Below are 114341 nucleotides of genomic sequence, written 5' to 3'. Positions count from 1 at the left end.
TGAAATCGATGCTCTGTTCTAGGGCCTGCCTATAAATGTGCTTGATATTTATTAGTATACATGCACTTCATACGCTTTCCCCACTAGATGTCAACAGGCAGTGAGAGAAGAAATGGAGTGTATAACATGATCTGAGGTCGAATAAAAGCTCTTGGCATGACGTGACCCCAATTTCCTGTTTTCTGGAACGCGCGAGAAGTGACCTGGTATTGCCTTCTGTAAAGCTGTCGTTATAGACGACTAATATCTCTGGCTTTGATTTTATTTGATACATGTGACAATATCATCGTAAAGTATGTTTTTTCAATATAGTTTTATTAGATTATTGAAATTTTTTCGGGACGTTAGGCGTGTTGCTTTGTCTGCGTATGTTCAGGAAAGAGAGCTTCGCGCCACTTTGCTAGCTTTCCGTGCTAATTGACTGGAGAAGAGGACATTCTAAATCCAAACAACGATTGTTCTGGACAAAGGACCCCTTGTACAACATTCTGATGGAAGATCATCAAAAGTAGGACCCATTTTATGATGCTATTTCATATATCTGTCGAACATGTGAACTAGTAGTTTGCGCCCAGATTTTGGGCACGCTCTCGCCATAACGTAAACTGCATGTCGTAATGAAGTTATTTTTTGAATTCTAACATGGCGATTGCATTAAGAACTAGTGTATCTATCATTTCCTATACAACATGTATTTTTTAGTAATGTTTATGAATAGTTATTTGGTCAGAATATGAGAGTGTCAGAAAAATATCCGGACGTTGTGGGAAAAAGATGCTACGTTAGCACAATGTATAACCACTGATTTCAGCTCTAAATATGCACATTTTCGAACAAAACATAAGTGTATGTATAACCTGATGTTATAGGACTGTCATCTGATGAAGCTTATCAAGGTTAGTCAAAAATTATATATCTTTTGCTGGTTTGTTACGATCGCTAACTTTTGCTGCTGGTAAATGGCTTGTGTTTCTGGCTATTGTGGTAAGCTAATATAATGCTATATTGTGTTTTCGCTGTAAAACACTTAAGAAATTGGAAATATTGGCTGTAATCACAAGATGCCTGTCTTTCATTTGCTGTACACCATGTATTTTTCAGAAATGTTTTATGATGAGTATTTAGGTATTTCAGGTTGGTGTCTGTAATTACTCTGGCTGCTTCGGTGCTATTTCTGACGGTAGCTGTGATGGTAGCTGCAATGTAAAACTGATTTATACCTCAAATATGCACATTTTTTGAACAAAACATAGATTTATTGTATAACATGTTATAAGACTGTCATCCGATGAAGTTGTTTCTTGGTTAGTTTGGTTGGTTCTTGGTTAGTTAGGTTGGCTTTGTGCATGCTACCTGTGCTGTGAAAAATGTCTGTCCTTTTTTGTATTTGGTGGTGAGCTAACATAAATATATGTGGTGTTTTCGCTGTAAAACATTTTAAAAATCGGACATGTTGACTGGATTCACAAGATGTGTATCTTTCATTTGCTGTATTGGACTTGTTAATGTGTGAAAGTTAAATATTTCTCAAAAATATTTTTTGAATTTCGTGCTCTGCCTTTTCAGTGGAATGTGGGAGGAGTTCCGCTAGCGGAACGCTGGGGCTAGACAGGTTTAGTAAGTAGACCAGCTCTAAATGTTTTTTTCTATATCATGCCTACAGATCTTGACCCAGGGCCACGTTTAGTAGTCAAACATTGTGTCACGACTTCCGCCGAAGTTGGTCCCTCTCCTTGTTCGGGCGGCGTTCGGCGGTTGACGTCACCGGTTTTCTAGCCGCCACCGATCCACTTTTAATTTTCCATTTGTTTTGTCTTCATTGTACACACCTGATTTCCATTCCCATAATGAATTGTTCCTTATTTAACCCTCTGTTTCCCCCATGGGTTTGTGTGTGTTTGTTCATTGTAAGTTGGTCTCATTTGTGAGCTTGATTATTTTCCTTCTTGGAATATTTGTTGTTATGAGTAAAGTTACGTTTATTACTCATCTCTGTGTCCTGCGCCTGACTCCGCCTTATCTGCTACACCTAGACGCCTTACAGAAACACGCACCTCGAAATGGAGTCAGCAGGTGCACACAGCCCTCCTTTGCTAGTAGAGGAGCGCGTCCAGCAGCACGCGACAATGCTGCAAAGTCTCGGCACAGTCATGGTTCGCGTGCTGCAAACAATGGAGCGATGGGAGAGAGGAGGTTTTCCAGCGCCCTCATCATCATCACATCAACCCACACCGCTGTCCACCCCTCCTTCACCTGGTCCCAGTGGGATTCGGCTCGCGCTACCGAGGGAATATGATAGGACGGCTGCCGGGTGCCAGGGGTTCCTACTCCAGCTGGAGCTCTACCTGGCGACCGTCCACCCGGCTCCTTCGGAACGCGAGAGCGTGTCCGCCCTCGTCTCCTGTCTATCCGGGAAAGCTCTTGAGTGGGCCAACGCCGCGTCGCCCTCTCCCCATACGGCGTTGGCCCACTCAAGAGCTTTCCCGGATAGACAGGAGACGAGGGCGGACACGCTCTCGCGTTCCGAAGGAGCCGGGTGGACGGTTTTCGGACCACTATGAGGATTTTACCCGCCGCTTCCGGGCGGTTTTCGACCATCCGCCTGAGGGTAGAGCGGCGGGGGAACGATTGTTTCACCTAAGACAGGGGATGAGGAGTGCACAGGACTTTGCTTTGGACTTCCGAACCCTGGCCGCCGGCGCGGGATGGAATGACAGGGCCCTGATTGACCATTACCGGTGCAGTTTGCACAAGGACGTCTGTCGGGAGCTGGCCTGCAGGGACACCACAATTACATTCAACCAGCTGGTGGACCTGTCAATCCGGCTGGATAACCTGTTGGCCATCCGCGGACGTCCGGATCGGGGTCCGTCAATTCCATCCCCCAGTACCTCCGCTCCGACACCTATGGAACTAGTAGGTGCTGCTCTTAGGGTGACCGGAGGGGGGGCCATTCCCTGCACCATCTGTGGCCGCAGAAGGCACACTGCTGGTCGGTGCTGGGGAGTTTCCTCAGGGAGTCGAGGCAGCAGGCAGGGAGGGCACTGTCGTGTCACCCCAGGTGAGTAGGCACCAGACTCACCCAGAGCTCCCTGTTGCTCACATGTTTGTGTTTACAGAATTTCCTGAGTTTTCCCCGCATTCCCAGCATAAGGCGCTAGTAGATTCAGGCGCAGCTGGGAACTTTATTGACCGTTCATTTGCACATAGTTTAGGGATCCCTATTTTTCCTGTTGATATGCCTTTCCCTGTGCACGCCTTAGATAGTCGACCTTTAGGGCCGGGGCTGATTAGGGAGGCCACCGCTCAACTATGCATGGTTACGCAGGAGGGTCATGAGGAGAGAAGTAGTCTCTTCGTTATTGATTCTCCTGCGTTTTCCGTGGTGCTGGGCCTACCCTGGTTGGCCCATTATGACCCCACTATTTCGTGGCAACAGAGGGCTCTCAAGGGATGGTCACGTAAGTGCTCAGGGAGGTGTGTAGGTGTTTCCATCGGTGCGACTATGGTGGAGAGTTCAGACCAGGTCACATCCCCCCTGAATATGCCGATTTGGCTCTCACCTTCTGTAAGAAGAAGGCGACTCAACTACCACCCCATCGACGGGGGGATTGTGCAATAAATCTCCTGGTCGACGCAGCACTTCCCAGGAGTCACGTGTATCCTCTGTCACAGGAGGAGACGGCGGCTATGGAAACATATGTCTCCGAATCTCTGGGGCAGGGATACATTCGGCCTTCCACTTCACATGCCTCCTCAAGTTTCTTTTTTGTGAAGAGGAAGGATGGAGGTCTGCGCCCGTGTATTGACTATCGAGGTATCAATCAGATCACTATGAGGTACAGCTACCCGCTGCCTCTCATAGCCAGTGTGATCGAGTCAATGCACGGGGTGCGCTTCTTTACAAAATTGGATCTCAGGAGCGCTTACAATCTGGTGCGTATCCGGGAGGGGGACGAGTGGAAGACGGCATTTAGTACCACCTCTGGGCACTATGAGTACCTTGTCATGCCGTACGAGTTGATGAATGCTCCATCAGTCTTCCAGTCATTTGTAGACGAGATTTTCCGGGACCTGCACGGGCAGGGTGTAGTGGTGTATATCGACGACATTCTGATATACTACTCTACACGCGCCGAGCATGTGTCCCTGGTGCTTGGTCGACTGTTGGAGCATGACCTGTACGTCAAGGCTGAGAACTGTTGGAGCATGACCTGTACGTCAAGGCTGAGAACCCTCCTTCCTAGGGTACCGCATTTCCACGTCCGGGGTGGAGATGGAAAGGGACCGCATTTCAGCCGTGTGTAATTGGCCGACTCCAACCACGGTAAAGGAAGTGCAGCGGTTCTTAGGGTTTGCCAACTACTACCGGAGGTTTATCCGGGGCTTTGGTCAGGTAGCGGCTCCCATTACCTCACTGCTGAAGGGGGGACCGGTACGACTGCAGTGGTCAGCTGAGGCGGACAGGGCTTTTTGTCATCTGAGGGCTCTGTTTACCTTGGCTCCCGTGCTGGCTCATCCGGATCCCTCCTTGTCATTCATAGTGGAGGTGGACGCGTCCGAGGCTGGGATAGGAGCTGTGCTGTCTCAGCGCTCGGGTACGCCACCAAAGCTCTGCCACTGTGTGTTCTTTTCGAAGAAGCTCAGCTCGGCGGAGCGAAACTATGATGTGGGGGACCGGGAGCTGTTGGTTGACGTAAAGGCTCTGAAGGCGTGGAGGCATTGGCTTGAGGGGGCTAAACACCCTTTTCTCATCTGGACTGACCACCGCAATCTGGAGTACATCCGGGTGGCGAGGAGAATGAACCCTCGCCAGGCAAGGTGGGCCATGTTTTTCACCCGTTTTGTTTTCACCCTATCCTACAGACCAGGTTCCCAAAACGCTAAGGCAGACACACTGTCCCGAATGTATGACACAGAGGAGCGGCCGATGGATCCCACTCCCATACTTCCGGCTTCTTGCCTGGTGGCACCGGTGGTGTGGGAGCTGGACGCGGACATTGAGCGGGCGTTACGTACAGAGCCCACTCCCACCCAGTGTCCAGCTGGGCGTCTGTACGTTTTGATCTATTGGGCCCACACGTCACCCTCTGGTCATCCTGGCATCGGTCGGACAGTGCGCTGTCTTAGTGGGAAGTACTGGTGGTCCACCTTGGCTAAGGACGTGAGGGTATATGTTTCCTCCTTCTCGGTGTGCGCCCAGTGCAAGGCACCTAGACACCTGCCCTGGGGGAAATTACAACCCCTACCCATTCCACAACGGCCGTGGTCGCACCTGTCGGTGGATTTCTTGACGGCTCTTCCACCGTCACAGGGAAACACCACGATCCTGGTCGTTGTGGATCGGTTTTCTAACTCCTGCCATCTCCTTCCTTTTCCCGGTCTCCCTACGGCCCTACAGACTGCGGAGGCCCTGTTCACCCACGTCTTCCGGCACTACGGGGTTCCTGAGGACATAGTTTCTGATCGGGGTCCTATAGTTCACGTCCAGGGTCTGGAGGGCGTTTAAGGAATGTCTGGGGGTCTCGGTCAGGCTAACCTCAGGTTTTCACCCCGAGAGTAATGGGCAGGTGGAAAGAGTTAACCAGGATGTGGGTAGGTTTCTGCGGTTCTATTGCCAGGACCGGCCGGGGGAGTGGGCGGCTTTCATCCCCTGGGCAGAGATGGCCCAAAATTCACTCCGCCACTCCTCCACTAACCTATCAGCCGGTTCTGGCACCGTGGCATCAGAGCCAGATCGAGGCACCTGCGGTGGATGAATGGTTTAGGCGCTCGGAGGAGACCTGGGACACCGCCCATGTGCACCTGCAGCGGGCCATAAGGCGGCAGAAGGAAAGAAATGCAGGTGCATGTTCACTACAACAATTGCAGCATTTAGGCTCAGCTGGCATACAATACCCTTCCCGTCTACATACACTTGACACATGACCAAATTATTTACATTCATCACACTGCATGGGTTTGGGCACGAAGGCTCTCACAGGGTAGCTCATAAAACCCCAAAAACACGTAAAAAGGGAGAGACTATTAATCGAAAACAATAGAATGGATGGAGTGGGCTTCCTCACTCCATCCACCATGTGGGTCAGTGGGTGTGCACCAACCAGTTGATACAATTCTTCACATATATAATTTGTATTTACTTCTAGCACCACCCCAGAGATAACACCCTTGATAGGCACCCTGCTTCGAAGATCCACACACGACACATTCCAATCCGATATCTTCTTGAGGCCCAGAGCATGCTCCTTCTGTTCCATAGATACACAAAAAAACAAAATTAGCCCACTTCTCATTATTCTAATCAAACGCATTCTCAATTTTATAGAGGTAACAACATCGCTTACTAGGTAGCTGGCAAATCCCTTACTCTGACCAAAAAAGAATCAGAACTAGGCTTGAATTCACTAGATTCCACTACCACTTTACTGATCTTAATTCCTTTTGCATTCTCCACTGTACGACACTCCAATGCCATCTGATTCAAACAGAACATCCGCTTCCGTCATTTTCCTCCCTTCCCAGCTAGCTAGCTAGGTCAGGCTGCAGTCAGCCCCTCTATTTCTACAATTTACCAATCAATCAATCAAATTTATTTATAAAGCCCTTCTTACATCAGTTGATGTCACAAAGTTCCGTACAGAATCCCAGCCTAAAACCCCAAACAGCAAGCAATGCAGGTGTAGAAGCACCGTAGCTAGGAAAAACTCCCTAGAAAGGCCAGAACTTAGGAAGAAACCCAGAGAGGAACCAGGCTATGAGGGGTGGCCAGTCCTCTTTTGGCTGTGCCGGGTGGAGATTATAACAGAACATGGTCAAGATGTTCAAATGTTCATAGATGATCAGCAGGGTCAAATAATAATAATCACAGTGGTTGTCAAGGGTGCAACAGGTCAGTACCTCAGGAGTAAATGTCAGTTGGCTTTTCATAGCCGATCATTCAGAGTATCTCTACTGCTCCTGCTGTCTCTAGAGAGTTGAAAACAGCAGGTCTGGGACAGGTAGCACGTCCGGTGAACAGGTCAGGGTTCCATAGCCCCAGTTGAAACTGGAGAAGCAGCACGGCCAGGTGGACTGGGGACAACAAGGAGTCATCATGCCAGGTAGTCCTGAGGCATGGCCTAGGGCTCAGGTCCTCCGAGAGAGAGAAAGAAAGAGAGAAAGAGAGAGAGCATACTTAAATTCACACAGGACACCGGATAAGACAGGAGAAATACTCCAGATATAACAGACTGACCCTACCCCCCCGACACATAAACTACTGCAGCATAAATACTGGAGGCTGAGACAGGAGGGGTCAGGAGACACTGTGGCAGACACTGCCGACGATACCCCCGGACAGGGCCAAACAGGCAGAATATAACCCCACCTACTTTGCCAAAGCACAGCCCCCACACCACTAGAGGGATATCTTCAACCACCAACTTACCATCCTGAGACAAGGCCGAGTATAGCCCACAAAGATCTCCGCCACGGCACAACCCAAGGGGCGTCAACCCGGACAGGAAGATCACGTCAGTGACTCAACCCACTCAAGTGACGCACCCCTCCTAGGGACGGCATGGAAGAGCACCAGTAAGCCAGTGACTCAACCCCTGTAATAGGGTTAGAGGCAGAGAATCCCAGTGGAGAGAGGGGAACCGGCCAGGCAGAGACAGCAAGGGATGTTTGTTGCTCCAGTACCTTTCCGTTCACCTTCACACTCCTGGGCCAGACTACACTCAATCATAGGACCCACTGAAGAGATGAGTCTTCAATAAAGACTTAAAGGTTGAGATCGAGTCTGCGTCTCTCACATAGATAGGCAGACCATTCCATAAAAATGGAGCTCTATAGGAGAAAGCCCTGCCTCCAGCTGTTTGCTTAGAAATTCTAGGGATAGTAAGGAGGCCTGCGTCTTGTGACCGTAGACCGTAGCGTACGTGTAGGTATGTACGGCAGGACCAAATCGATTTAATTTATCTTCTTCAAAATTTGTTTTAACCCTAACCTTAATTCTAACCTTAACCACACTGCTATCCGTATGCCTATCCCTAACTTTGAATTAAGAACAAAAAGCAAATGTTTGTTTTCATGAATGTTTACAATAATGCAATTTTGTGGCTGTGCTATCTAGTGGAAACCGAAAAATCCCAACTACTTCCGGGTAAACAAAAGGGCTCCTAAGCAGTTCTAACAATGGACAAAATGCAGTGCCATCTACTGACAAGGAGCGTAAACTACACTACATACCATTAGAGCTCATTCATAAATGTTTTCCTAATATTTTTCAGTCATTGATTGAGATATAAATCTCAATTTAGGCTTTGTAGTGATCTCAAAATAGCAACAATATTTTTTGAAATGTTTTTCAATTGAACCTTTATTTAACTAGGCAAGTCCGTTAAGAACAAATTCTTATTTACAATGACGGCCTACCCCGGCCAAACCCGGACGACACTGGGCCAATTGTGCGCCACCCTATGGGACTCCCAATCACGGCCGGATGTGATACAGCCTGCATGTCTAGCATAACTTATTTTGCAGTCATTCCTTGCCCTATGGTTAGCATTGTACTGAATGGCATGTCATTGTGACTACTCATCTTGTGATAATTTGTATGACTGATCATGATTAACCGAACAACAAGATATAAGAAGTATTGGGAACTTCTATAACACAAAACACCTTCCTCGACACTTCTACAGACACAAAGTTGACAACATAGGAAGATCATTCTTTGGCATGTCTTTTCAAACAGTGTTCACACACACACACACACACACACACACACACACACACACACACACACACACACACACACACACACACACACACACACACACACACACACACACACACACACACACACACACACACACACACACACACACACACACACACACACACAGGTGCAGGTGTCACTTATCTATTTGAGTTTCTAATCCCTTTCACTTAAATAATTAGTGAAGCGCGTGGCCCACACCACATTTACACAATTTCACTATGGCTGTATTCATCAATCTAGCAAGAGGGCAAATTTTGAATAATGAAGTATTGCCCACCCAAAAATATTTCACCTTCTTTATTACTTTACCAAACATATTGTAGTGACCGCTTGGACAGTTATGTGTGCCTGTGTTCTGACGTTCTGTTGTTGTGTTGTTATCACGGCACGTTTAGCAGTTAGTATTTCGCGGGGTCCAGCAAGCCAGTCCACCTGCTGTCTGCCAATCAAAGGAATTCCTGGAATGTTTTGGTGCCAGGCATCGTTGTGGTTGGTGGAACAGCAGTGGGCTGGACAGGGGGCTGGGTACAGGTTCTGTTATATTTCCATGCTGACATTGTTCTCTCTCTTACATCCTGGATCAATGAGCTCTCAGAGATGGTGGTCTGTTATTTGTGTATAACGATTTATTTGGAGTAGACTACGGCCATACAGTAGTAGCCTGTTCGAGTTGTATAATAAACCATTTGATTCAAGAACACAATCCACTGTCATGGACATTCTTTTATTCATGATCTATCGAGGTCATTACATTGGTGTCAGCAGTAAAAACTAAACTTGAGCTAGCTAGCTGACTAACGTTACGGTGGCTAGCTACGTGGATCAGCCGAGCAGAGAAAAAGGACTGGAAATGCTTTGTTGCAGTCCGAGAGTGAAGCAGGTGCATGTGCTTGGACGTCGAGGATCTGACTGAAGTGTTTGTGAGGGCATCGGGGAGCAAAGACGAATGGCGGCTTCTTCTGGACGGGCTGAACGTGTGACTTCGGATGACGGGAAGGCTCGGGTTCAGGATGTAATCAAACATAGTGGTTCCCAAGCGGACTGGGAAGCATTTCATGCCTTGTTTGAATTGTTAGCTAATTCAGGGGAGCGGTCGGATGATTAATAACTGAATTGAATTAGGAAATATGGCAACATTTTCAAATGTTTCTAAAATCAGAAAATACATTTTAGAGAGCTTGGGTCAAAAGGTTTCTCTCTCTCTCTCTCTCGCTCTCTCTCTCTCTCTCTCTCTCTCTCTCTCTCTCTCTCTCTCTCTCTCTCTCTCTCGCGCGCTCTCTCTCTCGCTCTCTCTCTCTCTCTGATTTCCATGCTGCAGCATACATTTGCATACAGTTACAGCGCAGCTCCCGAGGACATTAGGACACAGTACAGTCAACAGTATCCTGGTTGTCCGAATGAGGCAGCCATTCCCATACACTGGCTGAATCAACGTTGTTTCTAAGTCATTTCATCAAAATAAATCTATGTTAATCCTTCCGATCATGTTAAATCAACATGGAAAACTGATTGGACTTGAAAGAAGTCATCAACGTAAAGACGTTTCATGAATTTCTTTTATCCACAAAACATTTAACCTTAATCCAATGACATGGTTCCATTTTTGTTTATTTCACTTTGAATTCACATTAGTTGACAAATCAAAATTAGACCTTGAACTGATGTTTGTGCCCAGTGGGATGTCTGTCAAACCTGTCTCCAGGAGTCCGTAGAAATGTCATCATATTCCATTATATAGAACTACATATTTTCACACAAACATAAACTCTACGACCATTATGTGAATGTTTAAAACAACATACTGTAGCCATACTAGCTCTATGAGCCACACTTCCCAGTAAGTGTTTTAACCCTATTGGTGGGATGTGTAGGGTGTTTGCCTTTCATGCCAGTGACTCGGGTTCACTTCCCTTTCGTTACAATACTTTCAATAGATTCTCCCCTTTAGTAAGTCTGAAGAATAGGGAGGGAGACTCAGCTATTGAAATTAATTAAAAACATTTTGGTATTTTGCGTGTGATTTTTAAATTTTTTATTATTCATAAATTGTATGCACTTTACGACGAAGGGCAAAATAAACCAACAACCCCATCCTACCCCCTCGCCCAGGATGTCCCAACCCTTTTTAGCTTTTACCTTATAGTAATAACCTCTGAGGCTTACACTTTTACACTGACAGTTTCCTGAGGACAATTGGAAACCATTTTTAGCTATGTAAATATTCTCTTGCTGTTGTGTTGGGATATTCTTCTGTTGACCTCTATGGCATTTGCATGTTGTTCATGTCTGGCTGCTGCAGCTGTATTTGCTATTCAGAATCCAGTGAAATGAGCCGTGAGTTCTCTCTCTCTCTCTCTCTCTGTGTCTGTCCTATATACTCTTATAAAAAAAAGGTGCTATCTTTTTCGGCTTTACCCATAGGAGAACCCTTTGAAGAACCCGTTTTGGTTCAAGGTAGAACCTTTTTGGTTCCAAGTAGAACAATTTAGGGATCCATGTAGAACCCTTTCCACATAGGGTTATACATGGATCCCAAAAGGGTTCTACCTGGAACCAAAAAGGGTTCTCCTATGAGGACAGCCGAAGAACCCTTTTGGAACCTTTTTTTCTACGAGTGAAGGACCAGTTGTGGAAAAATTACTTAAATGTCATACTTGAGTAAAAGTAAAGATACCTTAATAGAAAATGACTCAAGTAAAAGTGAAAGTCACCCCGTAAAATGCAACTTGAGTAAAAGTCTAAAAGTATCTAGTTTTAAATTTACTTAAGTACATTTTAAAGCATTAAGTACAGTTAAGCAAAAAGTACTCAATAGTCATACTTGAATAAAAATAAATGCTACACATCAAATTGTTGATATTAAACAAACGAGACAGCACAATTGTATTTATTTGTATACTTTTTTTACAGCGAGCCAGGGACACACTCCAAAACACAGGCATAATTTACAAACGCAGTATTTGTGTTTAGTGTGTCCGCCAGTTAAGAGGCAGTAGGGTTGACAACGTCTTATATTGATAGGTGCGTAACGAGTGTTACGAGTACTGAGTACTTTTGGGTGTCATTGGAAAAGTCATTGGAGGTGGTTTGAATGGATAAATCTCTGTGCGTTCACATGCCACATTCTACTGTCTGTTTCCAAAAGCAGAATCACTCAAGAAATCAACAGCCATGAGTGGGGATGTAAAGCATACAAGTGTTATCCGTTTCTCTAAACCAAGCAGTCAACGGAGGGCATACAGTAGAGTAAATAACCCTTCCTATTGCATTTGAATGATCATTGTCTGTGTTTTTTGAGCGACCTAAATCTGCCAGACAATTCAAGCAGGGTGGAAAAGAAAAGGCAGATTTTCCTAGCAGTTCAGGCTGTGGCTCTTCTATGCATCCTCCTCTTACTCCGACCGTGCCCTCTGTCCAGGCACTGCCGGCCCACATTTGCATGGCTTGAATGTGGAAGCCAGATTCTCACAGCCTGGGATGTAAAACAAGTGTGGGACCAGTTAAAAGAGGCTCAGGCGCACAGTCAACGCAGGTGCGCACCAGTAAAAAAGTCTCTCTCCCCCCCGCTCCTACCATCGCAATGAGTGTTATGGAAATGAGCGTTGTGATTTTCTTGAGCTACCTGGACAACGGACGTTGGTTGGAGGGTATAGGAAGGGTGGTGATGGAAGGACCAAGGGTGTGTGTGTGTGGGTGGGTGGGGGGAGGGGGGGTGTAAGGTGATACCTGGTCCTGTAGCTGAACACAAAACCAAAAGTGGTGGGATGCAGGAGCGTTTAACAGTAGTCTCAGGATCAGAAAGTTGAAGATTCATACAGAGACGAGAGAGAGAGAGAAAAATAAAGAGAGAGAGAGAGGATGCCGCGGTCATTCCTATTGTATAAGAAAAAGAAGAAACAGGGGGCCTGTGGAGGATGGAGGTGGAGAGACCCAGAGCAGACAGACTGGAAAGAGGACAACAGATCAGGTCAGTTCTGGATATGTTTATATTTATTCATATTGTTCAAAAAGACAAGTATTCTTATAATTTTGTAAATAGCAGTATCTTAGAAAATGGTAAAAATGCAAAAAATAAGGGAGAAGGAGAAAATAGATACTGCGTTGTTGAGGCAAACAGTGTATGTGAATTATTTTGCTCTATAATTACTGTATTTATTACAATGTATTTATTTCAATATTGCTTTGATCAATTAATATTTATAAGTAAGATGATCAGTATTTGCATTTAGTTTGAATTGTAGTCTTGTAATTTTTAGGAAAGTTACAGGTTTGTTTAATCAGAGGATAGAATATTATAGAATAGCCTCACAGGCAGTTTGATACTGACGTTGCCTCATATGCTGGTTATTTCTCATGAATAATATGTCTGTGCATGTTCTGAGTCTGTCTCCCTGCCTTTTCAGTGAGTGAGAATGCTGAGGTACAGTCTGCAACAGTCAACTGCCTTGACCACCCTAAACCTGTGGCTCTGCCAGAGCCAGATACCCCCTCCTTGACTTCAGCACTTGGGGCAGGGCCAATAAGTGGACAAGGACCAGTACCAGGGGAAGAACCAGGGCTAGGGCCAGACAGGGACCATGGTTGGTCTAATCTCCTGTCTCGGACCATGGGCCAGAATCATTGTTATCATCCTGCTGCACTGGCTCTGGTCTCCCGAGCCAAGGTAAACTTTTACGAGCTATGCTGCCTATGAAATGTCTGTTAAACTTTTACTTGAAAACTGGAAATCAAGTGATCCTCCATCATTGGGATGGTGTAAGAATCAAATGCATTATATTTGAATATTGAAAGGGTGTGGGCAACATAGAATGACAGAGTGGCTCAGTTTAAGGTCATGTGGCATCGAGACTTGCAGACGGTGGAGATGGAGGCGGTGGGAGCATGTGGGTCTGGGCAGGTGATATTCGTTGATGTTTGTGTTCGTCTGTACGTTCTCTTTTGTCTGTGTATGTTAATATTGTTTGAAAAATGTAATCTTACCAAAAGATTGCTGTAAAACCACAGTTTTATGCCTACAGTACATATAGATAGATAGTCTTGGAATGCCAAATTAAGGCTGATACACTCTTTGAAAAAAAGGGTTAAGAAAAGGGTTCCTCGGCTGTCCCCATAGGATATCATTTTGGGGTTTCAGATAGAACCCTTTTGGGGTCCATATAGAACCCATTGAAGAGGAGGTGCGTCAACATTTCATAGGCCACAATCAACAGCCTGATCAACTCTATGAGAACAAAATGTGTCGCGCTGCATGAGGCAAATGGTGGTCATACCAGATACTGACTGGTTTTCTGATCCAATCCCCCACCTTTTTTTTAAGGTATCGGTGACAAACAGATATATACACAGTGCCTTCAGAAAGTATTCAGACCCCTTGACTTTTCCACATTTTGTTAGGTTACAGCCTCATTCTAAAATTGATTAAATAGATATGTTTTTTTTTTATCAATCTACACACAATGTAAATGTGATATTTCAGTTTTTTTTTCTTTTATACATTTGGAACAGAACATCTTAAAAGATAAATGTGAACTTCATCATCCAAGCATCACACGGAACACATCCACAGCCCAACTCATTCCACGAACCAGTCTAAATAACAGGTTTCGCAAACAAAGAACTAAACATAAGTTAACGACCTAACTGCTAGACTAGTTTACAATGTACCACATCTCTGGTGAGCGCAAGAGACTAATGTAATGTGGTTTAGAAAATAAACGCGTGTCAGCTAACAGCAGCTACATTCTTTATGATGGCAGCCCTGTTTGTTTATGTTTGACTTGGCCAAAACTCCCTAATCCCAGAATGCAATTCACTATAAGGCGCAAATAAACAAAGTCAAAGATGTCTGCGCTTATTGGCTGAAAAATATGAACTTAGTTTAGTCACTTTTCAGCATATTACAAATTGTCGATGTACTTGTTACAGTGTATACAAGGACCAGAGCACATGACTTGACAAGTTGTTTACCATTTTTGACAAATCACAAAGCAAATAAAATGTTTTCACCTCACAGATTATCACACCAAATACAAGTTTACTGCCTAGCCTAACCGTAGCGCGAAATCTAAACAGGGATTAAACCATTTTAGGGGGGGGTTTGTGGGGGGAGTCATTTCATTTGTGGGGGGTTTTCAAGTAGATGGTGGGTAGAAATGAGGGACGGTATCGTGGGAGGATATTAACAAGTTGAAACATAGCCTACAGATAATTAGCAGGCAGCGTGCCTTGATTTGAGGGCAGCGCTGGTAACTCTCCTGTTGCATAACAATCACATTTTGGAACAGTGAGAGCATTCTGACATCACATGCATGAAGAAACTCGCGCAGGGGCGACGGTTAGAGATATTTGGAACTCACGGGTGAAAAGGTTAAGTAGTACTTTAAAGTATTTTTACTTAAGTACTTTACACTTCTGCCTAATTGTAGCCTAAGCAATATCCAAACGGAGATTCAGTGAAAATAAAAATCTGACATAGATTGATTCTTCAAGAGACCCCACGCTTGTCTCAAAGCAGTGCGCAATGATGCTTAAATAGTTGACCACACGCGTGTAGGCTATTGCTTCAAATGTATTATAATAATTTAATAGTTTTGGGAGTTTCAATAAGCAATACTTTTGGCCGTTCAATTGCATTAGCCAACTTTATTTCAAAATCATTCAGAGATATTCATGAAATTGTTTATGGATCAATTAACAAAAATGCATGTGGTGGCTGGGCTATGCAAAGAGATGGGTGATTCAAGTGGCATGCCTGGCAGAGTTTAGAACTGCCGGAGTATAGTAGTACCTGTCGCTGACTAGCAACCATCAAGAACCAGATGTTTTAGGCTTAGTTATAGTTCATATAAGGACATCAGTCAATTGAAATCAATTCATTAGGCTCTAATCTATGCATTTCATTTGACTGGGAATACAGATATGCATCTGTTGGTCACCAATACCTTTTGGTTGGGGCATGGATCAGAAAACCAGTCAGTATCTACACTTTATGTTGGTTATTTCCTTTATTTTGGAAGTTACCTGTTGATTAGAAATATAATTTATTTCTGTGTGATATACTGTAAAAGGAGAGTTCGCAACTTACAACTTATTTGAAGTGTTTTGGAGTTATCATGTTTGATTGAATGTGTCCAAGGTCCCCTACAGTACATTGAATCAGTGTCAGAGGCAGTGTCTGTGTCATAACCTCCACGTCCCTTTCTTCTCTCTCTCAGCCCCTGCCACATGTTCCCCCCAGCTCGGGTGACTTCATGTGTTCGGAATGTGACAAGGTGTTCCCCCTGCAGTGCATGTTGACGCGCCACCTCAAGTGCCACAGCATGGTGAAGAGACACCCCTGCCGCTACTGTGGCAAGGGCTTCAACGACACCTTCGACCTAAAGAGGCACATGCGCACTCACACAGGTGAGGCATGCAATACTCACAGACACAGACACACACAGGTGAGATGTGTGAAAACACACGCATGCACACACACACAGAGATGGGGAACTTGCAAACACGCACACACACAGGTGACAAGCATGTAAACATATACACACACGCACACACTAGTGGAGGCTCCTCAGAGGAGGAAGGTGAGGACCATCCTCCTCCGTGAATTAAAATGTTAAAACATATTTTGATTTGTTTATCACTTTTTTGGTTACTACATGATTCCATATGTGTTATTTCATAGTTTTAATGTCTTCACTATTATTCTACAATGTAGAAAATAGTACAAACAAAGAAAAACCCTGGAATGAGTAGAAATCAGGAACACAGAAAATCTTAAATACAGTAACAATAAATACAGTAATCATGAAAAAATTGATGACAGATATTTTAAAAAGTAGGACTATAAAATAATGAATACATATGTTGAATATTTTATTATTTTATGACTTATAAATATCATAGAAGTGCATAAATAGCATGCTGTCATCTGTCATCAACATGGCAAAAACACCTACATCCACTGAAAACAAAATGGTCAAAATGCATAAAATTCCCTTTTGAGAGTCATATCTTAGTTTTTTTTATGGTAAAGGACACCTAACTTGATATTTTAAGCCCTTTGGAATGACATTTTTTAATCTAAATAAGAGGTGTTGTTTCATGGGAACAGAAAAGGCACCGTATAACAGGAATGACCCAGCCTGCCCATGGTAAAAAATTTTTTTTTTTTTAGCAACAGAGGCATTTGGAATGTTATGATTTTCTAGATATGCATTATGAAATAAAACGCATGTTCAATCAGGGGGAGTTCATTTTGAGCACCTGCCCCCTGAAAGGTCTGTGCACGGCCCTGACACACACTATTTCATGTTCCACCTCCCCCCCACACACACCCTCCTCACCCTCTCTCCCCTCCCGCCAGGTATCCGTCCGTACCGCTGCGAGCTGTGCGACAAGGCCTTCACCCAGCGCTGCTCCCTCGAGTCCCACCTGAGGAAGATCCATGGCGTTTTCCAGCAGTATGCCTACCGCCAGCGTCGTTCCAAGATCTTCGTGTGCGAGGACTGCGGCTACACATCCAACCAGCCCGACGAGTACTTCCTCCACATGTGCCAGTGCCACCCGGGCAGCCAAGCCCTGCGCCGCTACTACCGCCGCCAGGCACATGAGGGCGCCAACAACATGCCCTCTCAACACAAACCCAGCCCCTTTTTTATGTATTCTACGGCTGGGTATTATATGGGTTGATTAATGCTCCGGAGTGAAGTTTCACCTAGGTACAGATATAGGATCAGCTTCCCATTCCCCAACCCGAACCTTAACCATTAGTAGGGAAGATGCAACATTTAGATGAGCATCTACAGGCAAATTTACTTGTTTCTGCCTTAGCCAATTACTTTGTTGTTACCTTGCCACAAAGTAGAGACAGTCTAGCACCAAGGCTAAATGCGTCACAAGCATTTCGCTACACCCGCAATAACATCCACTACACCCGCAATATCATCTGCTACATATGTGTATGTGACCAATAAAATTTGATTTGATTATATATAAAAAAAACACATCAGTGTTTAAGTGTGACCATTTGAAAAGCACTGCCTCCTTGTGTCCAGTTGAGGTAATGCAGAGAGATTGAGGAAAAGGTGAGTCAGTCAATGGTCAACTACGTAAATGACTTGAACAGTAGAGAGTGCTGCTGCTTCCACATAAATACATAGAATATTTGAGAATAACACCCCATCATACTGTACACTCCCAACACATACAAGTAGTTCATAAGTTCATGGCTGTGACTAGGTGGCAGTTCCACATGATGAAGGCCTACAGGCCAGGCTCTTGTCCGTCATTGCTTTCTCCCTCGTCTGCCTTAATGTCTCCCCTGCTGCTAAGCAGTTTTATTGACGGGCACAAACAAACGTTTTTATCTGTTCAGCCCTATAACGCCTCCTCGATGGAATCAGCTGGAACTCTTTGTCGAGTGCATGTGTGGGGTCCCATATGACCTTTCTGGCCTGTCTGATGATGGTCTCCTCGAGAATTTCCTGGAAAGAGGAGGAAAGTGTCATGCCTATAATCTTCCGTGCTGTCTTGGTCAGTCTCAAGATTTGGGCTTTGAGCTGCACCGTCAGGTTACCAAACCATGTAACAACCCGGAGTCGACGCAGGAAGTGCAAGTACTGTTGGAATGAATGCGTGAGCACACACTCTCCACATGGGTGTGCAAGCACAGCCCACTGTCAATGTGGACCCCCAGGGACTTATATGAGTTCACCTAGCATGTTACTGTACAGCCACTGCGTTCCAATTTAGGCTCCTATCAATGACAAAATGTACCATTTTCAACCCGTACAGGGGATGAAAAGGCTGTGAGTGGAAATGGTTAATGGTATGTTTTTGTGGAGTGATGCCTTATCAATGTGTGCTTTAAAATGAACTGTATCCCTGGCACACAGGCTTTTTCCTCCTGTACTTGCCGTCCATCCTCCTACCTGTACAATCCCCCACGTTTTATTGACTTGCTTCTTTTTTCTTTGCATGATGTTTATTTATACAGCATGTTTGACGTTTCATGGTGATGTTTTGTGTTTTAAGAAATGTTGTGAAGCTTAAAATGCCAAAAGGATTTCCCAAGCTTTGGATAATAAAGGCCTTCAACACTGAACACAAATATAAACGCAACATGTAAAGTGTTGGTCCCATGTTTTATGAACTGAAATAAAAGATCCCCGAAATTTTCCATCTGCACAAAAAACGTATTTCTCTTAAATTTTGTGCCCAAATTTGTTAACATCCCTGTTAGTGAGCATTTCTCATTTGCCAAGATAATCCATCCACCTGACAGGTGTGGCATATCAAGAAGCTGATTAAACAGCGTGATCATTACACAGATGCACCTTGTGCTGGGGACAATAAAAGGCCACTCTAAAATGTGCAGTTTTGTCAAACAACACAATGCCACAGATGTCTCAAGTTTTGAGGGAGCGTGCAATTGGCATGCTGATTGCAGGAATGTCCACCATAGCTGTTGCAGATGATTGAATGTTCATTTCTAATTTACCATAAACCGCCTCCAACTTAATTTGAGAGAATTTAGCAGTATGTCCAACCAGCCTCACAACCACAGACCACGCGTTGTGTGGGCAAGCAGATTGCTGATGTCAACTTTGTGAACAGAGTGCCCCAAGGTGGCGGTGGGGTTACGGTATGGGCAGGCATAAGCTACAGACAACGAACACAATTGCATTTTATCGATGGCAATTTGAATGCACAGAAAATACTTTGACAAGATCCCGAGGCCCATTGTGAGGCCCATTTTCTTTAAGGTATCTGTGACCAAACAGATGCATATCTGTAGTCATGTGAAATCCATATATCATATATCCATATATTACAGCCTATTTAATTAATTTAAATTGACTGATTTCCTCATATAAACTGTAACTCAGGAAAATCTTTGAAATTGTTCCATTTTGCGTTTATATTTTGTTCAGTATAATTCTAATTCCAGTGGATGGGACTTTACCCTCTAAAACCACTGCTTTAGAGGGTGGGGTACATGTTTTGAAAGGCTACAGTATCTGTATATATCACTAGTATACAAATGAGCTGATTAGTTGCTTGACCAGTGGGAGAGACAGGTACAGTTCTAGATACCAGTAGAGTTTGAGGAAAAGTGAGGAGGGTCTGACTGAAACATAAAACTTGTCAAATTGGATGTTTAATTTCTCTGCATCCATAGTAACTAAAGTCAAGCTCATCTGGGGTCCAACATAAAACATTGTTCAAACAAGTACTTCCAACCACACCTGTACACTGATTTAATAATAATAATAATATATATCCATATACAAACACATACACATTACACACTACGGTGGTCATATGTTTTCTGTCTGTTTGCTATATGCATGAGCCACTTGCCTGTAACCAGGAAACACTCCTAACAAGAATGGGCAATATGGTTTTGAACTAGAACGTGAAGTTGAACAATCCTAAAACATGGGATTCTTACAGCATTCCTCTAAAGCCCTCAAACTCAACTCTGGACCTCGAAGCCATTTCCACTGCATTTTGTTTTATTGTTCCCTCTAATCAGGGACTGAAGCTCATAACTAGAGGCTAGTAGTGAGGCATCATGGGATTGGTCTTGTTCTGTAACCACTATGGTTTTGTGACATTTTATTTAGCTTGATGAGGTAGATTCCCCAAATGTTTTAATTACTTATGTTTCCTTACCATGTTTTATTGTGCTTAAAGGGAGAGTTCACCCTAACAAAACAAAAAATATTGTTTCCTTACAATGAAAGTAGTCTAAGCACAGACTACAATCCACACTTTGGGATATTTACCAAGCATATTTTTATATTTCAGCCCCATATCATCTCAAAGTATGTGAAAGAGATTGTAAAACTTAATGACACGACCACTAATATTACTATTTTTACAGTTATTAGTGGTTGCTGGCAGTGGCTAGGTAAACAAGTCTTAAGCAGGGTCTTCTTTTCCTGTAGCGGTCTTCATGAGAGCCAGTTTCATCATAGTGCCTGAATGTTTTTGCGACTACACTTGAAGAAACTGTCAAAGTTCTTTACATTTTCCCTATTGACTGACCTTCATGTCTTAAAGTAATGATGGACTGTCGTTTCTCTTTGCTTATTTGAGCTGTTCTTGCCATAATATGGACTTGGTCTTTTACCAAATGGTCTTCTGTATACCAACCCTACCTTGTCACAACACAACTGATTGGAACAAACACAGGAAAGGAAAGAAATTCAACAAATATACTTTTAACAAGGCACACCTGTTAATTGAAAGGTGACTACCACATGAAGCTGGTTGAGAGAATGCCAAGAGTGTGCAAAGCTGTCATCAAGGAAAAGGGTGGCTACTTTGAAGAATCTAAAATCTAAAATATATTTTTGGGATTTGTTTAACACTTTTTTTGGTTACTACATGATTCCATATGTGTTATTTCATAGTTTTGATGTCTTCACTATTATTCTAGTAAAAATAAAGAAAAACAGTTGAATGAGTATGTGTGTCCAAACTTTGACTGGTACTGTATATATATAGATATAGAGAGAGGGAAATAGTGTGAATACACAGTGAATAACAACTAGATTAGAAAATAACATGGCTATATACAGTGAGTACCAGTACTGAGGCAATGTGCAGGGGTACGAGGTAATTGAGTTAGTTATGTACTGTAAATATAGGTAGGGGTAAAGGGACTAAGCAACAGGATAGATAATAGATAGTAGCAGCAGTGTATGTGCAAAAAAGGCAGTGAGTTAGTGAAAAAACAGAGCAATGCTCCAGAGTGGAGCAGCGGTCTAAGGTACTGCATCTCAGTGCAAGAGGCGTGACTACAGTCCCTGGTTTGAATCCAGGCTGTATCACATCCGGCCGGGATTGGGAGTCCCATAGGGCGGTGCACAATTGGCCCAGCGTCGTCCAGGTTTGGCCGGGGTAGGCCGGCATTGTAAATAAGAATTTGTTCTTAACTGACTTGCCTACTTAAAGGTTCAATAATTTTTTTTTTAAAGAAAATGCAGGTAGTCTGGGTAGACATTTGATTAGCTATTTAGCAGTCTTGTTTAGCAGTCTTATGGCTTGGGGGTAGAAGCTGTTCAGGGCCTTGTTGGTTCCAGACTTGAAGCACTGGTACTAATTGCTGTGCTGTAGCAGAGAGAACAGTCTGTGGCTTGAATGGCTGGAGTTTTTGACACACTTTTGGGCCTTCCTCTGACACAGCCTGGTATAGAGGTCCTGGATGGCAGGGAGATCGGCCCCAGTGATGTACAAGACCGTACGCACTACCCTCTGTTACGCCTTGCGGTCGGATACCAAGAGGTGATGCAGCCAGTCAAGATACTCTCGATGATGCAGCTCTAGAACTTTTTGAGGATCTGGGGGCCGATGCCAAATCTTTTCAGCCTCCTGAGGGGGGAGAGGCATTGTCATGCCCGCTTCACAACTGTGTTGGTGTGTTTGGACCATGATAGTTCCTTAGTGATGTGGACACAGAGGAACTTGAAGTTCTCGACCCGCTCCACTACAGCCCCGTCAATGTGAATGGGGGCATGCTCGGCCCTCCGTTTCCTGTAGTCCTCGATCAGTTCCTTTGTCTTACTAACGATGAGGTTGTTGTCCTGGCACCACACTGTCAGGTCTCTGACCTTCTCCATATAGGCTGTCTCATAGTCAGTGATCCGGCCTACCACCGTCGGGTCGTCTGCAAACTTAGTCATGGTGTTGGAGTCGTGCATGGCCACGCAGTCGTGAGTGAACAGGGAGTCCAGGAGGGGACTTAGCACGCTCCCCTGAAGGGCCGGATGTGTTGTTGCCTACCCTCACCACCTAGGGCGGCCCTTCAGGAAGTCCAGGATCCAGTCCCAGGGACCTTATCTTAGTGATGAATTTCGAGGGCACTATGGAATGCTGAGCTGTAGTCAATGAACAGCATTCTCACATAGGTGTTTCTTTTGTCCAGGTGGGAAAGGGCATTGTACAGTGTAGTAGAGATTGCGTCATCTCAAATCAAATCACATTTTAGCAGATGTTATTGCGGGTGTAGCAAAATGCTTGTGTTCCTAGCTCCAACAGTGTAGTAGTATCTCACAATTCACAACAATACACAAATCTAAATGTAAAATAATGGAATTAAGAAATATATAAATATTAGGACGAGCAATGTCGGAGTGGCATTGACTAAAATACAGTAGAATAGTATACAGTATATACATATGAAATGAGTCAAGCAGTACGTAAACATTATTAAAGTGACCAGTGATTCTGTGGATCTGTTGGGGCAGTATGCAAATTAGAGTGTGTCCAGGGTGTCTGGGATGTGTTGATGTAAGCAATGACCAGCCTTTCAAAGCATTTCCTGTGAGTGTTAAGGGTCGATAGTCATTTAGACAGGTTACCTTGGTATTCTTGGGCACAGCGACTATGGTGGTCGGCTTGAAACATGTAGGTAATACAGACGGTCAGGGAGAAGTTGAAATTGCAGGATTGTGACAGGATTGTGTCGAGGCACAGATCTGGGGAAGAGTACCAACAACTTTCTGCAGCATTGAAGGTCCCCAAGAACACAGTGGCCGCCATCATTCTTAAATGGAAGAAGTTTGGAACCACCAAGACTCTTTCTAGAGCTGGCCGCCAGGCCAACTGAGCAATCAGAGGAGAAGAGCCTTGGTCAGGAAGGTGAACAAGAACACACGGGTGACTGACAGAGCTCCAGAGTTCCTCTGAGGAGATGGGAGAACCTTCCAGAAGGACAACTATCTCTGCAGCACTCCACGATCAGGCCTTTATGGTAGAGTAGCCAGACAGAAGCCACTCCTCAGAAAAAGGCACATGACAGCCTGTTTGGAGTTTGCCAAAAGACACCTAAAGACTTTCAGACCATGGGAAACAAGATTCACTGGCCTGATGAAACCAAGATTGAACTTTTTTGCCTGAATGCCAAGCGTCACGTCTGGAGGAAACCTGGCACCATCCCTACGGGGAAGCATGGTGGTGGCAGCATCATGCTGTGGGGATGTTTTTCAGTGGCAGGGACTGGGAGACTAGTCAGTATCGAGGGAAAGATGAACAGAGCAAAGTAAAGAGAGATCCTTGATGTAAACCTGCTCCAGAGTGCTCAGGACCTCAGACTGGGGCGAAGGTTCGCCTTCCAACAGGACAACGACCCTAAGCACACATCCAAGACAACGCAGGAGTGGTTTTAGGACAAGTCTCTGAATGTCCTTGAGTGGCTCAGCCAGAGCCTGGACTTGAACCCGATAGAATATCTCTGGAGAGACCTGAAATTAGCTCTGCAGCAATGCTCCCTATTCAACCTGACATAGCTTGAGAGGATCTGCAGAGAAGAATGGGAGAAACTCCCCAAATACAGGTGTGCCAAGCTTGTAGCATCATACCCAAAAAGATTCAAGGCTGTAATTGCTGCCAAAGGTGCTTCAACAAAGTACTGAGTAAAGGGTCTGACGTAAACGTGATATTTCAAGATTTTCTTTTTAATACAAATTTGCAAAAAATCTAAAAACCTGTTTTTATTTTGTCATTATGGGGTATTGTGTGTAGATTGATGAGGGGAAAAACTATTTAATCAATTTTAGAATAAGGCTGTAACGTAACAAAATGTGGAAAAAGTCAAGGAGTCTGAATACTTTCCAAATGCACTTTATTCATTGGGGACCCAGAGGAGAAAGAGGATGGTTCTTCCCTCATAGGATGGCTGGGGGAAGTCCTGGACTTTCCTGAGACAGACATTAAAGACCTATTCATTTTGACTTCCACATGGTTGGCAATTTTCTTCCTAGTTTTTCTTTGCAATTATTCTTTATTACCCCAGCACCTACCTTTGTAAGGATGTGCGTATGACCACAAACCTTTCTATAGAAGGTTCTAAAACTGTCATAAATAATGCTTATAATGCTTATAATAATGTTTCATAGGAAACATCTTGAAGATTTCAGAAATGTATAATGTGTTGGGCTAATATGTTGGATAGATGTCGAAACAGGTTACAGAAGAAGGAAATCCGAATTCATCCTACGCATACGCACAGCAGTGTTCTAGAATATTGCATAATTGGCTTTCATACTTTTCAAATTCTCAGTAAAGCTCAAGCAATGTTTTCAACTGTCAACACATTCAAATGAATAGAGGACGCGTACCGGAGGGGCGTTGGTTGGGGATTATGGGGAGGTGCATATTCGGGTTGTGTATCCCCCATGGATGATGGTCTCAGAGCCACTAGCTATGTTACAATGGGACTAATACAACTATCACGTCTTAGCGTCGGTGGACTATCATCTACGTTTTAAGCTCTTCCCTGCTCTTCTTCATGCCCATAAATCATGGTCCACAGACACTGAGAGGTGATAACCCACCAAACCTGACTCGTCCGTCGGACTATCAAATGGTGAAGCGTGATTCATCACTCCAGAAAACGCGTTTCCACTGCTCCAAAGTCCAATGGCGGCAAGTTTAACACCACTCCATCCGACGCTTGGCATTAAGCATGATGATCTTAGGCTTGTGTGCGGCTGCTTGGCCATGGAAACCCATTTCATGAAGCTCCGGAGGAACAGTTATTGTGCTGATGTTGCTTCCAGAGGCAGTTTGGAACTCAGTAGAGAGTGTTGCAACCAAGGACAGACGATTTTTACGTGCTACACGTTTCAGCACTCTGCGGACCCGTTCTGTAAGCTTGTGTGGCCTACTACTTCTCGGGTGAGCCGTTGTTGCTTCTAGAGTTTTTCACTTCCCAATACCATCACTTACAGTTGACCGGGGAGGCTACAGCAGGGCATACATTTTTACGAACTGACTTGTTGGAAAGGTGGCATCATATGACGGCACCACGTTGAAAGTCATTGAGCTCTTCAGTAAGGCCATTCTACTGCCAATGTTTGTCTATGGAGATTGCATGCCTGTGTGCTTGATTTTATACATCTGTCAGCAACGGGTGTGGCTGAAATAGCCGAATCCACTAGTTTGAAGGGGTGCTTTTGCACATACTTTTGGCCATGTATTGTAGTTATCACAGCAAAAAGTAATAATTCCCTTAAAAATATGCATGTTTGACAAAGCGTTTCATAATTGTTCGACCACATAGGGGCACTATAGGCTATGTCGTACTTCATTCATGAGCCAAGCGAGATAGATCCATAATAAAGATTTTATTAGTATAATTCATATTGTTTCCAAAAGATGATTAAATATGAGCAATTGAACGTTAAGGCATCTCAGTAATACAACATATATATAAACTGAGCATACCAAACATTAGGAACACCTTCCTAATGCTGAGTTGCAACCCGCCCCCCTCCCTTTTGCCCTCAGAAGAGCCGCAATCCGTTGCGGCATGGACTCAAAGTGTCGAAAGCATTCCACAGGGATGCTGGCCCATGTTGACTCCAATGCTTCCCACAGTTGTGTCAAGTTGGCTGGATGTCCTTTGGGTGGTGGACCATTCTTGAAACACACAGCAAACTGTTGAGCGTGAAAAACCCAGCAGCGTTTCAGTTCTTGACATAAATCGGTGTGCTTGGCACCTACTACCATACCCCGTTCAAAAGCTCTTAAATATGTTGTCTTGCCCATTCACCCTCTGAGTGGCACACATACACAATCTGTGTCAATTGTCTCAAGGTTTAACAATCCTTCTTTAACCTGTCTCCTCCCCTTCACCTACACAGATTGAAGTGGATTTAACAAGTTACATCAATAAGGGATCATAGCCTTCACCTGGATTCACCTGGTCAGTCTATGTCATGGAAAGTGCAGGTGTTCTTAATCTTTTGTATACTCCGTGTATAATGACACCTATTTAAAACAAAATGTAGTCACAAATGTATGACCTTTTATAGTACCCAGTGAGTGACAATCGTGCTCTTCCTCATGTACATCTCAAGTATTGCTCAAATACAAAAGGCCTTGCAACCTACAGTATACAGTGCATATTTTGTAATATACAGCCCCACGGTGAAGGTGTCATAATACCCATAAACCTAGATGTCAAACAGGCAAATAGAAAGATAAAAGTCACCTTGTCCTAGAGAGATTTACACATCTATCAAAAAGGGTAAGGGTAAGCCTACACAAAACACAGCCCTTATTATAAGTGTTTCTAAAATCGAATGGTGGAAAAAACGATTGGAACCATTTCCCTATTTGACCACTAGGTTTTGTGGGTATTATGACTCATACTGTGGTACTCTATACGGTTTCTCTCAAAATCCAGTATAATTCTCTTACATGCCTCAATGTCCAAAGGAACATTTTAGGCCTATATGATTTAAAATGGCTTACCAAACAGCAAGGAGTATATACACAAGTATTTTGACAGCATAATAGCTAGCACAGGACACATAGTTTGAGATTCAAACCAATAGCCTTGTGTTGGTTACTTGGCTATACTGGACTTATGTCCCATAGCTCTCCAACATGTATTTTTAGTACACATCATCTATAGTGTAACCTATCTCTGGTCCAGGTCATTATGGTGCTTAGCCTTCCTGTTTGTAGGAAGGCTCAGTGTCAGCAAGCTGCATGTAACATCCTGGTCCAGACCTAATTCTAACTTGACAACGCCAGAAAATGTTAACAGACACACTTGCCTCAGATCTCTCTATCCTTAACCTCGTTCCCAGACACTTCCACCCAAAAGGAAGAGTTGCAAAGAAAAAGCCATATCTCAGACTGGCCAATAAAAATAAAAGATTAAGTTGGGCAAAAGAACACAGACACTGGACAGAGGAACTGTGCCTAGAAGGCCAGCATCCCGGAGTCGCCTCTTCACTGTTGACGTTGAGACTGGTGTTTTTCGGGTACTATTTAATGAAGCTGCCAGTTGAGGACTTGTGAGGCTTCTGTTTCTCAAACTAGACACTCTAATGTACTTGTCCTCTTGCTCAGTTGTGCACCGGGGCCTCCCACTCCTCTTCCTATTCTGTTTAGAGACAGTTTGTGCCGTTCTGTGAAGGGAGTAGTACACAGCGTTGTACGAGATCTTGAGTTTCTTGGCAATTTCTTGCATGGAATAGCCTTCATTTCTCAGAACAAGAATAGACATGAGTTTCAGAAGAGAGTTCTTTGTTTCTGGCCATTTAGAGCCTGTAATCGAACCCACAAATGCTGATGCTCCAGATACTCAACTATTCAAAAGAAGGCCCGTTGTATTGCTTCTTTAATCAGAACAGTGTACTAAGATAATTGCAAAAGTGTTTTCTAATAATCAATTAGACTTTTAAAATGATAAACTGGGATTAGCTAACACAACGTGCCATTGGAACACAGGAGTGATGGTTGCTGATAATGGGCCTCTGTACGCCTCTGTAGATATTCCATAAGAAATCAATCGTTTCAAGCAACAATAGTCCTTTACAACATTAACAATGTCTACATTGTATTTTTGATCAATTTGCTGTTATTTTAATGGACAAAAAATGTGCTTTTCTTTCAAAAACAAGGACACTTCTAAGTGACGCCAAACTTTTAAACGGTAGTGTATATTAAATATATAATTATTATTATACGCCTACTGTATAATAGCTAGCAAATGAATACCTAACTAACGTTAACCTGGCTGGAACTTCTGAAGGAAAATGTTTTATTTCGACAATTTCCAAAAGATAACCAAACAAAAACATATTTACTTTTTACGAGACGTGTTTGTGCCGTCATGTGCATTAGTAGCAGAATTTCTAACTTATTTGCATTCGTTTTTACTTACACTTTTATGTTGACTTCTCCATTGATGTTTCTTTTTAAGTTTTCGCAGACTTTTCTTAGCGGATGTGTAAACGTCGCAAATTGAATTATGGGGAGTTTCAGGCCCCGGAGTGAACATAATTGTACACTCGCAAAGCCGACTAAAAACGAGGGCTGAGGGGCTTACGATGCAAACTTCCCTTGCTTGGCTAATCATTTGGACCACCCTCCAAGATGGCGACAGGGATTCCCCCAAGGGCTTAAGGCGAGGGTAAGTGGACGAGGATGTATCTTTTAAGTGTTTGGACCGCAGCCCAGGTCTAAAGGTCGTCTCGGGCTGAACTGCATGTGCAGGCTGTCAAATCAAAGCCACTCCTTCAATATAAGTTGTCATTTTCATAAGGTTGGATTAGTAACATGTTCAACTACTTAAGACATTGGCTCGAATCTAGGTTGTGCCTTTAGATTTCGAGAAAATGAACAACTAAGAAATCATTTTCTTCTCAAACCCCAACCTCCGGCCTGGTTTGTTTGGTCTGTTTGGCAAGCATTCCCGGAAGTCTCGCGGTGTTTAAGTCTCGTTGATATCCCAGGCTTACATGCGCTGTTCCCAATAGCCTGGGGACAAGGTTACTCTATCCTTAAACTTCAGTCAGCGCTCGCTCAATATTGTACTGTAGCTGTGATTTATGTACTCCAAACAGGCTTATCTAAAATGCCTTTAAATCAGAGCCTCTAGATTAGTGCAACAAATATCTCTCAGACTCAACACAATCCACTCTTAGATGCATAGATACAAAGTACAAAGGAGAACTCAAACAGTGAATAACCATTAGATGGTGCTGTTAATAAGTCATGCCACTAATATTGGGCAAAATGCATCAATGTCCAGGTGGGCTGGAGAGTGTTGGCTTATGGAGGAGGCTGATTGGCCCCTCTGGCTGTCACTCAAACCAGCAATGTCTTTTTCCTATGGTGTTTTCTTTGTTTTCAATGTTCGCTTTTACCTCTGTCCGATTGGTAGTTCAGGAGATGTCCTTCATTTGATTATTTACATCTCCTCATTCCTTCTAGTGACAGTCATTAGCTTTCCCATGTCTGTCCAACTGCCTGCAAGTTTCCAGTTCTGCTGTCCCCATTGCTCTCAGTTTATTTATGCCCCAGTACTCTGCTCAGTGCCATGAGTAGCATTGTCTTTAGCACCCACCCACCATACTCAAAACTCTCTCATTCCAAGATACTGTAATAGGACTCCTCGTTGGAATAGAGAAGTCTGTCATTCCCCACTATAGTGAGGGTGGGGGTGGTGGGGTGGGGGGTTCAGGAGATTTCAGCACAGCAGTGTCTGTCCCAGGCTTGGGGCTCTCCCCCCTCCGCACACACCAACAGGTAGGACTCAGTCCTCTCCTGTGGCCAGCGCACCTGAGAGAGAGAATGAGATGAAGAGAGAGGAGGCGAGAGAGGGAAAGGAGAGGGGGGGAGGGAGAGGGGGGCATACAAGGGGAAAAACATGAGGGAAAGGCAGAAGAGAGGGAGAGAGAAAGGTGGAGACATTGTGGTAAGGATGGGGAGAGAGTGCAAGTGAGCGCAGAGAAGAAAAGATGCAGTCAGTAAGGGAGGGATAGAGAACATGAAGAGGAAACAAGAGGAAATAAGTCATTTTTTCATCAAGCATATATCACTCTAAAGATTTGAACCACTGTGTGTCCCAAATGGCTAACCTATTTCCTATATAGTGCACTACGTTTGACCAGACCCCTATGGGCCCTGGTCAAAAGTAGCACACTAAATAGGGAATAGGGTATCATTTAGGATGAAAGCATTGTTTCTAGTCCCCATGTAGATGTTGCCATTTCCTACCCTGTGGAACAGCAGCAGGTGGCGGTGGAGAGGGATCACCAGCGGGTAGTGACAGGCAGGGGGTGATCTTTTCCCCTGAAACACACTCACAGTCAGCCACTGAACAGGATTGCAGGCCAGGGTACAGATGCAGTCTTTTTTTGTGTGCGAGTCACAGCACAGCACAGCACAGCATGCCGCACTCGCCTGGGACAAAATCCGTGAAAGAAAGGCAGACACAAAATATATGTTTATTTCCCTGGGGATGATGAAGACACGTGGCATTGGTGAATTCAATTGAATGCTGCAAAATATTTTTCCCCAGGCAATTTAGACCCAGGCGAGTGTGGCATGCTGTGCTGTGATGCGTGCAAAAGACTGCATTTGTAACATTTTATTTCGATAGTACTCTACAGATGGTTTACAGGCCACATTTATCCAATCTCACCCTACCCCTAACACCATCAAGTGGTACAGACCAGCAAATTGTATGAACCATCTATAGAGGACTATCCAAATAAAGTGGGATACATTGCAGGAGCATAAATAGGGGTTGGTGTCGATTGTGAGGGAGGAAAGAGCTTGTTTTCTTCTCTTTACATTACCTCTATATCCTCATGAAAATGTACACGCATTCTCTGTATATACCCCAAACAGGGCTAATATTACTTGATAAAACAAGACGTTTCCAAACTGACAGAGCAGACAGCCAAACATGTGTTTTGTATGCCCTCAGAAAGCCTTTGATAATCTCAGAGGGAGAGAGAGAAAGAGTGAGAGAGAGAGCGTGAGTAAGGCTTACATTGTCCAGACAGTGGGCAGGCAGAGAAAGAGACGACGGGCAGACACGCAGTTCTGTGATTGGAGAAGAGAGAGGTGTATTAGAACAGCCCAAGAGAGCAGGGGCCTGTTCAGGATGGTGAAACGTTACAGGAACGTTATAGAACAGATATGGTTGTCTGTCACCCAGAATTGGGGATTAGCTCTATCGTGTCAGCTCTATTCATGACATTTCTATCTGCAACGTTCCACAACGTTTGCCTACTGGACGTGGCAAAGGACTATGTAGCGTCACTGTTGCAGGCGACTGTTTTGGGTGGGAGCACGGCTGGTGAGCCAGCTGACTTTGCCATCCATGTGAAAAAGACATAGCAACAACAATTTCAGCAGGAGTGAGTGATTGCGTGAGTGAATCGGTGTGTGAAAGTGAGAGAGAGAGAGAGAGAGAGAGAGAGAGAGAGAGAGAGCTTGCGAAAAGTATTCACCCCCCTTGGCATTTTTCCTATTTTGTTGCCTTACAACCTGGAATACAATTAGATTTTTTAAATTTGATTTACACAGCATGCCTACCACTTTGACAATTAAAAATATGTTTTATTGTGAAACAAGCAAGAAATAAGACATAAAAACTGAAAACGAGCATGCAAACCTATTCACCCCCCCAAAGTCAATACTTTGTAGAGCCAACCTTTGCAGCATTTACAGCTGCAAGTCTCTTGGGGTATGTCTCCATAAGCTTGGCACATCTAGCCACTGGGATTTTTGCCCATTCTTCAAGGCAAAACTGCTCCAGCTCCTTCAAGTTGGATGGGTTCAGCTGGTGTACAGCAATCTTTAAGTCATACCACAGATTCTCAATTGGATTGAGGTTTGGGCTTTGACTAGGCCATTCCAAGACATTTGATTGTTTTCCCTTTAAACCACTCGAGTGTTGCTTTAGCAGTATGCTTAGGGTCATTGTACTGCTGGAAGGTGAACGTCCGTCCCAGTCTCAAATCTCTGGAAACTGAAACAGGTTTCCCTCAAGAATTGCCCTGTATTTAGCACCATCCATCATTCCTTCAATTCTGACCAGCTTCACAGTCCCTGCCTATGAAAAACATCCCCACAGCATGATGCTGCCACCACCATGCTGGGGATGATATTCTCGGGGTGATGAGAGGTGTTGGGTTTGCGCCAGACATCACATTTTCCTTATTGGCCAAAAAGCTACATTTTAGCCTCATCTGACCAGAGTACCTTCTTCCATGTGTTTGGGGAGTCTCCCACATGCCTTTTGGCAAACACCAAACGTGTTTGCTTATTTTTTTCTTTAAGCAATGGATTTTTTTCTGGCCACTCTTCCGTAAAGCCCAGCTCTGTGGAGTGTACGGCTTAAAGTGGACCTATGGACAGATACTCCAATCTCCGCTGTGGAACTTTGCAGCTCCTTCAGGGTTATCTTTGGTCTCTTTGTTGCCTCTCTGATTAATGCCCTCCTTGCCTGGTCCGTGAGTTTCGGTGGGCGGCCCTCACTTGGCACGTTTGTTGTGGTGCCATATTCTTTCCATTTTTTAATAATGGATTTAATGGTGCTCTGTGGGATGTTCAAAGTTTGCTTCTCCACAACTTTGTCCCTGACCTGTTTGGAGAGCTCCTTGGTCTTCATGCTGCCGCTTGCTTGGTGGTGCCCCTTGCTTAGTCGTTTTGCAGACTCTGGGGCCTTTCAGAACACTTGTATATATACTGAGATCATGTGACAGATCACGTGACACTTAGATTGCACACAGGTGGACTTTATTTAACTAATTATGTGACTTCTGAAGATAATTGGTTGTATCAGATCTTATTTAGGGGCTTCATAGCAAAGGGGGTGAATACATATGCACACACCACTTTTCCATTTTTTATATTATTTTTATTTATTGAAACAAGTAATTTTTTTCCTTTCACTTCACCAATTTGGACTATTTTGTATAAAATTCAAAAAAAGAATCCATTGAAATTACAGGTTGTAATGCAACAAAATAGGAAAAACGCCAAGGGGGATGAATACTTTTGCAAGGCACTGTAAGTTACTAATGTTAACGTTAGCTCATCTGATGTTGTAACGTTAGCTAGCTAATGTTAGCTGTCTGACTTTATTAGCCAGCTAATTTTCACACAATAAACTCAATTATTTGATCAGTTATGTTGGCTAATGTTGCTCAACATTTCTCTGGCTCGCTAACGGAAAATTAGATCCAGCTAGCAAGATACTTAACAATGCTAACAATACATGTTCCATCACACTTTCTCCCTCACCTCAAACTTTCCAAATGCCAGTTGTTTTTCGGTTACAGCTCATGAGTATGCTTCATCACCTCACCCCTGTCTCCGTGGTCAGGCTTCTCACCTGCCAAACTGCCTTTCCACTCTCTGCGGTCTTTCCGGAGTGCGCTCTGATGCTGTAACTAGCAAATTGGTTGTCTCTTCTCTCTTCAGTCGCGTGCTGCATTCTGTTGTTATGTGATTGATTGGCTGAGCCTTGGATACAGCCAGTATTGCTCCAATTGCGTATCACTCGTTTGCTTACAGCCAGTAGTGATCAGATCTACACGAATCACGTAGGTCATCTATTTTGGATTCAAAACGGAGAATTTCGCCGAAAGGTGACTAGTTTGCATGTCTGAATCTCTATTGCACTCCACACTGCCCTCACCCACCTGGACAAAAGGAATATCTATGTAAGAATGCTGTTCATTGATTACAGCTCCGCATTAAACACCATAGTCCCCTCTAAGCTCATCACCAAGCTCAGGACCAGGACCATGTGACTGAACACCTCCCTCTGCAATTGGATCCTGGACATCCTGACGGGCCGTGGTGAGAGTAGGCAACAACACATCCGCCATGCTGACCATCAACACGGGGGCCCCTCAGGGTTGTGTGCTTAGAACTCTCTTGTACTCCCTGTTTAACCACGATTGAGTGGCCGCGCATGACTCCAACACCATCATCAAGATGGCTGACGACACGAAGGTGGTAGAACAAATCACCGACGACGATGAGGCAGCCTATATGGAGGATGTTAGAGACCTGGCAATGTGGTGCCAGTACAACAACCTCTCCCTCAACGTCAGCAAGACAAAGACGCTGATCATGGACTTCAGGAAACAGAGGGGCGAGCACGCCCCCATTCACAGGGCTGTAGTGGAGCGGGTCGAGAGCTTCATTTTATTTAGCTCTTATTTTACCAAGTAAATTGACTGAGAATAAATTGTTATTTACAGCAACAACCTGGGGAATAGTTACAGGGGAGAGGTGGGGGGATGAATGAGCAAATTGGAAGCTGGGGATAATAAGGAGGCTATGATGGTATGAGGGTCAGATTGGGAATTTAGCCAGGACACTGGGGTTAACGGACTTACTCTTACGATAAGTGCCATGGAATCTTCAGTGACCACAGAGAGTCAGGACACCCGTTTAACATCCCATCTGAAAAACAGCACCCTACACAGGGCAACATCTCCAATCACTGCCCTGGGTCATTGGGATATCTATATATTTTTTTACCAGATGAAAGAGTGCCTCATTCTGGCCCTCCAACACCACTTCCAGCAGCATCTGGTCTTCCATCCTGGAACCGACCAGGACCAACCCTGCTTAGCTTTAGAGGCAAGCCAGCAGTTGGTGGTATGCAGCTTGAAGTTCAATGGTGTACACATCACTAAGGAATTAACATGGTCCACACACACCCATAGAGTTGTGAAGAGGACACGACAGCGCCTCTTCCCCCTCAAGAGGCTGAAAAGATTTTGCATGGCGTCTGTCTGACCATGGTTTCCCTTCTGTGGCCATGCAGAGCAGAGGGGGGCTTGGATGGGTAGCCTAAGACAAAATACCATATAGGCAACTACAATATTAGTTCTCACATTTGGTGTCTGTTAGATAGCACAGAATGCTACTCTGCTAGACACAGAAGTGCAAAATTGAGGGATAAACTAATTTCACTAGCTATATACACTCAATTTATCATATTTGAAAGCAAGCTAGCTAGCTAATTAAAACATAATTATGTTGTATACTTACAACTTTATTTGAACTGTAGTTTGCACGTTTTGATTTTACTTTGCAGGATTTTGTATCACATTGGCTAGCAAGCACACACTCGCTTTGATCACTTAGGATTATTACTGTAGAGACAGTTTTGGAGACAGCTTCGCATTTGGTAACAAAGGCTGTGCAGTAGCATTAGATAGTACTGGTAAAGCAGAGATTTACTGTACACACTGAGGTATATATGAACTTTTCTACTTCATATGGATTAACTTCACTGCACAGTAACCTATAATATAGCTAGCCAGCAGATCTGACCCACTTGCTTACAGCTGTACTAGGGTCGGACAGCATTACTGTGTATATTAAGACACCACGGATGGCTTGAAAAACATGCCTCAATCCAGGGATGAGAAATGCGTTGTACTCCGAATTGTCCCATTATCCCAACTGTTACACTGAGATGATTGAAGGACTTGAAGGAATGCTATTTTTACTGGAAAACTTTCCTTTTTGTCCTCATGCAGAAGCAACAGCAGCCATTTTGGAATGGCAGTGTCAGTTAATCAGCTCCTTTGTCATTCAACGCGACACGCCATTCCTACATGTCTCCAGAAATGATGGTTTCCCAGCTGTGTTTGACATTTCAACTACAGTATCCACATCTATATTTGCATGTTGATGTCACTAGCTAGCTATCCAGCTAATGTTAGCTAAGTGACGTTAGCCACTCTAGCCCCTGATAAGTCATTTGGCTAACATGTGTCTTGCCAGGCTGCTTGCTACAGCCAAGTCAATGTCAGTAGCTCATCAAAATAATATTAGCACTTTTCTTACTCACCGCAGGTTCCATCTATGAGCTACTGGAGCACGTATCCCTCTTTTTGCACTTGGTGCCAACCTTCCACACCACACCGCTTCCCTCTACACTCAGCTCCTTCTCGGCGGTCATCACTGCACCTGCCACCACAATGGATTCCCCCTCACTCTCTTCACGTTCACTTTCCTTCTCTAGCTCTTCCAAAAGTTCTGTGCGATCCTCCATTCCACATTCCCTCAAAACATATTCCACATTTCTCCTTATCTGCCATCTTCTCCTTCACCAGATCTTCCAGAAGGCTTATGTAATCCCCCACTCCATATTTATTCATAATATGTTCCACTTTTTTCAGTTTTTCCTTGTCCACCATCTTCTTTCATCTTATCTCCATTCATCCCCACACAGTGATCTTCAGTAGTAGGTTACTTTGGAGTTGCTAGTACCTACGTATATGGTGTCTCATGGTAAGGGACAGGGAAGCTGATTCATCTAGCCTACATTCGCGATGATCAGCAGATGTATCCCAATAATGTCCCTTACATGTTCTGTTTAAAGGCGATTTGGCTCTGGAAGCCAAAACAGCCAAATACTCCATCTAAACGTGAATTGATTCTCAATTGCGGTACGATTCTAGAAACATAAACCCCTTTACTTTCATATCACATCAAAATTATTTCACAAATGCAAAACACACACTTACTGCACAGTTTTAACCTAGTTACAACCGACAGTATTTTTCAGTGACAAGACGTTTGTGGTGTCCGTCCATTTACACACAGGTGTTCGGAGACACAGAGCTACAATTAGCACAGGTAGTCCACGCTACCTTCCGTCTGTTTTCCATAAACAAGCGCTCTAACATGGAAATATGGCCGTGTGGAAACAAGGTGTGTATCTATTCAACCTTTTGTGTTTTGAAAATTATTTCTTGCTAATATGAAAGATAAAGTCCTTCTGCTTCCAAAACCGAACTGCAAGCGACGTATGCTAATGTTCAGATTGAGCGTCGGTGTAACGGCTCTCGTTTGTAGAAGGAAGAGTGGACCAAGGCGCAGCGTGATAGGCGTACATCGTCCGTACATGGTGTCATCTTTTTATTGATGACACCAAAACAAAATAACAAAGACAAAAAAAACGAAAGCGAACAGTTCTATCAGGCACAGACACTAAACAGAAAACAAGATCCCACAACTGAAGGTGGGAAAAGGGGCTGCCTAAGTATGATCCCCAATCAGAGACAACGATAGACAGCTGCCTCTGATTGGGAACCCTACCCGGCCAACAAAGAAATATACAAACTAGAATGCCCACCCCAAATCACACCCTGACCTAACCAAATAGAGAAATAAAAAGGCTCTCTAAGGTCAGGGCGTGACAGTCGGGGGCTCTTAACAAAACTCCCTCTTACAGAAGACCTCTACCAATGACTCTTATGTGGAATGTAGTGGAACTGAGAGTCATGATCAAGGGCTAGAACCACAGGTAAAAGCAAGTTAGTTTAAACTAAACGATCTTTGCTAGAAACACTACTGTGGTGGGCTACATCAGCTGTAGCCCACCGATCATGCCACTCAGTTCTATTACATTACACATAAGAGTCATTGGACGAAGGCGTCTTCTGTACGGGGGAGTTTTGTTAAGAGCCACATCGCTGAATCTGAACATTAGCACACGTCGCTTGCGGTACGGTTTTGGAAGCAGAAGGACCTTATCTTTCATATAAGCGAGAGAAAAAAAAGAAGAAAAAAAACTAAAGGTTAAATTGATACACACCTTTATAGGGTTAGTGTTCCCACACGGCCATATCTCCATGTTACAGCGCTTTTTTTACGGAAGACAAGAGGCGACCACCCGTGATAATTAGCTATCTAACATGCTTTGAACACCTCTTATTTATTTGAAGGATTATTTCATGCTGGTGAAAGATAAGGGCCATGTGTTTCGAAAGCCATATCGCAAGTGATGATTATTTGACGTTTCTAGACAGCGTTGGGATTGTAGTTCACATGAGGTAGTCTTGGGCGAAGCTAATGGCTGAAAACTGTAGGGAGAAGGCAGAATGCCGCCTAGAGTTTTCGAGAGCTACTGTGGTGGTTCTAGCTTGCTTAGCCTACAATATGTGATGGGTTAAAAATATTGGAGATCTTGGCTACAGGAGCAGTAGAAAACTATTTTTTTAATGAATGGAACTCTTTTTGTGTGTGTGTGTGGGGGGGCTTTTTCCACATTGAGCACCTGCCCTACCAAAGGTCTGCCCCACCAGCCATCCATCCATTAGAAACCTTCCCCGGAGAGGAGGGAGACCCCCTAATACTGCTTCTTTATAAAGCTCATAATGCTGTATTGATTTATTGTCAGGGAGGGCCAACGACTGCATACCAGACCTATTTTTAGAAGGGATATTTATCATTTTGTTCTGGCCAAAGGTTCCAACATAAGCAGATGCTGCTCCTGCTATGCTCCTGCTATGCAACACTCTTTTTTCACAGTATGTGGCTCATATGGTCTGGAATTCCTACCATCTCACATTTGTCTTGATGTTAGACACTGCTGCTTGTGAAGAGATGCTATATCCAATAGATGTCTACAGGATGAGTTAATGCTGTACACAATACAAGGGTTGTGTTCATTAGGCATCAAATGTAAGAACACTTACTGAAAAAGGGAGGGGCTAGTTGGATGTGTCCAAAAATAAATGTTCATTTTAGTTTTCCGTTGCAAAGCGATTTAAAACTTTTCCCGTTGTGTGCCTTAATAAACACAACCCAGACCTTATCTTACTGAACTTGACGAGAGAGGCCACAGGTTCAAAATGATCTGTCAAATGGATGGAACAGAAACCCAAGGGAGGATGATAGAACAGGCAATGATTCAGGTATTTGTTTTTTTTAAGAAGAGATGAGGAGGGATGAGTGCTGTGTCCCTTGCCTGTCTCCTTGGAGGACTTCAGGCCCCCGATCTCCACCCTTAGACTCTCCATCTCTTTCTCCAGCTCTCCATTCCTCTTCTCTGCCTCATGTAGCCGTCTATGGAGATAAGTGGATACGGTCAGCTCTGGTATTGGCTATGAATATGTAGCTGAATATCAAATTACATCATAACATACATGTACATTACCTAGATGTCAGAGCTGTCAAGTCTGAAGGGAAAGGTGAGGGAGACCCATTTTTAGCAGTAGAGCAATACTGCAATAAATGCCCCATATCAACGTACCTGTATCTGTCTGTCTGTCTGTCTGTCTGTCTCACTGTCTGTCTGTCTGTCTGTCTGTCTGTCTGTCTGTCTGTCTGTCTGTCTGTCTGTCTGTCTGTCTGTCTGTCTGTCCGTCTGTCCGTCTGTCCGTCTGTCCGTCTGTCCGTCTGTCCGTCTGTCCGTCTGTCCGCACACTCAGGGTTCATCTAACCTGTGCAGGTCCTCATCAAGTCCTGAATTCTGGTCTGTCTCCTCCTCGTCCTCCTCTATCGTGGTGTGAGTGGACTCTGCAATACCCTGCTCCAAGGCTAGGGGGAGCTCAAGCAGGGCAGGCAGGCTGTCAGTTGATGTCAGAGCGTCTCTGAGCTGCCACATCTGACTCTGAAAGCCCACACCACCCCACTCAGTGTCAGAAATACACGGCATGGTAAAGTAAAACATATCAGTTCCCCGAAAATAACAATCTAGCAGCCGTTAATATCTTTTGCATGCCTAACTCTCTCACGCATGCCACAGAACACATCAGACATTCATGATGCAGCTAGCTCAGAAGCACGAAGCATTTGTGTCACAGCTGACTGGCACACTTGAGATGAGGTTAACTATAGCAGTTAGTATTCCTGAATAAACAAACTGACATGTACATGTGTAACAGAGCTACAGCTAACTAGCTAGCGATTCCATATCGGCTACATGAGACCACTCAAATTGACTTAACTAGCCTAGCTAGTGGTTAGTATTTAGTTTAGTTTTGACTATTACAACTCATCTCAGCAAGTCGCTAGTGTGGATATTCAACCTACCAGCTTGTCCTGGAAATTGAGGCTTGGCAACCCTTGATGCCGCTGGTGGTCAATCTCCATCATGATGTCACAACTGCGGTCCAAGGCACCTGTCTGTCTGTAAGAGATTGAGCAATTGGCGGAACAAACATAACTGTTTTGACATAGTTTTGTATGATACCCCATTAATTTGAGGGACGTTGATACTGAGACAGTATATGATATGAATGTGACCTTGTAGCTGTGTAGGAATAGCCAACGAAAGCCAGGTGAACACCGATAGGGGCCCTGTCCATCACGTCACTCAGTGTTTCCTGCAGGACAAAAGACAGCATTACATCTAGTGTGCTTTATATGCATGTCAGGTATGGGCAATTCCATGCCAGCGCAGACGGATAATATTCTTGGTATCTCAGATTGTTATGGAAATTCTCACATAGAAACTTCATTGTGAGGAAAGATGTTTGACATGCTTTTATACATTTGTATCACAAACCATTTAAGGCACTTTTAAGGCGTATATACACCTCCTGTAAGACTTTATGATCTGTAAACTACATGATACAGACAACATCTTGGTGTCATTACATTATAGTGTGATCATATTCGATCCTGGGCTTTTCGGATTAATACCATTTCACTGAGGCAGTTGTCCAACACGTCAAAGTTTGAGGTGTCAGTGGCATTGGAGACTTCAGGTTCGAAGGGTGCTGGAAGTTCATGCAGGGAGCCCCAATCTAGTCCACAGAAGAAAGGGTGGCCCCTGAAGTCCCCTGAGCCCCCAGCCCCCATACGATCCTCCCTCTCACAGATCAGCCCCATGATGAGGGAACGGGCCATGTTTGAAACCTCGGGGCCAGACGGGGGGAAGTCAAAGTGCTCCTGGAGGGACATAATGGTTAGTTCCTTATAGTTCAAGCTTGCAGCTCTTCTTCACAATTCTTTAGGTTTGAGCTCAATATATACATTTTTGCAGTCTTTGCAGATGTATAAGAAGATGGTCACAAAGATTACTATGGCCAAATCCCAAATCGACCTCTACGCTCTATGCACTTGTGTAGACCTGATTGGATTTGACAGGTGTAAGCAATATCGTAATATCGTAACCTTGCCCTCTGATAAGTGGAAGCTAGGTGGAAGTTTCACAATATTGCTTATCAAATTATCTAAGATCTCCACAAGTGCATAGAGTGTAGGGCTTAGGGGTCGATTTGGGATTGAACCCTATTGAATATTAGCTACTTTTAAACATACCTTCCTCCTCGGATTTCCCACCACTCTTGGCACCGATATGTACAGATACATATGTACATTTTCTGATGACTCTTCAACATGTTCTCCTGTTCAATTTGTGAAGTGACTTTCTCTCAGTCGCCATCTTACCTGGAAGTTCATGATCTTGGCATAGGTCTCCGAGATGGACTCTGCATAGAAGGGTGTGGTCCCCTGCAGCATCTCGTAGGCACAGACCCCCAGGGCCCACCAGTCACACTCAGGGCCATAGCCTCCCCCTCCCTCCACCGCACGCAGGATCTCTGGGGACAGGTAGTCGGGTGTGCCTACTGCCAAGGACGAGTGCACCTGCAAATGCACAGTGACATGTCAACACACACAAATGCATTGACAAAAGTAGGATTCTATCCTTGGGAAGCAATACGTTCACATTATAGAAGAGAGAAACCTTCCCTCACAGAAAGTAGTAGTTCTAACTCATTAGTAGCAACAGAAGTCACACACTGTCACACTATAACACACAGAGGAGTACACCTTTGTGCCACCGAGGTGGTTTAGTGAGTAAGTAACCCTACCTGAGCCCTAAAGACTTGCGTTAGCTCCCTGAGCCTTGGCTTTAGCTCAGAGGGCTAACACAGCCTTCCCACTGGGCACAAACTGGTTGAATAAACATTGTTTCTATGTGGTTTGTTAACGTATTGTGACGTAGATTCTACGTGGGAAATATATTTGATTTGAAAAAATATATTTGAAAATGAAATTTCAACCACAGAATTATGTCCAAATAGACAAACCTTGTATAAAATGTTGAATTTTTACATTCAAAACATTGTCAGATCTTCAACGTTTTAGCCACTGTTAGAAAAAAAACTATAGGCTGGGCAATACCTCCTCCTGGAGAATTGATCTACACTATATATACAAATGTATGTGGACACCCCTTCAAATTAATGGATTTGGCTATTTCACGTGTATAAAATCTAGCACACAGCCATGCAATCTCCATAGACAAACATTGGCAGTAGAATGGCCTTACTGTAGAGCTCAGTGACTTTCAACATGCACCGTTCTATCATAGAATGGCACCTTTCCACCTTTCCAACAAGTCAGTTCGTCAAATTTCTGCCCTGATAGAGCTGCCCCGATCAACTGTAAGTGCTGTTATTGTGAAGTGGAAACGTCTAGAAGCAATAACGGCTCAACCGTGAAGTGGTAGGCAACACAAGCTAAAAAGTATCTATACTGGATAATGCTAGCATGGCAGGCTAGCTAGCTACAGGCTAGCTAACGTTAGCTTACAAGTCAGATTTGAAAGTTAGTTTGTAGCTCATAAAAGTATTCTGTATTGTCTAGGGCAAACCTAAATAATGGATGCGGATACTGTATGGTGGTAGCTAACTCATGTCTAAGTCTGACTAATACAGTGAACTAGGAGCAACAAAACGAACTGTAACCGTGTCACCGGTCTGAATCTAATCCAATCTGGAGCTACAGTCAGTGTACAATGTAAAGCAAAGAATTAGCTTGACCAGAGTTACTGCATTGATGGCACAGACGGCTTCATCAACAACGGTTATGTGAAAAGTTTTACAAAAAAATTAACTAGTAGGTTCCTTAACCAGCCAAGCAGATACAAGTAGTACCCAAAATGACGTTAGAAATATGTCTTTTAGAAGTTATTTTCCAGACGTCGACATCAAGTACACTTCAGGTGCTGAATGAACATTTAGAAGACGTCTTTTCCTGACGTTGAAAATACACTACCATTAAAAAGTTTGGGGTCACCATCTTACCCAAAGCCCTGAGAGATGGTATTACATTCTCTTGGTTCAACAAAGGAATTAAACCATTTGTCAATCTCTACAGAGAAGGTGAACTACTATCCTTTCAACAACTGGCATCTCATTTTCAGTTACCTCAAACACATTTCTTCAAGTACCTACAGGCATTACATTACCACTCAGCAGGGAGGTAAGATTCAGCCCATGAGTAAACCTAAAACTGATCAACTTTTGCTGGAAAGGAAATGGGTAAAAGGTTTCATTTCCTAGGTGTACTCTGGTCTTCAAGCTATGTTGGGGGAACGATGAACCTCTGAAATCATGCATAAAGTGGCATGATGACCTTGTTCTCATTTTTAAGGATGAGAAATGGGGAACGCTCTTTTTAGATGCTCAGCGTCTTTCATTTAACACAAGGCACAAGTTGATGCAATTCAATATTTTACATAGGGTCTACTGCACACCAGAGAGACTGTACAAGATCAATTCTAAATATTCAACATTTTGCCCAAGGTGTAAAACGGGAGTGGGCACACTTATGCATATGTTTTTGTCCTGCCCTGAACTAAGCAATTATTGGAAAGACATTATTCAGATCTTATCACAGGTCACTAATATGACAGTACCACTAGATCCTTCCCTTATTCTTCTTGGAGATGATTCTGTTCTACCAGTTAATATTTGTAGCAAAACCAGATTCATTAAATTGGCAGTCATTGCAGCCAATAAATGCACAGCTATAATATGGAAGAGTGAGACTCCGCCAAGCGGAGTGTCAAAAAAAATAAAAAAAGTTTGGGGTCACTTAGAAATGTCTTTGTTTTGAAAGAAAAGCAAATTTTTTGTCCATTAAAATAACATAAAATTGATCAGAAATACAGTGTAGACATTGTTAATGTTGTAAATGACTACTGTAGCTGGAATATCTACATAGGCGTACAGAGGCCCATTATCAGCAACCATCACTCCTGTGTTCCAATGGCACGTTGTGTTAGCTAATCCAAGTTTATCATTTTAAAAGGCTAATTGATTATTAGAAAACCCTTTTGCAATTATGTTAGCACAGCTGAAAACTGTTGTGCTGATTAAAGAATCAATAAAACTGGCCTTCTTTAGACTAGTTGAGTATCTGGAGCATCAGCATTTGTGGGTTCGATTACAGGCTCAAAATGGCCAGAAACAAAGAACTCTCTTCTGAAACTCGTCAATTTATTCTTGTTCTGAGAAATGAAGGCTATTCCATGCAAGAAATTGCCAAGAAACTGAAGATCTCATACAACGCTATGTATGCTAACCAGAATAGAAAGAGGAGTGGGAGGGCCCGGTGCACAACTGAGCAAGAGGACAAGTACATTAGAGTGTCTAGTTTGAGAAACAGTCCTCAACTGGAAGCTTCATTAAATAGTACCCGCAAAACACATCTCAATGTCAACAGTGAAGAGGCGACTCCGGGATGCTGGCTTTCTAGGCAGAGTTCCAAGTGTCTATGTTCTTTTGCCATCTTAATATTTTATTTTTATTGGCCAGTCTGAGATATGGCTTTTTCTTTGCAACTCTGCCTAGAAGGCCAGCATCCCGGAGGCGCCTCTTCACTGTTGTCATTGATTCTATGGCCAAATTTAAACTGCTACATTCTCATTTACATAAGTATTATATCACCATTTTTCACACCTCTTAATAAGAAAGAGGAGACAACTGAAGATTGCAACTAAATATGTATTATTACTCCCATCTATCACATGCACTTAACTGGCAGTGATGATGTTCAAAGTACTCCAACATACAGAATAAACCAACAGACCACTTCAGCTACAATAACATTCTAAGTAATAGTTACAGATGCTTTTTTTTCTTGCTATGACTGTGATATCTTGTTGTTTATCTACCTTAGTTGAATGCACTGAGTGTAAGTCACTCTGGATAAGAGCTTCTGCTGAATGACCCCAAAAAATCTTGGTCAACCGAGAGTCATCTGTTCTTTCGACCAATCGATTGGTTGAAATGTTTAAATGTGTATTTTTCTATAATAGAAACACACTATGTTTGAATAAAATCAACTATATGTAGGCTACTGAGCTTGTCTGATGCTTTAAGCACTGATATTAAAAATTACTAAAGAGGGAGACAGAGATTAATATATCCTAACCAGAAGAATAAAACCTGTTCCAACCCATCTCCTCCCACTTTCGCAGATTCCGACATTAGGCTCCTAAAAGTTGCCGGTGATAGGCTACACCAGCTGTAAGCAAGCTTTTCCATTTGGAGTGCCAAGTTATCATACCATTTCTACTGATCTGCATGCCAGTTATGATTTTCATATGCACATTTTTGTGGAACAGTTTCATTTCATTTATAATAAAGTCTTCATATCTCAAAATCAATGTAATGTGGTTAAACAAAATGCTATCTAAATGAAAATGATACACATCTAAAAGTAACTTCTATTGCAATTGCCAACATAAACCAACAAATAAAAACATTGCAGCCTGCAGGTAGAAAATATCCTGAGGAAAATAAGTATCCTATGAATCACATTGGCTATGCATGGCCAGTCTGCAAGGAACTTAAAACATTATATCAACTATGAACTTGGTCCAGCCTGATCGTGCTAGCAAACTTGCAACATTGTATAAAATATTCTGGGCCCTCAGAGTGTCCTGCACCAGTGAGCTCCAGACAGACAGAGACAGCTGTAGGATATTTGCGCAAGGGATAAGAAGTAATCAGGTAGGCCTATTTTATGGCGTTTCCACCGGATCAGAGCATTACATGCTGAGTGGTTATGGAAAGGGGGGGAGCTAAGTAGGGGAACTATTTTCATTCTCAATGGATGTAAAAAAACGACTTTGTTTACTTGCTGTTTGAGGCGAAGAAAAAATTACTTTGAGAAGATTCTTTCGATTGTGTTATTGACTGTACGTTTGTTTATGTGTAACTCTGTGTTGTTGTTTTTGTAGCACTGCTTTGCTTTATCTTGGCCCGGTCGCAGTTGTAAATGAGAACTTGTTCTCAACTGGCCTACCTGGTTAAATAAAGGTGAAATAAAAAATAAAAAACACAGTGATGGTGAGTCAAGACAATCAGAAATAGTATCAGATCCTCAAATGGGCACATTTATAGGCCTACATCTACACGCAGGCCAGGTAGACTAGGCCTACTTCTATACCTAATCAGAGTATTCTACTGTGCTCTCCTGTACTGAGCTGTACTGTGCTGTCCAAACTTGTGAACATAGATGTCCCAGACCAGACCAAATCTGAACCAATTATAGACATCTATTTTTGAGCTGAATCAAGGACGGTCTGCTTCCCCTGATGTGAAATGCTTAGTGGGTAGAATCATTTTGGTTGTGAAAGCGTTGTCCTTTCTTTACAGTAAAATGCAATTTACCACTTGGCTGTCTATTGTATCCCCCTGTCACAGGACCTCTCAGTCAACACCACCTCATAAGATGAGAAAGTCAACTGTTTATGAGGATTGCCTGCTGCAGTTGTTTGAGAGATGTCAATTTTGCAGCCGAACATACAACATAGACAAGACCAGCAAGGGACCCTCAGCATCATGCAGACATGTACTCGCTGTGAGCAGGGCAGACACTTGAATCAAGTTGGTGACATTTTACTTGGTCAAAGGTCAAAATTGTTTCAAGATTTGTCCCAATTCACCTTCATGACTCAGCCTGGTGAACCAGCCCGATTGCTGCGTTTACCATTCTATTTCACATGATATCTGAGGTGAAATAGAAAGGTGAGCGCAGCAATCAGGTTGGTTCCACCATTTTAATCATAACCACCATTGATAATGTAATCAGTGTTTTGTGCGTGTGTTTGTGTGACCGAGCAGTATCTTTAATCTAGGGCTCCCGAGTGGCGCAGCGGTCTAAGGCACTGCATCTCAGTGCTTGAGGTGTCACTACAGACACCCTGGTTTTATTCAAGGCTGTATCACAACCGGCTGTGATTTGGGAGTCCCATAGGGCGTCGTACAATTGGCCCAGTGTCGCTTGGGTTTGGCAGGTGTAGGCCGTCATTGTAAATAAGAATTTGCCTAGTTAAATGAAGGTTACATTTTTGTTAAATTAAAATAATGAGGGGCCAGGAGCTGATCTGAGCTGCCATGCCCATTAATGGGGCACTAGCAAAGACCTTACCTCCAGCCTCACCTCCTGCCTGCTCACTAAAGGTGATCGATAGTGAGAACAGAATTAGGTTTGTTTAGACTGACCTGTTCAAACTTCAACATAGTATATGTTTTTCAGATTTCACCTATCCTGACTGCCATTGGTAATAGAACAGTGACTGTGTATGTGTTCATAGATGTATCTATCAGCCAGTACTTGGAGACTTGCAAGATGATGTGATGGAGTCCTGACCAACAGACAGGCTTGATACAGACGTCTCTGAATGGAGAGAGACCTGGCACTCAACACATTCACAATGTGGGACTGAAGGTAATTACTAATAATACAGCACAGCAGAAATGTCCAGTATTTGCAACATCCTTTCCGTCACATGAGTTGACGCTGGAGAGACGAAGCAGGTACGGGGAGTCAAACATTTAATATATAACGGACATGGAACGAGACAGGAACAGCGTCAGCATAAAAGAAAACAAAGACAAAAACAATCAATGCAGAAGCGGGGAACAGAGCTGGGGAACTGACAAATATAGGGGAGGTAGTAACAGGTGATGAGTGAGTCCAGGTGAGTCCAATATCGCTGATGCACGTGACGAGGGAAGGCAGGTGTGTGTAATGGATGATAGGAGTGCATGATGCAGGGCTGCCTGGTGCCCTCAAGCGCCAGGGGGGGAGAGGGAGCAGACGTGACACTTTCATTCCATGTGTCACTGACGAACTCTGCCTCTACTCTGACTATTTCTACAGATGGAGAGGACTGTAGATGCTTTTGCTAGATGCCAGCTTTGGCCGTTTGATGGGGAAACCATTATTGGGTAGGTTTTATCTGACCTGTTCAAACTTCAACAAAATACCTGTTTGTGTGTCAGATATGACCAATCCTAACTGTAATTGGTAATAGAAAAGTGACTATATGTGTATGTGTTCACAGACACATTTATGGAGCCAACAAATGGAGACTTGCAAGATGTCCAGGCTGACAGACGGGCTTGATACTGATGTCTCAAAATGGAGAGAGACCTGGCACTTACTAGACACAACTTTTACTTGTATTCTTTTTTTATTATTGAATTGAATGGTATCAGTCAATATGGAGAGGGAGAAACCCTGTGTATTCTGCACCGGGATCAGGAAAATCCTGTTGTATATGGGACACCACATATACAACATGACCGCTCTGACATGTTTGCCAAGGTAACCCCATTGTCACCAGACAAGATGCCGATAGGCACAGTATCTGTATCTATACCATAGTACCATGTTATTTAACACATCCATGGTCACATTTTGAGGTTCCTGTAACTATAATTGTCTTCTTATGTAATCATATAAAGCGTGCATGTTCTAGATAGCATGCATAGGTCGTTGCAGGTCTGTAGAGATCTTCTTAATCTTAATAATCTGCACAGAATCTCAAACGGCATTGATCGCTGGCATTGATCGTGTACTTTTAATGTAATCTCAACTGCAATCCAGGTCATTCTGGTTCTGCTATTAAATGAAGCACAGTGACAACACAATCTGCTGTATAAATAAACAATGTGACATCGTATTTCCATTTGAACGTTGCTGTGCTTTCAAATAGGTAAAAGTGCAGTGATAAACATTTGGGTGACAACTACACCAAAAACGTGATATTGTTTTTCCATTGGAATTAGGTTGTGCTTTTAGATGGTTGAAAGCATAGTGATAAAGCATTGGGAATTCAACAAACTATTAGTTGTCTTTTTGAGTGGGTGAATATAGGTTGTAATCCCATTAATCAACGTCTCAACGAAATGCTCAATTATCCACATTGAAATGATGTGGTGTGCCCAGTGGGTTGTGACAGTAGACCCAGGTTCGATACCCAGTCTGTAACTTTTGCAAAGCAATATTGTTAACAGTGGAGTGAATTGTGAGTGTTTTGCAGCCCTTTGGGGCCTCTCACCATGCCGTCCTCCTGGACCCTCAGACAGGAACCAAAGTCCCCCAGCCTGATGTGGCCCTCTGCCGTCAGCAGGATGTTGTCAGGTTTGATGTCCCTGCAGAAGGGAGAGTAAAAGATGCCAATCTGTCTATGTGCTTTCAAAGGTCTTCCCGTTCCCAGGCCATCTATATGGGATTGCATAACTAATGTTGCCATGGTTCTTGGAATCCTGCACTCATTTGAGGTGCATGGACCAAAAATAAACCATTAGATGCAGTACACGGTCCACACTCAAAAAATTGTGTTTTCAAGTTATTGTATGCTGTATGCTTGTAGGTGTTCCGAAGTAAGGAACAATTGTCCCAGTCGGTATTAAATGGACGTACGGCCCCACCCACCTGTGGGGAAAACAACCTGTCTTTGCCTTGTTTACCCCATTGTCTCACAACGAAAAATGTAACCTTTTTTCAAACACCATTTTCTTGTTCTCTGCTTTTTTTTAAAGTCAATTACAAAACTACATTTAAGAAAAGTACACAAGAAAATAATAATGACTATAATGCTTCGAGTAGTAAGTGGAGTTACAAACATACTATATTACACGAGTTAAATGTCTTACCTGTGATAAAATGTTTTCCACACATATAGCTACGTCTAGCCTACTTCAAAACCGGGTCCCCACAATTTCCCACTCTTGCGCACTGAATACCCTGAAGCCACAAGGTTCTATTTCCCTACGTGGGAGTTTTGCGAGAGAATGATTGTTTTCCCCAATTTGTCGGCGTGGTCAAGAGGAGTTCCTTGTTATGCCATGAATACCAAACTCGGAGTATGTTCCCTGTTTTCTGAGTGTTCGGCGAACATTCCTTCCAGAAACATGACTGTTTTCAGAACTTTAGGGGGTCATTCTAGGAACACCACCAATTTTTTTTGCTGGAAGGACGTCATCTTTCCGGGTGTATCTGACTAACTAACCTGTGCACATAGCCCATCCTGTGGATGGAGTCAATGGCCATGACCATCTCAGCCAGGTAGAACTGCGCCATGTCCTCAGGGATACGGTCGCCAAACTTACTGAGCAGGGTCAACAGGTCACCACCCACGTAGTAGTCCATCACCAGGTACTGAGAGGGGGAGAGAGAGAGAGATATTGTGAAAGGGGAGAGATAGTGCCAATAAAGAGAGTGAACGAGAAGTTAATTCATTTTTCCTTGGTGTATTTTGAGGGAAAGAAACTGAGGGCAGCTACATTTACACTGAAAGGACAGTACAGCTTCAGTCAAAGTACACAGGGGGTTTCCCTGAAATGACACTGATGAACAGAACAGACAAGAATCTGCCATTGAAACACACAAGGTAGACTGTGTCAGACTAGAAGGTCGAAGTGACCCTCATAACTGAGAGTTTGTTACTGATACCCACCAGGTAATTGTCATCCTGGAAGGCGTAGTGCAGCTCGGTGATCCAGCGTCGATCACCCTTCAGCAGAACCTCTCTCTCCTCTTGGTAACACGCTGTCTACAGGACGTACATACAGACACACACAAACGCAACACAGAAAGAAGGATGACGTCACGTGTTGTTTTACAGTAGAAGCCAGAAGCAACAAAGGAAGGAAGTCGGTGCTGACACAAAATGTGTCCGTTGTGTGAGTAGTGAGTATACAGTATTCTCAAAAGTTCCTGTGTGTATGTGTGTTTATATTTACCTCTCCTCGCTTCAGCATGTCCCACTTATTCATAATCTTCAGGGCGTACACTTGTTGTGTGCTACGCATCCTCGCTACAGCCACCTATAAATACAGCACCACAAACATGTCACCACGGAGACAAGATTCAATTGTCCAATGTGCACCTTGACCTTGTGCGGTGTCCTCTCACCTCACTGAAGGTCCCTCGACCAATCACCTTCAAGATGTGGAAGTCATCCCTCTTGATGCGCGTCTTCTTCACCTGCCTCACCAGGGGCTCCACTGTGATTAGAGGATAGAGAGTTGTTATTGGACAAGAAAGGAAAGAGGGTGTTGGAAAAAAAAGAATGGCATGCTAATCAGGGCCAGCATTTTTTATTGATGGTGTTTTGTATGGAGAAAATGTTTTATACAACACATGTCCTTCAAAAGCAAGCCTGACACACACACTGTTAACAAGAAGGCATCCGGGCATGCTGGCAAGAACCGTCCGTTTCCTTTTACCTTTCATACAAACACTCCTAAGTGTCATGGGTCAACCAGCCTCCCATGAAATACAACATAGAGACAGCCAACACATGTATTTCTGTGACTCAGTTGGTAGTGCATGGAGCATGTAATGCCAGAATTGTGGGTTTAATTCCTGCTGGGGCCACCATCCGAAAAATGTATGCACTTATGACGGTAACAAGCACCCACTTCCCCTTTAAGACACTGGTGGTCTGAAATAGTCTAAGTGTGTGTCTAAGAATAGCCACCACCGTTTAATACTTTTTTAAGGCAAGTATTTCAGCCCCTTCATTTTTCTTTTTTTTCTCCCAAGCCTTCTTGTGTGGGGAGGAATGCGTGCAAGACCAAGGCAACATTGTAAACCCTTTTAGTGGGGAGAGAGAGAGAGAATGTAACGGCTTTCGTCTTCCTCCTCGTCTGAGGAGGAGAAATTAGAAGGATCGGAGGACCAATGTGCAGTGTGGTAATTGTTCATCTTGATTTAATAAAAGTGAACACTCAAAATACAAAAAACAACAAATGTGAAAAAAACGAAACAGTTCTGTCTGGTGCAGACACACGAAGACTGAAGACAACCACCCACAAAACCCAACACAAAACAGGCTACCTAAATATGGTTCCCAATCAGGGACAACGATTGACAGCTGCCTCTGATTGAGAACCATATCAGGCCAAACACAGAAATAGCAAAACATAGAAATACACACATAGACTGCCCACCCCAACTCACGCCCTGACCATACTAAATAAAGACAAAACAAAGGAAATAAAGGTCAGAACGTGACAGAGAAACTTCCAGACCTACTTAGCCTTTCAGGCTTCTTGTGGAAACAACATAATCCTGCAGAGTCCTATTGCTTCCTTGATTGGATCCCAAATGGCACCCTATTCCCTATACAGTGTCTTAGGTAAGTATTCAGACCTCTTGAGTTTTGTGATGTTACAGCCTTATTCTAAAATGGATTAAAAAAATCTCAACAATCTACAGACAATACCCCACAAAGGACTACGATTGAATCGTACTACACCGGCTCTGATGCTCATTGGATGTGGCAGGTCTTGCAAACTAATATGGCCTACAAAGGGAAACCCCGCCGCAAGCTGCCCAGTGACGCGAGTCTACCAGACAAGCTATATTTATTTTATGCTCGCTTCTAGGCAAGCAACACTGAAGCATGCGTGAGAGCACCAGCTGTTCTGGACGACTGTATGATCACGCTCTCCGTAGCCGATGTGAGCAAGACCATTAAACAGGTCAACATTCACAAGGCCGCGGGGCCAGACGGATTACCAGGACGTGTACTCAGAGCATGCGTGGACCAACTGGCAAGTGTCTTCACTGCCATTTTCAACCTCTCCCTGAACAAGTCTGTAATACCTACATGTTTTATGCAGAACACCATAGTCTCTGTGCCCAAGAAAGTGAAGGTAACCTGCCTAAATGACTACCGCCCCATAGCACTCACGTCGGTAGCCATGAAGTGCTTTGAAAGGCTGGTCATGACTTACATCAACACCATCATCCCGGAAACCCTAGACCCACTCCAATGTGCATACCTCCCCAACAGATCCACAGATGACACAATCTCAATCACATTCCGCACTGCCCTTTCCCACCTGGACAAAAGGAACACCTATGTGAGAATGTTGTTCATTGACTACAGCTCAGCGTTCAACACCATAGAGCGCACAAAGCTCATCACTAAGCTAAGGACGTGGGACTAAACACCTCCCTCTGCAACTGGATCCTGGACTTCCTGATGGGCCACCCCTAGGTAGTAAGGGTAGGCAACAACACATCCGCCATGCTGATCCTCAACACTGGAGCCCCTCAGGGGTGCCTGCTCAGTACTCCCTGTTCACCCATGACTGCATGGCCAGGCACGACTCCAACACCATCATTAAGTTTCCAGACGACACAACAGTGGTAGGCCTGATCACCAACAACAATGAGACAGCCTATAGGATGTAGGTCAGACACCTGGCCGTGTGGTGCAAGGACAACAACCTCTCCCTCAACGTGATCAAGACAAAGGAGGTGATTGTGGACTACAGGAAAAGGACCGAGCACGCCCCCATTCTCATCAACGGGGCTGTAGTTAAGCAGGTTGAGAGCTTCAAGTTCCTTGGCGTCCACATCACCAACAAACTAACATGGGCCAAGCACACCAAGACAGTAGTGAAGAGGGCACGACAAAACCTATTCCCCCTCAGAAGACTGAAAAGATTTGGCATGTGTCCTCAATCCTCAAAAGGTTTTACAGCTACACCAGTACATCACCGGGGCCAAGCTTCCTGCCATCCAGGACCTCTATACCAGGCGGTGTCAGAGGAAGGCCTTAAAAATGGTCAAAGACTCCAGTCACCCTAGTCATAAACTGTTCTCTCTGCTACCGCACGGCAAGCGGTACCGAAGCGCCAAGTCTAAGTCCAAGAGGCTTCTAAACAGCTTCTACCCCCAAGCCATAAGACTCCTGAACATCTAAACAAATGGCTACCCAGACTATTTGCATTGACCCCCCCCCCCCCCTATTCTACACTGCTGCTACTCTCTGTTATTATCTATGCATAGTCACTTTAATAACTCTACCTACATGTACATATTACCTGAATTATTTAGACACAGGTGCCCTCGCACATTGACTCTGTACCAGTACCCCCGTAAGCATTTCACTGTAAGGTTGTATTCGGCTCATGTGACAAATACAATTTGATTTGATTTCAAGTTTGATTTGATTTGATGTAGTCCTATTTTTTATTTTGATATTTTTGTTGAAAAGGAGACTTGAAATCAACATATTGATGATTAACTTGAAGATTAAATTTGAAATCAACCAACCCTTAAAACCATAGGCCTATATGTATTGCCTATTTTGCCTACACACACACACACACACACACACACACACACACACACACACACACACACACACACACACACACACACACACACACACACACACACACACACACACACACACACACACACACACACACACACACACACACACAGGTTGACAGAGAACAGGGCCCTGATGGAAGGTATGGTATGGAGTGGGATGAGATTCTTTCCTCTCCTCTGCCTGCCTGTGTTGTTTACCCCAGTCCTTTACTGGTGAAATTGTGCCAACCCATCCAACTGTCTCATACAGATGTAGGATCTTAATTGTATCATTTGTTGATGAGAATTGTACTGCTATCTTGTAGTGTATTCAATATTTAAAAAGGCTTCTCAAGTTAGTAATTTCCACTTCAACATTTCAGACTTTATTTGCCCTAATTGAAGCAGGGAGCTGAAAAGAGAGGGACAGAGAGAGAAAGAAAAAAACTATGATAAAGAGAAAGAGAGTCAGAGAGAGAAAATGAGGGAATGTGAGTCACACCTGTTGCTATGTTTTTCTGTACGTGTTTTGGAAAGAAAGATTCTTAATAACTTAAAATAAGTGGAGGAGCTGACTTGATAAGGTTGAGTGACATATGGGTAAGTCAGGTGACTTTTTACAGCATCTACACAGCATACGTGACTTTTTACAGCATCTACGCAACCCCTCCTCTATTTGGCACCATAAAACACAGATCCGGATTTGTTGGTAGATAACATAATAACCCAAAATAATGATGCAAAATACTAATATCATGAAGAGGATAAGGAACTATCCCAAGTTGAAAACTCCTAATGCTCCTCTGTAGCTGCTGACACAGTCATTCCAAGAGATATAATGTTACATGATTCATGTAATACACTTGCAGGCAACTATGACATTGCATTCTCAAAGCGTGAGCAATGATGGTATATGTTTCTCCCCTTGTTGCATGCAGTGTCTACATTGAAAATTCAAAAGAAGGAAAAACCAAGAATAAGTCGTTAAATAAGACACAAAACCCAGATTTAGACACGCATCGCTCTAGTCCACCTGAGCTACATGCCAACAAGACCGGCACTTGTTGTCAACTACATTTTTCAGGTCCAAAAAGTCTGAAAGCTGAAAAGGAGGGTGATTGAGCCACAGCCCGTTCCTGTGCATGTTGACTTTGGCCGTGTCCCCATCGAAAACTCATTCTGTTATGAATGCCATGTAGGGAGTGACCAGACCAGACCAGAACCCAGCCAGAAAGAGAGGGATGGAGAGAGAGATCATGAGAGAGAGAGAGAGAGAGAGAGAGAGAGAGAGAGAGAGAGAGAGAGAGAGAGAGAGAGAGAGAGAGAGAGAGAGGCAAGAGAGAGGGAGGGAGGGAAGGGCATACACACAGATCCAGACAGAAAGATGCACAGTGAGAGAAACAAAGAAAGAAAGGCAGACAGACTGACAGACACACACACATGTTATGTTAATCTATCCTCATAGGGACTTAAAATGTATTTCCATTCAAAATCCTAACCCCTAAACTTAAAATAGCCTTTATCCTCTTAGAGATGTGGGAAATGTCCACACGAGGGAGAATTTTCCTTGATTTACTATCTTTGTGGGGACTTTAGGGGATTTTAGATCCCCACAACCAACCAGGGTGTCCTTGACTCTCTGCCTGTTCGAACCTTGTTGACTGTGTTAAGCAAAGATGAACTGAGGTCTAACCCACTCAGCCTACACTAATCCCACGAACCTGCTGCATCACTGGTCAACGTTCCACATCTGACACTCTACAGTACACTCATCCCTGAGCGAGATTGGACACATGCTAAGACCAAAATAGGAACCTCCATCTCTGTGACATATGATATCCCTCGGCCACTGAACTAAATTGCAAAACACAGAAGCAGGAGGACATGAGCAATTGCATGCACACGCACGTACACAACATTTTGTGCACACACACACTCACTCAGTCGCATCACATATTTACGAAGCATTTTGAAATACTGTACACTAAGAGTTTATTCAAAAGAGTACAGGAGAAATTAAGTTCAAGCACAGATCTGACAAGATGTGGATTGGTGATCCTCCTCAGTGAATTTCATTAAAATGTTAATTGTAAAACATTTCAAAAGTTATCCTTTTTAGATAAAACTTTCCTGAATATAATCACATGACACAAAATAACAAATTAAAACACTATTTTGCAAAGAAGGTCTACAGTAGCCTCAACAGCACTCCATGGTGTAGCCGGAGGACAGCGAGCCTCCGTCCTCCTCTGGGTACATTGACTTCAATATAAAATCTAGGAGGCTCGTGGTTCTTACCCCCTTACATAGACTTACACAGTAATTATGACAACTTCCAGAGGACTTCCTCCAGCATATCAGAGCTCTTGCAGCATGAACTGACATGTTGTCCACCCAATCAAAGGATCAGAGAATTAATCTAGTACTGAAAGCATAAGCTACAGCTAGCTAACACTGCAGTACATAAAATGTGGTGAGTAGTTGACTCAAAGAGAGAGAAAGACAATAGTTGAACAGTTTTTAACAAATTCATTTCTTCCAAAATGAAGGAGAAGCAAGAAAAAAATTGATAGAGAGATTTTGGCATTATTTCGGACTTTCAGTATCACTTACTTAGCTAGCAAATGCAGCAAGCTAGTTTAGCCTACTGAAACACCCTTATGGCTAGGTTGTAGCAACCTCAACCTAGGCTGGGTTGTAGCCACCGCATGATGGGTATAGGGAAAATGTCAGTATCATGTAGTAGCCTGAACCTATCGCTGTTACATTGAACTGGGTGAATGGAATATGAATGAGAGTCATCCAATATGCTGTAATAGAAATAAGGCCAGAGAAAAAAATCTTCCTCCCTCATCTTAAACGGCACTCACCGCCACTGCATTGTACAGTATATACTGGGACATGTGGAACCATTCACTATATATGTTACAGTATACATGTATACACATATTTTTGATTGAAGTATCATGGAATATACAGTCTGGTCCATTAAGGCATCCTTGATAAAAATGAGAAAAAAATACTATAAAATAAAAAATACAAATACTGATCTGTATTGTATGCCCCAAAACAATTTGAACATATTATTTTATACAAATTTTTAAAAATAAAAAGATTTTGTAATAAAAAACATTGCTAAAAGATAAGGGTCAAAATTATTGCCACCTCTGTTTTCAATATCTTTCAATACCTCACCTTGAAGGGATAACAGAACTGAGCCTTTTTCGAAAATGTTTTATGAGATTGGAGTGCACATTGGGAGGGATCTTAGACCATTCCTCCATAAAAAATCTTTCCAGATCATTGATATCCTCGTCTGGTCTTATGGACTGCCATCTTCAATTCAAACCACAGGTTTTCAACAGGGTTCAAGTCCAGAGACTGATTTTGTGGTCAATTAAAAATGTCAGAATTGGAGGATAAACGATGAAAGGTTGAAAAGAAACGTGTGAAGATGTGAGGAGTTCTTTTCACATAGTCTATGTCCAACAGTGAGGCCAATGTTCCCAATCAAACAGTACTCAGTTTTAGTAGCCGGGGGGGCAGGCAATCAGCAAATAGTCCTGTGATTTCCTGCTGTAAAGTGTGTGTGTGTGTGTGTGCGTGTGTGTGCGTGTTTGTGACTGCTGGTGGGCTTAACAGGCTGACACCAGCTGAAATATCATGGGGGCTCACGAGGGCTGGAAGAAGGTTAACAGAGGGGTGTTGGCTTACATGACCTTGTGTTTTCACTGCAGTCTTTACACTGTAAGGACACTTTATTCTCCTGCCCTTACTAGAACACAACATGACTCAGTGCGCTACTCTGGGGAACACATCACATGCACTCACCACAACCAAGGGTTGACTGCCCTCTATAAACATAGAACTAGTCGTAATGCTGTCCATTTTGAGAGACATTACACTTTCGAATCGAAGTTTGTCCGATGTTTTCAGACTTCTAAAGTCGTCTAACGTCAAGACGGAACCATATCCCACAAAAAGTTACAGATACACAAAGATCATGTCTCCAAAACACGCACATTTTCTGAGGGGTATGATCTTTGTACATTGACCATTCATTCATGATTTTCCGCAGTCATGGTAGCATCCACTTTAATGTAGACATGTTCAGAAACATATTATATTGTTTTTTACAATAAAAGTGACTCCAAAATGACACAATACCTTATTTACCATTCAATTCAATTAACGCACAGCATAATCTAAAACACAACCTAAACAAAGTGCATTCAACAAGTTTGTAGAGTCACAAGCTTGATGTAGTCATTGCGTGCTAGGAGTATGAGACCAAACACTAAACCTTTGACTTCATTTAATACACTATAAGTGAGTTTGTCCATGCCTCTTATAACACCTTCTAATGGGGGGACTAGATACATAAAGTGCTTTCATTTCTAAACAGTAAAACATATATGTATGATACCCTCAAATAAAATTGACATTCTGTACTGTCACCTCATATAAAACATTTGATCTCAAATCCAAAATGCTGGAGTATTACATTTAAAGTTGTAGCTTCACTCTACAAATAAATACGTAGGGGAGTGTAATCGTTTTCCTTCAAATACTTTGTGCTTAATTTAGTTTACCCGGGGCAATAGAACCTATGGATAATCCCAAAAGGGCAAACTCGGCCCACCCGGCATGCATGTAAGCAAATTGAAACACAGGCAGGTTTTAAACCAGTGAGTAGCCATGCAAGGTTACATCTGAACAAACACACACACACACACACACACACACACACACACACACACACACACACACACACACACACACACACACACACACACACAGTAAGGCTTTGTAAGTAAGGGACTGACCCCATTGCAGGAAGCCTGCAACGTACTTCTCCCTGGCAAGGGGTGAGAAGCGGAACTCTTGGTATACCCCCACTAGCAGGTCCAACAGTGTCTGCAGTCCCACCGGCCCTGGGGCCTGGAGTTCCAACAGCAGTCGGTCTGAGTCACGAGGCCCAGGGCTCGCCGACATGCTGTCCAGCAGGCGCTGCGACTCCCTGAAGTCAATGGAGACTGGAGGCTGGTGGCTGGTTCTGGACTGGAGCTCTTCTAGTCCCCTGTTTGTTTGACACTGGGGCTTCCTGTAGTTTATAGTGCCCCGTCTTTTTCTCTCTTCCTCCCTGTCTGTCACTCTCTTTCTCCCTCCCTCTTTCTCTCTCTCTTGATCCCTCTCTCTTTGCTCTGTTCCACTCGCTACTCCACTCTCATCTGTTCGTTCGTCACGCTGTACAGTGTGTGTGTGTGTGTGTGTGTGTGTGTGTCTCTCTCTCTCTTACCCTTTGGCCCCCTCTCTTGGTTTCTGTTTTTGTCTCACTTCTACCACTTCTTAATTCTTCTCTTTCAGTCTATCTGTCTTTCTCTCATCCATCTCATTCGTCAATACTTGCCTCCCAAAACTTCAAAGTTCAAAATCGTTCACCTCTTTCACAGAATTGTAGCTCCATGTTCTAGAACTGTATGTGGTCAAACCAAAACCTACACTACTCTGTACTGCAGGTACAGTACATGCTTTATTGTCTCCACAATTCTCACACGACTGTTACAAAACTGTCCACGGTCCATGAGCTATTTTGGTCCCTCAACCTTTGCAGATCCCTCCATCTCACCTCTCTCTCATCTTCTGTCTCCACAGCCCTCCTCCCTCCCTTTTTCTCTCCCTCCTTCACTCACTCTTTTCAGGGGCACAGTGGTTGTCCACTTTTCTTGTCCAGCTCACTGGCTCTGAAAATCCTCCACTCTCTGTCTGTCCATACATTTATTCTCTTTGTCTGTCTGTCCTTCTCCACTTCCCCGCTGTCTGTCGCTCATTGTGTGCCTGTAAGCTTTGCTCCCTCTTTACTCTCTCTCTCTCTCTCTCTCTCTCTCTCTCTCTCTCTCTCTCTCTCTCTCTCTCTCTCTCTCTCTCTCTCTCTCTCTCTCTCTCTCCCTCCCTCTTTCCTCTCTCTCTCTCTCTCTCCCTCACTCCCTCTCCCTCTCTTCCTCTTTCCTCTCTCTCTCTCTCCCTCTCCCTCTCTCCCTCTTTCCTCTCCGTCTCTCTCCTCACAACTTTTCTGTTTGACTGCTCCACTGAACTGCCCCCTTCCTCTCTTCTTCTGTTTATGCACTGCTCCAGCCTCCCTTGCCTCAAATCGGCCTCTCATTGTCTTGAATTTGTTCTCCATTTTATTCCAATATTTCATTGTTTTCATAGCAAATTCTACCAAACGCGTGATTTATATTGATGTATGTTTCATTTGAACACCATATTGATATGTGTGTTTGAATTGTGTTTGTGACAGTGTCGGGCATGTGTGCTTGTGTGGGTGCAAGCCGGCATGTTGTGCACACATATGACAGTGTGTTTCTTGTCTATGTGTGTTTTCCCTGATGTACATCCGTATTTAAGCTCATGCACTTAGGCGTTTGTGCATGTAGAGCACAGGTGTGCCTGCGTACGTTCCTATGTCTACGTACATTTGTGTCTTTTGTTGGTGCACATCTAGCATGTCAGTATGTGCACAGCGTGTTTGTATTATGTGTGTCCCCTCAGTAGCCTCCACTGATGTGTGCATAGCATATCTTAGACTTAGTGAATGTGTGTGTGGTGTCCATGTGAGTGTCTGTGTTTGTGTATGGGAGCCACAGCATAACCACATGGTAGTGTGGTGCAGACAGTGTAAGTGGAATGTTTTCCTAAGGAAGTGGCACTCTGGGACACGCCAGGGCACAGCACAGAACGCTGGGCAGCTAGCTTCCCCCTGGTCAGACCCAATTCTGATCTACGGTCAGTTTTTGCATTTCCATTTCAATCTCAGAAAGTAAACTGAAATTCCAATTCTAATCCCAATGTTTTCAGTTGACAAAATGTCACTTTGTCACTTTACCTCCTGGGATAGTTGAATTAAAATGGAATTGAGCCCAACCTTGGTTGGTGCTCACACAGACACCATACAGTTAAGTGAAGTTGCCTCTAGATGCTGACCTATGATCTGTTTTTACATTTCAACCCAAATAGTTATGGTTAGGATTAGGGGAGGGTAATCTGACAACTTCTACCTGGGAAAAAAGATACACCCAAACGTGCTTCAGCCAAGATTAAATGAAAAAGGGGGGGGATCAGGTGCTCAACTGAGGGACTTGAAAATCCCCCAAAACTTACCCCAGGATATCCAGGAGAGTAAATAAAAAAGAGCACTCAGTAAATCTGATAGATTTATTGACGGGAGAAACAAACAATGAGCTTATGTTTCGACATGAATCGCCTTCATCAGAGCGTTCTATCTAGGCACAGAGTGGGGGGCGCTAATGCACAGATACAGACAGGATTTTGAAAAGAGGAGTTAGTGCTCTGTGAGAGGTTTGAGTGACACGTCTAAACACGTGAGCCACAATGTCACAGTACAGTATGTGACTCGGACGGTAGAGCCGATGAGTTGTTGGAGGTGTCCCAAGTGGCACTCTATTCCCTACATTGTTCACTCCTTTTAACCAAGGTGCACTATATATGACTATATAAAGGGAATAGGGTACAATTTTGGATGCATCCATTATCAAGCACACACTGTGAGACATTGTGTCTATGTCTAATGTATAACAGGAGACAGCAGTGCTGTTCAGTCACTATAGAGCACCCCCACACACAGAATAGAAGAGAACATAAGAAAATAGAATAGATATTTAGAATAGAATAGAATATATCTTTATGTCCAGTACAACAGAAATGTGACATTTTGCTGACACAGCACCAATCACAAACATACTGTACACACATGGCAGGCTGGGAGTAGCACACAGTTAGCTGTGCAGTGCAATGCCCCTGGGGTGGGTTTGGTGTTCAATGTCTTGCTCAAGGACACAACGGTAGTAATTGGCACCTGAAATCTTGTCAGATTTTGAAATCTTGTCAGTCCTAGGATTCAAACCTGCAACCTCCTAACCTCTCCAACCTCTATAATCATGTTACATACAGTCGTGGCCAAACGTTTTGAGAATTAAACAAATATTAATTTCCACAAAGTTTGCTGCTTCAGTGTCTTTAGATATTTTTGTCAGATGTTACTATGGAATACTGAAGTATATTTATAAGGGTCAAAGGCTTTTAATGACAATTCCATGAAGTTGATGCAAAGAGTCAATATTTGCAGTGTTGACCCTTCTTTTTCAAGACTTCTGCAATCTGCCCTGGCATGCTGTCAATTAACTTCTGGGCCACATCCTGACTGATGGCAGCCCATTCTTGCATAATCAATGCTTGGAGTTTGTCAGAATTTGTGGGTTTTTGTTTGTCCACCAGCCTCTTGAGGATTGACCACAAGTTCTCAATGGGATTAAGGTCTGGGGAGTTTCCTGGCCATGGACCCAAAATATAGATGTTTTGTTCCCAGAGCCACTTAGTTATCACTTTGCCTTATGGCAAGGTGCTCCATCATGCTGGAAAAGGCATTGTTCGTCACCAAACTGTTCCTGGATGGTTGGGAGAAGTTGCTCTCGGAGGATGTGTTGGTACCATTCTTTATTCATGGCTGTGTGTTCTTAGGCAAAATTATGAGTGAGCCCACTCCCTTGGCTGAGAAGCAACCCCACACATGAATGGTCTCAGGATGCTTTACTGTTGGCATGACACAGGACTGATGGTAGCGCTCACCTTGTCTTCTCCGGACAAGCTTTTTTCCGGATGCCCCAAACAATTGGAAAGGGGATTCATCAGAGAAAATGACTTTACCCCAGTCCTCAGCAGTCCAAACCCTGTACCTTTTGCAGAATATCAGTCTGTCCCTGATGTTTTTCCTGGAGAGAAGTGGCTTCTTTGCTGCCCTTCTTGACACCAAAAGTCTTCGCCTCACTGTGCGTGCAGATGCACTCACACCTGCCTGCTGCCATTCCTGAGCAAGCTCTGTACTGGTGGTGCCCCGATCCCGCAGCTGAATCAACTTTAGGAGACGGTCCTGGCGCTTGCTGGACTTGCTGGGCGCCCTGAAGCCTTCTTCACAACAATTGAACTGCTCTCCTTGAAGTTCTTGATGATCTGATAAATGGTTGATTTAGGTGCAATCTTACTTGCAGCAATATCCTTGCCTGTGAAGCCCTTTTTGTGCAAAGCAATGATGACGACACGTGTTTCCTTGCAGGTAACCATGTTTGACAGAGGAAGAACAATGATTCCAAGCACCACCCTCCTTTTGAAGCTTCCAGTCTGTTCGAACTCAATCAGCATGATCTCCAGCCTTGTCCTCGTCAACACTCACACCTGTGTTAACGAGAGAATCACTGACATGATGTCAGCTGGTCCTTTTGTGGCAGGGCTGAAATGCAGTGGAAATGTTTTTTTGGGATTCAGTTCAAAGAGGGACTTTGCAATTAATTGCAATTCATCTGATCACTCTTCATAACATTCTGGAGTATATGCAAATTGCCATCATACAAACTGAGGCAGCAGACTTTGTGAAAATTAATATTTGTGTCATTCTCAAAACTTTTGGCCACGACTGTACATTGCAACAAGTTTGACAATTCAATCACATGTACTAGTGCCCCCATGTGGCCAAAAGTAAGAATGACCCATGAATTGAACTGTATTGGGCTGAGAAACTCTAAATGAAATCAAATCTAAATGAAATCAAAGTTTATTGGTTGCGTACACAGATTTGCAGATGTTATCTCAGGTGCAGCAAAATGCTTGTGTTTCTATCTCCAACGGTGCAGTAATAATACCTAGCAACACAAAACAATACGCACATAATCAAAAATGTACAAAGAAAGAAATTAAGAAATGTATATACACACTGAGTATGCCAAACATTAGGAACACCCCCTTTTGCCCTCAAAACAGCCTAAACTTGTCGGGGCATGGACTACAAGTTCTCAAAAGCGTCCCACAATTGCATCAAGTTGTATGTGCTTTGGGTGGTGGACCATTCTTGATACACACGGGAAACTGTTGAGCATGAAAAACCCAGCAGCATTGCAGTTCTTGACACACTCAAACCGGTGCACCTGGCACCGACTGTCATACCCCGTTCAGAGGCACTAAAATATTTTGTCTTGCCCATTCACCCTCTAAATGACACACATACACAATCCATGTCTCAAGGCTTGAAAATATTTATTGAACCTGTCTCCTCTTCATCTACACTGATTGAAGTGAATTTAATAACAGGTGACATCAATAAGGGAGCATAGCTTTCATCTGGATTCACCTGGTCAGTCTACAGTATGTCATAGAAAGAGCTGTTTTGTACACTCAGTGTACACTCAATACTATACTGTATTTCAAACACAGTTATCTTGAGGAGACCCTGTGTCAATTGTATGACGTAAAATATAAGGAGAGAGTGTTTAATTAGCTGGGTCGTATTCACTAGTACCCAAAACAGAAGCAAACAAGCTGAAAAGGGGAGGGACGACGTGAACTTGTCCAATAAGAAACACGTTTTATTTTTTAGTTGCAAAACCGTTTTGCTATGTTGTGCACTAATAAATACTACTCTGGACTATCTGTCTGCGGTGGCCATTTGCCTCGTGGTCTCTATGTGTCCAACCCCGTGCAACCATACAGTCACCATGATGTAACTGGCTCTTTTTTAATTGAAGGTGACGTTAAGCCGGTCAGTCGGTAAAGCTGGCTTGGGATTGTGTGTGTGCATGAGGGTGTATGCACATACTGTATGCGTGTGTCAGTGTATGAGGGACAGAGAAGGGAGAGGGATAAGTAAAAGAACAGAGCAGGAGAAAGGCATAAATAAAACGCAAAAGAGCATCACACTTGGGTTTCGGTATTTGGGTGACGTTCTGATTGATTTGGTCTCAGTACAGCCATTGCCAGGACTCTCCATTGGACATGAGCTGCACTCCTGCCAGCCGGTTACCCCCTCCCCACAGGTAAGAGCCGAAGTAAGGTGAAGTTGCCCCTAGACGCTGATTTTGGGTCAGCTTAGCATTTTCCCCACTAATGGTTAAGGTTAGGATAAGGTCAGGATTGGGGAGTTGAATTTCTGTACAGTATTTTCATAAATTCATATCAGGTTTTTGCTTAGCTGACCTATTTCTTATTATTTACATGAGTTTTGTCAATAAAGCTCACGAATGCAACTGTTTATGTCAAATTGTTTTGAATTCTACTTGTAGCTCTGGTTGTTCTGAAGAGCAAATGGTAAAACACTTCATTGTGATGCTAAATATAAGGGCTGGACATGCAGATAAATTCAAATAGATTTTTGCTGGGGTCCTCGGGCCTGATGAGGTTAATTCAATCAATCTAAAATAAAATGGACCCTAACCTAGGGTCCCTATTTCTGGGGTCCAGGATAGCGGTCGGTCGACCGTCGCTGTAAAAGAAACAGCCCCCATTGAACCCATCCTCAGATTAGCACTGACAATGTAAACAGCATCTGTGTTGTTCGACTTCGTGTCCTTGTTTTCTGTCCAGTTCTGCACTCACCCCCCCTTTCCTTTCCTATCCCCAACCCCCCTCCCTCCCCTCCCGCCCTTCACTTCCTCTATCCCTCTGAGGGGTGAGCAGGTACTGGGTGTGCAAGCCCGTTACCTCGTTAAGGTCTTACTGTGGAGGATTAGCTAACGAGGAGGAGGTGAGACTTCCTCACTCTCGTTAAAGCTACAGTCTGTGAAACCGGCCGCCCCACCAGTTATTTTTGTATAGTTGAGGGATGGGGCTGGGAAATGTAACCACTCTCAAACTCATAGACAGCGCTCTAGATGCAAGGACTGACAGTCCATGACAACGACATGATAGTTTTAACCATGTTTTGAAGCGATTATTTGTTTAGAATAATTTTTGGGGGAGTAAAAGAGTAAAAGACATGTTGTACTAAGATCAGAAAGTAGTTCTAAGTTAAATTCTTCAAGAATCAATGTTATATTTAAAAGCACAAAAATGTATGTACCAATCCCAGGTTGGCGCCGGCAACAGCAGAGCTGAGCTGAGCTGCCATTGGTGTCTGTCAACACTTTGGCTTGACTCTCACCTGTTCGCTCTGACTTCTGGCTATAATCTGGCTTGCCATGATTAACATGTTGCTTATCAGTGCAGTGGAGTGTCTGTATAAGAATAGGCCGAGGTGCTGTGTCTTATTTCATCTATGTAGTCTGTTCAATAGACTGCGCCATCAGACACAAATTTCAATCCCAGTGTTTTTTTTGTCTGTGGTCCCTAGGCTATGTGGCCCCATAGACATTTAATAATGCACAACGCATTTGGCATAACGGTTGTGACACAATGGAGAGCCTTTCTGTACAAAAATGAATACAGGGTTACGGAGACAGCAAAAAAATGATGATGTGTACATTTTTGTGCTGACCAATTCTGTAGCTTCACAAACATATCAGTTGTGTCAAACAGGGCCTCTGGGACTAATCATAAACACACGTGAATTGGCAGCCCTCACAATAATTATAATAAATATCACAATTATTTATCACCACTATGTTTGTATTACTATCTCTACAGTGCCTTCAGAAAGTATTCCTACCCCTTGACATATTCCACATTTTGTTGTGCTACAGCCTGAATTCAAAATTGATTAAATTTAAATTGTTCTACCCATCTACACACAATCGCCCATAATGCCAAAGTGAAAACAAAGTTAAAGAAATGTTTGCACATTTATTGAAAATGAAATACAGAAATGCCCCATTTACATACATTTTTACACCCCTGAGTCAATACCTTGTAGAAGGACCTTTGGCAGCGATTACAGCTACATGTATGAGTCTTTCTGGGTAAGTCTCTAAGAGCTTGGCACACGTACGATATTTGCACATTATTCTTTCCAAAATTCTTCAAGCTCTGTCAAGTTGGTTCATTGCTGGACTTGCCATAGATTTTCATGCCAATTTAAGTCAAAACTGTAATTAGGCCGTTCAATGTCATCTTGGTAAGCAACTCCAGTGTATATTTGGCATTGTGTTTTAAGTTATTGTCCTGCTGAAAGGTGAATTTTTCTCTCAGTGTCTGTTGGAAAGCAAACTGAAAGAGGTTTTCCTCTAGGATTATGCCTGTGCTTAGCTCTATTCTGTTTTTTTTTGTCCTAAAAAACTCCCTAGTCCTTGCTGATGACAAGCATACCCATAACATGATGCAGCTACCACCATGCTTGAAAATATGAAGAGTGGTACTCAGTGATGTGTTGTGTTGGATTTGCACCAAATATAACACTTTGTATTCAGGACATCAAGTTTGCCACAAAATTGCCACATTTTTGGGCGTTTTACTTTGGTGCCTGCAAACAGGATGCATGTTTTGAAATATTTTTTATTCTGTACAGGCTTCCTTCTTTTCACTCTGTCATTTAGGTTAGTATCATGGATAAATTGCAATGTTGTTGATCTATCCTCAGTTTTCTCCTATCACAGCCATTAAAGTCTGTGACCGTTTTAAAGTCACCATTGGCCTCATGGTGAAATCCCTGAGCGGTGTCCTTCCTCTCCGGCAACTAAGTTAGGAAGGACGCCTGTATCTTTGTAGTGACTGGGTGTATTGAAACACCATCCAAAGTATGATAATAACTTCATCATGCTCAAAGGGATATTCAATGTCAACTTTTTTTTACCCATCTACCAATAGGTGCCCTTCAATGCGAGTCATTGGAAAACCTCCTTGGTCTTTGTGCATGAATCTGTGTTTGAAATGCACTGCTCGACTGAGGGACCTTACAGATAATTGTATGTGGTGTACAGAGATGAGGTAGTCATTCAAAAATCATGTTCAACATTATTATTGCATACAGAGTGAGTCCATGCAACTTATGTGACTTGTTAAGGACATTTTTACTCCTGAGCTTATTTAGGCTTGTCAAAGGGGTTGAATACTTATTGACTCAAGACATTTCAGCTTTTCTTTTTTTAATTCACTTGTAAACATTTCTTAAAACTTAATTAATTCCACGATGGGGTATTGTGTGTAGGCCAGTGGCACAAAATCTCTATTTAATCCATTTGAAATTCAGGCTGTAACACAACAAAATGTAGAATAAGTCAAGGGGTATAAATCATTTCTGAAGCTACTGTACATATAGAAAAGGTCAGCCCCCCAATTTACTGGTTGAACAGTCAGGGGCCTACTTGCGAACATTAGAAAAAGTTTAAATTCAAGGTTAAGTTTAAGCATCAGCCAATTCAAATCGTTGATGTATATTCACGCGATCAAAGGCTACATGTTAGCTGTTCCCATTTACAAAAGCTTGCACATTTAGACCTATGCTAACGTCAGAAAGTATGGCTCCACTGTGTTTATTTGGGACATGATGTCACCTGAGCGGTGAGCTTCGATCCATTTTCTGTTATGTTACATCAGTCTCTGAGACTTACTTAAAAAACCACAGTCTACGATGTGAAAAACAAAAAAAGATCCAACTGCCACTTGTTTTGGTAAGCAGCTGGAGAAATGTAACCACACTGAAATTCATAGACCGAGCCGTATGGATGCAAGGAATGATCATCCCTGAGATGAAATGTATAGTTTAAACCATGGCCGGGATTCAATCAAAGGCACGTTGTCAACAAGCACAATGAAATGGACTCCAGCTTCTGTATTATCCTGTGTGTATGTACAGTATACTTGAAAGCATGTTAAATGATACCTGTGCACTATATGGATGTATCTTGCTCTACCCTGTTTTACCAGCGTGAATGTGGTGACTGCCCCAGAGGATTCAGCAGATCCAAAGCAGAGGAGAGGGAGCAGAGTCTACCAGGTACTCACGTACACTCGCACACACATGTAACAATCTGTCAATTGCCATTTTCAGTGCTAAAAACCGTAAGGTTCTTCAAAGAACTTTGAGGATCTTAGAAGAACCCTTAATGAACCCCTCATTTTTAGAGTGTACCAAGGTCATCAGTTCTGCTTTATGTATACTGTATGTATATGTTCAAGTGACATTTTTGTGTTGTTCTATAAAGTAAATTACACATAGGACATTGACATCTCTCCAGTAACACTTTCTATGCAATATTTCCTTACACTGATACACAAGCATGAATGCGCACACGCACATCCACACTCATGCTTGCTCGCGCGCCCACACACACACACACACACACACACACACACACACACACACACACACACACACACACACACACACACACACACACACACACACACACACACACACACACACACACACACACACACACACACACACACACAGCTGTGCAGAAACAGAACTACTGCACTCTTAGACAAAATGGCTCCAAAAGGGTTCTTTGCAGAGGGATAGGGTTCTACCAAGAACCATTTTCACCTAAAGAGCCCTATTTAGAAGACAAGGGTTGTTTGTAAGGCAAAGGGTTTTACCTAGAACCTTTTTCATCCTAAGAACTGTTTTCGGAAGAAAGGGTTCTTTGATGATTATTTGGCAAGAAAGTTTCTATACTGATATGTAAACATGTATAGTGTTGGTCACGTTCCATGAGCTGAAATAAAAGATCCCCGAAATTGTACATACACACAAAAAGCTTATTTCTCTCAAATTGTGTGCACAAATTTGTTTATATCCCTGTTAGTGAGCATTTCTCCTTTGCCAAGATAATTCATCCACCTGACAGGTGTGAAATATCAATAACTTTTTGACGTACATTTTTTAAATACCCCCCCCCCCCCCCCCCCGATATTATTATTATTATTATTGTTAATGATAATAATATGCATAACAATAACACAATAGTTTAGTTCTCAGTTTATTATGATTTTAGTGGCAAATCAGAATAAAAAAATCTAAATATGAGGTAAACTCCCAGCAGAGCCCCAAGTCCAATGGGTATATCCTCTGGCTTGTTAATGTGTTGATGTTCTCCGTATCCATAGCCAGAATGATTTTGCAGTGCATGGTGATCGAACAGGTTTCATGTTATATTCATCAGAGGTGTAGGGAGGGTGAAGTCTGTGAATCCCCAAAAATGTCATTATACAGATGATCAACCAAACACAAGACAGTATTCATACCTTGGTTCTTGTGGTGAATGTGAATGAAAAAAACAACTGTTTTGGTAATGGTTTTCATACACATACCTTGTCCATAATGTAGGGGCCTTTGGGATATTAATCGAAGAGGTAAGGGAGGAGGAAGGTAAATGCGGTCTGCATAACATACCAATACCAATTGACATACCTTTGCATGCCTCCTCGTATGTATATCTGCAGACACAGACACAAAAGTGAGCAGTTCAGTCATCTGCACCCAATACAGGTAGCCTTCAACATATTCTTATAGCCTACATATTATTACCTCTTTGTTGATTGATATCCATTCAATTGTGTCCAGTCTATGTTTTGGAAAGATTTGCATAAATATGAAAAGATAGATGGTATCATCATAAAACAATATCAATTTAGATTATACAAGCCAAATTATATTAGACAAGCCTCACCTTAAATTGAGGAGATCTTTACATTTGTCCTTTCAAATTCAAATCCAAATGTTTCAGTTGGGCAGTTAGGTTCCTGCAAGAACCCCCACCTACTAAGGAGGTTCCTCGATGAACCCCACCTCCTGTGGGGTTCTTGAAAGAACCTTTTGGGGGCCATTTTCAGTGCTAAAAACCGTAAGGTTCTTCAAAGAACTTTGAGGATCTTAGAAGAACCCTTAATGAACCCCTCATTTTTAGAGTGTACCAAGGTCATCAGTTCTGCTTTATGTATACTGTATGTATATGTTCAAGTGACATTTTTGTGTTGTTCTATATCGCTGCTATCTTCGCCTCTGGACACGTTGTCCCTGTAAATAAGATTTTTTTTTAAAAATTTACTTAAAGTACCTGTATAAATACTGCTCTCTTTCTTTCCCCTCCCTTCCTGCCTGCTCTCTCCCTCCTCTTTCCCTCATCCTATCTCTGCCCCCTGCCTCTTCTCCCTGCCACCCCTCTCACACCCTCTCTCCCCCCTGCCTCTTCTCCCTGCCACCCCTCTCACACCCGCTCTGCCCCCTGCCTCTTCTCCCTGCCACCCCTCTCACACCCTCTCTCCCCCCTGCCTCTTCTCCCTGCCACCCCTCTCACATCCGCTCTCCCCCCTGCCTCTTCTCCCTGCCACTCCTCTCACACCCTCTCTCCCCCCTGCCTCTTCTCCCTGCCACCCCTCTCACACCCTCTCTGCCCCAGATCTTCCCTTGCCCCCTGACTCCCATGGACATAGAGTCAGAGTCGGAGTCTTTTGCCGAGGACCCTATTCACTGCAGGGGGCGGCTGCCCTCCATCGTGGTGCAGACTGACGAGGCAAGCGAGATCAGGGAGCTGCTCTGCTCCCAGGGAGCAGAGGAGGAGAAGGAGGAGGACCCCTACAACAAGCAGAGCCTCCCCCAGACAAAGAGCTGCATCAGTGGGGACAACCAAGAGGATATGGTGGTGCCGCAGGGGTAAGAACCAGAGCTAAGCCGCTAGGCATAGGCACATGTGTAAATCTGTAGGTGTAAGCACAACGGCAGGTTGAGCTACCACCATAATTATTGCTAGAACCTATCCAATTCTTTCAGATCAGCACAAGTGCTAGTGTGGATGCTTGCCCTCAACCCACCCACCTCACCATCTCGCTCTCTCGCTCTCTCTCTCTCTCTCTCTCTCTCTCTCTCTCTCTCTCTCTCTCTCTCTCTCTCTCTCTCTCTCTCTCTCTCTCTCTCTCTCTCTCTCTCTCTCTCTCTCTCTCTCTCTCTCTCTCTCTCTCTCTCTCTCTCTCTCTCTCTCTCTCTCTCTCTCTCTCGCTCTCTCTCTCTCTCGCTCTCTCTCTCTCTCTCTCTCTCTCTCTGTCTCTCTCTCTCTGTCTCTGTCTCTCTCTCTCTGTCTCTCTCTCTCTATCTCTCGCAGAAGAAGAAAGAGTTCTATTACAGTTCAATCCCTCAGTGTCGCCCGTTTGACTCCTCCCCATTCGACCCTCCACGAGACTGCCCCACCCAAGCCTGAGGAGATGAGCCAATAGGAGCAGAGCACAAACAGTGACATATCTACAGAACTCTTTCTGACATCATCATCAGAACTCTCTCTGGACACACACCCTGTGGATTTTTACCTCTCTGATATGTAACCATAAAATGACATGTTTCAAGATGACTGGAATGTGTTTTGATCATTTAATGTGTTTAATAATTGTTTACTGTTAAAATAAAGATTTAAAATGCCATATATTATCGGAAAGGTAGTTCCTCTCCCTTTTGGGAAACTAGAAAGAATGTGTACATACAACAGAAATACAAAGATATTAGCTACCCATAGTTTTCAGACTGTATTCCAAACACAGCTCTGTTGCTATGTGACAATATGGAAACAAGCAAGTGGCTGGGGCTGGATCTGTAATGGCATCCTATTCCCTATATAGTGCACAACTTTTGACCAGAGCCCTATGGGTCCCGGTCAAAAGGAATGCACTATACAGGGAATAGGGTGCCATTTGAGACACATCCTAGGTCTGAGAGATACTAATATACAGTGCAATGGGCTGTTCAGGGTGAATATTTTCCAATCTGACCCACACCGCTCCCCGCGGCAAATAATATTGTTCAATTAAAGACTATCAACATAGATTTACAAACCAGCAGCTTGCGACCCTGGCGTCTACCCAGCAAAGCTGTTGTTATGACTGTTCCTGTAGCAATGGTGTTCTCTATTGCCGTCATGGAACAAGCAGGTCACAGCGTTATTCGCTACCTAAAACAAATAGGCTCCATACACACTAAAGTTGAGGTACAAAGTATTTTACACAATGGATGTGGTATGGATGTGATACAATTGCTATTTTTGTGGTCCTGAGGAGTTTGTCTGCACACAAATGTTCACACGACCATTGTGCTGTCTCCGCAACAGTTGTGTAACACTTCTGTCAAATTGGTTGTACATCAGTTTGTGCAAACAGATTTTGTCACAGTTGCCCCTGCATCTCCCTGGTGATAATATGGGAGACACGTGTTAGGATTTTATTGAGACGCAAAACGCTGGACTGTAAAGGTAAAACGTAGGAACCACTTGTTTGGAGCAATTATTGATTGATTTTACATAGTCATATTTTGACCTACTATACTCTTTTGATAGCTTACTATAAGTATGTTTTTGTGAGCACATGCCATTGTTTAGGACATTCAAATAGGGCTGTGGCACTGAAAGGAAAACAAATGAATAAAGAAACGTAGCTCATTAATATTCACCTCATCATTTTGATTAATCACAAAATGTTATCTTGTAATTGTGGCACCACAGGTGTGCTCCTATGTCTTTCTCAGTGGGTGGAAATTCCTTTCAGCGTTTTTGAATATTTTGCAGGCCAGGCACCATCAAACGGTACGAGTGCGAGCAATCGCAAATGACTCTGCATTGATGTGTAATATTTCATCAACAATATGAATAAAGAACACCTAATCGAACACGGGTCTGGCACAGTCTTTCCCTTTGTGAGACAAGAGCTCTGAAACTGAAGAAAACACAGCATTTCTAACTGTATGGCTTAATCCATCCAGATAGTGGAGTATTTGGATGACATCTGGATCTTTATTACACCCTCTCCTGTGTTTCTCAGAGTTAATGCAATGTTGCTGTCATATGGAGAATGACTAAGGAAATAAAGCCATGTTTCTTGGAAAAAAAGAGTAGGTCAGGGTTAGAAAGTCACAGACAAAGTCGAATCCAATATCTTCCTTACCTGATTTTATATATTTATTACCTGCAGCAGCCAGCAGCAGGCGGGAAAAAAGATTTTTGATGTTTTGGTCAAAGCTTTCTTCAGTGTGTGCATGACTGTGACATGTTACCTCAAAGCCATTTTACCTAATAGAGCTGGTTAGCTGGTTCATGTTTTTCCAAACCTCCAATAAGGGATGGGGTCAATTCACTGTTAATTAAGGAAGTAATCACATCATCTAAATCCAATTGCTTCTCTATGAGATAAAAAAAAAAAAATCTGAATATGAGTTTACTTCCTGAATTGACTGAATTGAAATGGAACTGACCCCAACCCTGCATCCCACTGACCTCAGTGACCGTAAACTAGCTCAAGACTATCTGAGGAGAATCTTATTCCGGACACATGCTTTTTTCATCTCGTCATTCCCATGAATTATTCAGCGAATATCATACGCAATAAGATAGGAAATTATAAACGAACAATGGAATTTTGTAAAAACAAAAGTATAAAAACAATCTAACAACAAAGACACGTATCTCAACAATGGTGTCAGTAACACCATTGACATCTTAGATCCCTCAAATATATAGCACAGCAGTATCACAGGGGAATGTTAACCTGCCGACCTCTACATTTCCATCGCAGCATTGTACTGACTGCTTAGTCTAGAGGAAGTGCACAATTAACACACACAGGCAGATGTGCACCAGAGCCTGGAGCTCTATACTGATGAGGATGCTAGAGCTCATCAGTTGGAGGAGGAAGTGTGTGTCCCATTTTACTCAACTGTGCGTCCCCCAAGCGTCAAATTCCAGCCTATCAGGAGGTTGTCGCATATTTGTGTTGAGAGAAATCGTAAGGAAAAGAGTAGGGCTTAAACCAAGACATAGGCCCCGGGATTCAGTCAAAGACGCATTGTCGACAAGCACATGGCTTTTGAAGGAAATTTATGCTCGAACGACATCCACGCCGTTTACCGCGAATGCTTTCTCAGCGAAATTGCAGTCAAGTGCAAGTGGGCTTGTCTACAACTTACCAATTGGTGTAAACGACATTGTACTGTTAGAATGAACCAATTGTCATAGGCTACTTTGCATGATCATTGCATTGGTTAACCCCAGCTTGTCATGGTGATTGATGCCTTCAGTACTGAAACATGGCCCTGGCTATTGGTTTTTGTGAGGGGTGAAATGTGTCAGTCATGAAAGACAAGGAGACGGCAGATCACGTTACAAGGCTGTGAGGGTGCAGTTACACCATCAGACTTCACGGGGGCAGCATAACTGCAGGTCTTCTCCACTCCACACTGCACCCCAACCCTTGCCAAATCACTCCAACGCAATCAAGCTACAGTTGCACAATCACTATTTGAGCGTAAGGACTTTTAGAATAAAGACCATTGGAAATGTGTTGGCCTCAATGGGATAGAGTCGTCTTTGAGTGTGTGGTATTAAAATGGCACTGGAGTTGCACGGGATAACTGCATCCTAGTTCATTATTTAGGAGGCAGGTGTTGTAGGCAGTGGGCTTACAGTTTAAACAACAAAAGCTACACCACAAAGGTTCAAGCATCTCCTAGATATTATTGAGCATAGACCTCCCAGACGTTTATAATCTGAAACAAAACAACTTTGTTGAGAGGCACAAAAGGAGTACAATCGCATTACTGACATTTTAAGAAGGCAAGAGTAGCAACGCAACTCTTTACTCCGATGTTAACTTAGAGTGGTCATTAACATGTACAAAGAGTAGCAACACAACTCTCATCTTGTATATGAAGCCTAATTAGTGGGTTTCATGTAAAATAATTTAAAAAAACATGACATTTCATATTCATGATGGAACTAAGTGTCAAATAAACTTGAAACTTGGACCTTGAAGGAACAACTACATGTACTACAGTCTGATCTGTCAGTTGTCAGAACATGCTGTACTACTGACAGAAATCCAGATATCACATGACATAGGGCTGTCGCAGTCAATTACATTTCGTCAGCTGATTATTGTCATGCAAAAGGCTGCCGGTCTCACGGTAATTGAACGTTAGTTAACATATAATGTTTAGTATCTCCAGGCCTCCATGCATACAAGCTGCGTACAAGCTGCTGAGACGCACCTTTGGAACATCTACAGTGCCGTGAAAAAGTATTGCCCCCTTTCTAGTTCTCTACTTCTGCATGTTTTTCTATACTGAATGTTATCAGATATTCAACCAAAACCTAATATTAGAAAATGGGCACCTGAGTGAACACATAACACAACAATTATATACTTATTTCATTTATTTCATAAACAAAGTTATGCAACACCCAATGTCCCTGTGTGAAAAAGTAATTGCCCCCTTACACTCAATAACTGGTTGTGCCAGCTTTAGCTGCAATGACTCCAACAAAACGCTTCCTGTAGTTGTTGATCAGTCTCTAACTTCACTGTGGAGGAATTCTGGCCCACTCTTCCATGCAGAACTGCTTTAACTCAGCAACATTTGTGGGTTTTCAAGCATGAACTGCTCGCTTCAAGTCCTGCCACAACACCTCAATTGGGATTAGTTCTGGACTATTACAAGGCTATTCCAAAACGTTACCTTTGTTGCTTTTAAGCCATTTTCATGTAGAATTGATTGTGTGTTTTGGATCATTGTCTTGCTGCATGACCCAGCTACGCTTCAGCTCCAGCTCACAGACGGACAGCCTGACATTCTCCTGTAGAACTCTCTGATACAGAGCAGAATTCATGGTTCCTTTTATTAAGGCAAGTCATCCAGGTCCTGAGGCAGCAAAGCATCCCCAAACCATCACACTACCATCACACGACTGTTGGCATGAGGTTTTTACTGTGGAAAGCCGTGTTTGGTTTTCGCCAGGCATAATGGGACTCATCTGTCCATAGAACATTCTTTCAGAAGTATTGATGATCATCCAGGTGCTTCCAGGTTCTTTTTGGCAAACTTGAGTCAACTTTTTGGACGACAAACCTTAGAATGCCTTAGAAATCAAAAGAAATTCAAAATACTGATCTACTGATCATATCATACTATTCTTAATTTAATCTTATCTTTACTAATATGTACAATTTGTTTTAGAATGGCCCATTATCAAAATGAGTAGGAACAGGGCAGGGAAAAAAATACATGTCTTTAGTATGCACTCCAATAGTAATTGGAGGCCAAATAGTTTTTCACTCATTTTGGGTAGCAGGCTACTCCGGTTATTTCATTCCATGCATCAACCACCGTTTGAGGAGCATGCAGCCTCTCCCCACACAACAGGTGATATTTCGCCCAAACTGTATGTCATGGGCTGTCCAACCCTTTTCCTGTAGCTACCCAGGACTTAATTTGGGAAACCAAATGAAATCTGTTTGGGAACATCGATAGTAACATGTTTTCACAACGAAACATACTTCGTTAAACTGCTGACAGCCAGTTTAATGAGAAAGGAATGAAGGAGAGAGGGGAGGAGAAGGAAACACAGGGTGGTGAGATATTCTGTATAGCTAAAGGTACTGTGTCAGCCTATTAATTCTGAAAAAAAAAAAAAATGCCCTATTACTAAACCATTCAACATCAAATACAAATTCACTACAACTGTAGGCTAACTCTGCATTTATTTAATATAGACTACCAATTATGTACAAAAGATATTACATCTGTTTTTATTAATGTTTTTTTCCGGCATGCGTAATATAGTATTGCATAATGGAACAATTGTTATTTTAATTCAGGTTTTCTTTCGAGATTAGGCTCTTATGCATAAGCTCTAATATGGATATGGGAGTTTTTAATTAATCATCACCTTAGAAAGCGCTGTCCATTTCGTTGCTTTAGGCTTTGAAACAACATCCACAACGACCATATTTTCCACTCAGTTTCAACCTGTTGTTGAACTTCTTTCTTCAAATTGATCAATCACAGTGAGGTGAGTTTAAAAGCACATACTGTATTGATGATGTGATTTTTGATGTCGGAGCGGTTAGAAGGACAATAGAGCCCTGAGTACCAGGCCATTAGCAACCTGATGATTTTTAGCGAGTTGGGTACTACTAACGCATGTCCAGACTGCATAAAAGGAGATTACCATGACTCAAAGGTCATGTAGAATTTTACTGCGGTCATGACTCATGACTCATCGCAACAGCCCTAACATGACCTCATACTGAAGTGCATTTCTGCTGAGTTTCACAACAGTTCACAACGCTGCGTTCTCAGTCGGCTCAATGTGACATTGTGTTAATACTGATTCTATTGACTGCACCATCAACTGCGATGTCAAAAGAGTCTAAACAGCGGGTGAGAGCTGCTGTCCGAGGCTGTGGAGAGACCAACTGTCACTAGTGATGGGTTGTTCGCAAAGGTGAACGTTAGGAGCCGGCTCGCATATCAGAAGAACCGAATCTAAATGAATAGAATTAACTAATTCAAAGAACGATTTGTTTTTAAAAAGAATATAGGCCTAAATGCTCAAGCGCACACACAATCGTTCTGACTGTCTGCTCAGACTAACAGCCTCACCTGTTGTTCCTATCAATCAGACACGCAGTGTCAACCAATGAACCAAAGTTGCATAAGGGAGGGCCGAGTCAACTCACTCACAGTCACACACTTAGCAGCCGAGGAGAGAGAGGAAGGACAGCTGTGAAAACAACAGCTGGAAAATGAGTCGGAAGCACAGTAGCATTTGGATGCATTTTAATAATGTAGACAATGCAAGAGCACAGTGTAGAATTTGCCAAAACAAAATCTCATATATAGCCGGTTCTACGCATAACCTACACCGGCCTATGCGAACTGTGCACCCGACTGTGAAGCTAGCTGTAGCGGAGCTTCGAGAAACTATCGGGCCTGCTAGTGATAGTGGTGGAGCCAGCACCTCCACACGTGGAGATGTATCCACTCAGTCAAGTAGGCCTACTCCGCGACCCAGGCTTCTATGGACCAGTTTAAGCCAAAGTCTATGTCTGTAGCAAAACAAGGCCAAATTGATATTGCATTGGCTAAAATGATTGCCACCGATTTCCAGCCATTTTCGATTGTGGAGGACAGAGGTTTTAGAAATTAGAGTAATAGTCTAAATCCAATGTACACAATTCCAAGCAGGAAAACACTTTCAAAATCACTTATTCCACAACTGCGTGAGAGCACACAGGCTTCAGTGTGGGAAAGAGTCCAAAAAGCTACTGCAGTTTGCCTTACCACTGACTGCTGGACATCAAGGGTAACCACTTCTTACATGTCGGTTACATGTCACCTCATTGAAGATTTCTCAATGTCTAGCTGTCTTCTGGACTGCTTTGAGTTCAGCGACAGACACATCTCAGAGAACTTGGCAGAGGAACTGTTGAGAGTGGCCAGAGAATGGCAAGTAGATGTAAAAGTGGTCTGTTTTGTTAGCGACAATGCAGCTAACATAACCAAAGCCATGAAAATGTTAAAATGGACCCATCATCCATGTCTTTCCCACACAATCAACCTGATTGTAAGAGATGCTCTGAAGGTGATGAAGCCCATTGTGGACAAAGTGAAAACAGCGGTGGAATATTTCCACAGGAGCACAGTAGGTGCTGAAAAACTAAAGTGTACACAACGCCAGATGGGGATGCCTGAGCTGAGGCCTGAACAAGACTGCACTACAAGGTGGAATTCAACATTTTATATGTTGAAGCAGTTTCTTGAGTCAAAGGATGCCATCATCTCTACCCTGGCCATTGTCAATGCACCTGTTGATGCTCTGAACCAAGAGGAATGGGAGGTGGTGGAGGAGGTGTGCAGAGTCCTGCAACCCTTTGACAGGTCACTGTGGAGATCAGTGGAGAGAGGTACAGTAAGCAGTTATTACTACGTCATTATTTAATCCAGTATTATATATGTATATGAGCAGTAGATGAGAATGTAGTATCAGTAGACAAAACATGAAGCTGAACTAATAAGTTATTGTTCTCTCTTTTCAGCTATGTGACAGCCTCAAAAATGATACTCCTGTGTAAGGGTCTGCAGCGATTCACAGCCAGCAGCCAGAGAGAAGCATATGTAACCACAGGACATGTGACAGAGTTGTGACAGAAAAGAGGGACCAGGGATATGTTTTAAGTGGGATGCTGCAGATTTGCACATTGTTATTTATATTTCTTTGTTATGGTGCAATATTCTATTATTGTGTTGTTCAGATTGCATTTGTTTTGAATTGTTACATTTATGTGCACTTTGTTTATATACATTCAAGAAGTTATACTTTACAGTTGAAGTCGGAAGTTTACATACACCTTTGCCAAATACATTTAAACTCCGTTTTTTACAATTCCTGACATTTAATCCTTGTAAAAATTCCCTGTCTTACGTCAGTTAGGATCACCACTTTATTTTAAGAATGTAAAATGTCAGAATAATAGTAGAGATAATGATTTCAGCTTTTATTTCTTTCATCACATTACTAGTGGGTCAGAAGTTTACAAAACACTCAATTAGTATGTGGTAGTATTTCCTTTAAATGGTTTAACTTGGGTCAAACGTTTCAGGTAGCCTTCCACAAGCTTCCCACAATAAGTTGGGTGAATTTTGGCCCATTCCTCCTGACAGAGCTGGTGTAACTGAATCAGGTTTGTTTGCCTCCTTGCTCGCACATGCTTTTTTCAGTTCTGCCCACAAATTTTCTATAGGATTGAGGTCAAGGCTTTGTGATGGCCACTCCAATACCATGACTTTGTTGTCCTTAAGCCATTTTGCCACAACTTTGGAAGTATGCTCGGGGTCATTGTCCATTTGGAAGACCCATTTGCGACCAAGCTTTAACTTCCTGACTGATGTCTTGAGATGTTGCGTCAATATATCCACAAAGATGTCCTTCCTCTTGGTGCCATTTATTATGTGAAGTGCACCAGTCCCACCTGCAGCAAAGCACCCACACAACATGATGCTGCCATCCCTGTGCTTCACGGTTGGGATGGTGTTCTTTGGCTTGCAAGCTTCCCCCTTTTTCCTCCAAACATAACGATGGTCATTATGGCCAAACAGATATATTTTTGTTTCATCAGAACAGAGGACATTTCTCCAAAAAGTACGAACTTTGTCCCAATGTGCAGTTGCAAACCGCAGTCTGGGTTTTTATGGCTGTTTTATGGCTGTTTTGGAGCAATGGCTTCTTCCTTGCTGAGCGGCCTTTCAGATTATGTCAATATAGGACTCGTTTTACTGTGGATATAGATACTTCTGTACCTGTTTTCTCCAGCATCTTCACAAGGTCCTTTGCTGTTGTTCTGGGATTGATTTGCACTTTTCGCAACAAAGTACGTTCATCTCTAGGAGACAGAATGCATCTTCTTCCTGAGCGGTATGACGGCTGCGTGGTCTGAAGGTTGGTACCGCTCAGGAAGCCGTCATACCGTCATACCGCTCAGGAAGGAGACACTGTATTCGGCTAAGGTGTATGTAAACTTCTGATCAGGGCGTGACAGTACCCCCCCCCCCCCATGGGCACCACCTGGTGTCCTACCTGTGTGCATACCTGGTTGACCTGGGTGCTGGCGGTGAAAGTTGGCGATGAGGGCCGGGTCCAGGATGTCTTTAGCGGTGACCCAGCACCTCTCCTCCGGGCCATAACCCTCCCAGTCATCCAGGTACTAGAAACGCCTGTCCGGTGGTCGAACACTCAGGAGGCGTCTCACCGTGTACGCCGGATGGCCATCGATGACACGCGGAGGAGGGGTGGGCCTGGAAACAGAAGACAAAGGGCTGTGAGACAAGGGCTTAATCCTAGACACATGGAAAGTAGGGTGAATACGGAGGGTAATGGGTAACAACTGGCCGTTGGACTGGGGGTGGAATCCGGAGGACAGGCTGGCTGACAACCCTATGAGGGTGCAGAACGCCTTCCAGAACTGAGAGGAGAGTTGAGAGCCCCGGTCAGAGACCATGTCAACTGGTAGTCCATGGATCCGGAAGACGTGCTGCACCATGAGCTGGGCCGTCTCCTTGGCAGAGGGTAGTTTGGGGATAGGAATGAAATGGGCGGCCTTGAAAACCGATCCACCACAGTCAGGATGGCGGTGTTGCCATCAGATGGGGGAAGACACATGACAAAGTTCAGGGAGATGTGGGACCAGGGACGGTAAGGGACAGGCAGAGGTTGGAGGAGACCAGCCGGAGCTTGTCGAGGAGTCTTGTTTTGTGCAAACACTTTGCAAGTGGTGATGAATGCAGAGAAGTCAGGGACCATGGTGGGCCACCAAAACCGTCGTTGCACAAAAGCCAGGGTCCGGCGGGAGCCCGGGTGGCTGGCCAGTCTAGAGGAGTGCGTCAGGCATGAACATCCGGTTATCAGGACCCCTCCCCTGGGGTTCGGCTGGGACCGCTGTGCCTCCCGGACCTGTTTCCCTATACCCCAGCTGAGTGCCGTCGCCAGGCACGATGTGGGAAGGATGGTCTCGGGCTCCGGCCGATATGAGAGGGAGAAGTTGAACCGTGTGAACAGCAGGGCCCATCGATGCTTGCCTGGAGTTGAAGCATTTGGCGGTGCGGAGATACTCCAGATTTTTGTGGTCGGTCCATACGATGAACGGGTGTTCTGCCCCTTCCAGCCAGTGCCTCCATTCCTCCAACACCATCTTAACTGCGAGAAGCTCACGATTTCCCACATCATAGTTTCTCTCTGTGGTTTTGAGGATATGGGAGAAGAAGGCACAGGAATGTAGCTTCAGGTCCAGGGCAGAACGCTGGGACAGGACCGCCCCACTCCTACATCCGATGCATCGGCCTCCACCATGAACTGATGGGAAGGGTCAGGATGAACCAAGATGGGAGCAGTGGTGAAGCGGTGTTTGAGGTCCCGGAACGCCCGGTCCGCAGCAAGGGACCACGTGAACAGAACCTTGGGAGAGGTCTGTGCTAACAGGTGGGAAGCCAGGATGCTGTAACCCCAGATGAAGCGGTGATAGAAGTTGGCGACCCCAGGAAACATTGCAGCTTCACCCTGGACAAAGGCTGGGGCCAATCCACCACCGCTCTCACCTTCCCGGGATCCATCTGGACACTCCCAGCGGAGATGATGTACCCTAGAAAGGGGATGGTGGAGCAATGGAACTCGCACTTCTCTGCCTTAACAAACAGCTGGTTTTCCAGGAAGCGTTGACGAACCTGTCGGACGTGGAGCACATGTTCTTGGGGGAGCGGGAGAAGACAAATATGTCATCAATGTAGATGAAGACGGCCCGGGTCAACATGTCACGGAGAACATAATTTACCAGAGCCTGGAACACAGCAGGGGCGTTGGTAACGCCAAATGGCATGACCAAATTCTCGTAGTGGCCGCTGGCCATGTTGAAGGCAGTCTTCCACTCATCCCTCTCCTGTATACGCACCAGGTGGTAGGCGTTCCGTAGATCCAGCTTGGAAAACACAGTGGCCCCCTGGAGCGGCTTGAAGGTTGAGGATCTTCACCATTATGTCATTGAGTCCCCGGTAGTCGATGCATGGGTGCAGGGTCTTGTTCTTCTTCTCCACAAAGAAGAACCCTGCTCCAGCGGGAGAGGACGAAGGATGTATAAATCCTGCAGCTAGGGAGTCCCCAATGTAGGTGTCCATAGCCTTGGTCTCCGGTTCCGACCGAGTACAGTCGTCCCCGGGCAGAGTGGTGCTAGGGAGAAGGTAAATTCCGCAGTCCCAAAGGTCCTGGTACTCTGCGGGAATGGCGGAGAGGTCCGGGGTACCTTCCGAGCCCCCAGGAAGACGTCATGGGGCATGTTGCGCTGACTTCAGACACTGGGCATGGCAGAACGGACTCCAGCCCATGATGGCACCAGTAGACCAGTTGATGAGGGGATTGTGTCGCTGGAGCCGGGAGAATCCCAATACCACGGGAATCTGAGGACACTTGATGAACAGGAATTGAATAGTCTCGCTGTGATTCCCTGACACCCGTAGGTTGATGGGAGAGGTAATATGAGTGACCCGGCCTATAGAGCGCCCATCCAGTGCTCTAACATCCATGGGAGTGGAGAGAGGCTGAGTGGGGATGTTCAGCTCGGAAGCCAGGGTAGCGTCCAAAAAAACTCTCATCGGCCCCAGAGTCAATGAGGACCTGAAGAGATTTAGGTTTCCCCACAGCAGAATGGCATGAACAGGGGTGAGAGCAAGGGAAGCAGGAAAGTTCTCCATATGGCCCACCAGAGTACTCGCTCCTACTAGTGAGACTGATCTCTTTAAAGGACAAGAGGCCACAAAATGACCAAGAGTCCCACAACACAGATAACTCTTTGTGTTGATCCTGTATTAAAAAAAAAAAATGTAACCTTTATTTAACTAGGCAAGTCAGTTAAGAACAAATTGTTATTTACAATGATGGCCTGGGAACAGTGGGTTAACTGCCTTGTTCAGGGAACGACAGATTTTCAACTTGTCAGCCTGGGGATTCGACCTAGCAAACTTTCGATACTGGCCCAACGCCCTAACCACTAGGCTACCTGCCACCCTGCTGTTCTGCTGGTGATAGCCCAGCTCTACCTAGTTGCATAGGCTCGGGAAGCGGTGACTCAGCCGTCTTCGGCGACTCTCTGGGAAGGTCGGGAAGCCTCGGGTTCTCTTGGCAACGGGATCATCGGGGACTTCCGGGATGACTCGGACGTGCGAGCAAAGTCGAATTTCCTCTCCCTCCATTGTTCCCGTAGTCTCCCATCGATTCGGATGGTCAAAGTGATGAGGGAATTGAGATCCGTAGGTAACTCGCGAGCAGCAAGTTAAATCCACTGCATAGTCGGCCAGGAGATGGCGTCGCGCAGCTGGCCCGGGTCTGCTGGGTCAGTCATGGCCAGTTCGTACTATCAGGATAAAGGTAAGACCCAGATGCAGACCATGTCGAAGTAACAATTTTTATTACAGCAACAGGGGAAAAGGTACAGGGCTGCAGGCAGGCTCAGGGTCAGGTCAGGCAGAGGTCGGTAATCCAGAGGTGGGGCAAAGGTACAGGACGGAAGGCAGGCTCAGGGGCAGGCAGAGTGGTCAGGCAGGCAGGCTCAGGGTCAGGACAGGCAAGGGTCAAAACCAGGAAGACAAGAAAAGAGAGACTGGGGAAAAGCAGGAGCTGATACAAAAATGCTGGTTGACTTGACAAACAAGACGAACTGGCAACAGACAAACAGAGAACACCGGAATAAATACACCGGGGATAATGGGGAAGATGGGAGACACCTGGAGGGGGTGGAGACAATCACAAGGTCAGGTGAAACAGATCAGGGCGTGACAAAGAGGGAGCGTGAGAGCAAGAAAGAGAGAACAATAAAAGATGACAGAGAGAGGGAGAAATTAAGAAAGAGAACAGCAGGAAAAAGTGAGGCTCCATTGAAAACCAAGTGGAGAGATCAACTGTTCCAGACAGTGTATATTAGATCCGAAGTTCCTGCGCTGTACATGCCAGGAAAAGTAAGTGTGAAATGTTAGATGTACAATGATTTGTGTCTATTCTCCATGCATACTGGCACTGTGTTCATAGACACACGTGCACACATACATAACCCTGTGCTGCACCGTTGGTATGGCGTCACAGCGGCTGTTTTGTGTCAGACGCACGTGCGCCTCTGTATATCTGTTTTCTGTGTCTGCTGCGCTGCTCTGCTGTGTTTCTGTCTGTCTTTCCTACCGCCTGGACTGGAGGGAAGAGGGTTTGGGGGCCAGTTATAGGGCTGGAACCTGGGGAGAGGTGTCTGTCATGGGAAATGGGGGGGGGGGGTTGAGTTATCCAAGTCCATCCACAACTAACCTTGCCCCCTCCCCACCAAACAAGCCACTTTCACCCCCCTCTCCTCCTTCATACCCTCACCACTCTCCCCCTCTTTGCCCCTGCAACATTGCTGGCTGGGCTACCAGACTGTGGTATGCAGAACTGCGGTCCGACAGCACACATACTTCCCGTGTGTGAGACCTCTCTATGTAGGGTATGATATGGAAAGGGCAGACATGATGTATGGGGTTTGAGTGTGTTTGAGTACGTGTTTGAATTTGTGGGAATGATTGCACTTGTGTGTGTCTAAGTATGTGTAGAGGTAGGTGTGTGTGTGCGTGCGTGTGCGCGCATGTACAGTATGTAGCGGGAGTAGGAGTGAGGAGTGGGACAGAGCAGAGATAGGAGAGACAGAGGAAGCACACAGACAGAGTGAAAATCAGAAAATGAGCAAAAGGCTGCTCAGACTGCTGCTGCTTTGTCTCCTGAGAACCGGATCAACTCATTAAAGTCAGAGCGCAAGGAGATAAAGAAAGCAATAAAAAAACGAGAGAAAGAGGAAGAAAATAGGTCAATCACTCCAGAACCAAACAAGTGCCAGAAATTAAGCCCTTTCCTCTCCTCTATCCTCTCCTCCTGTATACACCATCACCCCCCCCCTCCCCTTCCTCTCTCTCTCCCTCGCAAATCAAAGCCAGATGTGGCGTCGGCCGGGCCGAGTTTGACTCTCCTTTCTTTTTTCCCCCTCTCTCCCTCCCACCCTCTGTTTCTCTTTCTGGGTTTTGGTTTCCTCCTCGGGCCCAGTTCTGGCTGACTGCCCCCTTCCTCTCCTGTCTCTCCCTGCTTGCTCTCAGGAAATACCCCAGGTTCCTGGCCCTGAAGGGAGCATGCCTCTCTAACCATATCCAGATGAAGGGATGGAGAGAGGGAGAGGGAGGGAGAGAAAGAGAAGGAGTGGGTGGGGGAATGCACGAGAGCAAATTAGTGAACTAGTGAAGAGAGGGAGAACAGGCGACAGAGGCTTCTTTCTTCTGCTTGAGTTCCCTCTCTCTCCATCTCTCTCTCTCCGTCCCTCAATCTCTCCCCCTCTTTCCTTCCAGCAGGACTGCTTAGCGTGAGGGGCTGAGTAGTTTCAGCTAGTTTCTCTCAATTTCGTGTCTTCTTTTCTTCAGTCTTTCATTCCTCTCCTTCCCTCTCTTTTCTCCTGCTGTTTTCGTCCTGCAGCAGGACAAAGAGGACCAACACAACTACAACAGTGTCATAATGTCAGACATAATGTCAGAACCCAACCATATCCCAGAAATCTCCTTGTCCTCTTCTCTTCCCCCAGCCTCACACACTCCCTACTGTTTATTCACTCAATAGTGGTCTGTTCTACAGCTGCACCAAGACATGTGCATGTGTGTGTGTGCATGTGCATGTGACTGTCTGCATTTGAGGGGACATGAGTGTGTCAGAGCACGTGTGTGTGTGTGTGTGTATAATTCAGTGGAGGCACAGGAGAGGACCATCCTCCTCAGTGAATTTCATATAAAAAAAAGTAAAACATTAAAAAAGTTATCCTTTTTAGATAAAACTATACTAAATATATTCACGTCACCAAAATAATAGATTCAAATGCACTGCTTTGCAATGAAGGTCTACAGTAGCCTCAACAGCACTCTGTAGGGTTGCACCATGGTGTAGCCGGAGGACAGCTAGCTTCCGTCCTCCTCTGGGTACATTGATTTCAATACAAAACTTAGGCTCATGGTTCTCACACCCTTCCATAGACTTACACAGTAATTACGACAACTTCCGGAGGACGTCCTCCAACCTATCAGAGCTCTTGCAGCATGAACTGACATGTTGTCCACCCAATCAAAGGATCAGAGAATGAATATAGTACTGAAAGCTATCACTGCAGTTCATAAAATGTGGTGAGTAGTTGACTGAAAGAGAGGGAAAGACAATGGTTGAACAATATGACTAAATTAATTTCTTCCTAAATGAAGGAGAACCAAGAGAGAGATAAAGATTTTGTCCATTTGTTTTTCAATTTTGGTTACTCCAACTTAGCTAGCAAATGCAGCTGGCTAGTTTAGCCTACTCAAATACCCTGCTCAAACAGAGGGATGCTATGTTAGCTAGCTGGCTTTGACTATCCAACACAACACTGGAACTCTTCCAAGTCAAGGTAAGCTTTTGGTTTGACTAATTTATTACCACCAGGGCCCACCGGTGTAAGTGCTAAACTGCTTACTGACCGTACACTAACGTTACTGCATGATTGTAGTGGGTTTACTAATGCGTTAATTCTATTACCTACACTACATGACCAAAAGTATGTGGACACCTGCTCGTCGAACATCTCATTACAAAATCATGGACATTAATATGGAGTTGGTCCCTCCTTTGCTGCTATAACAGCCTCCACTCTTCTGGGAAGACGTTCCACTAGATGTTGAAACATTGCTGTGGGGACTTGCTTCCATTCAGCCACAAGAGCATTAGTGAGGTCGGGCACTGATGTTGGGCGATTAGACCTGGCTCGCAGTCGGCATTCCAATTAATCTCAAAGGTGTATGTTGACTATTACGTTATATTAGCTAATATGGTGACAACGAAGTAGACTGTGTAGAGGTTATGATATGGTTTGTTATAGGAAAGGTTTAACGCTTGGTCACATACAATTGATGTGTTGTTCATTGAAGTCCACAAGCGAAGGGAAAAGATGAGAGGAGGAGAGTGCATAGACAATACAACGTGGCTGCTTTGAAAGTGAACTGTGTTTACGTGTGATCAGGGGTGTATTTATTATGCCGGTACTGTTGAAAAAAAAGTTTCTTAAAAGGAAGAAAACGGAATGAAACAGGGATAAACATACCTGAATTTGTCCAACATTTGCAACTGTTGGACTAATGATTATACCCTAGATCAGCTACAGTAGACTGCTTGCAAGAGTGTGCAAGGCAGTATTGAATGTGTCACTGACTGTTCATGTGTCAGTCTTTCACCTAAAAATGTAATCTTGACCTGTGTTGTAAACTTTCATTCATAGGCTAGGTTGTAGCAACCTCATGATGGGTATAGGGAACAATTGAGTATCATGTAGTAGCCTAAACCTATCGCTGTTACAACTGGGTGAATGGAATATGAATGATAGTCATCCAATATGCTGTAACAGAAATAAGGCCATGCTTATAAAAAAAATAAAAAAAGTCCTCCCTCATCTTAAACGGCACCAACCGCCACTGGTGTGTATGTGTGTGTGTAAGAATGTGTGTGTGTCAGAAGGTTTTGTGGGAGGAGTTTTCAACATTTTAGCTAATGACACTTTCCTGTCTTTCTTTCCCACTATAGGTGTGTGTGTGTGTGTGTGTGTGTGTGTGTGTGTGTGTGTGTGTGTGTGTGTGTGTGTGTGTGTGTGTGTGTGTGTGTGTGTGTGCGCCTATGGCAGCGCATGTTAGTGAGTGTAACGTGTATGCCAGTGCACGTGTGTGTATGCCTGTGTGTGTAGGATGTTGCTCCGCTACATTTGGGGCTAATTATCTTGTTAGTTCTCCGAGGGGAGAAATTGATTAAGTGTTTATGTTCGAGTGAATTCCTGTCCAGTGCCTTGCAGCCTGCAGCCGCGTTGGTGACACAGCTGGCGAGACCTGCATGACAACAACAAAAACAAGATACCATCTCTACCCAGAAACCAGTTCCTCCCCTCCTCTCTCTACTGCTCTCCCTCTGCCTTTCCAACTCCATCTACCCCGCTTTCCCTCCTTTCTCCCTCTGTCGCTCCCTTTACCCGTTCTCTTACCTCCTTTATCCCCTCTACCTCCCCCTTTTCTTTCACTTAACACTTTCATCACCCGCTTTTTATTGCTAAATGTGTGTGTTCCCTTAGCTGTGTGTGTTCTTCCACCTACTTCAGTGAAAGGTTATTAGCGTGTTTGGCTCCATTGGTACCACCCAGCACAGAAGATACTGTTTCCTTTCCAAATGGCAACCTATTGAGGAGATTGACCTTATGCAATACTTTTGACAAGAGTCCATAGGGCTGTGGTCAAATGTAGAACACTATGTAGGGAATGGGATACCATTTGAGACTCAGGCCCTGTAGTTTTTGTTTTATCTCAATAAGATAGAGCAACTGGACTGGCCACAATGTCAGAGGGAAGTGCCACATGGTTTCAATTGTCAGAAGTTAAACGTGTATCATGTATCTTTATTATCATTCATCATGTTATCGGTAGCCATTATGGCAAGCTTGTCTTTCATCCCGGCATAGCTTTATCCCGGTTCTGAAATGGATGTTCGTCTTGGTTCATTGTAAATATGAATTTGTTCTTAACTGACTTTCCTAGTTAAATAAAAGGTTAAATAAATACAAATTTAAATGACGGATGTCCATCTTAGTTCTCGTTTCTTCCCCTCAAATCGGTCAGCATGGCTCTTCCTCAAAAGTCTTTCTTTGATTCCTTGCATCTGGCCTCCTGAGTGGCGCAGTGGTCTAAGGCACTGCATTGCAGTGCTAAAGGCATCACTACAGACCCTGGTTCGTTCCTAGGCTGTGTCACAACTGGCTGTGATTGTGAGTCACATAGGGCGGTGCACACTTGGCCCAGCGTGGTTAGGGGAGGGTGTCGTTGTAAATAATATTTTTTTCTCAACTGACTTGCCTGGTTAATTTAAAAAAAAATCTGCTCTCGCTCTAGATCAGCATCGCTCTGGATAAGAGTGTCTGCTAAATGGCTACCAACTGGACACTGACGTCAGTTCAACGTCTAGTTTTGGTAGAGTTTTCAACTAACGCGAATTCAACAAAACATTTCACCATGTCACTGGATTTAGGTTCAAAGTAAAAGAAATACAAACTGCCCTTGCGTTGATGACTTTTTGCAATTCCAATCAGTTTTCCACGTTGATTCAACGTCATCACATAGATTTTCTGGGGTTGAAATGACGTGGAAACAACATTGATTCAACCAGTTTTTGCCCAGTTGGTAAAATGTAAATGTAATAAAACACACATTGACCGCGGATGGTCGAGAGACAAGACCGCTGTGGTCCCTAAAGGTTCCATGGTCCCAGCTATTTTATTTACAGACTACATTCATAAATACAGGAGTGTGTCCGCCACGCCACACAGGTGAACATGTGTAGAGGAGGGCCGCTTTCCAGGCTACATTGCAGACATGTGCCGGATCTCACAACACCTCACCTGGATACTGTAGGTGTGTAACATATCAGCTAACCATATGTTATGATTTAGCAATCTGATGCCTGACTTCGTTATGCAGTTGATGACATGGGATGTATCCATTGGTTGATGCAATGCAATGTCTGCCATGTAGTCAGCCTGGAATGCAACCTAGGCTACAGATACGTTGATGCTGAGACACAGAGGTTACATCACAGGGCTCATATCATGCCCACAGTACTCTCTGTTTTGTGTCCACTTCAGCCACTCAAATGACCACTAGCATCAAATCAAGCCACAAATCATATTATCTCAGACCTCAACTGGCTGGGCTCAGGCAACAGCAGAAAGCTGCACCGATCAGAGATCAGAGTTTAGAGCTCAGGCTCAGCTCTGTGTTCAGGAGAGTTGTTGGCAGATCTGAGGCCTGTGAAGGCTGCACTGAAAGCTAAATAATCTATGTATGCATGTATAGTTAGGCAGTGCACTGAGTTATGTTTGCTGTCTTATATATCCGCTGCTCTCCAAAAATGACAGTGCTACTCCTCAAAGGAAACCATGTATGGCGAGTGTCACTAAAGTGTCTTAATCCCCACTGTTGATTCTCCACACGGGTGCAGGGTAGCGCTCTAAACGGTGGTCATGATTTTGAGGGAGCCCGTGCGGAAGCGCAGGATCTTCTTTTTGAGCGCATGTGAGGCCTTGATCTTGATGAAGGCTTTGGGCTGCAGGGGGACCCCAGCCGGGGCGGAGGGCAACGGGGGGGAGGAGAGCTGAGGGGGCAGCTGCTGGGGCCACACCAGACCCCCGCTTTCGTCTGAATCGCTGGACAGCGAGCTGGAAGCTGGCGTGTCGGCTTCACTCAGACTCGACTCAGACTCACCCTGCCCCGGGTGCGTGTAGCCCACCTCGGGCCGACACAGGTACGCACGATCCCGGTCCAGGTACTCCAGATTGGGGTGGTGGGGATGATGATTGGGCAGGGGGTTGACATAGGTGTAAGGTGGGGGCCGGGGTTTGCGGATGCGCCTGGAGCCATGGTCGGCTGGGGGCATTGGGGTTGGCTGTGGAGGCTGCTCGGCTTCGTCCTGGCTGAGATCCAGGGTGGAGCGCCAGCGGCGGCAGCCGGCACTGCCCGGCTGGGGCCTCTTCCCCTTGGACTGGCTCCCGCGGCTGCTCCCTGAACCTCCCCCGTCTCTCTCCACCGTGTTGTACTTGCGTTCAGGGACCCCCCTCTGCCCATTGAGGCTGTTCTCTGACTGGGACCTGCAGGCCCGTCTTCCTGGCTTCTTGGAGCCTCCCGGCCGCTCCATCTCTCGCTCCCTGTCCCTCTCTCTCTCCCTGTTCCTTTCTTTCTCTCTCTCCTTCTCCCTTTCCCTCTCCCTCTCTTCACTGAAGCGACACTTCTTGGCAGCGGCTCTAGACTTGGCCTGCTGCAGCTGCTGTGGGGCCGGCTGCTGTTGGGAGCCTCTCTCTGGATAATAGGTGCCCCGGCTGGGTTTGGGCCCCTTGTGGGAGTGTGCAGAGGCCCTGGCGGTGGTGGCCCGGAAGGGTTGGGCAGGGATATACTGGGCGTTGACCAACTGCTCGTCAGGCGGGGGAGGCAAGCGCGATGGGGGCAGTGCCGGGTAGCCATTGTGGAAGTGCTGGGGTGAGTCAGGCTCGCTGCTGCTAGGGTCCTGGGATGGAGCTTCACCACAGGGGTAGTCCAGGGAGGCAGAGCAGGTGTTGGCCAGGGGGGGCTGCCTGGATTGGGGGTAGTGAGGGTGGGGGTGGGGGTGTTGGTGGTGGTGGTGAGGGGGGTCAGGGAGCAGGGCCATGACTGCATAAGGCTCCTGGTCCAGGCTGCGGCAGGCCCAGGGTGGAGGGGGACGCTCGTAACTGCTGGGGGAAACCGCAGCAGTGGCGTGGTGGGGATTGGAGTGGGGGTGATGGTCAGAGATGGAGTCAGTGGCTGGCGGAGGATCGGGTTCCTTGCGGCAAACGCTGCTTTGGCGGGCCACGGTGATGGCGGTTCGGGCCTCGTGCAGACCCAGGCTGGTGCGGGGCTTGCAGGGCCGGAGGGGCAGAGCACGGCGCTGGATCAAACCTAGGATGTAAGTCTCCACACGCTGGGCCTGACGGTAGTCCTCCTCTGTGGGCTCCCCCTCCACCGTATCTCCTCCCTGCTCCAGCACTCCTCCTGGCCCCTCGCTGGTGTCCCAGGGCCAGGCCTCGTCTTCCCCCTCCCCTTCGCTAGCCCCTTCGGCGATGCCCTCCAGGGAGGGGTAGGGGGCTGAGAACGAGCGGGGGACTGTGGGGCGGGACCCGGATTCTGGCCGTCTGTCCCGATTGGCCACAAAGAATTCCCCTGGAAAACAGAACCAGTAACACGGTTAGAATCAGACACAAACATAATGGACAACCTCAGATTTGGGATAGTGACACAGCAATAGAGAGAACCCCACAGACATAGGCTAAGGGTGTGTCTAAAGCGTGATTTTGTAATCACTAACAAAAACGCACAAATCAATGGTTGTTGGCGGACTATGGAAAGGAACGAGAGCATCTGTAAAATAAATCTGCTTTGTCTGTGGTTTTCACCTGACACACCTAAACCCTCTGAAATGTTATTGTAACCCTGCAGGTAAACAAATATTTCTAACCACAACTGAGACTTAACCCTTATCCCAGATGAATTTGACCAAATTTGTCACTATTTTGCAAAACACGGGTGCTGGCTAAGCCACGGGACTAATACAATGACTCTAAGGATGTCATGGGTTGTGCTTGTTTCACCAGCCATCAGTGCTCTGTCTATGTGTATCCAATGTATGCATGTGTATGTTGTTGCTGTATGTGTCTTGCTGGTGACAAATCCAATTTCCCCTCATGGGATTAATAAAATGTATTTAATTAAATTCAATTTACACTCTTCGGGGAAAAAAGGTGCTATCTACAACCTAAAAGGGTTCTTCGAGTGTCCCCATAGTCGTCACCAACCGGTCGATTGCGATCTCCCTAGAACCAAAAAGGGTTCTACCTGGAACCAAAAAAGGGTTCTCCAATGGGGACCGCTGAATAACCTTTTTGGAACCCTTTTTTAAAAACGGGGTAGGTCGTGGGAAGTAGGTAAACAAACCCACTAATGTGAATGAGCAAACATACACCAGGGACCATGGACGTAGCCCTAGCTGTGAGTACAATACACACAGCTGCAGAAACACCGGACACTGCTTATTGTGGCCAACGGTTACAGACAGAACACAGGCTGTGTTCTAAAAGGCACCCCATAGATGCGGTAAAGAGGTCGATGGAACGCAGACTGTGGGGTGTAGAAGAAGGACACCGGATTGGCGCACATTCAACAACTCTGGATACCAGTCAAATCAGTCATGGTTGACTGTAGCAGGTCCACAATGTGGTAACTAAAGTCTGATTTGGATATAATATTTGGCTGTTTTCGCTGCCTAACATTTAGAATAACCTTTTCAGGTTTAGAAGAAGTGACTGCTATGCTAACTCCTGTTCGAATAAGCTGGTAGCATAGCTAGCATACAGAAATTGGTGTTGGTAGTCCAAGTCGTTTTTAACTGCAATGCAGTTGATTGGTGAAATAAACATATAAACAATAGCCTTAATGTTGGTTAATTGTGGTGGGGGGGACAACGAGGAGATTCAGGATTTCCCCCCCACATGTTTCCATTGTTGTGGTCGTGTTTGATTGACGTCTTTACGGCATGTATTCCCTATTTATACAACGGGTGGGTCTAATCCTGGATGTTGATTGGTTAAAACCGCATTCCAGACGGTGTCTATTTCACAACTACCACTGGCTATGATGGTGAACTGCCGATTTACTGTTCCATTTCACTGCGCAATCTACTGTCCTATGAGAGAGTATCTGGACATTATTTCCCCTTTCTTTAAGCCTAACATTTGTTTTTCAACAGCGGAAATGTGCATAAACCTTGCTGACTGCCTCTCTGACCTTTGCAACATTGTTTACATTTTGATTTGCGATCTTCACCTCATCATAGGAAGTGTACGGACAAGACAAACAATAAGTTGGTCTGGTTGTCATAGTAACATACAATAACTAGCTAGCTGGCTCAGCTGCGGGGATAACAAAGTGACGGTATTGTTTCATTGATTAAAATCAGTTCAAATGAAAGTTATGTTTTCTCTTCTTTTTTTAATCTGGTATGGCCATTTAACTTAGATAGCTAGGGCCTAGGCTAGCTTGGCATAGAACGCATAGAACTAATGAGCAGTCGGCTTGGCTGGCAACGATCCCAATAGAATGACCAACCAGATGGTTTGGCAGCAATGCTAATCGAACCAAAATGACCAGCCGCCTTGGGTAGCATCCCTGAATTGTGTTGGTGACTATGTCTCATGGAAGGAAGAAAATAGTATGAATAAATTCATCAAAATGAAGTTTTTAATGAAAATACGTCAATCATTATTTTAATATGTTGGTATACTGTTGTATAAAATGCCCTCGACTTCATCCCAGGCCTAACAACACCCGTGCCAATATATCCTCCAAACCACGGCTTCTAGGGCATTATCACTTAATGAGTGCACTACTTTTCACCAGAGCCTGTAGCAGCGCAGACACCGTGTTCTGTTGAATCATCCTCACACACAGATAGAATAAACAGCTGAGGTCGGTCACCGGGGCTCTACTCAACTCTATGTCAAACTAAAGTATGTCTGTGCCCAAAAAGTAGTGCACTATAAAGGGTATAGCGTGCCATTTTGGGACACAACCTCTGTCTTCCCTAAGCTAGTCTGCCTGTATCCCACTGGGAAGCATTCCTTTAACGTCAGCTAGCCACAGCCAAGGCCAGACCAACTAACCTGCACTTTAACATCACTGTCTCCTGTATCCTGATTTATGTCTGGCCTTGTGTGTGTGTGTGTGTGTGTGTGTGTGTGTGTGTGTGTGTGTGTGTGTGTGTGTGTGTGTGTGTGTGTGTGTGTGTGTGTGTGTGTGTGTGTGTGTACGCGTGTGTCTCTAACATGGTACAGTGGGTCTTTTTCTCTTTCTGTTTTCTCTCTCCGACTGAGTATACACACGGCAGCCACATCTAAATCCCATGACTATAATCAAGGCCTCTACATAATCCCGACAGGACAGTCCACTGATGCAATTACACATCAAAGCCAGAACAACCAGACTCTCCTTTTCACCCCTCCACCAGCACAACCAGTCCCCTCGTTTATCTATGTCACTGGGCACAAGATGTCCCCTTTTTCACAAGTCCCTTATACAAAACACTGTGTCCCAAATAGTACTCTATTCCCTATTTAATGTACTATATTGGAAATAGGATGCCATGTGGGATGCAGACACTGATTTTAAATGGACATTACACTCCAAAACCAAAGTTTGTTCAGACCTCAAAAGTAGTCTCATGCCAAGATACAGATATGTCCACATCCCATGCCTGGTTTCTTGACAAAACATCTGCCAAACTTTGATTTTGGAGTGTATTGTCCAGAAAATAAAAGTACAATGCAATACTATACAACTTAAACATTTCTATCTTTAGGAGCACATCTTCTTAATCTAATAGCTAGAAGCCAATTACGGAGGGGAACGCAAGTAGAAGAAAATCCATTAGTATAGGTCCTTCGCTGAATGCATCCCAAACGAACTGGGTTTGTGTTTGTTTTGCCGCGCGTCTAGCACTCGTTATAGTCTGGGCTATTTGGGAGTGCTGATTGAGTCTGATGGCGTCTGGCTCTAATGTGCTTCTGCTGGCCGCTGCTCTGTGGGGGACTTAGTGCCAGCTTGGCATCATTGTTGGCATCAATGTTGGCGTCATTGTTGCCATCTTGCACTGTCTATGTGGACTAATATACATTTAGTAACTATGTGGTCTGACCTAACCAAACAGAAGTCCAAGAATATAAATGGATATTGCTCTATATCTGGGTAAATGCATCTGCTGAACAACTGTGACGTTATTGAAACTGAATAAAAAAGCATGAATAAAATCCATTGAATTCTTCGCTTAGGTATGCCTGTAGGCTATATTGATTGTACTGCATTTGCATGGTGTGTTTGTCACAGGAGGTTGGTGCCACCTTAATTGGGGAGGACGGGCTTGTGGTAATGGCTGACGCGGAATAGTATCAACTATATCAAACATGTGTTTGATGCTATTCCATTTGCTCCATTCCAGCCATTTATTATGAGCCGTCCTCCCCTCAGCAGCGTCCAATGGTGTGTGTGTGTGCGTGTGTAGTCACTTACCGGCTGATTTGGGCCTGTCGTTGGCGTAGACCATGCGGATGGCTCGGGCAGTGCTGGGGGAGAGCTCTCCAAACCCAGAGGAATCAGACAGACCCATAGGAGACAGGCGCTCACTCAGCTCATAGAATCCTGCAAACACATGTATACCATTTATTAATTAACAGATGTTTTTATCTGAAGCGACTTACAGTACAGTGAACGCATACATTTTTCGTATGTGTCTGAGGTCCCTGCGGGAAAGTGACCAACACAACCTTAACTTTGTTACCTCCATGCTCTTACCAACTAAGCCACACAGGACCAATAACACTCACGTCTCAGCCAAATGACGATTTGGGAGTACTGGTATGCAAGTGCAACAGTCTGTAGTTCCTGTGGATGGTTGTTTCTACAGTTATTGGGTATGCATACAGTGTATTGTTTACTTTTCTTATGAACCGGAACACTAACTGATTTGAAAAGAAAGAACCTGCCATTTTCACTTGTATCTTCCACTTTTGAAACTTTGTCAGCTGTAGGCGGGTGGGTCCCTCTTATATTGGCCTCTAGATTGAATTGTAATCTCTCTAGTGAGCTTTTCCTTTTTTGTTTATTATTGTCTTTCTCAAGATTAAAATGTGGGTCCCGAAAATAACGACAAAAGAGAGTTGAGCTGGTAGTCAGGTCTGGATCAAAAGAGTAACCCCCCTCAAAAGACTTACACAGCATTTATTTTTATGTGACTATAGCTGATGAACATTCAGTTATGAAGACAGGACTGTTAGCAGATATACTGTGGCCTTGTATCCCAATGTTTTTCCATGTTGAAAGTGAACGGCATGTTAGTCATTTACTCATTCCTCAAGGTATTTGATGCCTCTCAATGTTTCCTTTTTGAAACTCTCAAGGCTTCTCAAAGCGTTTTTCAATGTGCCATCCTCAATCTCCAAATCGCCAGCCGGCTGTGCATACTTTGAGGTAATTGACCCAATATTAGCCGTGGATATTATACTTCTGGCATCTTCGGGGAGCTGGAAGTACATTTTCGTTGGATGGCTTACAGCTCTTCAAGCCAAGTCATTTTAAACTCTCAGCAAAAATGCTCCCTCGGAAAACTGAATGCATTTATCAACTTAATGTGGGCTTTGGAACTGTTTCCTGCTTTGATTCACAAAGAACACAAGCAACGCAGCCCTAGACAGTCCCTCAATATCAGTGGAGGCTTCTCAGAGGAGGAAGGGGAGAACCATCGTCCTCAGAGAATTTCATAAAAATAAAAATAGTGAAATATTTAAAAAGTTATCCTTTATAGATTAAACTCTACTAAATACACTCACAACACCAAATAATAGATTAAAACACATTGTTTTGCAATGAAGGTCTACAGTAGCCTCAGCAGCATTCTGTAGGGTAGCACCATGGTGTAGCCGGAGGACAGCTAGTTTCCGTCCTCCTCTGGCTCATAGACCTCACGCCCTTCCATAGACTTACACAGTAATTATGACAACTTCCGGAGGACGTCCTCCAACCTATCAGAGCTCTTGCAGCATGAACTGATTATGGTGTCCACCCAATCCAAGGATAAGAAAATGAATCTAGTACTGAAAGCATAAGCTACAGTTAGCTAACATTGCAGTGCATACAATGTGGTGACTAGCTGACTCAAAGAGAGAGAAAGACAATAGTTGAACAGTTTTGAACAAATTAATTTCTTCAAAAGAGAAAGAGAGGGAGAGAGATATATTTTGTTGTATGTTTTTTTCACTTTCACTTAGCTAGCGAATACAGCTAGCTAGTTTAGCCTACTCAAACACCCGTCTCAAACAGAGAGGGATGCTAGCTAGCTGGCTATGGCTAGCCAACACTGGAACTCTTCCAAGTCAAGGTAAGCTTTTGGTTTTATTAATTTATTGCCACCCGGGGCTCACCCATGTAACTGCTAACACTGCTTACTGACTGTACACTGTACTGCATGATGGTAGCGGGTTTACTACGAGTAGCTATGTTGACTATGACTTTAGCTAATAGCTAATAATGATGTAGGCTGTGTAGCAGTTAGCAGTTATGATATGAGGTTTGGCTTGGGAAGGTGCGAGAAGGATTATAGCTACAATGATCAAAGTGATCATGATGTTTGTATGTGGCCACTGTGATAGTGAATTGTGTTTGCGTTTGATCATGGGTGTATTCATACCGCCGATTCTGTGAGCATGGAGGCATGGAACTAGAGCAAGCTCATGGTTAGGCCTATCCCCGCTATGTGTGAATAGTACCTTGATTACAATGACTTCATAAAATACAATTTTCTTAACTACCATGCATATGTGACAGACTGGGTTGGAAGCTGGGTGTCCTGCTCACTACAAGACTGTGTTAGCCCACTGAGCTAAAGCCTAGGCATTAGCTTATCAAATCAAAGTTTATTTGTCACGTGCGCCGAATACAACAGGTGTAGTGAAATGCTTACTTACAGGCTCTAACCAATAGTGCAAAAAAGGTATTAGGTGAACAATAGGTAGGTAAAGAAATAAAACAACAGTAAAAAGACAGGCTATATACAGTAGCGAGGCTACATACAGACACCGGTTAGTCAGGCTGATTGAGGTAGTATGTACATGTAGATATGGTTAAAGTGACTATGCATATATGATGACCAGAGAGTAGCAGTAGCGTAAAGAGGGGTTGGCGGGTGGTGGGACACAATGTAGATAGCCCGGTTAGCCAATGTGCGGAGCACTGGGTGGTCGGGCCAATTGAGGTAGTATGTACATGAATGTATAGTTAAAGTGACTGTGCATATATGATAAACAGAGAGTAGCAGCAGCGTAAAGAGGGGTGGGGGGGGGGGGGGGGGGGGGACACAATGCAGATAGTCCGGGTAGCCATTTGATGACCTGTTCAGGAGTCTTATGGCTTGGGGGTAAAAACTGTGGAGAAGCCTTTTTGTCCTAGACTTGGCACTCCGGTATCGCGTGCCATGCGGTAGTAGAGAGAACAGTCTATGACTGGGGTGGCTGGGGTCTTTGACAATTTTTAGGTCCTTCCTCTGACACCGCCTGGTGTAGAGTTCCTGGATGGCAGGCAGCTTAGCCCCAGTGATGTACTGGGCCGTACGCACTACCCTCTGTAGTGCCTTGCAGTCGGAGGTCGAGCAATTGCCATACCAGGCAGTGATGCAACCAGTCAGGATGCTCTCGATGTTGCAGCTGTAGAACCTTTTGATGATCTCAGGACCCATGCCAAATCTTCTTTGTTTCCTGAGGGGGAATAGGCTTTGTCGTGCCCTCTTCACGACTGTCTTGGTGTGTTTGGACCATTCTAGTTTGTTGGTGATGTGGACACCAAGGAACTTGAAGCTCTCAACCTGCTCCACTACAGCCCCGTCGATGAGAGTGGGGGCGTACTCGGTCCTCCTTTTCCTGTAGTCCACTGTAGTTTCCTCGCACCACCCGGCCAGGTCTCTGACCTCCTCCCTATAGGCTGTCTCGTCGTTGTCAGTGATCAGGCCTACCACTGTTGTGTCATCTGCAAACTTAATGATGGTGTTGGAGTTGTGCCTGGCCATGCAGTCGTGGGTGAACAGGGAGTACAGGAGGGGACTGAGCATGCACCCCTGGGGAGCTCCAGTGTTGAGGATCAGCGTGTCAGATGTGTTGCTACCTACCCTCACCACCTGGGGGCAGCCCGTTAGGATGTCCAGGATCCAGTTGCAGAGGGAGGTGTTTAGTCCCAGGATCCTTAGCTTAGTGATGAGCTTTGAGGGTACTATGGTGTTGAACGCTGAGCTGTAGTCAATGAATAGCATTCTCACATAAGTGTTCCTTTTGTCCAGGTGGGAAACGGCAGTGTGGAGTGCAATAGAGATTGCATCATCTGTGGATCTGTTTGGGCGGTATGCAAATTGGAGTGGGTCTAGGGTTTTTGGGATAATGGTGTTGATGTGTCATTACCAGCCTTTCAAAGCACTTCATGGCAACGGACGTGAGTGCTATGGGTCTGTAGTCATTTAGGCAGGTTGCCTTTGTGTTGTTGGGCACAGGGACTATGGTGGTGTGCTTGTTACATGTTGGTATTACAAACTCAATCAGGGACATGTTGAAAATGTCAGTGAAGACACCTGCCAGTTGGTCAGCACATGTCGGAGCACATGTCCTGGTAATCCGTCTGGCCCCGCCGCCTTGTGTATGTTGACCTGTTTAAAGGTCTTACTCACGTCGGCTACGGAGAGCGTGATCACACAGTCGTCCGGAACAGCTGATGCTCTCATGCATGCCTCAGTGTTGCTTGCCTCGAAGCGAGCATAGAAGTGATTTAGCTCGTCTGGTAGGCTCGTGTCACTGGGCAGCTCGCGGCTGTGCTTCTCTTTGTAGTCTGTAATAGTTTGCAAGCCCTGCCACATAAGACGAGCATCGGAGCCGGTGTAGTATACGCCGGCTCCGATGTATTGACACTTTGCCTGTTTGATGGTTCGTCGCAGGGCATAGCAGGATTTCTTGTAAGCTTCCGGGTTAGAGTCCCACACCTTGAAAGTGGAAGCTCTGCCCTTTAGCTCAGTGTGAATGTTGCCTGTAATCCATGGCTTCTGGTTGGGGTACGTACGTACAGTCACTGTGGGGACAACGTTCTCGATGCACTTATTGATAAAGCCAGTGACTGATGTGGTGTACTGCTCATTGCCATCGGAAGAATCCCGGAACATGTTCCAGGCTGTGATAGTAAAACAGTTCTGTAGTTTAGCTTATAGGAGCTAACACAAGTCTTCTGGTCTTGGGTAAGGATACTCATCACGCAACCACCCCCGTTACACATAGTAGATCACATAATTTACACTTTCTGTCATACTACCGACAATGGCTATGTTTTGTTTAGCAGAAGGATGATAGATTGAACAAATGGCTTACGGAAAAGTTAGCAAAATTCTGGTAACTTTACCATCACAGGTTTTCCAGAAATCCCAGTTGGTGGATTCCCAGATTTCCTGCTTATTCCCTGTTGATTCCAGGAATCTTGAAACCGTGATATCTGGAAAACCTGGGAATTTTGCAACCATACTCAAGGGTCCAATTTGTGTAGTGTTATGTTACCTGAGCGGGGCCGATTGTCCACCACGTCAGCCGGGGGCTCCACTGCGTTATCCGCTGTATTAACCCTCAGCTCTCCAACCTGCTGCTCCAGAGATGCCATCAGACCCCACGGACTACACTGTAGACTGCTCTGGAACACAAAGAGAGAAATAGAATCAGGGTTAGAGACTGTATTTGGATGTTCTACACACACACACATACGGTCTCATCTCCCAGGGTCAGAAACAAAGCCAGAGACAATGCCAGATCGCAAACAACCTTCACATTTGCAGACTGCTATTACAACACGCGGCAGGTAGCCTAGCGGTTAGAGTGTTGGGCCAGTAACCGAAAGGTTGCTGGTTTAAATACCCGAGCCAACAAGGTGAAAAGATCTGTTGATGGGCCCTTGAGCAAGGCACCTAACCATAATTTGCTCCAGGGGCGCTGTACTACTATGGCTGACCCTGTAAAACAACATGTCACTGCACCTATGTGACAATATATGTTTTAATGAACTAAACAGTGGAATAGTAACACGTCATTCCCCCCACAGGCAGATATACACTGAGATACAAGGATATACACACACGGTTGCGCATGCACACACACACACACACACACACACACACACACACACACACACACACACACACACACACACACACACACACACACACACACACACACACACACACACACACACACACACACACAAAGCCTCTGCCAAATCTCTCAAACAAATGGTTGGTGAAGGATGGGAACAGCATCGGCTTTGGAGGAGGTTCAAACTGTCAAAACAACAGGCCTCAGCCTTCGCCCCATGAGCGGCACAGCAGTACCAAATATATTACAGACAGAAGGAGAGAGAGAGAGAGAGAGAGAGAGAGAGAGAGAGAGAGAACCAGAGAGAGAGAGAGAAGAGGGAGAGGGGGAAGAGGGAGAGGGAGAGGGAGAGGGGGGGGGGGGAAATACAAGACAACCACACTCAAATCTCTTAGTGAAGCATTATAGGAGGCAGACCTTGAGCATCTCTTACTCAATCAATAAATAAATTACATAATCAATCAACCAATCGAGCGTCCATTTACCGAAATGCCCATGGCAGGGAAGCGAGAGAGAGAAAGAGAGAAAAAGAGAGAGGGGGGTAGATAGAGTGAGAGAGGGCTAATGAGGGACACAACTCAACCCTATATGTGTACAGAGTCAGCTGATTTCTCCAACCTTACATGCTTACCATGATCTGAGACAAAATCTAAAACCGTCCATATACACATTGAACAGTAAAGAGCTGAATTTCTAGCACTTAACTTGTTCTAATCAGTTAATATATAGCTTTTCAACCATTAGGATTGTTCTGAAAGACAGCTTATACACATCTTGTTGGTTCAGGTGAGGGATAAAAATACAAATTCAGCATTGGGAGATGACTTACTTTTTCTATGAATGTCCTAGAGAAGGTAGTGGGAGCAAGGTTTAAATCACTGCTGAATCACACACACACACACACACACACACACACACACACACACACACACACACACACACACAAAAACACACTGCTGGCTCATAACATCGGCATGGTTCCACCAGCTGAGAAAGCAGAAGAGCCTGCTGGGTAAAATGGCAGAGATAAGAGGGGGATCTGGGAATTATGCTGATGTCAGGTGTATGTGGGCATACAAGCTGACACTGACAGCACACATCTGCACATATTGTACATGTCAAATGCAAACCCACACTTGCACACATTTTACAACCCAACACACACGACACACACACAGCTGTTAGACTCGCGGGGGAGCCAAACATCTGATGAAGCGGGAAAGGTTTCCACAGTGCAGCGGAGAACGAACTGGGCATCCCTGTTTGAATCAGGTATTTCTCACCCAGTAAAAAGTAGCATATAAAAGCAGGGGAGCTGTGGGGTGAAAACACAGACATGCTGATCCATCCAGCAAAACATGGCGAACTTACTGGAAAGAAGGGCAAGAGGAAAGGGTAGAGGCTGAAATGGAGGAAGAGAGGAAGAGTTGGGGAGAGAGAGAGAAGAGAGAGATGTAAATAGACAGAAGGAGAAACAGATAAGAGAGAAAGATCTTCCTGTCTTACTCAACCATCCTTGTTTTATGTTTGCTTTGACAATGTAAGTGCTCTAACTTTCTATATCAATAAGGTTTTTTGAATTCAATTGAAAGAGAGAGAGAGGGAGAGAGAGAGATCAAGACAGCATGAAATAGAGAGATGCATCTTTTCATCACAAATTCGTTTTTTTCTGTTAAATCCATGTGTCAATCACTCTGACAAAATGTCAGCTCCAAAACTGTCACCCCCTTCCTATAGCCCTTCCTATAGCCCTATTGGCCTCTCCCTTCCCCCTTCCTCTCTCCCCTCCAGTGTTCGACAGTGGAGCGACTCATCGGACAAGGAGCAGGCCCCGCCACTCCAGTCAGGGGCAGGGGTGGTCCAACAACCTCAGGGAAGAGGGGGGAACAAGGGATGTAAACATACCACCCTGGGATGTCAGTCTCTCACTACCCCCTCCCCCATTTCTCTCTCTAGTAAGACTGAGTCAGGTTTTGTGCTCAGAGGAACTCTAACTGCTGAGGTGGAGGAGGAGGAGGAGGAGGGAAAATAAGTGGGAGGGTAAAGATGTTAGAGGGTGATTGATGAACACAAAAGTTAGAGAGGGTGATAAATGAACACTAACTAATTTGAGGGTTATCAGGGTAGTAATGACGCCGGAGCAGAAGGCAGATGTTTTACGTGCCCCCAACCGATTGTGTTTTTTTGTTTGTTTATCTACGTTGTTTGTAACTTATTTTTGTACTATTTTTGTACATAATGTTGCCGCTACCGTCTCTTATGACCGAAAATAACTTCTGGACATGAGGACTGCGATTACTCACCACGGACTAGCAGAATCCTTTTTCTTCTTTCACGACTCTGACGAGCCCGAGGCGGAGGACATACGGCTCCCGCGGGATTAGGCCCCGACCCCAGTAATCTGCGTGAAGAGGAGGCGGAGAAAGAGAGGCCGGAGGGCGGGCTGCCTTCTGAGGAGTAGGAGGCGATCGAATAAACCCCCACACCCCTCAATTCTGCTCGCAAACATGTAATCTTTGGACAATAAAATGGACGAGTTATTGGGAAGATTAAACTACCAACGGGACATTAAAAACTGTAACATCTTATGCTTCAGAGTCGTGGCTGAACGACAACAATATCAATATACAGCTGGCTGGTTATACGATGTACCAGCAGGATAGAACAGCGGCGTCTGGTAAGACAAGGGGAGGCGGTCTATGTATTTTTGTAAACAACAAATGGTGCACGAGATCTAAAGAAGTTTCGAGCCATTGCTCGCCTGAGGTAGAGTTTCTCATGATAAGCTGCAGACCACATTACCTACGGAGAGAGTTCTCATCTATATTCTTAGTAGCTGTTTACATACCACCACAGACAGAGGCTGGCACCAAGAAAGCATTGAATGAGCTGCATTCCGCCATAAGCAAAAAATAAAACGCTCACCCAGAGGCGGTGCTCCGAGTAGCCGGGGACTTTAATGCAGGGAAACTTAAATCAGTTTTACCTAATTTCTATCAACATGTTAAATGTGCAACCAGAAGGAAAATATCTCTGGACCACCTATACTCAACACACAGAGATGCATACAAAGCTCTCACTTGCCCTCCATTTGGCAAATTTTACCATAATTCCATCCTCCTGATTCCTGCTTACAAGCAAAAATTAAAGCAGGAAGCACCAGTGACTAGATCAATAAAAAAGTGGTCAGATGAAGCAGATGCTAAGCTACAGGACTGTTTTGCTAGCACAGACTGGAATACGTTCCGGGATTCCTCCAATAGCATTGAGGAGTACACCACATCTGTCATTGGCTTCATCAATAAGTGCATAAATGACGTCGTCCCCACAGTGACCATACGTACATACCCCAACCAGAAACCATGGATTAGAGGCAGCATCCGCACTGAGCTAAAGGCTAGAGCTGCCACTTTCAAGGAGAGGGTCTCTAGCCCGGAAGCTGATAAGAAATCCCGCTATGCCCTCCGACGAACCATCAAACAGGCAAAGCTTCAATACAGGACTAAGATCGAGTCGTACTACACCGGCTCTGACGCTCGTCGGATGTGGCAGGGCCTGAAAACCATTACAGACTACAAAGGGAAGCACAGCTGAGAGCTGCCTAGTGACACGAGCCTACCGGACGAGCTAAACTACTTCTATGCTCGCTTCGAGGCAAAGAACACTGAAACATGCATGAGAGCACCAGCTGTACCGGAAGACTGTGCGATCACGCTCTCCGCAGCCGATGTGAGTAAGACCTTTAGACAGGTCAACATTCACAAGGCCGCAGGGCCAGACGGATTACCAGGACGTGTACTGCGAGCATGCGCTGACCGACTAGCAAGTGTCTTCACTGACATGTTCAACCTCTCTCTGTCCGAGTCTATAATACCAACATGTTTTAAGCAGACCATCGTAGTCTCTGTGCCCAAGAACACTAAGGTAACCTGCCTAAATGACTACCGACCCGTAGCACTCACGTATGTAGCCACGAAGTGCTTTGAAAGGCTGGTCATGGCTCACATCAACACCATCATCCCAGAAACCCTAGACCAACTCCAATTTGCATACCGCCCCAACAGATCGACAGATGATGAAGTCTCTATTGCACTCCACACTGCCATTTCCCACCTGGATAGAAGGAACAACTCTCCCTCAACATGATCAAGACAAAGGAGATGATTGTGGACTACAGGAAAAAGAGGAAGGAGCACACCCCCATTCTCATCGACGGGGCTGCAGTAGAGCAGGTTAAGAGCTTCAAGTTCCTTGGTGTCCACATCACCAACAAACTAACATGGTCCAAGCACACCATGACAGTCGTGAAGCGGGCACGACAAAACCTATTCCCCCTCAGGAGACTGAAAAGATTTGGCATGGGTCCTGAGATCCTCAAAAGGTTCTAGAGCTGCACCATCGAGAGCATCCTGACTGGTTGCATCACTGCCTGGTATGGCATCTGCTCAGCCTCCGACCGCAAAGCACTACAGAAGGTAGTGTGAACGGCCCAATACATCGCTGGGGCCAGGCTTCCTGCCATCCAGGACCTCTATACCAGGCGGTGTCAGAGGAAGGCCCTGAAAATTGTCAGACTCCAGCCACCCTAGTCATAGACTGTTCTCTCTGCTACCACACAGCAAGCGGTACCGGAGCGCCAGGTCTAGGTCCAAGAGGCTTCTAAACAGCTTCTACCCCCAAGCCATAAGACTCCTGAACATCTAGTCAAATGGCTACCCAGACTATTCACATTGCCCCCCTCCCCTCTCCACACCACTGCAACTCTCTGTTGTCATCTACGCATAGTCACTTCAATTAACTCTACCTACATGTACATACTACCTCAACTAACCGGTGCCCCCGCACATTGACTATGTACCGGCACCCCCCTGTATATATTGTATTTTTTACTGCTCCTCTTTAATTACTTAATACTTTTATCTCTTATCCGTATTTTTTTAAACTGCACTGTCGGTTAGGGGCTCATAAGTAAGCATTTCACTGTTGTATTTGGCACATGTGACAAGTACAATTTGATTTGATTTAGTACTACGACAGATAGTTCTGGGCTGGAACAAAAGCCTGCTAGAGCTTGGGAACACTTCCCTATTCTCCATGTGAACTAAATGGATTGGATTGGAAGTGGAGTTGACTGGTGCACTTGGAGTGTTAATCCGAGGATATACGTTGGACCAGAGCCTTTGTAGTTTGACCTGTATAGGGTTTATAAAGGTTTGATCTTAGGGATTACACACAGAGGCTGTGAGGTGTATGTGTGTGTATAAAGGAAGCAAGTGTCTATTGAACCGATGCGGTCTCACATGAGTCGCTCCTAAACCCACACACAGGTCCTTATCCAGCGCATGCATGACATTAACCCAGGTAATTCTCGCACGCACCGCACACACACAAGGTGGCGGTATTCTAGCGGTTAAGAGCATTGGTTTAATAACCGAAAAGTCGCTGGTTCAAATCCCTTAGCCGACTGTGCGTAAAAAATCTGTCAATGTGCTCTTGAGCAAAGCACTTAACTCTAATTGCGCCTGTAAGTAGCTTTGGGCCCGGTTTCCCAAAATAATCTTAAAGCTAAATTCAGCGTTAGAACCTTTGTTTCCCAAAACCATCATTATTAACACTGAAAAGGCTCGTAATCTAAAACATATTAATAAACAGCATTTGCCTTGAGTTACAGTAAAGCGTCTTTCTCTCCCTCTCCCCTACCTCCCACACATTTCATCTCCCTAGTCTAAATGATTCAAGCCATCTTTAAAAAGTGATTAAACCTAGATGCATTCTCCCTGCAAGTTCTGGGAGTCTAGCCTAACTCCCAGTACCTCTCATGAGGGCCTCGAACCTTCCCATAGTCCTCTAGTCCCCCGTCATATGATGCGTTTGGCAGTATGATGATACAGTATTGATCAAGAAAGTGCTGCATTAAAGTGCTCCTGGGAAAGTGGGAGGTTGTAAATCCGATATGTGCTTTTGAAGTCGGACCAATTCTTGAACCAATAAGAAGCTAGCTAATAATTAAGTTAGCTAGCTTGCTAAACATGGCCAATATGGTCAAACTAGCTACATTATCCACATTGATAAGTTTGTAATTGTCAAATGTATTTATTGTTTAGACATCATCATGATGATGTGGCAAGTGACACATTGCTTCTTGAATGTAAAATATCTTTAAAACTTGACTGCTGACAACCAAAACATTTTGGAACTGTATCAACAGTGTGTGGACTAATGAAAACAAATACCAAAATATAGTTTTGGAGTGGGTTTATCCTTTAATAAAGTATTATATTGCTGGGTTACTATGGGCCCTGGTCAAAAGGAGTGGACTATATAGGGAATATGGTACCATTGGGGACGTGCACACAGAGTTTCCAGAGTTGTGCAGCTGAATGAAGTCACATTGTGCTTAACTGTATAGACTTTTTTGCTTTGTGAGTTGTTCAATAGTGTGCACACACCCGCACTCACACACTCTCGCACAATCACACGCACGTGCATACAAACCACACTGGAGTGCACAAAACCGTCCAGTTCAAACAGAAGCCCCCACACTGTGCAGTGTGCTGTGGTGTGGTGCGGTGTGGAGAAGTGTAGTGTGTGTGAGTACGCGGGAGGCCACGCTGCCTTTGTGCAGGGCCCTCTGACAGGTCAAATCACAGTGGTGTGTTTGTGTTTGCTGATGACAGGGGCCCCCAGAGGGCCTGCTGGAAGCACCCAAAGTAAAATCAACTCTAACTGTGCATCCCAAATGGCACCATATTCCCTATAGGCCCTGGTCAAAAGTAGTGCACTATAAAGGGAATAGGATGCCATTTGGGACAGAGCCTTAAGCTTGTTAGGTAAACCCAATGATGTAACACCCCTAGCGTTGTCACGGCAACAAAGTGAGGTGCCTTCTCTATAAGTGGGATAGAGAGGGAGAGAAAAAGAGAAAAAGAAAATGAGAGGAAAAGGACAGGAGAGAAAAAAGGAGACATACGTTTCCCATGCCAATAAAGCCTCTTAAATTGAAATTGAAATTGAATTGAGAGAGAAAGAAGGAGAGAAAGAGAGAGTTCGGAGGAGCGACTGAGTGAGAGAGATTGAAGGCAAGTCACACAGCAATCCCCTTAGAGCAACACTAAATCAATCTCCACAAGCATCTCCATCTTCCTTAATCGATTATTCAGCCCTTTCCTATCCCCTTTTCTCCCTTTCACACTCCCAAAATAAACACTCACCCTAACAGACAGACACCAGCACTACAATACATTACAACTTCCTATCCCGTTCTACCCAGCTACAATACACCCACAAGCATGCTCCATTCGAGTCCACACACACTCCTCATCCCGGCTTCCGCTTATGTCTCTCTTCAGGCAGGATTCCTGTGCAATTAAACCTTTTGTTCCCATCAATTATTAACAGCCTGCATCGCGGCTCACCGCTAACAACCGCTAACAGCTTCTCTCAGCACTGAGTATGGCTAATTATGCCCCTGCTGGATCCTCCAAGTCCCAGCAGGGGAGGGAAGGCAGCCTGCTGCTCAGCGAAGCCTAGCAGGGAGCCCTGAAGCTGGGTACTGAGGTTGGTAGTCGGCCTCCGTGGAGCTAGGGGGTGGTGGTGGTAGAGGAGATCCATAATTGTGTTGCACGTATTTTCACCTCAAGCCAACACGGGGGTTCTTTTCAGGAGGTTGGAGATGGTGGGGGGTTCGAGGTCAAGGTTGTCATTAGCCATAGATCTTGGATCAGATTACTCCCTTATACAAACCATTAGGGAATGGAAAAAGATCTGACCCTACGTCAGTGGTTTGGAGCTTTTACCCACTGCCCTCATCCCTGGAACTGTGTGTAGAGGGAGTAGGGTGAAGTTGTCCCTAGACACTAATGGTTATGTTTAGGATTGGGGAGGGGAATCTGATCCTAGATGTGTACCTACGGGAAACTTCACCCCAGAGTGTGTCTAGAGACCCCACAACAAGAGATAAGTGACAACAACCCCCCTTCTCTCTCTCTCTCTCGCGCTACTGCTTTGATTCTGTACACACACTCGCCTGACACTCCACAATGTTTACCCAACACAGCTAGGCATGAAACACACACAAAACACACACAGGCTACGCAAACACACACACACACCCACCCACACACACACATTAAACATTAGAGTAGAGTGTGAGTGTCACAATATGAGAAGCTCCGGTGACACATGGCCACACAGCTGCAAGAGGCTCCATGGGGGGGCTTACAGTACAGCCTGCTAATGGAAGGACAAACACATGCACATTCACACACGCGTGCGCCCACACACACGCACACACACAAACATATTATTTGAATAACATTCCCACACATACATTGATATCACATAGCAGCACTGATTAGATATCACAAATACAATACACACAATCTGTCCTCCAATCCCCCCTCCATATACACACACACACATTCATCCGTTTTCTCTTTTAAGCACACACACAAACACACACTTTTCCTCTGAAATGGGGACCGTATGTGATTTCCCAGCTGTTGTCTGTTGTCAGATGGCTGTCAGCACCACTGCCTCAGGAATAGACCTGGAGGGTCTGCTCACGCACAAATACACACGCACACGCACACACACACACAAACTCATACGCACATGGCACGCACACACACACCTCCAACCTTAACCACATGGCAGCACCTTCCTCACACACACTCAACTTTCTCCTGTGACACACACAGACACACGCCCACACACACAGTCACACAAACAAACACACACACACACAAACACACAGCAGTCCCTTACACCTGGCCCTGGTTATTGCCTTATCTTTATCCAACTACAGAAGGAGAATCAAGCACTGTTTGGTTATGAATCAGGCAGATGTGAGGTCTGGTCTTAGAGCAGGCTATCTGCAATGGGTCAGCTTGGATGTGTCCCAAATAACACCCTATGCCTTACATTCTACTTTTGACCAGAGCCCCATATGTTCTGGTCATAATTAGTGCACTATATAGCAAATAAGGTGCCATTTGGGATGCACAGCCCTTTGTGTGGGGAGGAGGTCAGATGGCAAAATCCTTATTCCCTATTGATTGACCTATACGTAACTTAATAAATCCCTCCTCCATTGGAGATCTGCTCCCAATGATGAATTTGTAACATGTAGGAAAGCATTTGGAGAAATAGTGATTGTGGGCCAGGAATAACTTGTGCTGCGCAGATTAAGCATTGGACAAAAATGACTTAAAATTGAGAATCTCCAGTGAACATGCTTTTTAGGATTAGGCTTAATCTGGGCTCCGAAACGGCATGGCCCTATATCTTTCTTTTATGTAGAAATAGTCATATAAAATCATCAGATAGTCATACTGGATAGTCCACATAATGAACATGTTGAAGGATGTATTGTTTAAAACCCACAAAGACAATCATTCAAAAATATTTCAAGCATTAGCGCCTAACCAAATTGCCCACAAGGTGATCATTGAGCGAGTTCGTGTTGCATGACTCGCTGGGTGGACGAATGGAATGGTCTAAAACGCGCAAACCTCGACCACCCGGGGCACCGAGCGATGCAAAACGAACAACACAAGAGCAATGGCCCAACAATAGGCCTATCAATATTCCAATATTCGTGGCTATTTTTCACACAGTGGCCTGAAGCGACTGAGAGAGACAGAGATTTAAAGTGACCTCTATATAGGGGTTGTGTGCAAGTCATGCGTGTCGTTTTTCAGTCTATATTAGATGGAAAGCTACAAGGCAAGGAAACCATTTCAGATTACATTCACATACAATTTCTCGCTTGATGCTGGAGGCAATTTTTAAGATGCTATTTATAGGCAGCGAGATAGTTCATTGCCGGGGCAAGTAAATTGTTTTTAACATAAAATGTATGGTTCTTATTTTAGTAGCCCGTAGCAAATTTTCTAAGCCATGTCCAGGTTATCCCCATATCACCAATTTAATCCATGGAGAAAATTATGTTGTCCTGTCTTGTTTGTTTACCAATGCTATTGTAATCCATGCTTTATGGAGACCACCCAAGACCACGATGAGGCGATAGCAACACTTGCATCAAGTACAGCACTTGTAGCCTGACAACTCACAGCAAATTCTTCCGCTGCTCCGTCATTTGCTACATACTTTATTTAGTCTGAGACTGCAATCCATTGAAGTCGTTTGTGATGTATTGATGTGCAGTTCATGAACGATTTGTTCTTTTTTAACTGTTTTTCTGAGTGACTCGTTAAATTTAAGTTGTTCATTTGACCTGCATGATCGGAAAATAGATCATGCTGCAGGCAGCAGAGAGAAGAAAAAGACTGACAGTTGATCGCATGGTGCAAGAATTAATGCAATTATTTGAATATTGAATGTTATTATAGACACAGCTTTGTGGAACCAAAACATACACAGCCTCTGCTCAACAAACTGGAACTCGAGAACGAACCATTTGGGTGGCTGTAGTCCACGGACAATATTGTGCTTATCACCCTCATGGCAGACAAGCAATGCACTCCGCCAAGAGTCGTTCACAATCTAGTCCGGTTGTGGCCACAACCAGACCTCGTTTCAAATGTCTAAAAAAAGTATATTTGTTGTATGACTAGCAATCAAATGTAAATAGTTTAAAGCCCACGTTTACAAGTCTCAGTCACAAATGACAGCTCCAATAAGCCCCCTATGGTGAAGGACATGTGAATGAGAGGCTTGTAGACTCTTTCAGTTTTCGAGTTTTCCGTTCATCGTTGGCCGGTAGGGGGTCCTGTGGGGGTCCCAGTAATGCTCTGGGCATTACTGACTCAAATGAACGAAATGAGTCGAAAGATTTATTCTTTTGTCTGAACGAGTCGAAAATATCAGAGTCAGTAAAAAGAGCTGATCTTCCCAACACTATTGTGGTGACAAGGAGCAAGAGGGGCTTGTACAAAGTCATCAGCGATTGGATCGTCTCTAACCAATCAGAGTATCAAAGCTAATTACGAATTTTCTAACGGTCAATGCTATCCGGAATCTTTGGGAAGTCCCTACCCTAAACCCTAACCTTAACCATTTTACATTTCAACTTCAATAAGGTAGGGATGTCCCAAGGATCCTTGATAGCAAGGATCATTTTCAAACTGCCACTTTACCTACATGTGTTCTGGCTCTGGCCCAACCCATCAGTTTCTGGACCAATCAGATGGCCCCGAATGTGTTCTCATTCGGTGAAGGGTAGGGAAGGTAGTCAGATCAAGACTTATTGCTGAGAAGAAACTAATATCCATGGGCATGGCAGTGTTTTTCCAGAGTAAGGAGTCTGGGTAGCCAGGCAACATTGCTTGGTCAATGAACAACTGCCTGTGCAATGATTGCACAAATATCTTAACTTCTAAAAATATTTTAACATATGTTTTAGGCATACCTAATTAAGCCTAGGTAATTCATTGAATTCGGCCAATGTCTCTTTAAAAAAAGCAGCCAGGAGATAACCTGCAATAGGCCTAAATAAATAATAATCAGATAAATAAATAAGAATTGTAAAACACAATAAAAGATATGGAGATATTATAGTTCATCATAGGATTATTACCGAGTAGGCTAGATAAATAATTGACAGGTGTCCCAACCAATGGTGGACAGTAAGATTATCCCGAAACTATAAACAACCTTCAGGGTCGATGCTACACTATGATGGTGGGCACGGTCCGACCTTTCCAAAACAAGACTTGATATAGAATATATAGCCAGGTGAACATATTTTTCGAAACAGCGTCAATAGACAATGGAATGAAAAAACACAAGCACTGAATACACCAAGTTTGCCTTAAATGGTCACGCGCGCTCTGAGCACACTCTATGGGGGTGTCGGGTCTACATTTGTGATGGTACCGTTATTCAGCACAGATACACTCTAGGTTATGACCCAATTTCATTTCAAGAGCACGAAAAGCATAACCATGCAGTAATACCAAATTGATTTTAAAAAACATGTCCAACT

At 44.3% G+C, this 114341-nt stretch overlaps 3 protein-coding genes across 3 annotated transcripts in view; 1 reads left to right on the top strand and 2 right to left on the bottom strand.

The window, feature by feature from the left end:
* The first annotated feature begins 12625 nt into the window (after positions 1-12625).
* On the top strand, positions 12626-17452 carry LOC120043895 (putative transcription factor ovo-like protein 3). Its single transcript, XM_038988498.1, has 4 exons — positions 12626-12734; positions 13171-13187; positions 15982-16171; positions 17127-17452. The coding sequence occupies exons 1-4, from the start codon at positions 12626-12628 to the stop codon at positions 17450-17452; spliced, it is 642 nt and encodes a 213-aa protein (XP_038844426.1).
* A 12300-nt stretch (positions 17453-29752) lies between these two features.
* LOC120043894 (myotonin-protein kinase) lies at positions 29753-58999 on the bottom strand. Its single transcript, XM_038988497.1, has 15 exons — positions 58831-58999; positions 50804-50895; positions 50632-50715; positions 50346-50441; positions 49899-50047; positions 48945-49038; positions 41246-41443; positions 40496-40744; positions 40097-40176; positions 39884-39980; positions 39292-39461; positions 38817-38914; positions 31074-31126; positions 30293-30478; positions 29753-29854 (listed from the first exon to the last, which is right to left on the bottom strand). Exons 1-15 carry the CDS (start codon positions 58997-58999, stop codon positions 29753-29755), a joined length of 1917 nt encoding a protein of 638 aa, XP_038844425.1.
* A 32129-nt stretch (positions 59000-91128) lies between these two features.
* The window catches only part of LOC120043893 (dapper homolog 3-like), a 23543-nt gene continuing 330 nt past the window's right edge, over positions 91129-114341 (bottom strand). Inside the window, exons 2-5 of the mRNA XM_038988496.1 lie at positions 101810-101939; positions 96747-96875; positions 91904-92849; positions 91129-91765 (exon numbers count right to left, since the gene is read on the bottom strand). Of these exons, the coding sequence (XP_038844424.1) occupies positions 91129-91765; positions 91904-92849; positions 96747-96875; positions 101810-101939 (1842 nt within the window). The remainder of the gene's footprint in view (positions 91766-91903; positions 92850-96746; positions 96876-101809; positions 101940-114341) is intronic.

The sequence above is a fragment of the Salvelinus namaycush genome, chromosome 3 (assembly GCF_016432855.1).
Source record: "Salvelinus namaycush isolate Seneca chromosome 3, SaNama_1.0, whole genome shotgun sequence".
In the NCBI taxonomy this organism is placed as follows: Eukaryota; Metazoa; Chordata; class Actinopteri; order Salmoniformes; family Salmonidae; genus Salvelinus; species Salvelinus namaycush.
Note: the sequence above shows the minus strand (reverse complement) of the source record. Positions and strands in the feature narration are given on the sequence as shown.

Coding starts and splice junctions, on each gene's coding strand:
- LOC120043895 (XM_038988498.1), top strand. CDS start 12,626: ATGCCGCGGTCATTCCTATTGTATAAGAAAAAGAAGAAACAGGGGGCC. Junction 16,172..17,126: donor GCACATGCGCACTCACACAG/GTGAGGCATGCA, acceptor CCCTCCCGCCAG/GTATCCGTCCGTACCGCTGC.
- LOC120043894 (XM_038988497.1), bottom strand. CDS start 58,999: ATGTCGGCGAGCCCTGGGCCTCGTGACTCAGACCGACTGCTGTTGGAA. Junction 50,896..58,830: donor TGCAGGCTTCCTGCAATGGG/GTCAGTCCCTTA, acceptor CTCTAATCACAG/TGGAGCCCCTGGTGAGGCAG. Junction 39,462..39,883: donor TCAATTTCCAGGACAAGCTG/GTAGGTTGAATA, acceptor GTGGGCTTTCAG/AGTCAGATGTGGCAGCTCAG.